The 144,179-nt window shown below is 32.3% G+C and overlaps 4 protein-coding genes across 4 annotated transcripts; all 4 read right to left on the minus strand.

The window, feature by feature from the left end:
- Positions 1 to 19,801: 19,801 nt before the first annotated feature.
- Positions 19,802 to 20,326, minus strand: LOC137388374 (uncharacterized). Its single transcript, XM_068074860.1, has one exon. The coding sequence runs from the start codon at positions 20,324 to 20,326 to the stop codon at positions 19,802 to 19,804; it is 525 nt and encodes a 174-aa protein (XP_067930961.1).
- Positions 20,327 to 20,404: 78 nt separating this feature from the next.
- On the minus strand, positions 20,405 to 21,985 carry LOC137388375 (uncharacterized). The gene has a single exon (XM_068074861.1). The coding sequence runs from the start codon at positions 21,983 to 21,985 to the stop codon at positions 20,405 to 20,407; it is 1,581 nt and encodes a 526-aa protein (XP_067930962.1).
- A 6-nt stretch (positions 21,986 to 21,991) lies between these two features.
- Positions 21,992 to 24,259, minus strand: LOC137388376 (uncharacterized). The gene has a single exon (XM_068074862.1). The coding sequence runs from the start codon at positions 24,257 to 24,259 to the stop codon at positions 21,992 to 21,994; it is 2,268 nt and encodes a 755-aa protein (XP_067930963.1).
- A 7,809-nt stretch (positions 24,260 to 32,068) lies between these two features.
- On the minus strand, positions 32,069 to 84,719 carry LOC137388377 (calcium-activated chloride channel regulator 1-like). The gene is made up of 25 exons (XM_068074863.1): positions 84,540 to 84,719; positions 82,025 to 82,141; positions 79,850 to 80,027; positions 74,877 to 74,997; positions 74,077 to 74,221; positions 72,723 to 72,846; positions 72,298 to 72,572; positions 69,781 to 70,005; positions 67,001 to 67,134; positions 63,541 to 63,685; positions 61,989 to 62,192; positions 59,969 to 60,124; positions 59,486 to 59,606; positions 58,350 to 58,444; positions 55,992 to 56,100; positions 54,930 to 55,082; positions 54,480 to 54,617; positions 47,373 to 47,533; positions 42,384 to 42,455; positions 40,237 to 40,308; positions 39,216 to 39,346; positions 34,798 to 34,875; positions 34,111 to 34,203; positions 33,758 to 33,850; positions 32,069 to 32,216 (listed from the first exon to the last, which is right to left on the minus strand). The coding sequence occupies exons 1-25, from the start codon at positions 84,717 to 84,719 to the stop codon at positions 32,069 to 32,071; spliced, it is 3,468 nt and encodes a 1,155-aa protein (XP_067930964.1).
- Between the last annotated feature and the right edge of the window lie 59,460 nt (positions 84,720 to 144,179).

The raw sequence follows: 144,179 nt of genomic DNA on the forward strand, positions 1-144,179 counted from the left end.
GCGTAGCGTCTATGTCGACTAACAGTTATACGCACAATGTAATTGCGAGATTTATTTATATACATGACTGATTAGGTCACAGATGAATGTGGCCTAATTATTTTTTGCGCAACTAAAAATAGATTTTCCTAAATAACTTGTTAGCTATTCTATCTATATAAATTTTAGTGCTTATTTGTTTGCTGCATGTCTAGTTATAGTCATTAAAACACTCTTAAAAAATTCACTTGGCACTAGAATTGAAATAAAAAACAACGGTTTTGGTGACAGCCGCGCTAACCACTATGCCACTATAAAATAACTGTTTGGTTGCTGTTAGCACTCATGATCATGATCTGTGGCTAATAATGACATGAACGATGGTAAGCCCAACTATAAGCGCAACTATTACAAACAGTGCTAAGCAGGCTATGTGGCTTATTGGTAGTGCACTTGGCATCACATGTGTAAAAAAGACTAAATGATACAAAGCAATGCAAATCCTACAGCGGTGTGATCGAAAAACATTAGTCGCGGTTACGAGACTCCTTCCCAACTATTCAAAAACTAGAATTATCTTCACCATATCAAACTGAGGTAGCTCTTTTATCATTTTGGTCATTTAAAGTTAGTTATAACCAGAATCTCAGTATTTGAAGGATTCAACAAAAAACAACAACATAGAAAAGCAGTGTATGTCAACACAACCACTTAGTGAAGGCAGATATCTAACGGGGCTAGTCGCTGGAGGAGACTGAAATGATAGGCAGTCCTTAAATCTTTCTTAGACATACGGCCCTATTAGAGCATTAACAGAGCGCTAGCATTTCAGTTGTTTCAAAATTTTCCTTATTTACATTTTCCATTTATTGCTCTTATCATGGCTTGGATATAAAAAGCTCTTTAAATTTTATGTTGACTCCCTTTTTAAGTGCATTTGTTGTTAAGCGGTATTTTGTAAAGAAAAAAACAAAAAGCCATGCTAAAGAATGCTGCAATTCAATGAATAAACCATTGGTGGACACTTGAGCATATTCTTTTTTACTTTAACCAAGGGTTAACCACCCAGCAGTTTACTATAGTAAACTTTTATGTCTCCTATCTTGAAGACTCCATTTAAAGTTTCCTAAAATGAGTTAGTGTGGCGTTTACGGCTTGCTGCATTGCTGAGAAAAATAATAATGAACTTTATAACTTTATAGTATGTTTAAAATCAACATCAAGTTTTCATTGTTTTCTTAAGGATCTTCAAAAACCTTTTACTGCTCCACTTGAAACAACAGAATCATATAATTGTATCATTATATTGATTACAGTGTAGAATATGTGCTTATACAAACAAATGGTTGCAATAAGTCATTCCCATGTTTTTCTTCACTTGGTCCTAATTGTGTCTTCATACATGTATATCGGAAGCTCCACCTGAAAGCTGTCTAGTTTTACCAGTGTTGGCCGGCGCCTGACTAGTTGTTCTCTTGCCCAGGCTGGTCACCTCTTCTCCTGGGCCCGTGCTGTCGAGCCATTCTCCTCTCTGCCTGGTAAGACCGAACCATTTCCTTAAAGGCCGGGTAGAGCTGAGGCGGCCTGGTTTAGCCAATCCGTAGGTTGGTGAGCAGCCTTCACAGTATTTAAAGATTGTCTTTAGCATCTTTTAAAAGAGTGCAGAGTTTTAATTATTGTAGCATTGGGATGGCATCTAGTAAGTCGGTGTTCATGTCAATTGGACTGGACTTAGCTGTTTACTGAAGCAGTCTCAAATAAATAGCAAATAGCCAATCTGACGAGTTGCAAAAGGGAGTGGAGCCTGGTTCTTCAATATCGTGTAAGAGCTAAAGCTGCACAAAGATGAAGCAGAAACAATTTTGAGCCTTCTTTGTGTATATTTGACTGTGACTTTTGTTTACAAATATATCTTAATTAACTTCCAGTTTGAATTGTTTCAAAATTGTTGTGGCACAGTAGAAGAGTCAGCTGACTTACTTTATAAATTTTATGATATTTGCATTACTGCATTTTGTACTACTGTATATTTTAAGCTTTAGCAATGTTATTTCAAATATTTAGGTAATTTTTCAAGCTAAATGTGCTGGTAACCTTAAACTGCAAAACCTACCTGCACCGAGAATCAGTGCAAAACTTATTTGTAAAAAGATTGCTAAAATCTTTAACAAAGACCTATTCTCTTGCTTCGGTGATCTTTTTTGCGCTTTGCATGTAAATTACTAACCTCTGCCTATTGATCGGATGCCCATGTGTTTGTGCGTTAGTTGTTTAGCACTAAAGATGTAAGCGGGCCAACTGTAAGATGAAACAAAATTTTAAAAAAGTTGCCAATAAAAAACAGTATACCAATATACTCGCTTATAATGCCTAAAACCTTTGGTATTAAACAATTGATAATAAGATATTAAAATAATTATTTTAACAGAAATAATATATAATTTTTATCATTTGGGAGTTTTTTGTGGTTTAAAATGGTCTCACTGCTAAGATGTTTCATAATTAGAATTACAAAAACTTGTCATAATAAAATGTTCAGAAGAAAAAACATCCCAAAAATGACATCATTAGTCACACTTCTTATTTCTCCTTCTCGATATGACATCAGCAGCTGCACTCAAGTATCGTTTTCCCATCTTTGTTAGCTATGTTGCTTGGCTTTACTGACATATAACTTTTTCTGTATTTGCTCTCGATTGTTAAGAGAACACGTCAAATATACGTTCAGATACATCACAGTGTTCGCTTCAAATGATTTGAAGATATTTTTATTAGAAATTGTAAAAGTGTTTCCTCTAAATGTTGTGTAAACATAAGTACTTGATGTCAATGAGATCACATATTTATTACTTATAATCAATATACACAACAACTTTCCCCATTTTTGCATAATTCTTGGCTTGTCTTTTTTCTGGGACTGTTTTAGCTGTTATCTAGTTTTGAAATTTAAACTTTGAATCATTCTGGGAACCAGATCATTAAAAACAACAACAATATTCCAATTGGTAGAAAAACTAGTTATTTTAAACTAAATTATTTTATCATTTTATATGAGTTGCCTGTTAGAACTTAGTTGGCACTGATTTTTCATTTATATGCTGTAACCGCTCAGAGTCAACGCTAGTTTTTTCATAGTTGAAGATAAATATCTGTTCTACTTTGTCAAAAATCAACTTTACTGACTTCATAATGTATAATGCATGCATAATGTATATGCAACATCATGCACTTAAAATATATCTTTAAATGTTGCTGCTAACATTTGCCTCTTCCATCTTGAAAAAAAACAAGTTTTGTTTTTTAAATTATTTTGAATATGTTTTAACAACATATATTTTCTATCATTTTAGAGTTTTATTGTGGTTTAATGTGGTCTGATAAAACGTTTCATAATTAAAGTCACCAAAACATGGCATAATAAAATGTTCAGAAGAAATGGACTTGAAATACCTCTTTAAATGTAGATGCTAACATATGCCAGTTCCAAATTCAAAAAACTGGTTTTCTTTTCTAAATAATTTTGAACCAACCGATCTTTATGCAATACCTAATATACATGTACTTAAATTTCTCAACTTTTTCCAACAAAATGAACTGAAATTGTAAGTTAAACCTGATGGTAGCAGTTAAATTGAATTATATATGTTTAAATGGTGCTATAGTTTTCATTATATTTAGTTTATAGTGTCATGAATTTACTGCACATAGAGCACATCAAACATTCTTGCATAAACTGCAAATAAACATGCACAACATTTTCGTAAAATTTATCAGAAAGTTTCAGTATTTTACATTCACTTGCAAATTTTTCTAATGTTAGAAGTGACCTGATGGTCAGGATTTTTTAAGACTTCATCAACAAAACTTAATCTTGATTAGAACGCTCAGACCTCTGGAGAAGTGTGATGATGGTGTATATAATTGCAAAGAGACTAGCGGAACAGATAGTCAGAATAACACTGAAACATTATTGGAATAGCCAATACCAATTATTGCAACGATAGCATCTAAAGCTGTCATTTTGCAAATAATTATTATTCTTTTGAGCCTTTTAATCGCAATCAGGTTTTGTCAGTTTTTATCATGAGTTATCAGGGCAGTCAGATCTTATAGATCAGATGATTACATCATCAGATAAAATGTTGAGTTTATCTTCAGTATGTAGATTTAGCCTACATATTTGTCTATGTGTCTAGGGTGAACACAGTGTTATAGGAAACAGACTGAAAGTTTCTATTTATGAGTAATGCAAACGCTGGACAACATGTAGTAGTTTTTATCATCTATCAGTCATCTAACTTGCACCAAAATTTAAAACCTAATAAAAGTTAATTGAAAAAATGAAAACTTTTTTTAATGGAAACTAGCTATTTTTGATTTGGGCTTATAGCTAAAACTGAAGAGTAACTTTCGTTTACAAAATGCCTTGTAGCAAAGACCATAGAAAAAGAAAAAGATGTCGTTTTGTTCAGAATTTTGTTATAACTCTGTTATATTTTTATAGCATGTTTGAATTTATGTTAAACTTGGAGCTTTAGAGTCAAATAGGTTTTATAAAGCGATTGTTCTCTAAAATTACTGAAATAATTTATACAAAATGCATCTGTATGCCTTTTAGGTTTATTTATGACCTGAATGACTTGTACATCATCAGTTTTTAAGCATTCGAGTTTTAAGTGGATAGCCATTTGTGGCAGCAAATTAACCTAACTTTGAAACTTCAATTGGTTTACTGGATAAAACTAGCAAGGGGTTGCAGAAAAGACTGCATTAAATCATTTGAGATGTTTTCAATTATGCTTTTATTGTAAATAGAAAGAAAAAGATGATAACTCCAAGTTTTGACTTTCAAGCTAACTCGGCTCAAAAAAGGTACGATCTGTCTGTTCTAAAAACTAAGACAAAAAATCTATGTATAGTAACTGTGGACAGCGATGAACAATATTTTGATTGTTTTTGCCAGCTATTTTAGATGTAAAACTAAGTCACCCTTGTGGGATAGCTTAGAGCTTATACCCTTTTCTAAAGATTTCCAAGCCCTCATAGAGACTACACACATTTGATAAACTTTCAGTTAAGTACTCCTAATGCACCAGAATACTGCAGTCTTAGAAAGTGTGTGCAAGGATTAATTTAAAAAAAAGGAACTTTTTTGGTAAGAGAGATGATTTTTAGGATTACGAGGTTGTGTACTAATGGCTTACATATAAATTACAAAAATGTTTGTAAAAAGGGCACACAAATTCAACCTTTTAACTGTAAAGTTTCTGTATATTTGCTCGGTTTTCATGCAACTGGTAGGTTTTATAGAAACAAGTTGACAATCTGAAAGTTTGCTATAGAGCAAATAACTCCAAATCAGACATTTTCACAGCTACTATAATGAGAGTTGCTATCCCATGACAGCTAATGGATATATGTGCCATCTGGAGAAACTTGAATTTATGCCAAAGCTGTAGCTGCATCATTTTGTCTTGATGAATAAGCTAAATTTTGGATGCTACAAAACTCTGCGAGCTGCATGACTAACAGAAAAAGCTGGACTGCAGCTTTTGGCATTAATTAGCATGTTATGAAATTCATTCATCTGTGTTTTTCAGTTTAACAAATGATAAGCTGTTAATCTGTCAAAGAAAACATATAACAAGAAAAAAATGCAAGATCTCAAAAAATTAATTTAATTAAAAAACTGCTGCGGTGAGGCGCGAGTTGAAAGAGTATTAATAAAAAAGATGCTTTAATGCGAAAACATACCCAATCTGTCATAAATTTGTAATGTTAAATTTAATTTTAGAAAGTAGCTCGTGCAATTTTTGTAATTTCAACATGTAGTTGCCATTAGCTATATTGTAAAGATTTTGTGCGACCTTCACTTTTCCTCCACTAGTACAAGACTCGGTGCATGAGCTTAGACATAGCCTATATTTCTGCTTAGTTCATAAGTTGTACAAGAAGGATCAAGTAACAGGCAATGAACAGGCCCAGAAAAGCTCTGCTTTTCTACACAAATGTTCGAGCTTATATAGCTAGTAAGCTCTGCCTCCGTTTTACTTGGCTGGACCCGGCACGGCTCGGTCTTGACTCGGTACAGCTCTGGCTTGGCTCTGACCTCATTATTTTGCCTGACTGAGCACAGCCCGGCTCTCGGCTTAGCTCAGCCCTAAGCTCAGCTCACAGCGGATCATATTCCACAACAATATTATGATTAAATGACAATCTTTACTAGAACAAGAGTTGTGTGTGCACGTGTGCGTGTGTGTGTGCGCCTGTGTGCGCGTGTGCGTGTGCGTGTGTCTGTTTGTTTGTATGTCTGTTTGTTTGTATGCTTGTATGTTTGTTTGCTGGTCTGGCTGTTCAAAGCTATGGTTGAAGGTTTGGAAAAATATGGCTTCTAACAGGATTTCAACTCACAACTTTCAGCAGGGTGAACCAACATTCTAGCACTATTTCTAACCCTAATCAACCACTGTCTGCTTAGTAAGAATAATTATGCGTATACTTATTATCTGTGTTTTATTGTGCACACCTTTGCATCAGACTTCCAAGAAGCTAGTCTTCACAAAATTGAGGTATTATTTCTAGCCATAAATTGTTCAATGTATTGATGATCATTATAATACTACCAATGGTAATCTCACAAACAGTATGTCATAATTAGTATAAATATGAATGCTTTTACTTCACAATGTTAAAATGTTTTAGAAAATTCATTTTCTTGCAAAATTTTTGCTAGTCTTTTACAAAATTAGGTCAAATTTTATTATTTACTCATCCGTACCATAAAAGTCTGTTGCGATGTGAGTAATTGTAATGGTTCCTTGAAATATGCGTGACTATCCCACATTGCAGAGAAGTGGTCAAGTGGTGCAGTTCACTCAGATATATAACAAGTGTGTTATATGTCTGACTGTTATTCTTGCAATCCTTTTGTAAACTCTCAGCATGGCTGCAAGCAGAACAGATGAATGCAGGTCTTATTATAGTTGACTAGCAGAATTCCTAGCATTGCACGGGTATTAAAATTGGCTTGTAAACATGGAGAAGTAATGTAGTTGCCCACAACTTGCCATTAGCTTGGCACATTGTCAATGGTTAATTTGAGTAAGCTTGCTAATGAGAGATATTTACTTGTTCTCATGGGAGAGTAAGCATGAAATTATATTACGCCGTAACGGAGATCGGTAGCGTATTTTGACCCGCGTAACGAGATACTGTGTATCACCAAAAGAATCCATCAATCTCTCGTAGCTAGGTAAATTGATAAGGCATTGGCCTGTGAACAGGAAGTTTCAAGATCAAATATTCCGCAATACGGATTCCTCATTCTAATATTTTAATAGCTATATCGAGACAAACTGAACTACTAACAGACCAATATAGACAAATATATTTTGAAAGGTTTTAATTTTCAAATAGAATCAATGTTATTTTGCAAATCTCACTTTCTTAATGCTCAATGGCGTCATGTCAGATAATGGCTATAAGGTATATATGCTCAGCGTTATTTGCATAAACATTTGAGGATCAAGTTTATATCACATCTAGTAGCTTATAGATACAGAAAATTTCTAGTAGAATTCTCAATTGGAGTTTCGACAGAATGCACTAGGCTATGACAGGTTATGACAGGTTATCACAGGTTATGACACTTGTAGTGATAATGTTCATCTGTATACCAATCAATGATGTTAGCAGATTAACTAAACTTTCGGTGCAGTAATAGTAAACAAAATTCTGACCTTACAAGTTAGCTAAAATATATTTGTCTATTATATGTAGAAAAGCAACAAAATACCAGCAAGCTACTTTAACAAATTAATTAAAAATAAAACTTCTCAAACACTCATTGCTTTGTTATGAAAAAGCCAAATAACTAAAGTCTGTGTAAAAAACTTAGTAGTTTGTAAAATTGAAAAGTATATGTAGCCAATCTATTAAAAAGAATTATTATTTTACAATAATATCACATTATAGTGCTTTATAATATATCTTAATATATCAATTCATTTCATTTTGTGATTATCATATTTATGTCACATGTATGCGATATTATATATTATTCTGCATGTGAGTTCAAGTATTTGTGCTTGCTATTACATAACCATGAAGACCGATACAACCTGCATGATAAATCAAATTGTCGGTGAGAAGCTGGTACCAATGGCTCTAAGCCGGAGATTGAGTTAAGGCTTCTCGTAAGAAAACAGAAAGCCTGATTAAAAACCATTGACCTTTGAGCTTGAAAGTGTACAATGGTCACACTCAAAGGCAAGGAATAAATAAACAAACTTCTTAGCTAGCTGCTGCAGCAGACAAAAGATGCAATTATGTTTCTTCCCGTTGGATTACATATACGTAGAGCTGAGAGAGTGTTTTTAGCAAAGCAAAAAAGTGTTCTTTAATACCTTTTTTGCACAGATTTATTTTATAATGTTATATTTTATAATAGAATATTATAATGCATCATTACATTAGATCTTTTGTGTGTTTTATTATACTCTATAATAGTATTACTTTTTTTGTTGTATAATGTTTTATATTGTGTTATATTTCATTTTATTACACTGCCTTATATTTTATTTATTATTTATTATATTAAACTAGCTTATATAAAATGCACCTAAACTAATAAAATAGCTTCCAGAATTAACACCTGACCCAGTTCCAATCCTAAAAAATCTGGCCGAATGAAGTCTTTTAAACCTGAAATTCCATCATTAACAGAAACTGTCGGGAAGTCTCATGATTGTTTGATTAGGCAGACATAATTGTTTCAGTATTTAAACCTAAAATTTGGTGGTAAGCTATCAATTTAAAATTATGCACATATAAATTTTGTTTTCAAGAAACAAAACTAATTAAAAACAAAATTCTCTCAATATGCGTTGCACATGTTTCAAGACAAGAAAGATTTTCAAAGTTTAAAAATAATATTATGAAAAATAAAAGTATGTTAGAATAAAAATATTTGAAATAACTAAATATTTCAAGCAGTGCATTAGCTAAGGATAAACTAAAAATACAAAAAAAAAAGCTAGAGCTGGTCTCAGAGCATGATGGAGTACACCGGTACACTAATGATGGAAAGGGATGAACCACAAGTAGAAATATCCACACAAGAAGTGATTGAAGCTATTACCGCTGGAAGGTATTTTATTTATTAGATAAGCCATTTCCCTTCAGCGTAACAAACATAACAATTTCTATTTTTATTTAGGAATAGCCTGAAGTAGAATAAATATTTCCCTTGTTAACTTAATATTTCTAATTTGCAAATAAAACTCATTAACTAAAATTTTTATGACTAGACAAATTTCAAATTGCAAAGAGAAGTGAAATCAAAAGTTTTTTGCTGACTTGATGTTTTAAAATTATTTATTTATTTTGTTCTCGAAACACTTAACTCAACTTATCAAATGTTTGAGTAATTTTATTTAAATTGCCGCAAATTTCGCATCACGCTAAAAATGATTAGTGTGCAAAAAATTTTGACCAATTTTGCTGTTTTCTTTGTGAAAGAGCTCAATGTTTCTACAATTGCATGAAGTGAATTATATCATTAAAGGTTTGGCTTACAAAATATATTTCTTAGCAGTTGATATTGGAAAAAATACTACCAGAAATTATTTAAAGGCAATGTTTTCATATTAGCAACTGCGGAAATTTGGTGCAAAAAAATATCCAGAAGGGTTGTTGTGCTTTTTCTTAAAGGGATAGAAGTACTTCATAGTTTTTATAGCAACAAACTGAGTGATAGCTACTGCTATCATTTATCCTGTTTATCTCTCGAATTAAAACAAAAAAAGTTAATGGAAAATTTCAGTACTAACCAGTTATCATTTTAAATGATAGCCATAAGTGTACTCTTTTTTATCTTTCTAAGTCACCATAACAGACAAATGAGGAGAAAATTATATATATTTGATTTGTCAAACCAATAATATATGTGAAGTTTGAAGAAAAATGAAACCATTGGTAATATTGTGTGACATGCCAAACGATTTCTTATGGCACACTAGTCTGCCGCGACCCTAGTTTAAAGTTCACTTCCTTAGAGCCTTTGAATAGTATTTAGAGAACTGATTTTTACTGATAGTACAAAATAAAGCATCGCAACATCTATTAATTAACAAGAAGTGAATGCCATACTAGTTAAACTGATTTTCAAGTAGAAATCATTATTTTCTTGTTTTCAAAAGGCCTTTAAAATGCAATATTTGGCTTGGTTGTCTCAAGAAAATTGTATAAGACTTTAGTGTAAATTATGTTGATTATTTTCTTATTCAAAAGAATTAGAAAATTGTTGGCTTAAACATTTATTGGTGGAAACTTTAAAGACAGATTTGGCTTTTTCTTTGTGGTTATCTTAGCAATATAGATTGAGTTGTATACATACATGTATGCAGTATATGCTTCATTATTTACGTTGAACTGTATTTCAGGCTAGAAAAGAGACTATTTCTGACAGGAAACCGATACACATGCACAAACCAACAGGCATTGGAATTGTATAAAAATCATAGAGTTTTGATAATTTTTCAAGAACTTGGTGAGCTGACAAATTATTAGTGGCATGAATGCATTTTATTTTCATTGTAATTACCGTAATAAAAGAAAGCAGAGTAGTTTTTTATCAGCCAACTAACTATGTCGTTTAGTTGATTATTTGGTGTTTCAAATGATAGTGAAATTAATTAACACACTGAAATACAGACATCGGTCATTGTTTAATATTTATGTAAGATAGCATTAAAAGATCATGTAACACTTAGCGTGTAAATCCCAAACAAAACAAGTTTTCACTTACCAAAACTGCCTTAGTTAGTTTTAATTTTGCTTTTATTTACTGCCTAAAACAATGTTTTATTTCAATCTGTCTATGACTCTGAACAACATCTTGAAATTTGGCAATTTAATAGCAATTCAATATTCTGAAAAAAATGGTCCTTTAAAAGGTTTTATGTTTATTGGAATTAAACTGCATTTTGATCCAACACTTTAATATAACCTCTTTGTTTCGGGGGTATATTTCCAATTTGTTATGTTAAACAAGCAATTTTATTACAAACTAATTCTCAAATGCTAGTCTGGCTCTAGCTCACACGGGTAAAACTTAAATTTGTTTGTAAGAAACTTCATCATTTAGCCAATTTTGGGTTTCCTACATAAATCAACTTTTCTTTTTGGCAAAGATTTGTTCAATGTTTATTAACGTATTCATATTAATTTATTTAACAAAGTATTTCACAAAGTACATCAATTTAGGTAGGTTATAATAATTATAGTGTTCAAGGTTATGGTAATTAAGCAAGACAAGTGATTTGAAAAGTTTTGTTTTTTGCTCATCAAACATATGTAAATACGACTCGAGTTATTCCTTTACAGAAAGCTTTTATAGAAATCAGCCAATGGTGAGGCTAGCTAACGAAAGAGTTGCTAAGAAAGTACTTGGATCATTAGTTCAACCATTTGAGCCTGATCGGCGAACACTGAAATTTTTTTACAAAAAGGCAATTGAAAAGGAAATAACTGGCCAGATCTATCAACGAGTGGGAAATCCCCGTTTTAGTTGGGTCACCATATTCAGTGTAAGTTAATATTGTTTTTGCATCTTGTGGAAAATAAAGCGCAAAGCATCTGCCTTGCAAACAGAGTTCATTAGGCTCAAGGCTAAATATAAATCGGTTATGTGTTTGTAATATACTTGTTTTTATCTTAAAATAATACATATTTTTTACAAATAATTCGCCATATAAAGTTTTTACGTACTTCAAAACACTAATTTAGCTAAATAAATATACATTTATTTGTCTAAGGGAGCAAAAGCATAGCATTAAAACTATTTAGGCAAATTTTGTGTACTTGAAAATGAAGAATGTTTTCATCTTTCCAAGTTGTGTGTTTAAACTTGGTTAAGATACCGCGGCCTCTTATATACCCATATAGGAAGAAATAAAAACTGTGATTCTGTTTTTGCAAGGTTTGGTTCTTTAAAACATCAATAAAATAATGTGTTTTCTATTCTTTGTAAGTTCAATTAAATTCACTGGTTACCGCAAAGGCAAATATGTATTCATACCCAGAAGTCCTACAAAAAGGCTTACATTTCAAAAAGCAAAAATTATATAGCATGTACATCAAAACTTTTCTTTGGCAAGCTTTAAAAATTGATTGTATCAATTTTTTTTACTGAGTATGACACATGACTTCTTTATGTTTATGTTGGTTGTTGAAGAGTTAGAAAAGGCAGTAACTAGTATTTTTGCCTAAAAAGGAAGCACAAAAAATATATACAATGAAACTATTGTTTTTTTTCAAAAAATCACTGCTTCGTTTTTATATAATGTGGTTTGCAATGTTAAGGTTTGTATTAAATAAAGCTGCTTCAATCGTCTGAACCAAAGAAATCATATTTAAAAATGAGGTATCTCCTAAACACACTATTTTTCTGTTTTTGAAATAGTACTCAATTTATACGTTAGGTTAGTAACAATCTATAAAAAATTTTGCGACTCACAAAAATTGTTTGTCAATTGTCAAAAATCAAACTGTTGTGAGTATTTAGTTGCACTCACAAAAAGTTTACGCTGAAATTTTATGGTCACTAATAAATTTGGAATGTATCAATTAAATATTTTTAGGCGCCCGGAAAATTTTTAGTTCCGAACAATTTCTAAATTGCTTTCAGCATAAAAGTTTTTCACAAATTGCTCAATTATGTAACATCTTTTTTGACATTGCGAAGAGTTTACCAATCTACCTTTTTCACCCAGCTAAAATATATTCTTATAGATCATTTAGGCTTGTAACAGTAATGGTTAAAATGAAGAGACTTCAAAACTTGCATAATGAATATGGTGTGTGCTTGTGCGTTTGTGCGTCAGTTTTATTTATTTAATTAACAAAAACGTAGCATATTCAAAAAGCAAAGATTGTTGAAATATTGGTTGAATGACAAATAAATAAAAGCTTAATTCCTACAAATTAAAGAATGATTAAGCCAACATGCACAGTATCACTGAGACTAGCCGAGGCCTTGGGTCTACAAAAGTTGCCATAGCTTGGCAATGAAAACAAAATTTACCAATTCACTAAAATTAAAAAACTAGGCATGTCTTGATTATTTTAGTTTAAAAAAGTGATTCTCAACCTCCATTTTAAAGCTACTAAGCATTTAAATTTATGAACGTCTATTGGGAGACTAGTAATACTGAAATGATGATTCGTGAAGCTTCAATCTAAATATATGCTACGTATTTATGCTCCATATGCATGGCATAAATATATATACTATTATAGCTATATTTAGTCCCCATTTTACTATTAATACAGTACATATATGTTATCCATAACTTTTTTGCAAAGTTTAGCAAAGGAGGTAATTGCCAAGTGCTTAGAGCTTAGAAACTGAGTATAGTCCCTTCTGCACTTAGATTACCACACTTCGGACATAGTATGTATATTGCCTATGAACTATGTACACATGTATATCAAAATGTAATTAAACACTTACCTGTCTTATTATTAAATCCGTACACAGACCAGACTAACCTAATTTATCCTAATACGAAGTGTAGCGTTGATAGCCAACATAAAAATAAGTGGGAATCCACGAGTAAAGATGGCTTAAAAAGTACTATTGGCTGGAATGCAGAATGTAGACCCACAAAAAACTTTAATGGTATAATTGTTTAGGGTTAGTTTTTATATCAGGAATGTGTCTATCAAAATATTTTTTTCAGGTAATTCTTGCTACCGTGGAAATTATTGCCTTTGCCATTCAACTGGGATATCATGAGTTTGAAAAACTTTTCTGTAACTACTGCCGAGAAATTATAGATGAGTTTCAAATGGAGTATTGGATAGAGAGCGTAGGTGGATGGGTGTGTTCTAAATTTATCTAATTTCTGGTAACTGCTCAAAGAAATTTTACAAATTGCTAAAATGCAAGTAATGACTAGAATACCCTATATTTAAACTTACCTATCAAACCCAAATCAAATTCTCACACTCAAAATAAAAAAGCTCTATGTTACCCTCCCATAAATGTTTAAACTGTTTCCTTTCCAATTTATTTACACTAAATGTTCTGACGATTCCTACATGGTGTACCTTAAAGTAGTGTCACCTTTTCTACCTACATGTACAGTTATATTATAAATACAAATAAAATGCATGTCTGCTTCAACAGTGAAAAACTAAGTGGCAACTCATAACATATAGCGATGATATAGTGAACATGACATCTGACTAGAACCATTTGTATTATTTATTTTAGCACACCATCTTTTAACTGTCATATGATACTTTTTATTTCAAAATTTATTAAGCTTTTGAACAATGCAAAGTATTGAATTATACATTTGTACATGTAAAATTTTTGAATACTTGCTATTCGAAGAGTGTTGGTCGAGAAAATAGGTGCAAAGTTTACGAAAGTTTTTTATTCATAAATTGCTGCAAACTTTTTTTATTTAAATTAAATCTTTAATTTTTATTAAAATTTGTTCTTATAGGTAAATAAATGTTTTGCAATCAAAAAAATTTTTAGCAAATAATATCCTAAAAAATCTTTTGGCAGCTTTTTTATAAAATCTAGTGTAATAGATTACAGCTGAAACCAAATTTAATTAAAGGGTTGTAGAAAAAATTTCATGAATAAAGATGAACTGACTCAAAATTTTTATGGATTTTACCAAAATATGATTGTTATTTTTCTATCATTTACCGTTTTTATTGAAATTTTGGGTGATCCGGCTGCCAGGATGCTTAAAGATTAAAAAGCTCGGAAGAAAAATACGAGCAAAATAAAATCATTAGTTGCTATCATTGTTATAATTGATCGTGTTTATCTCATTCAAGTGGCAACGTTACTCATATCTATTCTTTCAATCTCCTGACAACTATAAGCATCATAATTGCGCTTTCACTTGATCTGAGCATTTTAACCGCGATAAAGTTTTGGACGATTTTAATCTTGAAACATCCTGGCAGTCAGATCACCTTAAACATCAAAAACAATTATAGCAAATTATTAAAAAATACTGATAATTTTTGATAAGTTACACTGACTATTTGTGCAAGTTCATATTTAAGAGATATTATTAGGTTCCTGAGTTATCTTCACTATAATGATCTCTGCAATTATAATAAAGAATACTTCACTGTACTGCTAGTCAAAATGTACTGGCTTTTTTCACACTGCAATAAAGTGACTTTCACTGTGATGTAAAATGTATGTTTGGAAAAAGTCTCACAGCTTAAACTTCATATCTTTGTTGTATTTTTAAAGATTGCTTTTAGCTTTGGAAAGCCTGGCGATGATTACTGTAGTTTTTGCTTCCTCATTGTAGCTCCATTTTCTGAGTAGTTCGAAGATAGGTATCATTATCATCAAACTGATAACTTAAATGGTTTCTTATCCTCAAATGGATTTGGAGTTACTTCCACTCTAAATCATAGAAATGTCAAAATTAGAGCATACTCGAAGCCATTTCGCTTCACAGAATTTATACAAAAGCATTCGTGGTGAAACTACTGTTCAGCGTTACAGAAACTGTGCATGAATTCAAATTAATGATACCGGGCAATATTCTCCTCATTGGAGGTGAAAAAGTCTGCTTTTCATCACACCATCGCATGGGTATTTTTTAATTACCAATACCTTCAAATGGTTGCTCATACAGAAATGATGAGATAATTAATTATAATTAATAATTAATTACCTTTGTATTTGCTTTATTTCTTTTTTCATCAAATAAATAAACTGACTGTTTGTACAATGATTCTCAATGCAGCAAAGCTGACCTTTTCTAACGCTCAAATTTTCTAGCATGGAAACTTGTTTTTTACTAAAACTGACTGCTTTTCATGCCACTTTTGAATCGATAGCTGCATATTGAATAGAAAATTATGTTACTGTTTTGTAATATAGAAGGTAGCAATATGGAAACAAACAAAAACTCTGATCAGTATTCTTGCCAAGTTAGTACAAAAGGTGCACAAAGTATTAACAAAAAAATCATTGAAACACAACAGTGAGTCTACTTTAACAAGTTCTGTTTTGAGGAGTATATCGCTAGTTCTGGAAAGAATCAATTAACTGCAACTCCAAACCGTAAAAATGAGAAATTGTCAGCTTGTCATCAGGGGTCAACTCTGAATCCATACAGAGCATGAAAACCCAGAAAGAATGTTTTTTTTTCTGGTGTCTCCAATATATCAGATCCAATTTCATGGGCTGCTGTCTTCAGCTTTGCGACCTATCATCTTCGCGGGGTTGATCATGTTGCATGGTCTTGTCTATCGGCTGGTAGAATCCGTGGAAAATGTATTTATGAAGTAGCTTTCTCACACTCAATTTTAGGCTGCTGCAAGTTTATTTTTTGCTGTCTTCCTCATTGTAAAGTCAGCTTCGAGTAAAACCAATGTGATGCCTTCAATCCAAACCAGATCATGCGGCAGGTCTAAAAGCTGAGAAGAACACTTTTGAAGAGAGTTGATGAGGCTTCTCATAGTTTTATGCTAGTTTTAATGATAATCCTTCTATATTTATTTTGCATAACTAAGAGTAATTAGCATAATTAGTTTAGCTACACCAGTTGCATACCATTATTAAATTGAAATGTAATGAAAAAAGTTAGTCATCTTAAAATCAGAATTGTGCCTGAATGTTTGGGGGCATAAATATGAATTAAATTCACACCATATATTTTACTTTTTAAATGAGCTTACTCAGATTTAATTTATGTTTGTATATATACATATGTATATAAATATATACAAATATCTATGCATATTTATATATAGATATTTAATATGTTTATAGGTATTTGTACATAGATATACAGTATATATATAAATATATTTATTCGTAGACGTAAATAAATGAAGTTATTTATTTTCAACAAGGTTTCTTTTGTACTTTTGTGTCTTCTTCAAGTTTGTGGATAAGAATTTTCAAGCTTTTTATATTTACAAGAAATAAAGTGTGTATCATGCACCAGCAATTATGCATCTATTTGTAGAATGTCATACCAGAGGAAGTTAGATTTGGAAACATTGAACCTCTTTTTCTTCAGCGTAATGCTCAAGGTGGCCCGGGACAAAACCATCCCATTTGGCAAAGGCAGCAAGCAGTTGAAAGAGTCCAGCCTTCAATAAGGATGCGTGCAAAGCCAGCTCCGATATGGAGAGGATAACTAGACGGTGCCTGGATAAGTTTCAACTAAGTGGAGACAAGTAGAGATAACACACTCATCATTTGCAAAAAAAGACTTTTAATATATGTACGCTAAGCAAAGGAAACAGCTTTACATCGGAATATAATCCCACAATTATTAACACAAAAATAAGCAGTTTCAAATAAATCTACATTTATTAAATCAAAACAATCAATTCTCTTTGAGAGTGTAGTCAGCATGCTGATAAAATGTATGTCTTAAGAATTTTGAGTGAAAGAAAAAACTCCTTTATGAAAGAATTGCATATAGTTTTGCACTCAGAGAAATCTGTTTCTATAAAACATCTGTTATTATTTAGTCTTCAAAAACAAGTTTCTATTTTGGCAAAAACACACTGAAATCATTTTTATGACTATTTTACAATAGCTAACAACTAAAACTTTTGAGAAAATGTTAATCACACTTTGCTTATGTGGTTGATTCAGATGGAATGTGCGCTAAGGTACAAAGTAATTCAGTAAGTTGATAATACAATTTAGTTGTACTAGCTTTCACAGCATTTTAAGTTGTCAATATAATCACACAAATTTGCTAGTTTGAACTGCTTTCATGTCAATTTGTGAGTTTTACTTGTAGACTACAAAAGTATTAAACACTTATTTTTAATTCAAAGTTCGTGAACTGTTATACCTTCTGCAAAAACTGTAGATATTCATCAACTGTTCATAAACTTACTTTGAAACGCTGTCAAGCCGTGATCAATTGGTTTCAAAATGGTATCCAGACGACATTCATCACTGTTTTTTTACTGAGATTTTAATGCAAAGAAAATACTTTATCTAACTTTCTAGTTTAGTAAAGCTAAACTATATGATGCCTGAGCAATTACACATTTATCAATAGAATGCAATGTTGAGATTTAAGGAACATTGAAACATTTTTTTTTAAAACACAGTTTTTCAAAATACTCTGCCTACAGTTGAAATAGTTTGGAAAAATAAATTTGTTTTCTTGGCGCAGTTACAAAAATAAAACAAATATTTCTATATATTTGCATGAATATTGTTATGTAGCGCAACATTTATTTCTTCATTCTATTTTTCTGTTGCATTGCTGCCTACTTACCAAATGGCTGGGACAAACTTTTCTGTTGAGAAAGAGTGATTTAGGTCTAGCAAAATAGTAGTATGCAGCTTGCGTTTAACTAAAACTTTAAGCGCATAAAATGCGTTTAACTATATGTAGCCTACACACTCTTTTAAACAGTTAGAATGCATTGGGTTTCTACTGCAACATTATAATGAAAATAGCTTTTACTACAGAAAGCAACAAAGAGAAATATTAAAAGCTACAGCATTTGTTTTTTCAAATTTTCTTTGGTAAAATATTCCTGATTTAAGCCTTTTGTTGTATTTTACAGTATAACAACTGACTCTTTCTGACTTACTGTCCTCTTCTCATATTTGCTCCTATTTACCGTAAACTCTCTATTTGAACGCCATCATGCTCTATTTGGTAATACTTTTTTTATAGTGACATCACAATAAAGGTAGCACTAAAATAGAGGCTGGTGTTGTACTTTTCAAATAGCTTGTCAGCATTTTAGAAAGATAGGCTTAGCCTTAGTACGCGCGAAGCAAATTTCACCATTATTTTGCACTTTCCTTTGAGCAAAGCGAAATTAAACATTTTAGATACAAAATGACTGCTAATTTATTTATAACTTGGCATAGATCTTTAAATCAATATGTATTGGAAAACCAAAAAATATTTTTACCAATTGATATCTGTAGCTGTACCAGGTTATGTCTAAGGGTATGCGTCTATAGGTGCGATAGGACTAGACACAATTCTTTGAGGTTGAATAGGTTATTTTATTATGCGTGCCAGTTCTTGGTATGCACCGTGAAAGCTAAAATAAAAGTCGTAATGTTAAGAGCAAAATATGTAAAATCGGCAAGAATGCGATAGGAAACACGTTTATAAAAAAAAGATTAGTAATTACCTTTTGCCCTTTAATGTTCTGGTATGGCTAGGTTTGTGTTAGTTTATAATCATATATGAGTTGTCTCGCCGTAGTGGTTTCTAACTAATAAAGAAAACAGATTTAAAAAAATATTAATACGCAAATAATTCAAGTTGGTTAAAAAGAAAAACGACAAAATCAGAAATTGGATAAATATTAAATGGTAAATACCTTGTACTTAAGAATAGAGTGGTATAGTTGTCCAATACACGGTATATTAACTCAACCAAACTACAGAGACCGGTGTGACCAACTGATCTGCACTAGATGAAAAGCGTAGGTAATCCTAAGCCGTTATGCATGACTAACTGAGAAAACGGCACCAAAACTATCGGCCGATACCGCCCCGTGACCGGACGCATCGCAACGGCGAAAACGCACCCCGGCCAAATAGTTTCACTGCACCACTCACACGCATTGACTCAGCATTGTTAGTTTCGTTAAGGCATAAATTAACTAAGTTAAATATAAGGGTTAGTCCAATATAAAAGGCTGTCCTTTACACTCCCCCCGGAAATCTTTCCTGGAAGGAACGATTTCAAACTCGAGTCAGAATGATCAGCTTGTTCAGCGGTCTTTCTATCTCCGTAGCTTGTTTGATGGCTCTACCTTGTCAGTCTAATTGAGTGTTGCCTAGTGTTAACTTCGCTCTTCTAGCTCTTCCGTCATGACTTTCGATCATCTCTGTTACTTTAGCCAGCTTCCAATGGTTTCGTAGTGGGTTAGCATCCATCACAAAAACTATGTCGCCGACTTTTAGCGACTCTTTCTCATCGGTCCACTTCTGCCTATGCTGCAAGGTTTGCAGATATCCCAGTCTCCATTTCTTCCAGAAGACGTTGGCCAAATGTTGTATTCTTCGCCACTGTTTTCTGGAGTAGGCATCTGCGTCTTTGAAGTCTCCTGGTGGTTGTAGGCAAACATCTGATTTGAAGTGCAGCAGGTGGTTTGGTGTGAGAGGATGGCTGTTGGGGTCATTTAGATCTTCCACTGTAAGCGGTCTGCTGTTTATAATGTTGGTAGCCTCGTAAAAGAGTGTTCGGAGAGAAGAACTAGTAAGCTGTGCGTGTCTTTCTTGGATTAGTCCTTCCAGAGCCTGTCTCGCTGTTCTAATCTGTCTTTCCCAAACGCCTCCCATGTGGCTTGACGGTGGGATGTTAAAAAGAAATTCACATTCAAACTTTTCTGCAAGTTTTTGTGCAGTTCTTCATTTATTTCAGCCAGGTTTTTTTTTCAGTTCTGTCTGTGCACCTCTGAAATTAGTGCCTTGGTCTGAATAGAGTGACTTCACATTGCCTCGCATGGCTATTAGGCATCTGAGTGAGTTCAGAAATGCATCCGTGGTCAAATCGTCTAGCATTTCTATGTGGACTGCTCGAGATGTTAGGCATGTGAACATCAGGCCGTAGCGTTTAACTTCACGGCGACCATCTTTGGCGTGAAACGGCCCAAAACAATCCATTCCGGAGTAGTGGAATGGTGTGGCTGGGTCCAATCGTACGGCTGGTAGGTCCGCCATTTTTTGAGTCTCCGTATTTCCTCTTAGTTTTTTGCATATTACGCAATTATGTATTACCGTAGACACTGCGGTAGATAGTCCTGTGATCCAATATCCGTTCTGTCGTATTGTAGCAGTTGTCAGTCCTCTTCCAGAGTGACCAGTCAGTCGATGATAGTACTGTACGATCAAATTTGTGATGTGGCATGTCTTTGGCAGAATTGCTGGGTGCTTCAAGTCGATGGTGAGAGTGGTTGAGTATTTTAGCCTCCCTCCTATGCGTACGATACCATCGTCATCTGTGTACGGGTCTAACTGTTTGAGATGTCTGTTCTCTAGTCGACTTTGGGCTGTTTTGATGATTAGCCTGATAGCTTTTTTTCTCAGTTGTAGGGGTGTTAGTTTTTGTTTTTTCTTATGTATGGCAACTCTGATGAACACCGCAAAGGTGTTGATTAGCGTTTCCCATTTAGAGTACCGCTCCATCATCCCTAAAAGTCCAGGTATTTCTTTTACAGAAGTAGAGAGGCAACGTGCTTCAGGGAGCTTATCCGTTGTTTTTTCCAGTTTCGTTGTGGGTATTTTGATGTCTGACTGCTGAAGGAAATTTTGTGGATTAATCCAATGTCGAATTATGTCTTTCACTTCAGAACCCCTAGATGCGTGGTCAGCAGGGTTGTTTCCAGATGCTATGTGGTGCCATTGTGTAGGTGTTGACACATCTCGAATTTGCTGGATACGATTTGCTACGTAGACTTTGAATTTCTTAGCATCATTTGAAATGTAGTTCAGTACAATCATAGAATCACACCAGTAGTGTGTAGCAGTGTTGGCCGGCAAGAAGTCTTTCAGCTCCCTCTCAAGTACGCTCACTAGTTGCGTGGCAACAACAGCAGCTTGAAGTTCCATGCGCGGAATCGTGATCATCTTGAGGGGTGCTACTCTTGCTTTTCCAAGCAGGTAACTACACTTCACTTCTTCTTTGGTTATTTGTCTGAGGTAGGCACATGCACCATAGCCAGTGGTGCTTGCATCCGAAAAGCAGTGTATTTCACTCTTCGCAGCATCTTCCTCTATCATGTTAGATCTTACTATACGTAGTTCTGAAAGATCTTGTAGTCCTCTTGTCCACTTGTGCCACATTGGTGTCAGGTCAGATGGTAGTTTACTTTCCCAATCTGCTTTGCGTCTACACAGCTCCTGTAGTATTTGCTTTCCCGTAGTTATTAAAGGTGCTAGGAACCCTAGCGGATCATATATTGAAGCTATCAGGGATAGTATTTCTCGTCTAGTTTGCATCTCCTTTTAGACCGGCATGGTAAAACGAAAGGTGTCCGTTTCTACACACCAGAGTACTCCTAATGCTCTCTCTGGTTGTGTTGGAGTAGTCGTGGTTATAGTGGCTTCCTGCAGGTTCTGTGATCTTTCTGAAGGGGGAACAGTTTTCAGCACCTCTGATGAGTTTGTTACAAATTTGTGTAGTCTGATGTTGCCTTTCTTGCAGAGATCTTTAGCTGACTCTATAAGCGCCTTTGCTTCTTGCTCACTACTGACTGATATCAATCCGTCATCTACATATAAAGATTGTTGAATGAAGTCTGCAGCTTTCGAATGTGTGCTCTGGTGTTTCTGTGCCAGATATCTCAATCCGAATGTGGCGCAACCAGGTGAAGATGTAGTGCCGAAAAGGTGCACAACCATTCTGTATACCTTGACTGTCTCCATTTTGTCATCCCACCACAGGAATCTGAAGTAGTCTCTGTCATGCTCTGCCACCCGAAACTGATGAAACATTTTCTCGATGTCACACACAATGGCAATTTTCTTTGCTCTGAATCTCAGAAGCACTCCTAATAATCCGTTCAGGAGATCGGGACCTTGCAGTAAGTGGTCGTTGATAGACTGTTGTCTGAACTTCGCACTGCCATCAAATACTACTCTGATCTTGTCAAGTTTCTTTGAGTGAAAAACTGCGAAGTGTGGTAAAAACCAACACTCTCCTTTCTTTCCAGGTGTAGTGACCTCTTCTGCATGACCCTGATCCAGTAAGTTGGTCATAAACTCTGTGTACTGCTGTCTGAACATAGGTTCGCTTTGGAGTTTTTTTCCTAGTAAATGGAGTCGTTTCTCGGCCATCTTTTGGTTGTCTCGTAGATCGGTAGGTCTCTCACGAAACGGCAGTGGCATGGTGACAAAGTCCTCAGAATCCTGGTGGATGTTCTTGCTCAGTTGTTGCAGAAATGATCTATCTTCCATAGAGATTGCTTTGCTATGGTTTTTAATGTCTGTGAAATCTGTCTGCATGATCTTTGTAATCTCGTTTGAAAAACTCTTTTCCTTTATCGTTGTTTTGCATTCAAAAGCTAGCTGATTTTCAGCCTCTGACTCTTTCATGATTACTCTGTGACTGATTCCTAATCTATCTGCACTTTCTCTCTGATCTACTGTGCCCACGATGCTCCATCCCAATTCAGTCTTGACAGCGTAAGGAACATTACCCTCTGCTCTGATGGTCTCTATTGGGGCTAAGGCACTCATGCAATCATATCCTATCAGCAGACCAGCATCACAGTCAAAGAGTTCTTCTAGCTCATTCTCCACGTGTTGAAGATGAGGCCAGGAAGTAGTTTTGCTTCTTGTAGGAACATGATCCTTGTCAAATGGAATAAACTGTCTTGTGTATGTCGGTGGAAGGTTCAGTTTCTTAGACTGCCTGTATCCTCTTACTTGAAGGTTACTAATCTTCAGACTTTCTGCTGTTTCTTTTATGGAAGTGAGGGTAGTGATTGTCAGGTTTGTTCTAGTTGCTGGGCATTTGAGCTTGTCAAACAGGTTGTCTAACATGAAGGTAGAGCTGCTCTGGGTATCGAACATGGCATAGGTAAGTAGTTCCTGATGAGGTTTATTCTTGTGTGACACCCAAACAGGTACAATCATTGCTGATGTAAATCCGTCTGTTGCGCTCTGTACTTTGCCGCAGGTTTGAACAGTTTCAATATTTTCTTTCTTCTTTTCTTCAGGTTTCTCTTCGGTATGTAGGCAGTCAGGGTGGCGTCTGGAGCATTTGGTACACTGCGCTCTATTCTGACACATTTTGTACGAATGACCAGGCCGCAGGCAACCAAAGCATAGCCGCTTCTCTTTGATCAGTTTTACCACCTCTGCGTGAGGCTTCCTGCGTAGATGGCCACAGTCAACACTCATATGATTGGTCATTTCACAGTTGTAGCAAAATTTATGGGAAGGCCGACTTGAAGTTTTCTTCTCGGTAAGTGTCTTCTTCTCTGTTGATTTGACAGTTAGTGTAGCTGACTTTTTAGGTTTGTTGTTTATAGCTGGCTTCACCATTGCAGTAGCACCACGACCTTCTGTTGTCACCTCTGTTCCATTAACTTCTACTTCATCTTGTAGAAATTCTGTCAGGTCTTTCAGCTTTGGATATATTTTGTGTTTGCGTTTGTACGACGTGACTTTTCTCTTCCATTGATTGACAAGACAGTCTGGTAGCTTATCGACTACCTTTCGTATCTCACTCCAATCATTTAGTGAGCACAAAGCTGGAACGTCATCCATGGTAATTAGGCACTGATGCAGAAATTCTGAATAGTCGGTGAGTGCATTGTGGTCTTTACCACCAATCTTTGGCCAGCTGTCCAATTCTTTCTTGTAGGCATCGCATATCTTGAAGTCATCGCCAAACTTCTCTCTCAAAGCCTGTCGAGCTTGTTTGGTAGCATTAGGTGACTTCAATCAGAAGTAGCGCTGTATCGTTTTTCTAGCTGGACCTGCTATGCTTCTCTGCAGATGTCTCATCTTTTCCTCTTCAGATATTCCATTTTTGTCAACTACTGCTGAAAATGCCATCTCCCAGTCAGCATACTCCAGAGGATCTCCATTGAACACGTACAGGCTGGGTACTGGTACTCTTTGCAGCTCCATGCTCTGCGCAAAACTTGTAGCAATCGCCTGTGCGAACTCCTTGGCTAGTGCTATACCTCCATGCGTGTCTTGACTAGAGCAGCTTAGATGATCTGTTTCTTTACTGCTAGTTTCCCTTTTCATTGCCTCAACCAAAGCTCGTGTTTTGGAAACAGCTGACTTAACAGATTGATTGTGAACGGATGATGTGGTGTGTATACTGGATTTTTGTTCTACCACACTGTCCTCTTCTTCAGAGTTTGCCCCTTCGTCATTACATTCTTCTGCAGCGAAAAGTAGCTGATTTGCTTTCCGAGTGAGGCTTCTGACATTCTGGCTAATCTTGTCCATGTCCTGTTGAGTACTGCCATACAGCTTTCCATCTGACCATCTGCGTAAATCTTCGTATACTTGGATTATTTCCTGATCCACTTTTGCTAGGGTGCTTATCCAGGTCTCCAGCTTTGTGGTTCGAGTAGAGCTGCTAGCAATGTCTTTCTGACAGTCAGCGAATGTACTAAAAGCCTTCGATTCCAGTTGTGAGAATTTGTTTTGTAAAGATTGAATTATAGTGTCGCGAAACGTACCTACAGTAGCATGCAGCTCAGCAATAGTTTGACATAACTCTGAGATTTCTTCACTCAGCTCATTTTCCTCAGCATGTGATACACCTTTAAGTATCTTAAAAATTTCATCTATCAGCAGCATAGTGTAATTGTATGGTTTAGTGTGCTCTAAAAACTATCTCATTTCTTCAGGCTCTAGCGACACATCAGTACCAGTACTATCACCAGTGTTAGCTGCTTGTTGTATTTTAGTGCTTATGTTGAGTACAGCATTGTTTGCATCCGATAGCTCAGCTTTGATAAAGGGTCTCAATGCATCTTCATTCATATGACGTAAGCTACGCCTGTAGGCCTGTACACTCATGCTTGGTTGAGTGATACAGCGGAGTTATAGTACATGTATGTGGAAATTTTACTAGATTTATCAGGCTGCTTTATTGTTCACTCAAGCTTGGCAAACAATACAATGACATGCGCGGAATGAGGGCACAGGAAAACAACACAGGCTGCCGGAACCCCAACGCAATCACAACACGCCCTCCAGCAGGAACCAGTAAGGGTCGACGATATCAGGGCTTAAACTACCGTGAATCCCCCGAAACTGAATAAATCGGAAAAGCAGTAACTTTTCAAAGCAGAATTGGTCAACCCAGTCTGTGTTTACAAATAATCTGATTGTAAAGTAAACTAAGGGGTGGAATGAGAAAGGATTAAAGGAAAATTAAACAAAATTCTGTATAAAGTAACTAGATAAGGTTCAGGTTTAAGTGTAGATAGATAACGTTCGTAGATGTGTTTTACTTAGCTGTCCGTCGTTCCGTAACGGTGTGCAACGTCTGCGTATCTTGTTTCCAACGGCGTCTCCGGTTCCTGAACAGGGTGGTCTGGTTGATAGTCTCGATAGGTAAGCTTTCACTGTAGCTGTACCAGGTTATGTCTAAGGGTATGCGTATACGGGTGCGATAGGACTAGACAAAATTCTTTGAGGTTGAATAGGTTATTTTATTATGCGTGCCAGATCTTGGTATGCACCGTGAAAGCTAAAATAAAAGTCGTAATGTTAAGAGCAAAATACGTAAAATCGGCAAGAATGCGATAGGAAATACGTTTATAAAAAAAAGATTAGTAATTACCTTTTGCCCTTTAATGTTCTGGTACGGCTAGGTTTGTGTTAGTTTATAATCATATATGAGTTGTCTCGCCGTAGTGGTTTCTCACTAATAAAGAAAACAGATTTTATGAAATATTAATACGCAAATAATTCAAGTTGGTTAAAAAGAAAAACGACAAAATCAGAAATTGGATAAATATTAAATGGTAAATACCTTGTACTTAAGAATAGAGTGGTATAGTTGTCCAATACACGGTATATTAACTCAACCAAACTACAGAGACTGGTGTGACCAACTGATCTGCACTAGATGAAAATCGTAGGTAATCCTAAGCCGTTCTGCATGACTAACTGAGAAAACGGCACTAAAACTATCGGCCGATACCGCCCCGTGACCGGACGCATCGCAACGGCGAAAACGCACCCCAGCCAAATAGTTTCACTGCACCACTCACACGCATTGACTCAGCATTGTTAGTTTCGTTAAGGCATAAATTAATTAAGTTAAATATAAGGGTTAGTCCAATATAAAAGGCTGTCCTTTACAATATTTATTACTTGCAATTACTTTCATTGATATTATAGCCTGTCTCCTGCTTCGCAATTTTTTGGAAGTTCAATTTTTTATTTCATTTTAAATTTAAAGACATATTTTTATTTTATATCTGTAGTGACTAATGCTCCATAAAAGCTCAGTCTATTCAATGATATGTTTGCTACGGCTTTGCATGTAAAATATAAAGAATTATGAGCGTCAATCCATTGCAAACTTCATATAACCGCAATGATGTTATTAAATAATATGCTATAAATCTTAAAATTTGTAAGTTAAGTATATATATATCTATATATATATAGCGATAATTTTTCAGCTGCTATTTTTACAAAAATATATTCAAGAACTTGTAAGTGACATAAACAAACCATTTTTATAGAACTTGCAGAAACAAAAGTTAGCAATTTCAAAACAAGAATAGTTTCATTGTTTGCTTGGACAGTAACATTCTGATTGTTGCCTTGGTTTGGAACATTTTCATTTCATTTTGCATATTCAGTACACATGATAATGTTTTCTTACCTTAACTTTTCTTCTGCACTGCTGAGCTAATTAATAGCAGTGTTCAAGCAACTTGGCAGAGCAATTTATAATTATAAACTTTTAGTGGCATGGGCTCTATGCACAACTTTAAAACTCTAGCCTAATAAGTAGCTCATATACCATCATTAATGTAAACTCCTTTTTCACATAATTCCACGTATCAAGACCACGCTTAACATCAAACTGCTACAAGCTTGATACCGTTATTAATTATTTCTATGGGGTTGCTTTTAAAAAAAAAAAAAAAAGATCAAATAGTTTTGGAAATGGAAAACAGATTTTGACATATAAACCGCAACAAGGAAGAATTGTTTGTTATTGGTATAACCGAGCCATTACTAGTATGATTTTGTTAAACATTGTTTGCTGATCGCTTGGTATTATGGGATAGCAGAGACCAAAGAATGCCAAAGTAGCAGTCAAAGGCAAAGGAGAGTTCAATTAAAGGGTGGCGTTTTATCTTCAACCACCCTCCCAGCGGTCATAAAGAGGCGGTGGTCATAAAGAAGTAGTGTTCAAATAAAGGTGGGGTTCAATTAGAGGTTTGACAGCAGTTCATTTAACTTTTTCTAAAGTTAGCTAAGAAAGTTAGATTAGCATCACAACTCTGTCTCAGATTATTTTTAGGATTTTGTACCTTGCTAGTTCAAGTTATAACATGCTTAAGGATAAACTTGTGCATTTAGTATATTTTATTCAACAATATCCTTATTTCTTTCTCATTAGAGATTGTTTTTGATGTTGGAAGACATCTAACTGCATAGATATTTTAAAACAAAATTAAAAACTTGATTAAGGTTAAAATACTCCAAGTAAGCGAACATGTGATTAGGATGTCAGTAGTTGCAAAGAGACTTACTGAATAGAGACGGATATTGTTGTGGATATCAGTTATAGCAACGGTTGAATTTTGTGACTTTATTTCGTACATATTTTTTTCTGAAATTTTTAATCGCTTTCAAGTTTTGTCAATTTTAATCATAAAACATGCTGACAGTCAATTTAGCTCAAAAATAAAAAAAACAATTGTAAATGATAAACAAATATTAATACCTTCCGATAAAATTTATTTGAATTGTGGGTAAACTCATCTCTAATAGTAGTTAATAATTAGATTGTGTTTTTTTCTTCCATTCGCTGCTAAACACAGTGCTTACCGCAAGGGCTAAATAATTTCTATTTTTTTATAATTTTTGTCAAAAGTTGTATTTGTATTCCTAAAAAGTACTGCATGTGGTGCTGATATAAAAACCTGTTGCTGCAAAAAGGTTAAAAAGAAAACTGCCATAAATAGCCAAAATTAATTTGAAAAAGGCAAGTACATGTATTTCTTTTGATAATGTCTTTTGTTTTACAACAATGAAAAAAGTTTATATTGTGTCTGTTCACACAATGATTTGAGTAAGGCAATACACAATACAACTTCTCTGAAAACTGTATGTATATTAGGTGGTTTGTATGTATATAAACTAATATATTTATCTTTTATCTTACTCATGCTACAGACAATACTGTCTCGGCAATTGAAGCCTCATCAGTGCAGCTCAGAGCTTAGGCAAGGGACACAAATCCCAATACCCATGAGAGTTGACTTCCTGCCACGAAACAACTAAGTTGCCTCGCAGACTCTAAGAGAGTCAATGTGCTGACACCAGAGTGCTCAAATATATATTTATATTTTATATATATGTTTCTAAAAGTCTGTGTGTCAGTGTGTCGGAAATCCGGCAATGTGTAGATCTTAAAATTTTGAAAGAAATATTCCGTACCAAAGAGGATTTGATCTCGGACCAAGCCGTTCACAGGTTTTACGCTTAGTCTACTGGACTATGGAAGTCGAATTGCAACCCGCCAATATAAGGCGATATATCATAGCAATACCTAACTGCTTTACGTATGACACGGGTCATAGCATAACGTCACCAGAAGCCGTTTGCTCACATTATTAAACTGCCTAATAGCAAAACTCTCACTACTTCTCATTGTTTATAAGACAAAAAACTTTTCTCATGATATGTAGTTTGAAAGTTAGAATGGCAAATGTTGTAGTATGTTAAATACAAATCAATTTTCTGTCCAAATACACTTCTATTACACGGGCAAAGCCGAGTGGCACAGCTAGTAATACAATAGATCAGAGTAAAACCTCTTAAACTGGGATTTTTAAACGAAACTGTGTTTTTGGAAAGATGCTACTTTATTATTGTTCCTTTTACACCGATAAAACAAGTGGGTTGTTGAACGTTGGCAATACAACCCTACAGCATCAAAAAAACACAACTGGAACTTGGATTTATGCTCTAATGTCCATTCATATTTAACCCAGTCAAGTGATTTTTGCCAGAGTTGTGTTAATAATTTGTTTAACTAATAAAATGCTTCGATTTTGTTTTTATAAAACTGTACAACTGTTCACATATTCTGATTTTTATGTGAACACGGATATTGCTTGTACATATGATGTAGAGTATTGTCTATGTATTCTTAAACCATTTTTTAAGTTTTTTATTTGTAGATAGCGGTTTACAAGAATACAATGTGAAGAAAATTGAGCCAATCTCCCTAATTAAACATTGCCCTTGTAGTAAGCGCAAGGAGCATTGGTCAATCATTATTGAATATTTTCGTATTTCTGGTATTCTGTAATTTTCCATAGCTCACAAGAACCCTTAAAATTGACTAACCAGTAAAACTTTATTATAAACTAAAAATGTTTTCCAATACCATGCCTGTAAAAAATTTTTTCAAAATATTCATCTCAAAATATATTAGAGCACTAGAAATTAACCTAGTTTTTAACTGCTGCCTATTTTTATCTACGAACAAGCCCACTACTTTTTGCTACTTCTAATAGAAAATCACAATAAGATTTGATAAAAAACTATCCATAGAGTAAAATTGAATATATATTTTGGTGCAATTCAAAAAATTGCAACATCCGCCTGGCGAAAATACTCATCTTTAAAAAATTTTTCTTGTACCATATTTTCTCTGCAGTAAATATACTTTAAACTAGCTACTTTGCTCATTAGGTCCAAAATATTAGCAAATTGAGGGACAGCGGTCTCAGAAATAAAATGCTAAAAGTTTTTTTATTTTCAACTAGAGATAGAAAAACCTGCTGCCATCATATGATTTAGATGTAATATTTGATAACATTATTATACTGCAAAGTCATCAGTTTTCAAAGCTGAAGTCATTTTTTACACACGTTATAGACAGATTCTAAAGCACATTATTTAGATTCTTACTCCCGTTTAGTAGCGCTACAATCATAAATATGTAATTCATATGTACATCTAAATATGTAATTTAGATGTGATCATTGAGGTCATATAATGAATGTGAAACAATTTTTAATGGAGAAGGGTTTGTTTAAAGCACGTACAAAAGTTTCAGTGCATCAAAAAAAGCTGTTTGCCAACAATCTGTTGTTTTACTGCACTGGTGTTTTATATAATTTCACAATAATAGTTATAGATGATCTGAACCAACTGCACTTGTAATCTTTCCTAGTCACTTTAAATATATTAGCTAGAAATCATAATTAAAAACATACTGTACATAAGCAGTTAGTACATTACACCAGTTCTATCATGTTGATTCTTATGGTTTTTAAATAAAAATTTAAGATTCCGTGAAGAACACGCATTGCCGATCGTACTGTATACTTTAGTTTTATACTAGAATTTTCACTGTTCATTTTACTAAGTTGACACTTCATCAACAAATCTACATTTGGTATATACATGTAGATGTGTAAATCGTATATATTTTGTATATACATGTAAGTGTGTATACTGTTGCGGCAAAATGCCATAACCAGAGCCACACTGAAAAAAAACTACCGAATTGAACCTCGGTTGCCGTGGTTACCATACCAAGCTTTCCTGCCATCCAAGAAGACGTAGTCACTGATGAGCACACTCAAACAACTTAGTAAATAAACAGAAATCTGAGCAACATATAAATAGAAAACTGGTCAGAGCATAAGGAAAAGCGGTTGTATAAAATATGGAAAGCACCATCATTCCAGCAGCGCAAGCGCAAGCCCTCCATATGACTGTGGGTTGATGCACACACATTTGAATTTATGTATTTATATATATTTGTCGTGAAATACATATTTTGGTGGTTAAACACTTGGTGTGTTTGTTTATTGCTTGACTGTTTTGTAGTAAAGGGGACTGTCTAAATTAACGGCGTTTTGTTTTGCAGTATTGTATATTTTGTATATATTGTGTGTAGTTGCTTACATTGTATAATTATATTGTGTATATATTACTGTATATATAGGAATGCATATTGTACTTGTTTTGTATTTATTGTGTATATAAGTTTTATGCAGCATCTAAACCAAAGCGCAACTGCAATTAATTCATGAAGTCGTCTAGTATTTTTGTTGGATATTTGATAAGAAAAAACATAAATAATTTGACATATTAGCACAACATTTTTATTTAGAAATAGAAAATGCTGCAAGGTCTATTTTGCTAGCAATAAAATCTCCAAAATTATCGTTGATACTAAGCTAACATAATTATCGCATTGAGTAATCAAGTACCTTATAAGTAAGTAAGTATTGATTGATTCATTATTTGTCAATAATATATGACGCAAATGCCTAAGATAGTTTTAAACGTGTATCCTCATCAAGATTGCATACTAAACCAAATAAAAGCTCAGTTCTATTCATAGGCTGGGTTGTAGTAAGTAGCCTTTTGTCTTTCTCCATAGTAGTATCTAGGGTGCATGGGATCATTAGGATGCGGACGACTGGGGTAACCCTGATGGTATGGCCTATCACCGCTTGCACGAGAGTGATGATCTGGCTGTCTGAAATATTGAAACAACTTTTAATGGCAAACACTATATTGTTAGGATATTGCTGCATTGCATATTAGTTGTATGCAAACTTAGACTAAGTTAGCTAATTAACATTGGCGTTAAAAGATATAGTACACTAAACTGGTCAAGACACATAGAACTATCGAGGAAACAACTGCAACAAAGTTTAGGATTTATTTACCAGGCCTCATTTATCTTACCGGAAATGCCTCTTTTGCTTTTATATAATACTCTAATTAACAGTAGAATAGTTTGTTGCTTCAAAGCATGGAGAAATGCTCCAATGAGCTACCTAAACAAAATTTTGGTCATCCAGAAGTTGCTTAGAATAATATATAATAAAAAATCTTGGTTTCTTTCAACTCCTTTGTTTAAAAAATCTCACGCTTAGCCTATACAAAAGCTATACCAACTGAAAATATGTCTTTTAGCCTTCCGACAATTTAAATCTAAACTAATTTGTCAACACATTAAAACACTCGTCATTCTCTATTTTCTTTTTCCCTTCAATCCATCAATTGTGTGTCATCAGCATGGAACTTTGCCCTATGATGGTTTTAGGGCCGCTTTAAAGCAGGACTTGCTAGGCTTTATGTAATAGATTTGTTCTGATTTTTTTGCTTAGACTATCTATTTTTTCTTCTTTGACAATCTCATATGTTAACTGGAGCTGTATGTCTCGAATAGCTATGATAATGTGAGTATGAGCTTTTCTGGCACCTTACTTTTTATTATCTTATTATGTTATGATTTAATGAAAAATAAACAAACAAACAATTTTATATTTAGAACTAACATAGTAAACAATATTTTAAAAAAGGCCTACATGCTGCTAAGTTACCTATCTTTCACCAAATTTTTTTACATTTTTACCATTTCTTAGCCCTTTTCTAAATTAAGCTCTAATATTTTTGCAAAATTAAGCTGTTTCAATTATTGCCAATTTACCGAGATCTCTTTTCTTTGTTCTCCATTTTTCATTATTTTTAATTTTCCTAGTTAACCTTGGTTGGTTGACTTTCCAAATATTTTTTTTAACTTCAACTTTACCTAAATTTTTAATTTTAATTTTTTCTTGTAACCTCAAATCGCATTCCTTTTAGCATTTTCCATCTTGATTTTTCATGTTTTCGATGCCTTCTTTCTTTAACAAATTTTTTACTTTTTTCAATTTTTCTTATTTTGTTAGTTTTTGTTTTTTGTTTATCCTTTTGTCTCATTTTCTACATTTCCAAACAGTTTCTATGTACACTTTGAGTTTCTAATGATAAGATAAATATCCCTTACAATGAAACCACATATATTGCTTTTTACATAAAGTACATAGTTGTTTTAAACTGGTCTCATGCGATCAATTAAAAATGATTCTTCAAGTCTTTAGAAGTTTTATTATAAATCTTTTGACAAATTTATGTCGTCTATTTAAAATATTTAGCTTGATCAACCAGGCTGTAAATAAATAATGGCAGAAAAGCAAAATATAATTGTATACAAAAATTATGTTACATTTGTCATCTGCGGTTATTTACCTTAGCTCAGTAATCACTTGACGCAGTTGTTGATTAGGATGGCCTTTGTGGTAAGTCATTGGAATGTCTTCAATGTCAGGATGCCCTGGGTGCCTACAAAAACTCCAATGTAAATAAGAACTATCACAAATTCATAGCTATTAATCTATTCTTGCATAAAGTATGTAGTTGTTTTAGACTGGTCTAATGCAATAGATTAAAAAAATATCCTTCAAGTCTTCAGCAGTTTTCATTCTAAGTTATTAGAAAAATCCATGTCGGTTTTCACATTAACCAGGCCTTAAATAAATAATTGCTGCAAAGCAATATATACTTGCATATAAAATATGTGTATTTTCTGGGTATTTATTTACCTTGGGTCAGTAGTCCTTTGATGCAGTTGTTGATTAGAATTGCCTTTGTAGTAGGACATGGAAATTTCCTCAGTATTAGGATGCTCCGGTTGCCTAGAAAAAGCTAAGATTTTAATATATTTTAAATAATGCATGTGGATTGACACACCTAGTAACTTTTTAAAAGAGCAAAGTTAAATATTTTTTCAGCCATTAGCTAATTAATTTTTACTTACAAACACTGTCAAAAATACAAGTCACACTTTATACACGCCTTATTGATTCTCATGGGCAATATTGCCCTTGCATTATTGCACTGTTGTTTTTTTGTTTTTCATTTTTGTGCTTTTATATTTGTTTTACATTCCTATTTTACTCCTTTTTTAGTTACCAGAAATTGTAAATTTGATCAATGAAATTTTCTAACTTCACTCCAAATTAACTTTAAAAATAGTCTGCTAATCTTTGAAATCATATGATATTTATAAATTATTTCAAAAAAACACCACTGTATGACTAATGCAAGAAATTGGTAAATTTTAGTTCTTCTATAGCTTTTTTCACCACTTCTTGTGTATTAAAAAATTACAAAACTGTGTTTATTTATATCCTTCATTATACGGAGACCTGAACAATACACTTATTTTTCCCTGTACTTTATTGGAAACGTAATTGATTTCTATAGGATCATGCTTGTCGCTAGCTCACTTCTGATGTTGAACTTGAATTGGGTTGTTTCTGCGGTTGGACATTGGAGCGATTTTGTTTCTGTGTTGCCCGGAATTCCTACAAAGTGATGTTGTATAGTTGTATGCTCATGCAATTAAATCGTTAGACAAGTTTGGAGAGTAGCAAATGTCAATTAAGCATAAATGAGTGTTGAAGCTAAAAGATTAACTATCAGTGCATTAGGATTTTTAGCAGTGGTATACATATATATATATATATTTCTATCTATATATTTCTATCTATATATATATAGATTTCAACACAGCCTGATGAATGAGATTATCATGAAACTGCCAGTAACTGAGAAAAAAGATAAGTAATGCTTTTAAATAATTTATTAGTATATAGCTGCTCCAATATATTGTTGAGCACTCTAATTTTAGTAATACTAGTTCATAATTCTTAGGAATTTATAGTATATATATATATAAACTAATAAATATATATTATAGTTTATATATATATTTATATATATATATTATATATATATATATTATATATATATATATATATATATATATATTGTTAACAGAGTATGCATCTTGCTATTACCAATATCAGAGCAAAATTGTCTAAAGAATGACCAAGATTTCTAGCAATGACTTTCAAGCATGTTTTACTATCACTGCCACAAATCTTAAGCTTTCATAACTACCGCAGGAAAAGTTTTTCAAATAAAAATTTATCTCAAAATGCAAAACATACAGTAAAGTAAACATCGCTTTGTATTTGATTGATTTTTTTGTAAGTTAACATTTATTTTCGTACTCTTGTATGTTTTTACAATAAAATAGAGTTCTATAACTGATAAACAAATCATTTAAATGTACCCAATTTTGTACTGTCAACATGAAACTGGATGAAAATTAAACCATAATATTACTGGGCTTAATTTGAATAAAACGTGCAGCTTAGAGAGTTAACAGAATAAACATCTAAATACCAACAAAAAGACAACAACAAATTTAAGGAAAAACAATAAGATTGCAGCTTGTCATTTTGTACAACACCAAATTTTTCTAATGCATTAGCTGTGGTAACCAAATTATACAGGTTCCTTATCAATAGCAAGTTTCAGTATTCTAGTAATACAAAAATTATAGTTTTTTTAGGTTCTTTGGTGTTTTTACTCTATCTGATTGTAGTGAAATCTGATAGCAGCCGATTCCAAAAGGACGGCAGCTGAAGAATGAATAATGAAAGTTTTATTTTTATTGCTTCACTTATTTTAATTTTTTTTGTATTAAGAATACTTTATATGCATGTACTGCATTTAAATTAATTTGTGTTCGTTAAATTATGTGAAATAAATTTTTTGTAAATTGTATTAACGATATAATATAATTGTTCTTTACCCGAAACACAGAACATAGTCGGCACGGCCTCTTGTTAGTTTCATTCTTGTCCAAGCAATTTTTTACTCAGGTTTTACCCGTAAGTATATGTATTATATAAGTAGCCTAAATTTTATAGAATTCAGTTATCATTTGGACCTTTTTATTATAAATACACATCATCCAGCCTCAAAAAGAAGTGTTGCATCCTTACCCAGACACCCAGCATCTGCTTTAAAACCACCGAACTGGCCTCACGTTAGTTTGACAAGGTCATCGCCAAAAAGACATAAGTAGCCGAAACAGTTAGAAAAATCAAAAGTAAAAAAAGTACTAATGAAACAAGAGCAGCTTTGAAAGTAGTTGCACCGGACCTCCACTTGATATATGTGAGCCACCAAAAACCTGTGTACAAAAATATCGAAAACACTCGGCTAGGGTGAAACGATGATATAGTTTTTAGCCATTGGGTTTTATTCATTATGAGAGATTGTTTGGTGTGCCAATAAGACAGATAACAAGGATAGATTTTTTTCTAAATTTAGAGAGTGGTTGATTAGCAGTGGTGTTAGAATTTCAGGTTGCAAAAATGAATGTCATTAGCTGGAGTTGCACACTGAACAATCCTCTGACCCAAGCTCTAATCGTCACTTCTGACAGACCAAGTTCGTTTTATAGTAAAGAAACTCCATGTCTTCACTGAGTAATTTTTAACCCTCCTTGGCAGTATTAACTTTGCACCAAAATCTGCAATCTTATGAACTTTTGAGAGTGATATGTTTGATCTTGTTTTAAAGATAAAGTCTTTTATATTTTAGATGTGATTACATGACTCTTTTTCTCCTGATGTTGTTTTAACGAACCTTTTAATTTTGCAGCAGCAAAGTATGCTGACTTACAGAATTTTTGAAAATAGCTCAGTAAGCTGTGAATTTATAACATTGTAAACTGTTTTCAAAAATCAAGCTGGTTAGCTTTTAAAGTAATTTAAAACTTAATTGGAATTAAGTTTTAGAAGCCATCTTTTAAACCAGATATTCTATGATGACAACCGCTTGTTGAAAAAATAGTCTTCAGGTTATCACAAAGCTCTTCATAATTATATACTATCATCATATACCCTACAGGATGAAAATATTTGTTGGTTATAAAAATTCGCGATTTCGCGAACAGTCAATTCCGCAAATTATTAAATTCCAGGAATAATTTTTAAAATAGCTCTATCTTTAATCACAAGGGAGAATAACTACTGCATCAAATTAAAAACTAGTCGCTAGGCTAGTTTTTAATATAAATACTAAACTTAGTTGAGTTCCAAAGCATTTTTAAAATAATTGCCTGGGTCTTGAGCTAACACCATTGCCAATGCATCACATTTACATGTATCTACAAAATTATTCAAGGCTGTCACAAGATATGCAAAATGGCTTCTTCATGAAAATAGCCGCTAGGCAGAAGTACTAAACATAGCCGAGTTCCAAAACTTTTTTAACATCATCGCCGGGCTTCGAGTTTTATTGCCATTGAATCAAACTTGACAAAATCATTCAAGGTTTTCACACGTTATTAGGCATGGCTTCGTCAAGGCAAAAAATCTCTCCTAGTCGTTTTACATTGAAATCAATTCCATCAATCGCTAATACCAAAGTTGAGGACGATCATGATTCTGATCTGGACATTATTGTATGTATTTGATTTGCAGTGCAGATACATTTTTCCATAATCAACTGCAATAAAGTTAATTTTTTTGCTTAATAACTGATCGCTTTCATTAAATACTTCAGCTATTGTTTTTGTACTTCCGTAAAACTTATTAATATTTTTCCTTTTTTGTGTTTACTGCAGATTGAGAATGAAACAACCTACTCTGATTATGAAAACTAGAGACAAGTATTAATATTCATCAAGACAGTAATATTGGCAGAGAAGCACCCAGTCAACCTAGACCCCCTTCATCGACAACAACTCCTTGATATCGCTGCAGCAAACATGATTAAATTATATATTTTATTTCATGTATAGATATATTATAATTTGTTACAAACTTGAGTGTACAAATAAGATATTTTAAATACAAATAAAATTTTACAAACAATGAATGGAGTAAATATAAACAGTTTAGTCTATATGGCGGTTGTCTAGAGCAATAAAAATAAACTGATACTTCTGATAAGTGAATACTAGCGTGTAATGGTGCTCTCTGACTAATTATTTTGGTAATAAAAGCTTTATATCGCTGTCATCATCTTGGGTAGATGTTAAAGGCAATTCTCTTGCTACCACATGGCTGGTAAGGAAGTTATCATCAGAACTCTCCTCATGGCTTACTATTGCAAAGTTCTGCCGGTTGGCCAAAGATTTGTGCTCGTAAAGGCGTTTTTGTTCTTTTTTTAAAACAGATATATTCTCCTCGTTAGCAGCTGCGGTCACTTCTACCTCAATTTCCAGACCTCCCAAAATGATTGGTGATCTTCTAAGAATGACATCTTCCACCCTTGCAATCATTGTGCTTTCGTGTATGATAAAAATTATTTCTCTCACACTAAAACAAATAATGAAGCGATAGGGATGGAAAATAAATATTGCGTTTTACCGAAGAACCACAGTGAAATTCAGCTAACTTAGTAAATGTGAAAAACTCATTACTTACCACAAGTTGTTGGTTCATCAAAGGCCTCCAAATCTATGAATATTCGTGAAAACCTCTGAGCTCAGCAAGAAATTTATAGCTTAGCACGATTTTACCCGTACGTGAAGTTGTAAGCTAAATGGAAAACGAAACACGCAATGTGCGCATGCGTAGGGTTAACTCTATTAATTGCTAGACATAATAGAGTTAACTCTTCATAGAGAGTGACAGTTTTCAGCCGCGAATAAATTATTCCACGAATATTGATGAAATGGCAATTTTCGCGAAATATAACTCCGCGTATAAATTCATCCTGTAGGTTACTAAATACTAAAGATACAGTTTACTACCTATTTATAGGCACTCACTAAAAAACTAAATTAGTTTTTTCTATCTTTTTATGGCAAAGTTGAATACACTACAAATCTACTCACTTTCCTTTTGATGATTTCTTCTTTGCTCGGACGTGGCAGACATACATTCCAAGAGCAGCAGCAAGTGCAAAGAACACAGCAACTCCAACCGACACTCCGATGATTGTCATTGGTGGTTTAATTGGCAAATACTGCAATATAAAAACATGAAAGTAACACTACGGCTATGCTTAATTATTCACATATTTTGCCATCACAGTTAATTTTTTGCCAATTAAAACTATTTGTAATTTATTGTAATTTAAACAATTTATAGTTAGACAAATTTTTTATATTTAACAAAGGTAAAAAAATTAAAAGTTTATTGTTACTTAGCAGTGAAATGATGATTTCAAAATAGTTTGTACACACTGCTAGTATGATTTTCTTGTTTGCGATGTCATGATATAATGTATAAAACAGAATATAAAAATAAAATGTATTTTATATATATATAACACAAATTATATATGTATATATTTAATATATATAAAATGCATATAAATGTCTATAAATGCAATTTTGTATATAAAATGCAAAATTTGAGATATTTAAATATATATATTTATATATGTAAACTTTGAGATATATACCTGTATCTTTATATTTGCATTTTGTATAAACCTTGAGATATACTTATATATACATACAGTATATCCCAAAGTTTGCTGTCGGTTAAATTAAAGCAATTAAAATCTAAAAATAAAAATGTTAGCATGATTCATCTAAAGAACTGTATTTTTATGGAAGCGTCGTAAGTGATTTACTAATGTTCAGCATAAATTTATAGTTCACACAATAGAGGTACCTCAAACAGATATCGACTTCATCTTTCAGTTGTCTAAAGTTGTCTAAATTTTAAGTTTCTTATGAAACATTTTTTTAGTGTTACTGCTATAGTGGTTGACTGCATGCATGCCAGAAATAATAACTTAATATTGCATTATAATTTGTGCCTACAAAAGATAAATAGTGACTTCTTGCAAAGCGCTTTGCTTTATTGGTTTTAAATATATACTAGGATAACAATTGGATCGCTTACCTCGGTAGTGTTGCTACTTCCTGCAGGTGCCTCGCTCTGGGTAATCAGTTTGGTTACTGTACTAGGTAGCATCTAAAAAAATCAGACCTTAGATTTTGTTTTCAACAACTTTCGGGATCATTAGCTCTATTTTAAATGCCACTAAAAACTTTATATGCTTGCCTCCTTTTTGCTGACGATTGTCATAGTTAACAGATTAACAGTACTAGATATGGATATGGTTTTCGATGGTATTTATGAATATATTTTTAGAGGTTTATTAGAAAAACTTTATTATTTTTCCTGAATAACAACATTATAAGTTTTGCTGAAATTTTGAGTTTAATACATTTACATTTATTTGCAAAAGCAAGCTTTGTGGCTGTCTAGACAATAAAAACAGGCAAATTTTTTCCTTTTGAGAAAATGAAAAAGATCTTTGAAAATTATGGAAGAACATAATTTAGGCAGTTTTTCATTAGCAAATTATGTAGTATCATCACTTTAAGTTTGCCAGTTTTTATGAACATGACCAACAATACTACATGCATCAAATTACATATGTTTATCTTTGAATTGTGTTTTCTTTGAGCGGTTTTTCTCAGTTTTTTTTTTAATTTTGATTAAAATTTAGCTAATCTTTTTTGAAATACTTTGTAATGAGACAGTTAGATCTGGTAAAACTGTTGTTGAAAAGAATTATGGATGTACCTTTTGATACTCCTGGGCTTGGACGATATATCTCATTGATGAAACTTTAATTGTAGTGATTGTCATTAGGGTAAAGGTCATTAGGTCACACGTAACAAATTATTCGTTAATCTGACCGAGTTCACAAAATTCCTCACACCTTACAGGTATGGCCACACATAACAACTAAGTCTGTGAATTATGTGAATTTGGTTAGATTATTAAATAATTCATTACGTGTGGCCAGCCCTTAACACTAAGTAAGTTATTTTGGTCTTTTGCTAATTCTGCCATGAAAATTTTGTTGTTGCTTTTAGGTCATAAATGATACGTATTTTGAGAATGAAATTTTGTAGACCACAAAAGCTCTTACCAACCAACTGACCAACTCAGTCGGCTTCAATAACTATTCCCTAAAACTATAAAATGTGTTTAAAGTGCACCAATTTTAACCTCTCGTGTGATTGACAATACATAAGGTTTTGGCCAGCTGAATATCAGGATGCTGCTAATATTTTACAAATTCCTTTTTAGTATAGTTTCATGAGTATGTAAAATTAAGAACTATGTTAAGTTTGATCTATGTTTCAGGTAGTACAAATTTTATATCTATTTGACTGGTTGTCATGGCATGCACACACTAAAATTTTCCTCCAATATGAGACTAAAAAGGTAGATCAGTTGGTAATAATCATGCATCAAACATTTTCAGGCTTTCACTGATGCGCATACTGCCATTTTTATCTAAAAATACTTAATATACAGAGATTATACTTAATATAATGTTTCATTAAATACAAGCTCTATTGTAAGTATACATATTCACCAAACCATATCAGTTTATTAAAAATGGGGTAAACTATTAGCGCAAAGTTATAGAACTCTATGAGAGTTCTCTCTAAAAAGTAGAAAAACATATAGAAGTCATTCTTTGAACTAGTTATACGTCTCAATGTTTGTTTCCCTTTATGATTAATGAATCTCTTCACATAACCATTTTCAAATTTTGTCTCTGCTTTGACACTCTTTTTTGAGTGGTGGTAAATAAAGTAACGTGATCATCCAGAAAAGCTGCATATTTGACTAGACACAATATGTTTTTAAATTTAATTTCATACAACAGGTTTCCTTTTTAATAGAAAATTGTTTATTTCATCATTCATTTTATCATCTTTGGTTTTTTATTTATTTTATTTTATTTATTTTATCATTTTGCCATTCAATACATTGCTCAGACGGGCATCAAAAATTTCCACAAATGATAACTGACATGACAATCATAGTTAGCAGAGTTAGTACACTGATCAATAAGATTTCTCTTTGTTTAGTGACCAAAAGTAGATTATGACAGATTCACTGATAGCTAGTGTTTTGGCAAAACATCATTAGTAGTAAATTCTAATTACAAAACTCCTATCATATAGACCTTCCAGTTCTCTTTATACTGCTTTGAAAGCAAACTAACAAACTGCACTCACCTCAGTCATGTTGGCGGAATCTGTTGAGGGCATACTAGAAGAGGTCAGTTCAGGTGTTGTTGTAGGTGGTGCCTGCAAAATACACATTTATGCAAAGCTTGAACAATTAATAACTGATTATTATCAAGCGGTTATGTTTAACTTAACTAATTTCATACTTTCAAACTTTTTATGAAAAGGTTTGTCTGACAAAATGGCTGTTAAAAGAACAAATAAATTTTATCATATAACATTCAAGTTATAATTTGCTTTCAGTTTCAATAACTTAATAGCTTTTTTAAATTTTTTTTGCACAAAAGCTCAAACTGGTATACAATCGCATGGTGCAACTGAACGTTATTGTTTTTAAACCTTTTACTGATAAACTAAACCGATTGTTCAGCTCAGCAATGGCCTGCACCATAGCAAAAGTTAATCATAAATATTTTGTTTTTCTATACAGTACGCCTCACCGAAGAGACCTCAAAGAGATGTGCAGAGCACGTGAACCGGAGTGTCTCAAATAATCAATCAATTTTGTCTCAATCAATGATATGAATTATCACAGAAAACTGCACCAAACAAAAATCACTGTCTGACCTAGGCACACTCAAATATTCATAAAAATAGTTTTCTAACTCCATTCACATAAAGCACCATAAAAAGGCAGTGATACCATCATACCTTGCAGTTCAAACAACAGTCACTCTAATATAACGCATAATACACCAGGAAATGTACTTTAATAAGAATCAAAATTGTGTTATGTGTAGGATTCCTTCTGTATAGGGAAGGACTACTACAAAAATCCCTACGCAGTCTCTTTCTTATAAAACTTAGACTCCAAGTTATTTTTATAACCGTAAGTATTTCACACTTACGGGTTCTGTTTGGTAATACCGCTATAGTTATTCAGTAGAATAGAAAACTAACTTCCTGTTTGTAGAAGTGTTCACACATCAATCGTGACACTCGAGTAACTCTATCTTTAAAGTGTGGTTTCACTTTTTCTACCGTTTTGTTCAGGTTCATTTACAATTTGTGTTTTTCCACTTACTGTACATCATCTGTTAGTGCAATTGTGGTTTGTTACTGCTTTAATTGTTCAGCTCATCAATAAGCAGAATTTTCTAATTCATTCTGGCTAAATGGTTTTTTAGTTGTGCAGATAATGCAGCAGCAAACATATTGAAGGAATATCTTGCAATTCTTCAAATTTCAGTCTACCAAACTTCTAAGAAGTGCTCACAAGTTGTGCATATTTCTGATTTCTCAAAAGGGTTTCAGGTTAGCTTGGTAATTCAAGTAAGGCTTTTTTGCAGAGAACTGACAGTCCTATTTTGTCCATCACTACTATGAGTGTTAAACATAACGCCTTCAGCTGGCTCCGAAAGCGTGTACCATCGGTCCTTATTGGAAAGTTTTTTACTTCATCTGCGGCAGTGAAGTGTTCAGCAGTGTTACAAAGTCTTTGATTTGTTTTCTTAAAAATCTCAGTGTTGTTGTCATCCTTTTTAGCAGCTAAGAATAACACACATATTGAGCAAGCAATTGACCATTTCTGGAACTTATTTAGCCGTTTTTTTTATCAATATACTGGTTTTGCCTTTTTTTGGTTCATATGCATTATTTGCATTTCTTTTAATTACCATACACGGGCTGACAAACTTTAGCTGAAGTTTTTTTCATTTAACCTTTTCTATTGGTAACTGATTGTCTGCAAATTATCACAGACTTAGGAAAGAGTCTGCTCATTATTTTGAACTAGTCACTTGGTTTTGTGTTGTTCCTGAAGTGTTTTGTGAACTTTTTCCTGTCTGTCCTAAAGATCAATTGTATGTTCATAGCTGAAAACTCTACTGGTTGATTCATCTTACACACCTACTGGTCAGGAAGGCAAGTTTCCAACCCAACATCAAGTAGCTGGGAGTTTGCCAGTAAAAAAATGTGGTGTAGCATGGTTTGCTACTATGATTTTAGGTAACAGAAGACCCCTATACTCTTGCAACCCTTTAGCCAACAGCAATAGGAAGCTGTTATCAAACAACTTTTTATTGTTTTCAACAACTTTATTGGTATGCAGTTAATAAGGTGAAGGGTGCAGTTTTCTAACTTTTGATGTAACATTCAGTTCATCAATAAAATTCAAAACTTTGCATGCCCTAATCACTACATAGATTTCGTGGAATTCTAAATGTTTAAAAAACTGCTCAAAGAAACCTAGTACAATTGCTAATAAGAACAGTTTCTTCACTTGTTGTACCAAGAGAGGACTTGCGTAAGATTGCCTATGATTATGAAAGCTTAAAAAGATAAATAATGTTGGATGTACTGGTTCAAATTTTCACTAAAAAAACTATCATGATAACTAGATTGAAAAAGGGGACAGATGCAGGATATGGTCGGATAGGGCAAATTTTGTTAAAGTCGTATGTACCGACTTTGAAGCAGTACCTCTCATTGGTATTGGCTGATTTATGAACCCATCCTTACCTGAAGAGATTACGCCTGTGTAAAATATCAGGCTTTGTCAACAAAATAATCGTATTATTTGTCATCAAACAGTATCCAAAAAGTCTCACTTTCCGAAAGCGTATAGTTTTTTTAGAAAACTTCTAACTGTTGTATATTTGTGCAGTATAAGCTTAATGCATTTGTTTTCTATTTTCAGATCGGAATCAAATGTTTGGGTTGCTCTTGTCAAGAACTGGTTTTGTATTCCCAACATATGAAGTATTTGATGAAACCTTTTAATAGCATTGAGCTTAGAGTTTTCATTCATCCAAACAGGCCAGTATCACTTCTTTTTTGTTCTTCATACTGCAATTCGCCAAACTCTGATTGGGAATGTCATAAAGGCATTAATCTTCATGCCAACCTCTGAAGTTGCCCGCCTAATTCACTGCCGGGTAATTTCTGGTACAGACCATAACTAGCATAATTGAACCCTAGTTGAAGTATGATTAAATAGGGCTTTTCTCGCCTTTGAGACAACTGTCTTCTTGTATCACTCTTCATAAGCCGTAATTTTGTAAAAGCTTTGTACATCTCAGCTGCTATCAAGCAATGAAACTTTCACTTTCACATTTTTATCTTCAAGTACTCATTCTACAAGGCAAGAATGATCAGTTGTTTAAAGATTTTGTCCTACAGAGCTTTCACTCTTTTGTTAAACTGCAATTTTTTTGGCCATTCTTTGCCGTTGTTTGGATTGTCCAGTCCTGGGTCCATCGAGTTTTTCTTAAATTGTTTGATTAGAAAATTGGTCTCTATCTGCCAGCGAAGCTTTTAAAGTTCCTCATCCAATTCACATGCACTTTCATGTAGGCAAACATCAAAAGAGACAGTCTGCAAATCTTACTGCTGCTAGCACTATAATGCTTGCCACAGACAGCTTCATCACATTTTTAGAACACCTTTACCAGAAAGCTCTCTTTGTCAGGTTTCTGACCGTATTAATTTCAATGAAAAATATAATGAGTAATGAGCAAGCTTACTCACACTAACATCAATTTCTAGTTTAAATACACAGAAACTTATGTAGCGATAATGGAAGTTTAAAAACTGTGGATCTATAAATACATTACACTGGCAGACAAGAACGTAAAATGGTGTCTTGTAAGCATATCAGAGAGGCTCTTTTAGTTACAATCACACACAATTGACTTTTAATTATCTTAATTACATAAAAACTGATAGGCATTTTATTTTGCTTGAGCACTACTCTGCTCAAAGAAATGCTTGCCTAAAAGAAATACAGTGAAACTCGGATAACTCAAACTTCAAGGGACCGAGCAAAAGTGTTCGAGTTATTAGAGCATTTGAGTTATCAGAACAGTCATAAGTACACATATTTATCGGTAGATACATGTACATATATGTACATAGTTTGTATATATACAAACTATATATAAATCAAAAGCATAGATTGCTTGTTGCAAGTTAAAGGGTCTCTTGTGTGAAGTTTTAAATGTTTTTAATTAGAAAGTATAGATATTTTTCTATCACTTGAGATTTGTTTGTTGCTTTAGGTGATGTGACTGCCAGAACGTTCTCAGATTAAAATTGGCAAAACTTGATCGCGGTTAAAACGCTCAGAAAAAATACATACATATTTTTCTACCGAGCGTTTGAACCAAGATCAATTTTGCAGTAAGTCAGTTATTGCAAAAGTGCTTTACTATTAAAAACCCATTATCAATTTTGCCGATTTTACATTAAATTTATCCAAATTTTACCTCACTTTTCTTGCTTTTGAAGGGTTATCGCTAAGCGGATGTTGGGTAAAATTGTATTTTTGCATACCTTTAGAAAAGTCGTTAATGAAAATAGTTTGCCGATGTTGGTAATAACGAGGCCTAAGAACTACTAAAAGTCGATGTTTATCTCTATGGCATAGAACAAAGTGATATTCTAAAGCGATAGTAACAACCGTCTCGGTAGCCGTTTGGCAAAAAAACCGTTCGAGTTGACAGAGTTTCGGTCGAGTTATCTAAAACCATTTATCATTGCGTAGGAACGGACCAAACAAATACGTTGAGTTAACCGTGTTTTCGAGTTATCCGAGGGCGAGTTATCCGAGTTTTACTGTATTTTAAGTATATTGTTATTAAATCATTTTGTAATAAAGGCTTCACATTTAAAAACATTTATTTTGAACAATGCTTTTAAATTTAATCAAACCTTATGATCAAAACATCATAATAGTTTGCCTTTCATCCTACACCTGTTCAACATGTAAAATATTGTAAGATTGTTAGAATATATCCCATTTTCTTTGTTATTACAATGTTTTTATAATATATTATATATTTTTATATGCAAAATGTTATGCCAACCGGCGCTTAGGCTACAGTTAATGTTTTTGCAGAAATTTTTTTTAGCTGTGACGAATGTATTCAATATTCGCTGGCTAGCAAAAACTATATGCTTATGATAGTCAAAAAAGTCAAATTACGGTGATGCAGGAGAAAAGTACTGCTATATATATTGATTTAAGAGTTTACTCACGAAAAGAATTATCATAGTTTCTGGATCGACGAAAGAAGCAGATGCAGGATTTGACCAGTTGGCAAAATTGTTCTTGGAGTCATATGCTCTGACTCGGAAGTAGTAGGTCTCGTTGCTATTGGCTGATTCAGAAAACCCAACCATTGCTGAAGAGATTGCACCTGGCCAAGTATACAGTTTTGTGGTGATTCAAAGCATACAATACATGCTGATTGCTGGAACAGAATCAGCAGCCACACATTTCTAAAGGATTGCAAATATATTAAGAAAAAAGTATTTACTGTGTGTCATTCACTTTTGGTGTTTCATTTCTAAGCAGGCATGCTTTAAATGCAATATTTCTGCTAAAATAACTATCAAGTCAGTGCGCCTTTTTAGTGCTAGGAGAATAGCGTGTAAAACTTTACTAAAACTTACTCTAGTTAACTGGTGAAACTTACAACCACAGAATTCAGTGGCCTATTTGGTTAAAAGGGACCAATCACTTTTTCTCATTAAAAGTGGAAGTTCATATAGACATTGCTGGAGGCATTCTAATGGCTTGAAAAACAAAATTTTAACAATTGCAAAGTATTATACAGCGCTACCGAACTTGTTAATTATTGGCAAATTTTCAGTTCAGTTTTCAAAAAGAAAAAGCTGTGATTATTCAACATGTCTCTTGAATATCAAAGATATTGTGTTTGATGATCACTTACACTTATTACAAGTGCAATGAATATAAATTTTTTTTTACCAAAAAATATGTATATTCATTGCATATTGTAATAAACTATGGTGATCATATTGTTAAGTGATATATATTCATATATCACAGCCACAGAGGTAGTGGCTCTGTACACATTCACACTACCTGACGATTGCAGCTAGCTCGCTGGCTGTATGAAACCAATGGTTGTAGTAATAAATTGAATAATTTTACCCAAATACTTTTATGTATTTTAGCTCTATTTTATATTGAGCACTTTTAGTGTACATATATGAAACAAAGTATATATATATATATATATATATATATATATATATATATATATATATATATATATATATAATAGATAAGTTGTCAGGCCTACTGCTAGCAGCACTCTACGCTCTAAAAAGTGCAGAGTGTCATAACTAACTAGAGTGTGGATTAGGTCACCTGAAGTCACCTGAAGAGTGCACCAGCACGAAACAGACCTGTCGTGACCCCAGAATAAAACATCAATCTGGAATAAAGATAAGTAAAATTAACCTATTCCACACTCTAGTTAGTTATATATATATATTTCTCAAAGTATGTCTGTGGATATGTGGATCTGTGTGTAATTGCGGCTTTAGATCTTGCAACTTACGCTATTAAAATTCTGTGTCTCAATAGATTTAAACTCACGACGAATGCAATGACAGTTTTTTTGTCCGGATGCTCTACTACTGAGCTAGAACGTCATAGTAATCAGATAACCGATACACCATGCGCGTGCTAAATATTTTAGCCTTGCCTCCACTAGTTACGATGGTTTTGTTCAAAAATATTTTGGGACCTAAGGATATGCAACGCGATGCTTATTCGTCTTTTTTTTGTTAGGGCTAATTTATTCGGCTCCATGATATCGAAAATAATTCATCTCAAACTTAAAACTTGGGGATTTGTGTACTGGTTACACACAGTGGAACTTTGGTTCTTGCACACTTCATTTCTTGATCAGCTCGATTTTCGATCAAAGATTTTGAGATTTATTTGTCTCGGAGCTCAAACATAACTTTGGTTCTCGATCAAACTGGAACATGCGCGCTAGAATTAAAACAGCTCCGGAAACAGTGTGGAAACATTTGTTAATAAAGGAGAAGAATGTAACACTATGTAAATTTTTAACAAAAGGGAGAAACCATCTGGGACGACGTCTCTTTTACCAAAGAAATTTGCTTGGGAGATAACCCCTTTAGTATAGTTACCCTAAAGTGTTTTGGAAGAGGATTCTCCTTTAAAGATGTAAAGTAAACGGGTCATTGCTGTTTATATTTTCTTTTTCCTACAAGTTTTGATGTAACTGATCTGTTGCATTTTTGGCCGTTTCAAAATAAATTTTTGCCGTTTTAGTTGTGTATCTTAACCTTTAATTTTTTTGATGTTTTAGGAGCTAAACATAAAACATGTTTACTTTTGTTGTCTTTTTCATCATCATAATTACATGTAGAATACATTTTATTAAAATTAAACACGATCTACATCTACTCATTTTGATTTATAGTATGCAGTATACAGTACAGTCTTTGGTGTAAAATGTTTGAAAAATATATTCTCTAATATTTTTCTGCCTTGGAGCAGATTAAAACTTGCATAATATTATTCTAAAGAAAAAAATTGTTTTGGATCTCGAGCAACTCGGATTTTGAACAACCTCCTGGAATGGATTATGTTTGAAAATCAAGGTTCTACAGTACATTATTAAAAGATATACTGTACGTCACTGAAAGTTTTGAATTCTTAAATTTAAAGTGGCTTGAAAAACTTTCTGCTGTTTTATTTATTTTTAGTTTAGTCGTCGTGCACAAAACCTTTTCCTCATGATATGAAGTTTGAAAGTTAGAATGGGAAATGTTGATATAGGTTAAATACAAATCAATTTTCTGTTTAAAAACTGTTTTATTACCCAAGCAATGCCAGGTTGTGCCGCTAGTATTTTATATAGACTAGAGCTGTGTACCCTAAACCCTTGGAAATTTACCAACTCCTTGCATTGTTATTTTCAAATTGTAAAAAAAAATATATATGTATGTCAGACTTTTTTCTCTCATCTATTTTTATACCTAGTTATAGCAATAAAGCTAAAGTAATGAAAATTTGCTTGTCACTGAATTTGAACTGGGAACCTCCAGGTCAGTAGGCAAACATTCTATTCCCTAGCAAGTATCTACATTGCTACTCAAAGGAATAATTTTGGTCATACTCATTATATCAATTAAATATGCACACATGAAGGGTTTACAAAATTACAAATACTACTAGAACACTTGATAATCATAAATTAACGACAAATCATTAGGCATAGCAATTATTAAACTGGTTTCAGACCCAGCTGTTATTTTAGTAAGGATTTAGACTGGTTTAAAGTGCCACCCTAAATCACTCAAATTCATTGAGTGATTATTTTATTACTAGCATCGGGCTTAGCATTCAGCAAGGGTAGATGTAAACTTCAGCTATATGCACATATATATCAATGATGTGTATGTATTTATTATATGTATGTGTACATTATGTATGTGTTTATTATATGTGTGTGCAAGTGTGTGTGTGTGTGCGTGCGTGCGTGTGTGTGTGTACGCGTGCGCGTGTGCATGAGTGTGAGTGTGCATGTGAGTGTGCGCATGCGGGTGTGCGTGCATGAAGAACTCAAGCATTTGTGTTCAAGTAGCATAATTGATTGTGTATATTTGATGTATTTTTTTAATTTCTGATCAGCAACAATAAAATTAAATGCTTTTTTAAAATTAATCTTGTTCAGAGTAAATCTCTAATTATCTTTATTCTTTAATATTCATATCTTTAATTAATTTCATGCTGAATTGTGTTTATCCTTATTTGTGTTTATTATAAATTTACATCACTAAATTGCGGTTTTTCTTAAAATAATTGGTTTATTTTATGTTGAGTAAGCCTTGAACTAATTTTTATTTTCAACTTTGCTCACATCAAATTTAGTTTTTTTAAAAAGGTTTTGTCTCAAACTAAATTTTCCTAAAGTAAGTTTATCTTAAAATGACTTTTATTTTTGAATTTGTTCCTTGAACTGTGTTTAGTTTGAAAACTGCCTATGTACAAAATTATTTACCAAAACTTCTCAAGTACAATAATTAGAATTTGTTATCACAAAAAGCTCTCAAACTATTTAAAGTCACGGAATGTGTACCTGGCATTGCCCAGGTAATAAAAAAGTTTTTGGACAGAAAATTTATTTTTATTTAACATTTAACAACATTTCCAATTCTCACTTTCAAACTACATATCATAAGAAAAGTGTTTTGTGTAGTTGAAATAAGTTGAGAGAAAAATAAAAAAACAACTGCGAAAGGTTTAAAACTTTTTCAAACAACTGTAACTTTCAAACTTTACATCATGAGAAAAATCCTTTGTGCAGGTAAATAAATTACAAAAAATAAAACAACTATAAAAGGGTTCAGATATAAACGTGAAATAATTAGCAAGTAATTGCTAAATTACATTGGTTCTGCTAAGATTACAATAAATGATAATTTGGCAATGATAAAATTATTACGAACTGAAAAAAAATAAACTACTGAATAGGTTGTATTAATAACAACAATTATCGCACAGAAGTGTGTGTTCAACCCTTTCACAACCGTCCATGTACAAATTTAGCTATCGGCCTACGCTGGCCATTTGACTGAAAATTGCCAATTTTGCGTCATGGTATGTATACCATTTTTTTCAATTTCAAACTCTACGTATCTAGAACACTTTTGTTATATATTTTATTTTGCTAACATATTAAAAAATAGTTCTACGCTAAAAGTTCAATGTATTTATACTTTTTGCATTGCTAAAGCTATGTGAAGTTATGATCGCTATGAAGCTTGAACAATCCTCTACAATGTTTCTTACTCTTCCAAAACCATTACTTTCATCACTATTAGAGTCAGTGCTGCCACTTTAATTATCTGTGTAATCGCAAAAATCTGAATCTGGATTGGTTCTAATGTCATCAATATAAGTAATTATCTGTTTTCTAACTCGGGAAGTATGTGCAAAACTTACACTAAAGATGTTCATTTCAAGTTGAAAATTTCCAAAGAAAATTTAAAACTGCTTCATTATTTTAGTCTAATTTTATAGAAAAATCTTCGAATAATACTGCCAATACTATATAAGTCGTGAAGGTCGTTGGTTATGTTGTCAACGCATAATAAAATTAGGTTACTACGCAACTGCTGAGAACGTCACCAAAATTCGTCTGTGACGGTCGACCATAGAAAATGCATAAATGGGTCTATGGCAGTGAAAGGGTGAAAAAGGGTAAATGTTTCAGCAGAAGACATTTATCAAAACTTTAAGTACGACAATACTATTTTTCTTCGATAATAGTACAAGTCTCAAAATGGTATGTCTTACTTTGTCTGACCGAAAGATGGGAGAATAGTTCACGCGGGAAGAATTGGCTTTGAGCCCAGATATAGTAATTGAGCATTACAAATGTATTTGAAAGCAAAGCCGTTGTCATGCATGGTCGCATTGGTAAAATAATCAGCACACGGTTTAGCTATATCCTGATTAGAAAACAGAACTGTAAAATTAGAACATTATAATTGTAAACTCAGGCTATATCAACAGCCGGAATGCAAACATACAACACACTTTGAGAATTATATACATGTATATATATATATATATATATATATATATCTATATATTTATATATATCTATATATATATACGTATATATATATAAATATATATATATATATATATATAGCTCACAAAAGCTCATCACTTTTGTGATTTGAGCACTCTAGTGCCAGCACATTGACTTTCTTAAAGTCTGCGACGCAACTTAGTTGTTTCGTGGCAGGAAGTCAACTCTCATTGGTAATGGGATTTGAGTCCCTTGCCTAAGCTCTGAGCTGCACTGATGAGGTTTCAATAGCCGAAACAGTACAAACAGTACTGTCTGTAGCATGAGTATATATATATATATATACATACATACATACATACATACATACATACATACATACATACATACATACATACATATATACATATATATATATATATTTATATATATATATATATACATACATACTAGCTCTGCTACTCGGTGCTGTCCGGCTAATAACAAATTATTTGGACAGAAAAATGATTTGTATTTAACATATACCAGCATCTGCCATTCTAAATTTCAAACTACATATTGCAAGAGAAGTGTTTTGCGTTTTGTGTTTTATGTTGAAATAATTTAGAAGAAAATAAAAACAACCGTAAAGGTTTTCAGACAGCTGTAACTTTCAAATTTAAGTTTAACTTTCAAATCATAAGAAAAATGTTTGTTCAGCATATTAGCTGTACTGTATATTGCAAACTAAAAGTAAAATCGGGTAAATAGATCGGGTTTAATTTTATTAAGAAGTTTTCTATTTATGATGATGCAAAGAGAAAATAAAAGTAAAGATTTTGTATGTTTGACTCTTAAAACATCAAAAACAGTAAATGTTAAGATACAATACTAACTATTGCAGAAGTTGATCATGAAACAGCAAAAAATGCAACGGAACAGCTACATCAAAAATTGTAGGACAAAGAAAATATAAACAGTAATGGCACATTTACTTTACATCTTCAAGGAAGAATCCTCCTGTAAAACCATTTAGGGCAACTCAACTGGAGGGGTTATCTCCCTAGCAAATTTTTTTGGTAAAGGAGAAATCGTTCTAGATGGTTCCTTTTTTGTAATTACCATTTACCAAATTAATTTTTTGTATTACCAAATATTTCCATGCTGTTTCCGGAGCGGTTGTATTTCCAATGCGCATATTCCAGCTTAGACGAGAACTGAGTTTATGTTCGAGCTCTGAGACGAATGAATCTCCAAATCTTTGATTGAAAACCGAGTTGGTCGATAGCCGAAGTTCTATTGCATATAATCAGTACACAAATTGACAAGTTTATAGTTTGAGATAAATTATTGTCAATATCGTAGGTTCGAATAACTCCTCTAACGAGAAAAGACGAATAAGCATCGCTCTGCGTACACTTTGATCCCAAAATATTTCTGAACAGGAGCATCATGACTCGTGAACGCATTGCTAAGATAATTAGCACGCGCACGGTCTATACATCATATGAAAACGTATCTGATCACTGTGGTGTTCTAGCTCAGTGGCAAATAATCCGGAACAGAAACTTGTTGATGCATTCGCCGTGAGCTCAAATCCATCAGTATGCAAAAATTTAATATCAAGATTTTGAGATCTATAACCAAAATACAGACATACGAGATACAACGCACATACTTGGGAAATATATATATATATATATATATATATATATAGATGTCTTGATACACAAGATGTCTTGTCAATATTTTCTCATTTCATCCTAACACTTACTTGCATTGACCTGCATACGAAGTGAATTTCCAGCCTCTACCAAAAGTTCTGACACATTCGTGAGAACAGCTTCATGTTCAAGGTCAACCATGGTTTCTATAGAAAGATTTAATCCAACTCCAAACTCGTATCCAGACACTAAAAGCAGTATTATTTTAAAATATTTTGACTGTTACAACAACAAAGAGCACATTTTAACATGAATGGTTAATATTCAGAAATATGTAAAATAGTTAATAAAAGTGTTCCATTGCACTTAATTATGTCATATGCGGTGCTTGTTTTGCTGCAAAACACTGTGTGATCTCATCAAAATGTATGCTGTATTATAGTATGGTATATCAAACAGACGATAGTTCCGACATATCTTTTAGTGTCTATCAAACAATATTTAATTTATTATGTTGGGGTTTGGGTTTAATTCGCTATTACATACTTTTATGAACTCACCTTGGCCAATGTTAAGGTCTTCTCCGGGTGCTGTCCAGCTAAGTTCAATTAAGCCACTTTCTTTAGAAGCTTCTTGTACTGTCAAGTCTGTAATTGCTTCTGGTGGTACTACATCATTTACGGAGCTCCAGTTGTTTATCACTACTAGACTTCCTAGAAGAACCGCCGAAAGTGAATTTTTTAATTTGTAGTAATTGTTATTTCTAATTATTTGCCTATTGTTTACTTGTTTTGTGTTTTTGTGACAATGTATAATATGTTTATGCTAGTTATTACTCTGAGAGACTTGAAGTAACGGATTCGAAAGAAAAAAGGCTGTGTGTGTCGAAAACATTTTATAAACCAGAACTGCAACAGTAGAAGTTTTGGATTTGAGTTCTCGCATCTATGACAGCTCTTGAAGCCTGGTTTGACGACAGTGATTAGATCAATTAAAAACTTTTAATATTTAAAGCATACCTTGCAAATGATTTGGTATTTTGGCATAAATGTGTTTAGTAAAGTCTCAAAAACTTGTCTATCAACAAAGTAAAGTACTTGGTTTAACTAGCATATTAATACACATACAAAACTTGTGCCAACTTAGACTACACCCATATTACCTAATCATTGTTGCAACTGCACCTTTTTGTGTCTTTTAAATACAAATAGAGACATAAGTTTCTTCAAAGAATTTTTTTTAAATAAAAAGCAAATTAGTCAATATTTTACTATCTGTTATGTTTCTGCACAGAAGCAATTAAATAGAGTATTACCTTAGAGAAATGGTTTATTGCACACTCCAGAGACAACTGATTTGATAACAGAAAACCCAAGTATTTATATGTTTGGTCATAGAAAAGCTTTGTAAAAAGCTACAAGCATTATTAATAGCTATAATGAGACAGTACTATATAATATTAGCTTGTATAAAGCTTTAGCTAAAAAGCATAATGTTTGTTGGCAAAGTACCAGTAATACTTGGCACTTGCATGACACTATCTAACCACAAAAATAAAAGCTAATCATTTTCATAATACAAACTTCATGCTGCGAAATAGTTTTGAAGTTTAGTAGTTTTACCTGATCCAGACCTTGTGACATTTCCAAGGTTATTGCAAGAGACACACCTCTTTCTTCTCCTTGCTGTACCACCTTGATCTGGTAGAACACCTTCACCAGATACATCAATCTAGATAAAAGGAAATTTCTTTTAGATAAAGATAAATCCATCCGTTGTGCAAAGCTTAGAAGAAATGGCAGTTAGTAAACAGGATAACAAAAGCATTTGGTTTTGCATAAAGGAGCAAACTTGTAAATTTGTTGCTGAAGCTGAGTACTTTTGAATTACAGTAACCAATAACGAAATTTGTTTAACGTTTGCAAAAAGATATGTTTTCAATATCGAGACAACTATGATATTAATTGGTAAGCACAATAATTTTCTTTATCTTCAATGCTTACTACTAAAATATTCAAGAAGAGCCGCAAGAATGGTGTCGAGGGTCGCACTAACTATTGGAGTTCCGAAAACCAAAGTATGTAATAGATTTATCAAGCCTGTTGCACTGAAATCATCAAAGTATTAGCTTGCCAAGGTGATCAATTTAATTTATAGTTAAATAATTAAAACTTTGTTCTCATTATTAACAATGATTTATTGCTTTCTTTCCAGCAAGTAATGACATTGCATTTCAACACAAGGTTGCCATATTAAATTCATGCCCAAACCAAAAAAATACTAACAAAAATTTAGTGCAGCCATTTTCAATTATTTTATATTTTCTAAAATATTGGTTAATGAACCCTACATAAATTGATCGAAATTTTATCAACACTCTGTATTTGATGTCTTAAAACTCGCAATGGAAACAAAATATTTTAATGAAATTTTCGGAATCAGTCATGAGTGATCTCACCATCTTCATCAGAATTTTTTTAATTGTTTCAGTTGTCGATATTCATTAGTAATGTTGCTGTACGTTTTAACATCTAAACCAAATTAGTTTAGGAAGGTGCTGACTAAAATTTTAATGCAAACAAGACTAAACTATGCATCATGTTTCATGTTATCAAAAATAACATTGCAGAAAAATCTTAATAAGTTACATCAGAAAGTATCGGTATTTTTTGATCATTTGCAATTATTTGCAATGCTTGAAGTTAGATGATTGCCACAAAATTTCGAGGTTGAAATTGAAAAAATCTGTTTGTAATTAAAAAGCTCAAATCAGGCAAAACAACAGGTTTGGCATCTATAGTTACAAAGAGACAGACAACTATTGCATATATAACCACTAGTGACGCCGTTTTGCACATTTTTTTCTGAGCTCCCTAATTTTAATCAAATTTTATTGATTTTAATTTTTAAACATCCTGGCAATCAGATCACTTCAAAACCAAAAGCAATTACAAATGGTAAAAGAATGTCAATACTTTTTAATAAAATCTACAGAAATTAATGTAAGTTCATATGTAGCTTGTGAATTACTTTGAAGGTGTGTTTTAAAACTGCTATGTACTAGCTTTACATATCTAATACAACTTCTAAAAGTATTACATTTATATAAAGTGGTTAAATTTCAGTGCAAAAAACATTTAATATAGAATACAAAAATTTATCAAGTTCAATTTGACTTAATTATTTTGCATATAGTTGATTCTGGCACTTAAGAGAATTTTCAAACATTATCGAAAAATAGTCCAGTTGCGGTAAAAGCCAGTGGGAATTAGCACTGAGTATTCTGACTAAAGGGTCAATAATTAGTAGTGTGCTTTATTAGCTAAGCAACCAGACAATAGCCAGCTTTCATGTAATATCAGCAATTCACAGATTTCTTGTTTAAAAAACAAAAAGCATGCTGAGGCTATTCTTACAAGGTTAATGTTTGGAAACAATCAAATTTAACTGACAGATTTCACAGTAAATCGTGAGTTTATCTCGTATGTAGTCATTTTTATTTGACTAGCAGATTGTACAAATAAACAGGGTTTGTTTTAATTTAATCAATAAAATCTTTGGTTTAAGATTTATGTTTACTTTGTTATGGCTGAGATCTGGAGTGGTATTTACTTCATTTTAGTTTCCGCCTAGTTTCATCTCACTGCGTGATATGCTCTGCACCAGTTTGAGGTTATTATCTGTTTTAATACCCCGCTGATCAGCAAGTATGATTTTTTTACCAAATACTACATAATCTCTTTTAATTCCTTGCAGATCAATAAACAATTTGCCTCAAGTTCCAAGTGGAAGCGCTATTACCTATTGTTATCGCAATGCAGTCGTAAATGTCCTCTGTGCTACCAAGGAGCAGGCAGCTGTTAGTTCCTTCTTTGTTTTTGTTCCATTTTTCTCAAAAAGTAAAAGACTCATAATGCTGCTAGAACCAGTGACAAAGTAATGCTTTCTAAGCTAATTTATATTTGTATGGGTTTACTCACTGAGAGCTGGTAATAACTGCCCCTACTATTTCCTCGAATCAAATGTGACGGAAGAAATCCAGTGTAAATCCCATCATTTGGTACAGAGTCTTTTCCTACAGTGTATAAAAGAGATTTAGAATTGCATTATATGTATCAAACAAAAGTTAGAGTTTGTTGTTATATATACAAGAGTTCTCCTTGCTCAGTAAATTTGAGGATCATTACTAAATGATTTCAAACATTGGATTAGCAATTTTATTTGGTAATTTTAAACTGAATATGATTTGACGAGCTTGCTGACTTATATAGCAAGAGTATGCCCTGTAATTGCTTACCATGTACAAGCTAAAATACAGTGCAGAATGACTGCTTTCCGTTGATTAGATGTCTTATTAGCAATCTGAACCAAAAATGCACTTTTTATCTTGTTGGTAATAAAACTAAACAGAGAAAAAGGCTAAACGTTGTAATGAGTTTCAAGCACAAGATACACCAAACGGAAACATGTAAGGCTGCCCTAACGTTAAAAGTGTAACACTCTGGTTGCTAAAAGAAAATTTATGCACATCTCATACTCTCTGTGACCGTAATCTAAAAATCTAAATATCTAAAAAACCTCAAAATATAAAAATTTATACTACCAATTGTTTGCTTTAGTTTAATCATGGTTAAAAAGCAACAAAAGTTTACATTCTCATTTGCACAGTTTATTACGAACTGCATTTTTGCATAATTATAGTCATTCTTAGCCTTCATTTTGATATTAAAGTATATCTATGCACATCTATTGTATTAAATCAAGGCATATGCTTGACATTTATTTAACTAAACAGGCATATTTTTATTTGCGTCACTTTTACTACAATAATTTAATTTTCTTTTCTATTATACCTAATGTTTTTAAAATCGATACTTTAATATGAGAGAGAATTTTGTTCAACTTTTGGAAAGGTGAATAATATTATTTTAACGATCATATTTGTTACAATATTTTAGTAAAAAAGAATAAGCAATTACTATTGCATTCACTTCAACTTCTGCATTACTCTTTTTTTTCTATTTACCTCTTTGTAAATATTTAGTATCAGTAGCTAAAAATACTCCAGTTAACCAGGGAGTTAGCTCAAGCAATTTGAATAATGTCTCAAACTCACCTGTTCCATCATCACGGTGGGCAATTTGTGTTATAGTACCAGTCGGGTCCTCCAAGATGGTAAACACATTTAGTTGTTGAACTGGAGAATATCCTTGAAACACTCCGATGTAAGTTATCAGCTATAGAAATAAATTCAGGTCTATATAAGAAGAGTATCTATTAAATTTATTATTTATAGCCCAATTTAAGCAACTAACTAAATGTTTTCACATGACATTGTATCAACAGAACTCGTGATTTAAAAAGAAAGATCTAACTTTTTTTACAAATCTTACCAAACTTAGAGTATCCAGTGAACCAAAATATCACATTGCAAGATAATTAGGCCTCTTTTTAGTAAAAATCAACAGTCAAACCCGTAATTTCATTTTTAAAGATTATTGAAACATATGGTGACTAAATTTCTTTAGGTGAGTATCTCCTTGTTAAATTTATCCAACAGATATAGTTTATGTTCAGGCTGTAGTCGAAGTTGACCAACCTCTGTATTTATGTTGAACTCTATTTTGTTTTCATTTACCCTTGTCTTGACCTCAATAGGCTGGACATCAGGAACTGGAGATGAAGTCACATCAATGGTAATGGATGCTTCTACACTTGGATTCACTTTAGTAATTAAGTAATCAACATACTGCTCCTAAAATGAATAAATGATTTTTTTCCTTTTTTAAATAATCTAATTGTGATTAAAAATGCAAATTGCAAATTACTCTTCAAAGGCAATCTGATCATATCGCATACGTAATCTAAGATATTACTAAAGCTTCCAAAAACAATGCAAAATGATTTTGGATGTACCTATAGTTTATTTTGACTGCACAGTAGCAGCAGCTTTTTGAGGAAACTTTTCTCTAAACGTTATGATTTTAAGAGTCAAATTATGTGTAACCAAAACATGCATAACTCTGTTACCGGGCGTATCACGCACAACTGTAAATTGCTGGACCTAAATGATATTAATAAAAACTTATCGGTGAAAAATGTCAAAAACATATTTTTAATAACTTGGAGAAAATAAAAAAAGGAATATGGCATTAGTCGTCAAATATTTTTCTAGTATAACAGCATATCTGCTTTAATTAAAGCTCATTCAAAACTTGAAAATATTTTATTATGATCTACAGTATCTAAATCTCAATATCTGTCTTTTGTTGGTTGCTTGTTTTTGATCATTGCTGTGTCTAGCTATAGCGATTAAACACTAGCAAAAAAAATCTCAACAGCGCTAGCATTGAACTTGCAATCGTTCTACTTGCAGGTATGCAAACGCGTCTACCTAACCACAAGGCTTTGCCATTCATATCTTATGTGAATTATCTATGGTGTCCTATTTGTGATTAAAACTGAGTTTGTACATTTTATCATGAATGAATATTACCTGTTGCACTTTTTCTTATTTTGAAATTATTTCTTAAGCTATTAATAATCTATTGTTCATTTCTTTATTTTGTAATTTTCAAATGTGCCCCTTTAATTAATTTTAAACTTTCCGTTACAGAGCATCATTAATGTCACAATTTCAATCTTCAATTTCCGATTATCGCAAAGGGCAATCACTAAAAATTGCAAAACTAAAAAATGTTCACATGGAAATTCTTGAGTAGGAATTGCTTCTTTACTCTCTTTTTGTTGGAACAGGCAAAGTACCGTCGTGCCACTCACTAAAGTAGTTAAGCCTGATATTTCATTTTTACGCTTGTGCCAGTATGGAGAGGTACTAACATTTTCATATTCAGAATTTTTAGTAGATAGTTTTTGCAGCAACAGTAACCTTTTTTATACACACCTTTCATACACACACACACACGCACGCAAACACACACACACACACATCATAATAATAACAAATATGAGTACACTTTTAATTACTCATTGTTGTTATTAATGCAATTTATTTGTGATTTTAATTTGGTTTCATTAGCTGTATTGTATCAGTATCAAATCATTTTTCATTGAGATCATTGCAACAAAACACACTTTATCTAGCCATTAGTTACATAATTATTTCTCATTTAAACACCTTCATACCACTGTTTTAGTTTTCCTCTTTATTAATTCAAACTGCAAAAAAAACAATTTTCTATCATATGAAATTTAAAAGTTACAGTTCTTTGAAACACTATAAACCTTCACAGTTGTTTTAACTTTTTTCTTATTTTGTTTGAACTGCACAAAAAACCTTTTTTCTTATGACATGAAGTTTAAATTTAGAATGGTGAAGGTTGGATTTAATAAATAAAAATAAGATTTTTGTCCAAAAATATTTTTAATACTTGGGCAACGCCAGAAATTTATGCAGTATATGTATATACAGCATAAACTAACTTAAATTTTAGCCCACAGAAATTAATAAACAACTTTATTTAAAAGGTAGAATGGTGAATGTTTTATATGTTGATTAGGAATAAATGTTCTGTGCTAAACTTACACATGTAATGGCGGGCATTTATCTAGTTTATGGCTGATTCTGAAGTATCTCTAAAAGCTTATATTTTACTCACCAGTTGACCTTCTATGATGATGATTGTAGTCCGTATTGTTGGATCTTCTGTAATGGTCACTGGAAGACTGGTTGCTACTGTTACATTTACTTCTGTGTTATACTTGAAGACCATTTTGGTATTGAGGCCAATTGTGACATCAAAATAAACTCTACCTTGGTAAGTTGTCTCATAAGATGGAATGATGATCGAATCACTATGAAGCTGTAGAGAAACAAAAGTATTATCTTAGATCTGAGCGTTTGTAGCTTTATTTATGACCCACTTGCTATCACCAACTTTTGCGTTAGACAAAACTAGTACCCGAGAGCATGATCTTTTGTAGGCTAATCAAACAAAATTGGATGATAAGAATGACCAATAAAAAGAGCAAGCATATTTTATGAAAATTACAGTAGCGTGTTGTGTAGTTATTGTAGTGAAATGTCTCTATGTTTGAGTCCTTTTGAGAAGTAGGTTTTTTAGCCTTTTTCAACTTCAGTTTAACAATATTGGAAAGGTATAAAATCCAGTTAACTGAAAATCAAATTTTATGGAACAGTTTGCATTTTATTAGAACTTTAAACCAAATTTGTCAGTCTGAAAAATATAAAGCAGGTCAACAAACAGTTTCTTCAAAAATCGTACACATCAAAAAAAATGATTTTGTTCCCTTTATCCAAATGTTGCGCATTCACACGCAAGCTATAAAACTCTGATCTAAAAAAATGTTTTAGTATCCTATTCATCTTTAACAAAATACTTAAGCACCTATTTACGTCATTATGACATGAACTTTCAGTTAAAGGTTTTGTGATTCACACCAACAAAAAACCAACCCTCTTTCGATAGTAGATTTTTCTTTTCCACTGAAATCTGCATTGTAAATAAAAATAATAATAATAACACATCCAGTTGCGGTAGTCTAAAGAATTATGATAAAATTTTCAAATTCAAATTTTGATTATATTAATCGTCAAAATATTATTTCACAACACTGACTTAACTTCTTCTTTTCTATATTTATTTAAAACACACGGTTTTCCCTATTTAATATTTTTCGTGACTAGGGTTTTTTCAAATGGAATCAGCTGTTATAGCAAAAATTGTGTGCAAGTTTTTAGTTTGCATTTGCAAAGCTATCGCAGATCTAAATGTTTATCTGCAACAATAAGTTTGATTTATTGACAGTTCCCTTGCTTTTAAGCCCGACCCAATTTATGAAGATTGTTATCTTTGCAACTGGTTTAACAACAAAGGCCTATCTAATTTTAGCTATTCTGAGATTTATGAAAAAGGAAGTTAGCTTTGGTAAAACCTTTCATGACAAGAGTTATATGACCCGGTGGTGATCAGAGTAGCAAAATGTTGTAGTTTTTGAGTAGATCAAGAGATAATAGTAAAGAATTGTGTTTTGTTTGCTGAAATAGCCAGTGGTTATGCCCAATCCGATGAGAGGTGTGACCTGATGAATTTATTTTTGTGTATCATGACATATTGACCTTTTGAACTATCGAGTATAATTCCTAGAAAATATTATCTTATATGTCTTTTGAATCAGAAAGGAGCTTACTAAAGCATCTGCACTTTCAGCTTTGCAAAACCTTGAAGCCGTCTTCTCATAAAAATCCTGCAACAGTTTTTCTCCTCGAACATCACTGGCTAGATACTCTTGGCCTCCAGTTTGCCAAGCTTGGTTGGCTAGGTATCCACCTTGGCTAGAATGAAAAGAAGTTTAGCGGAATGAAGCTTTATTTTTTATAAGTTCAATGGCCAATGAAAGTGCAAAAGGAAGCTTACTCAAAAAGGTTTACAATATCAAGACTAAAGAATAGCAAAGCGTTGAACACCTACAACACAAAATAGAAAGGACAAATAGTTTTATAGATTGAGATGATGAATAAGTGTAAACCGATTGTCAGGCACTTGGAACTCTCAAGATAATATCAGCAATGCTTTAGATGAAAGCAGGTGTGTAAAAACATTTAGTGTTTACTGAGTTATGCATTGACATGTAAAAGGATGAAGCTGACCTAACAATTCAGTGGGAGCTCGCTAGCACCACTTGAGAAAAAAGTAAATGGCACCCAATTTGAAGGACAAACTTATCATCACTCTTATTACACAAGCTTCAGAGCTTGTACTACAAATTCTCAGTACTCAACTGAAAAGAAAGCCCAAGAATAGGTTGGAAAATATCAGTTTGAATTTTCAAGTAGATGTTGTTGTAAATTTGCTAAACCAAAGCAACTATTAGTGTGTTGCAAATTTTGTTTGCGCCATGCGTGGAGTTTTATTACTAAATGTATGTGTGCTTTGGTAGCTTCCGAATGCATTGCATTGAGTCAATTAGATCAAATTAATAAAGATTTCAAAACAGATTAGAATGGACTGGAGAGTGACACATAATTGCTAAGCTTTCCTTAGAACAGACAGTCTCAGTACAAACCGGAAAAGCAATGCAAAACCAACAATTGATGAAAGAAGAGACTGATAAATATGTTTCATCATGTCAATTTCATTTAATTTAATGCTACATATATGCTAAATGAGTCTATAAAAAGGGGCAAGAGATTGAAAGTAACACGGCAGCTTGTCATGTAGGTACAACTCTTCATGTGGGTACAACTTGTCATGGGTGTAAAATTTCTAGACACTTAAACAATGATACAAAGAAGTCAAAAACACCACCACTTAACTTTTATAGTGCTATCTTTTAAAATTATATCAAATTAAGTTCTGTTTTTCACAAATTTAACCACTAATTGTTTTGGATTTAGGTAACGGTTTATGCCAAAATTGCCATACTGCACCAAAATCAAACTAATAAAGCAAATATCAGTTAGTGTTACATAATATTTTTATCCAGTATATTTTGAGCTTTCTATTGTTGCGCATATTGTCATAATTCACATAACACTATCAAAACAATGTATGAATTAACAATAAAAATGTGTTTATTTTAAGGGGTCCCATAATTACGATCACCGCTGTAGCAAGCAATAAAGGAATTACAGCATAAAATGGAATGCACGCAATACGAAAAGAGCAACTATGGCATGATAATAAATACTAGAAACATTTTGGGAATATACATGTAGAATGGAAGACAGAGGCATCGCAATTTGATGACATAACAACTAAAGCAACTGCCCGGCTTCAGACGCTTAAAATGTCTAATTGCTAAAAATTAATGATGTGAGAAAGAACTAAAACAAAGAATAGTTACGGCAAAGAGAAACTTGCAAAGCACAGGTTTTAAAACTAATGATAAGACAGGTAAAACGCTTTGTACAGAGCCTACTGCTGCATGGTTTCAAGTCATGAACAAAGAAGAAGACGGAAGGGAAAAGTATGAAAGCATTTTAGATGTAGGTCCAGAGAAAAATGGAAAAAAAATTATGTGGAGACAAATGATCAAGAGTTAAATTATCCTAATTAGATTCAGATTGGCACAGCTAAATACTATAAAATAAAAGAACAAAGTGTTTAATACACATTATTTCATGGAAAAGCCTGGTAAATATTGTGATGGTAAGTAGAATATAAAAGAAGAGTGTAAGAAGAAGGAAGAGTGGTAGAAGAAGGAAGAGGCCAAGAGGAAAAAAGATAATGAGGGATATGAATAGAATAGCAGGTGATTGGTGACACTAAAAGATTAACAAAACTGCAGATATTAGAAATAATAGGAAAAATAATAACATGAAACACTATCTAATGATGACTGATGGCGAGTAGAATGAGATATGTGTAATAAGATCACCCTCTGTAACGGGCCTTGTACTCTCAAAAGACTAGCAGGACATTCTAAAATCTGATATTTATTATTAAACGCTGAATATAATCACTAATTGATAATAAGGACATACATGTAGGTAAAACTTTCAGCAAAAATATTGTGCTTTTTTTAATAACTAATACTTTACATTTTAAAAATATATGCAACAATATATACTTCCAATTTTTAAAACATACCATAATTAACTTTCAAAGTTAATTTCTATGCTCAAAATTTTCATTGCCTAGCTATTTTAATTTTGCCGGCATTTTTGGTGTTTCAAGTCTCTTGTCTTTTACGTAAAACATTATTTTATCCTTCTTTAACTTTTGGGACTTTTCAGGCTCTTGGTAAACAAAAAACAGTTGTGTGACTCTGTCGGAACATGTCTGCGCCCAGCAGCATAAAAATCCTGATGAATTATGATACACTAAGTTGCAATAAAAAGCTTAGGTTTAATAACATCTCTGTCAACATCAGTAGCCTCTGTTAAGAATTAAGCTTGGCAGTTCACACCAAAATGTTACAGTTACATGTATTGCTGTAGAGTGTTATAACAGTTACGGAATCTTCATGTTACACCCCTGACCAAAATTATTTGCAACATACTTTACCAAAAGAATGCTTGTAGATCTTCCAATAGCACTATTAAAAATATTGTGAAAACACCAGCAGACTAAGAACCAATAGATCCAACAGCTACAAACTGGTGCAAATAGTTCCTTTTTGATTGATTGTAAAATTACAACTAATAGTGTAAATGAACATCATAGAAGGTAGTGTTGATAACAAATATATGCTTAACAATAATAAAAGTAATGACTTCTATGATAAACTACCCAAATACCTCATGTATTTATTGTATCCCTACGAAATATAGAGAATATTTGCTTCTGGTAGTAACCATGGGCACAGTTTATAAAATTGACTTTAGAAACATAATAACAGAGAACCGTTTTCTACAACTACAAGAGTTTGCAATAGCTAAAATTTGAACACATTTCTGAAAAACTTTACTTAACAATAGAAACTTTACAGTTTTATCTTCACAGTTTTGAATATGCTTAAATACAGTCTCACATACGCACTTATTTTAGTTGCAAATACCTTTATTTAGTAACAAGCAAGGTGACTGCTATTGAAAAAGTAGCAGTTGCATAGGCACTTTTAAATAAAAAACATGATAAATTATTTAATATGGTTATCGGAGCCGTTCTGTTCTACGTTTTCAAAACCAGTTTTTGGGATCACTTACCCAAACAGGACAGTGTCAAGAATTACTCCTTCCCTAATAACTTGGTCAATAGAACCACCAACATTTCCATCTCCATCACTGTGTAGAAGGATTCTAGTGTTTCTAATGTTTCCTCCTGTATATTGCTCGAGGATCTGAAGCATTGCATGTCAGCATTAAAAAATATGCTTATCGCAAGCTTACTGATTCTAATAAACGTCAGAAGTAAAACAGTGTTAAAACAGGAACTTTGTAAGTTTGCGTTAGACCAGTAATATATGGACTAAACACAACTATTCGAAAACCTGTATTTGAATGCCACCTTTATTTGAAAGACACTATCGGAAAAAGGTTTGCAAAGTAGAGCGCCACTCTTTAATTGAATGCTATTTCTACTTGAATGCCACTTCTATTTGGCCAATACTATTGGACATTTTAAATTGTTATGAGCACATAACGTCAAGTAATAATGAAAAAAGTTTCTACAAAACCGTACTAATAATAGCTCAATTACATCAACAACAATTAATTAGATTGTTGTTTCGGTTCGAATCAAAGTCCTTTTCCAAATTCAGGTTTAGGTTTTTTGTTAAAAGCTTTGATTTCAACATCATAGAAATAATTAGTCACTGTATCAGGCTAATAGCAGTTTCTTTTCTGATGTCGTCTTGATACTTTGATGTATGGAAAACAGGTTTTTCCATTTATGATGGAAAATGTGCTGCTACATATTTTGAGGCAAACATTTTGAGGCTATTTCGATTACACGTGGCTTCTATTTATATGCGCTTAAAGTTACTATTCAAAATGGCGTCACATAATGGTTCGCTCTGCTTGATTGTTTTGAAGCTAGTATCAACTAGCTCAATGGACCAGAAAATAAGTTGAGATCGGAAGACAGTGTGGAAGGTAACAAAGAACATTAAATATATCTAAACAGAAGCAACGGTCAGAACTCAACTGGTCAAGCAAAGGATGCTAATATTGTTATTTTAAAAACGTTAATATTTGTTGTTATATGTTAATTTTGGTTGCTGAATGTATTATGAGTATGATTTGCCTATGCTGCTTGTTCTTGAATATATGTTCACAGATTTTGATAAATTGTTATTATATAACATAAAATTTGCGGATTTTTAGCTTACTATTTGATAGCATGATTGCAGTAATCTAAATTCAGCTTACAATGGGCCGACCCTTGTAACTTTTGTTCTATTGCACATAAAAAGCTAGTTTGGCTGCAAACATTAGAGAACATATATGAGTGCCATAAGGTTTTATGTCACCTTTTTATATACAGTTATAAAATAAAAATTTGCTTTCAAAGTTAGAATGAAATAATAAGAAACTTGAAAGGTCCAACAAATTGCAACGCATTCTATAAGATCATCATAGGTTAATTGTAAACAATAAATATCAACAAATGGAGAAATGTATCAGCTTTTTTAGCTGTGTTTATTGTAACGTCTACTACAAGTTGGAGGTATATTAGCAAATTTATTGTGTCCAAAAGGATTAAAGTCGCACTGTCAGAAGGAGAGAGCAAAATATAGGGGACATCTGATTTATCCGTAAAATGGTCAAATTTATCTTTTCATTATTCTGACGAGGTGTTTAAAAAATACAACACCACCATTTATTTGTAATTATATAATGTAATAGTATGTAATTATATTTTTTATTTGTAATAAAGCATTGTTTTAGGGAAAGGGTTGAAAACTAGAGCCCCATGGCGTTCAAATCAAAATTTTATGGTGTTTACAAATTTTGTATCTGATAAGATTTGAGCAGCTGTTTCTGAGGCTTGTCTTTAAAAATCAGCTAAAGTTTTCAAATCAAATCTTTTGGCAATTTGACAAAAGGCAGAGAAAAATTTGCATTTAAAGCTCAAACAAAATTGCCCAGAAAATATAGAAACGCATGCAAAAACTTTTACAAAGACTAACAGACACTTCCACATGAACACACACTTACACAAAATAAACCACTCCATACCACCCCATCCTACTCATCCTACCCCACCCTACACTACAAACATCACACCAACACTGTACACCTACTAGACAGCGGACACCACATCACACCCTTCACACACACACAACATCAACATAGAGTTTAATAATATAGATAAACAGTTTTGAATATAAAATAACCTTATTGTTTAAACTGGCTAAAGTTTTACCAATAATTAAATTAAGTACTTTCAGACTGGCTTGAATGTCTACATAAGCAGTTTTAGGCTCGGCATTCATAGTTGCTTTGAATGCATAATGCAGCTGGGAACATGTATATATCTTAAATTTGAGTGAGTTTGATTAATTTGAAGATGTACTTTTAAAGTTTAGTCTCACCTGTGAAATCTGATTGACGCAAATTTCTGCTTTTAGTAAATGCATGGCTTATTTTTTTAACATTGGGAAACTTTTCAGAAATCACCTTCAGTTTTGTAAATTTTATGAAAAGTCGAATGTCATAATAATCGATATATTTAATAAAGCATTACTTTGCTAAAACTTGTTTGTAGTTCTAAATTCGTGGCTTAGAACTTGATAAAACCGAACTTTTTTATTAACTAAAAAAATTGGCAATGTGAGTGCTTAAACCTAGCTCACACTGCAGCATTTGCCCTAATACAAAATTAGAACACTCTCTCTGGTGCTACAGGGTTTATCTGCATTTTCACTCTAAATTTAAGGGTCACTTCAAACACCTAAAGCTTCAATCCTAGTGAAATTTTCAAATAAAATTCAAAGAGGCTAAGCGTAAAAAACAAAAATCAAAATGAAAAATAATTGGCTTACTCTTTGACACTCATTAATACCAGCAGCAATATTCGTACTGCCACTAGCAATTGTTGGTACAGCCCTTTGGAGTTGTTTTCTCACATCGTGATCAGTAATCTTAACCATGTCTGCTTTTAAGTTGGAATAGGAAGAGAAGGAGACAATTCCAACAACTGTCCCGCTTTTCACAGTGCTTAGAAGGTAGAGCTGAACTGCTTCTGACATAATAGCAATCCTGTCTCCCTGTTTAAATGAAGCACTAATGAAATCAGTTGATACACAACTCATTTGCAATGATACATACAATGTTTGCTCTCTTAAAATGCAAAATATTATCAGTTTGTATACAGTTTGTTACTTTGCTTGTGGAAGGAGCTCAGTACTCAGAATAGAATTTATTAAATTTGATCTTTATGAGGTATAGCCTTTTGAAACCAACTGAATTAAAGAAAAGAGGGGTAATTAAAACATAATAGTTTTTTGAGTTCAATCAATTCCAATAGACTTGAAATAATTTATTCATGAAAAAGGTTGATTTAATACTCAACCTCAATTGTTATTATTTGTTATCAATTTTATTCTTTTATTATATAGAAATGCTAACATCATTTGCTGCTTTAGTATACAAGAAAAACATTAACTTTTAATATCTAAATAACATGCAATTTGCATGACCTTCCGGCAACCCAAAGAGCAACTTAATTCTGCACAAAAAGCAGCCGCCCAATAAAGAGCTTATACAGAAAAAAGAAACAATAACTAAACACGATTGCTTGCTTTGGTGCTTTTTAAAGTTTTTTTTAAAAAATTTTGATCCAGCATAGCATAAAACCAATTTTTTACAAAATCGTTACATTGGTAAATTTTTCCGTAAAATAGTTTTTTACTAGGTCAGCTTATGTGCCAAAACAAACTAAATAAATCAATAAATAAAGCTTAGTTTGCTGGCTCATAGCTACAAAATAGGTACATAATAAAGTATTTGACAAGTTTTAAATAGAAATACAAAGTCTTTGATGACAAAGCTGCAAGAAAAAAATAAGTAAAAATTTTTTTAAATGATTTAGATAGAAAATGTTCCTGTCATAATATTTGGCAATATCGTTATAAAAATGCTTGGTATAAGTTAAAAGATTAATAACTAGTTAAATAAATGATTTATAGAAGCTACTGTAAAATGTTTATGTTTTAGGCAAGGCCATAAAAATTATCATTATTGGTTTCAAATATTTGTCTAAGCTTTATTGAATAAATATTAGTGTGATAGGAATAAATGAGAAAACGCACTATTATAATGACAAAAACTTTGATTAATTTGCTAAAATTCATTGTTTCATAGGTCCACTGTAATTTTTAGGTACACTTTTATACAAATTTGTTTTCAAAAAGAAAAAAAATGGAAATCTAAATTAAATAGCTGAAGATATGGAGTGATGGCTGGACTCGTTAGACTAACGCTTATCTTCTTTTGCTGTTATCAGTGGACATATTAACCTATATATACATGTGTATATATATATATATAATATATATATATATATACATGTATATATATTTAAATTATATATACATGTGTATATATAAATATATACATGTTTATATATATATTTATATAAACATATATATATATATATATATATATATATAAACATATATATATATTAATATATATGTTTATATATATATATTTATATATACACATGTAGGCCTATGTATAATTTAAATATATATATAATATACTGTACATATATAAATAAATTTATGTATTTATATATATGACATTGGGCGGCAAAGACCATTTCTAGCAAAAATAAAAGTATTACCCAAACAGCTTAAAACAAAAAATGAAACTTATTATTATAATAGATAAAAATGCACAAAAACTTTAGCATATTTTATGAGACAGCATAGATATTTTTTCTATTTCTATTACTTACGGTGGTTTTAAATGCTTGAGGTGACCTGATTGTCAGAAGGTTTCAAGATTAAAATTGATAAAACTTTATTACGGTTAAAACACTTAGATCAAAGAAAGTGTAACCATGACGCCTATAGTTGCAAAGAAACCAACAGTAAAAATCTGCATAATATTGCAAATTGAATTTAACAACCAATATCAGCTATTGAAATGGCAACAGTTAGCAACGCCATTTCAGATGCAATTTTTCTGAGTCTTTTAACCAAAATGAAAGTTTTTAAATTTCAAATTTTTAAAAGCCCTGACAGTCAGATAAGCGCAAGTGTCAAAAGCAATCTCAAATGAGAAAATATTGATATTTTTTTGATAAAGTCTACTAAAGATTGGTCTAAGTTTGTTTTTAATGTTCAGAAGCTTTAGCTTAATTGTCAATCGTATTCTTAATACTATTAGGACATTGTACATACGAATACATGTATAAGAATACTTTTATCTGTATGTAAAATTGCAATATACATGAAATAAGAATACATTAAAATTCAATTGTACTTTTATTTCACGTCAGTTGTATTCGTATTTCTAATAGCCTTTGTAAGCCTAGCAATGTATCTACTTACATCCATACTCCCAGAGACGTCTAAACAGAGACATACAACATCCTGAGAGCAATACCCTGCATCAGAATTCGAGTTTGCCACATTCCCTCTTGTTGAAGTAGAAGGAAAAAAGATAGTTTTCTTTTCTTCCTCAGTTGTCACAGCTGAGGACTTTTGTGTGATGGTTGTTGTAGGTAAAGTGCTTGTTGAAGGGGCTGTTATGGTTCTTCTATGCGCAATTTGAAAACTTGGGTCAGGTGGACTGGCAGATCCACGAATTTTTCGAAAGTCCTTGACTAAAACGAAATATTGGATATGTTATTTAAATTTGCTAATAATATGAAGTAATAGAGATGTTTGAGAAATCATACAAAATAATTGCAGTCATAACAATTACATAAGTTGAGCTTTAAAACCTATCAGCTATTATACAACAAGTAGTTCACCAAAGTCTTTGTGATCGAACATCACGCTCCATGCACTTCGTCCTTTGCAGTTTGAATTATGTAGATTATTAGATAGAATGTTATGGCTGCCCCCTTCTGCTTCATCTGTGCAGAACTCTATCACCTACACATACATGTACAATGGGGCAGTCTGACATAATATAATTACACGACACTTAGAATTTTAAAATACTTCACGTTTTGCTTTGGAAAAACAACATTAATATGGAATTAATTACTTGTAGTCTCGGTCTGCAATTTTATTACCACACCAATATTTAAAGTCTACATTAATGAACAATACACAAAATATAAATCAAGATTTTACAAATGTAAAAGTAAAAAGACGGAGACAAATATTGAGATTTGACCACGCTTAAAAGCAAATGGAAGTACAGCTGAGTGTTCTTTGTCACCAAACTATAAAAAGTGAAATTTAAAGAAAAACTGAGTTCTCCAAACACCCTTGGTCTACTAGTAATACTATTAGCGCATGGGACTTTTTTCTAAAATAATTTAAAAGTAACCATAAAAAAGCCATCCTTAAATGATCAGAAACCATCTGCATTGCGAAAAGTGAAAGTTAATTATAATGACCAAAATGAAATATTGCCAAAATAGAATTTTGATAATTTAAACACCTTTTGTTAATTTGAAACATATTGCAGTTTTTTTTAATAGACTGATAGATTCTGATAAATAATTTTTACAATAATTAAATCATTTAAAGGTTCAATGGTTAATAGTTCATTCTCAATAAAACTGAGGCACGGGCAAAACAATTTGGCTATGAACCTTTATTGTCCATTTTATGCTAAATATACAAGTCAAGTCTCCAATTAAAAATGAATTCATTCAAAGGTTTTAGTAAATTTTATCTAAAGGTATTGGTATTTTACATTATTTGTGATTTTTTTTATGTTTATTGTGGTGTGACTGCCAGAATGTTTCAAGGTTAAAATTAAAAAAACCTGATCATGATCAAACCGCTTCAACAAAAAAACCAAATGTGACGTATATAGTTGCGCAGATCTTTTCAGAACAGAGACACATCAAGGTTCAACTTGAACTCAAGAGCAGATATCAACTATAGCAACGATGACAAAAAGTATCAACATTTTGAATGTATTTTTGCATATTAATCACAATATATAAACAAAAAAGAAAATATTTTCACAACAAATCTTTAATTCTTTCAATAATTTTTCAACAATTTGTAATTTTTCTTCTATGGAGAAATGTTAAAAGTAGTTTTTTAAACACAAAAACACTTTTTTTGTTTATGCAAAAAAGTCCTGCTTATTCAAATGATATATCATGCCATTGAGAAAAAGTTTATTATAAGTGTACTCACTGAGTCTTCATATTCATAGGACAGAAGAGATGTAGCACCAGAAACAGTATTTAAGTTAAAGTCACACGGAGGAGGTGGAGCACCACCATGATTCATATTGCATTGCGCTAATTCTTTGAAGTTGAAAGTAATGCCCTCAATACACCTAAAATAGATTTTGTAGATTATATGCATATTTTGTTAGTAATAACAAAATAAAAATAAATAATCAAATAATGGCGCCCAATTCAAATATGATTTATAATACATTCTGTAACGCTACATTAAACTAAGTTATAGCTAGATTTATGTTCATTTGAGTGTGCTGCTGAGAGCAGCAACTACATGTATTTAGCATTTATGTGCCTTTACTTGAACAATAATGCACAGTTTCACAAACGATTTTCTTGGAACTAACACCAACCGTACATATAACAGCTGTAGCAAAAGTAATTTCTAGAGTACATTGCAGAAAACTCTTAAAATAATTTTTAAATACCATTAATCTATTCTGACGTAGCTACATAATTAGGCTGGTTAAAGAATTTGCAAATTATTTATTATGTGATTTTGTTTCAAGTTTCACATTTTACTAATGACTTAAATTTATACATTTTACTCTTTTTTTAGATTTTTCCACTTGTGTTAGGCTTTATTCAAATGGCATATAACTAACAATAGGGCGTATGTTCACAAGTACTGCAGTTTGGCAGAAATGCAGAAGAGCCTTCCTATATGTAACCTTGTTTCTTCAGACCTATTATTATATTTTATCAAATAAATTTTGTATACTCTTGATCCTTTGGCGGTTATTTCCTTACCCCTGTGGCATCAGGCTGCCATCCTTTAGATAGAACCGAGAAGTAACCTTGTTATTGCGAGGAATGTTTTCATCAAACAAGCCCCACCTCAGCTTGGCAAACTCTTTTACTATTCTTTTGGCTGCAATTATAAAATAGATCATTTACATTGTTTCTTTATATACATGTACTATAGATATAATGGTCATCATATTTAGTTTAAACAGAAATATTTGGGTAAATAACATTAAGCTAGCCAAAGGATAAAACTATTGAGCTGCGACAGAAAGTCGTCAATTCAAAGAAACAAATTTTCTGAAATTTTCACCCATTTGTAGATAGTGGCGTTTTGTATCAGTAGTCCATGTGTCTAACAAACTACAGAGATTAAACTCAGGCAATGCATTTTAAACTAGATTTGGACTCACCGAGAATGCTATTACAGGTTTGTAAACACACACACACACCTAACCACCAACTGCCACAAGCCTGAAATCAATAGTTTGACTTATTCATGAATAGACTCATCAACGCGGTATTAATTTTTCATACATTTTACTTAATTTTATTTCTGATGTTGTCGGTTGCTGACTAAGATTTTTAATTGTATTGCAGAAATTGTTTAAAAAACATATAATTTTTAAATGTAAAAAATTAACATAAAGTCGCAAAGTTTCACAAAGTTGTTATAATGAATCAACGTCATACCAAGTATGAAAAAGCTTTGTCATTAAGATCGCAAAGGAGATGTAGTGCCTATGCTCATTCTCCTATAAATTATGCTTAGTGTCTAGAAAAAGAGTTATCTTCTTTCCGTAATGTGTGCAAACAACTTTCCAATTTTATGCATAATTGCTTTATTACCACTGTCATAGTGCCTACACAGGTTATATACGTGAGGGAAGTTTGCTCATAGGTCAGAAAGTTGCAGTGCCGCCTGTTTTTTTTATTTCGAAAGAGTTTTCACTCTGCTTATACCTTTGGGCAGTTATTTTTATTCATTTTGGAGTTTAGAGAAACAATGAACTCCAAATGGCTATTTTAGAACTGCTTCACAGCATTGTGTTTCATTGGTTAATGCAGTTGATAAAACTTACAGTAAATTATCCTTTAATGTATGCCTCCTTTAATTTCATTTCCAGAAAATATAAACAAAATTATGCAGCTTTCACTTTACACTATATTAAAAATTTCACATAGTTTAAAATCTCAAGTTTGGGCAACTTCTCAAATTTGAATTGAATTATAACATATCTCGTCGCACTTTTGAGAGAAAAAATGAAATATGCATAGGGTTATATCTGTTATAAATACAACATTCACAAATTTTTAGTTCATTGTGATAAATCATCAGATGTGTCAACGAAAACGAGACTAGGTAGCTAAGCAACTCTTAATAAGTACTTGAAGGCGCTCGACTGGTTCAAGTGTTACAGCGTCAGTCTGCCAGTCTGTGGTACAGGCGTGTACAGATAAGGCAAAATAACCAAAAGGGCCTTAGACTACAGTAACCCTCTGCACTCATTTTTAGAAACTATAGCTAAAAAATCCAAATGGCAAATAAGTGAAAAAAATCAAACTTGGGGTATGTGTAACAAAAAAAATTACTGTGTAGGATTAAGTATTACTCGTAAATGTGGCTGATATAAAAATCTGAATAAATAAGCAAAAACAGAGGAAGACAGAAAGCAAAGCACAGCTGAGATATTTTTACTGCACATACTCATCAGATGAAAGTGTTGGTTTGGAAAAGGCATTACTTTAGATATGCAACACATGTACATTTACAACATCTGCAAACAAATGCACACGTTGATTGGAGGAACATGATAAAACATCATTGTTGTTGTTTATATAAAATACTAACGACAAACCTGGCATTGTTCTGGATTAGTTTTTTTTAAAATCAAATTGCTACACTGGTTTTGTGACAATAATACGCAAGCACAGATTGACAGCAGTTGTCCTCAATTCATGCTAAGGTGCATACATGACTTTCTAAACAGATAGGAAGATCTTTGCACATTCACATGGAGAATGATAGTTTTAAAAATGCCAATACATCTCGGTTATGGGGGTGCTCAGAGCAGGCCTGTTTCTTACAGTAAATAAGCTAAAGGTAATGCATGGAACACACAAAAGTATCAATTTAGGTCAAACTTAGTTTATAATTTTTATGTGACCTGGTTAGTGCTAAATGAGCACATGTGACCTATGATAACCCTCCCTAGTCAAATTTAGAATCTTACACTAAAGACAAATTCGGATTTTGAATAAGAATATATTGGCGCAGAAATGTAGAAAGAATATAATCTCTAAAAGATTCCAATTGGAATCTTATAGAGGTTATATTCTTTATAATCTACAGAGCTTATTGATAAGCTGTTGATGCCGCACATACAGAACAAGCAAAAAAGGAACACACACCTCAGGGTATCATGAAAAATGTACCAGCTCTCACACTATGGTTGTGTGAATGAAGCGAATCGCGAGGAACATGTTTAGTAACAGGTCGTAATTGGCATGCAAACTTGTTAACTTATCGTCAAATTATTCATATCATACAAGAGATGAAGGCAATAAATGTTCTTTCGCGATAGTTGGAATATTTATGAATGCGATAACAGTTTTATTAGAGGTGTTATCTATATAAATCTTAAAGTTTGTGTTCTGTTCACTTATAGCCATAACGCTTTAGGAATAAAAAAAGGTTAGTTTGTACTAGATTTAAATTCACAAAGGCCGCAAAAAACAAGTTTGTAAACACACGCACATAACCACAAGGCTAAACCATTCTTATCCTTTTAACTCTTTTATCTACAATAACTTTATCGTTATATGGGGATGCACCTTTCATTATTATTTAATAAAAAACTTGCAATTCTTTGATTTTTTTTTTAATTTCAACCTTTTGCCAGGGGAAACGACCAAAATGTCTTTATCGGTTGTGTGGAGAAATGACATTTATGTCTATTTCGGTAGACGTTTATAAAGATGTCGCCTAGTAACGTTAAACAAAGAATATGCACGCTAGTAAGTTTTAAATATCATCGACAAGATATCAGTTGATGATTTACAATATGAAACGGTTATCTGAAAGGCGTTGCTTTGTGCTAAAAACTAAACAAATCACGCCTCATTAGAAAAGAATAAAAGTTGGAAAAACCAGTCAACATTGGCTCGACTTTCAAAACGGTAAAATAAAAGATTATTTGATCCTGCGATCGTTAGCGATTTTTTGTCTGATCAGAATAAAAATAATTCAAATGATAGAAGTGATGTAGACTTTTTGGACTTTTAATATACTTGGAATACACAGAGAAAACGGACATTATGGAGGCTTGCACAGCTACTTTATAGCGTTTTAAAATGCTATAACGTATCCGTGCGAGCATTTCTTTTCGGTAGAGTAAATACTCTACCGAAAATAAATGCTTCCAAGCATTTCATACAGGGACAATTGCACATGGTTGTATTCTTTTAGTAGTACATATGTGAATGAATACTTATGTACAAAAAATTTTGTTCATAGAAATAAATTTAAGATTTGAGTTATGCCTGTTCATAAAATATCGATTTTCTTGAATTTTCAAAAATAAATTACATGAGTTGCGGTTGTTTTGAGGGCTTTTACCTGGTCAAAGGGTTAAAAACTATTTCAGAACTTACTACATATTTTTTAATGTGTAATTTTCATATGTAGCATTTTAATTTTAATTGGCCTATTACTAATCAGCTTTTTGTTCTTCTTCGTAGCGGTCACTAAGAACTGTTACAATTAAAACTTTTATACCTAGACTGAGTGACTTTACACAAGGTGGAATTGCCTCTACTTTCTTTTTTTGTTCAAACATATGAAGCATCCAACAATAGCAGCGTGATATTCATTTGTAAGTTTTTACCAGTAGGCCTATCAAGAGGTACCAGTCATATTGAAAGGTTGTAATGTTATCCTAAGGCACTTATTAACTTTTTAATACACAAACCTTTTACAATCACTGTTATTATGAATTCAACATATTCACGATTTTTATTTTGTTTTCCAGTTTGTAACAATTTTATCAGTTTCAAATCATTCTTCATTGCAATCATTGTAGCAAAGCAGACCATTGAGCCTTTTCTTTCTAGTTATTTCACATTTAAACACCTTTAAAGTTGTTTTTTTATTTCAACTGCGCAAAACACTTTTCTTACAATATAAAGTTTGCAAGCTAGAATAGTAATTGATGTTACATGCTAAATAAAAATACATTTTTATGCATAAATTTGTTTAATTATTTTTAAATATTAATGCACTCGAAACATCTAGTATGAATAATAACACTGGTACTCAAATTAATAGTTCAAGCGAATAGGAAGCTAGTCAAAGACTGCAATAGAAAGACAGTAAATCAGCGGCACTTCATATCTCTATATGCATTTATACTTGTTAACTTAATTGATGTTTAGTTGAAATACATTTAATGATTATGGGAAAGCTACTATATTTTCAGCAAATTATTTCTCTATATAGACTAATTTTAAAAAATTTTTTATGTTGAACAGACTTCTGGAAAGACTTAATGGCATATTTTAGGAATTTTTAAGCTGTGGTTTCACTTCAACTGAACATCAGATAATTTTAATATATTTTTGTCTCCGTTCAAGCTCTGTTTATATAAGTCATATTCTCTGTTACTGCATAGTTTCATTAAATGTTTGCACAACATTTACTTATAGCATTTGATGTGACCATAGAAGATTATTGATTAGTTGGTGCATCTTGAAAAAAGAGTTCAGCTAATTAATATGGAAAGACCTTTATATTTTTTGACAAACTGTTCTTTTATTCAGTTTAATCATTAAGATATTCTTAAACCGAGTTTTCACCTTCACTAAACCTCAAATAATCAAATTTTATTTGCTCCTTTTCAACCTTTATTTATGCATTTTATCTTACTAAAATGATTCATTGAATGATTGGGGTATTTTGAGAAAAGCGTTCAGTAAGTTACCTGGCCTGTATTTCTTGTCATTCATTGAGTTTTCGGTCAGATAAGCCGATGTGAAGTGGATAAAGTCTCCTTCCTGTCCACAACCTCCAGGTTGAAGTGTATAAGGTTCATCTCCATAGGCTGGATTAGCCTCTGCTACTACTATTCTTGCTCTTTTTATCGTCTCGTTTTTTGAAGGCTGATTAAAAAAATTCAAAAAATTAAATTAACATCAAGAAAGTAATGCAAGAACGTCTAGAGAGTTTGCAAAAAAATTTTTTGACATTTTACTGAGCATTGACGAAAGCTTGTACAGTGTGTACAATTTTGGCAATAATATTCTCGATATTCCCAATATATATAGCCGATGATATTTTGATTTGTTTTTTTTGGTTTATGATATTTGCTGCCAGTCTAGTGTTTGATTTGAGCACGCAAAACAAGGAAGTTCCTTTAAGAAACATTAAAAAGAAAATGATAACACTACACCATGGAGAATCTGCTGATGCAAACCGAGATGAGTTTGTGATAGTGTAAACATTATTATTATTAACAATCATTGATGAATTGTGGCAGCTCTGAAATACAATGATACAAAGTGAACCAGTCTCAATAAAAATTAAAAAAGGCCACTCATCAACAGAAGAATTTAAACTGATGTCAAACCGCAACTTGATAGCATATTTATAACTTAACAATACTCTGTTTATTATGCCGCATCAAGTTACCTAGTTAATTATACAACACATGTTTACCTCTTTCCATATTAAGTATTTAGAGCTCACACAGCTGATAAATCTCCAGAATGCCAAGCCAATTATCAGCGCACTTTGTGCCTATGACTCAGCTGCATAGAAGATGTAATAACTTGAATAAATGTTGTGATAAATACCTAAATTATTATACATAGAAAGTCTTAGAAATTGTTCTACAAGTTGATATTCCATTCTCGTATATAGCTTGCAAAGATTTTACATCATAAGTCCCCATTTGTAAAAGTTTTAATTTTTTTTGTTTTAGCATGCCAAGTTTAAACAAAGTTTTCTAATCAAAAGATTTATGTTCATTGCTGTTTAGAAAGTAATTAGAATTATTCACAGGTTTCAAACAGTTTGCAGCAAAATTAGTTGCCTAAGCGCAGTTAAAGTCAAATTGTAAGCTCTCATGTATTGATGGAATTGATGGAATTGAAGGAGTTGATGGAATTGATGGAATTGATGGAATTGATGGGATTGATGGAATTGATGGAATTGATGGAATTGATGGAATTGAAGGAGTTGATGGAATTGATGGAATTGGTGGAATTGATGGAATTGATGGAATTGATGGAATTGATGGAATTGATGGAAATGCATGCTTGACCAGTTAAGCTGTCTTTTATGCGCATTTGAATAAAATACACGTAAACTTAATCTATGAAACTCAATTCCTCATCTCTAGAAGGTATTGGAATGAATCTACTGATAGCCTAAACATGTTTTCTTTCAAAGATAACCTTAACCATGAGCAAAATACTCAACATTAGGCTCATGGATGTTTCAGCTGCGGATTCGATAGTTATTTTTGCCAAAGATTTTTGCATTGCGCTAATGTTGTTGCAATTAAAATTTCATGCTCAAGGCTAAATATCGTAGCACGTCGGGTTGCCACCCAAATTGTTCTAACATTTTGTCTGATCCTTGATACATTCTAGTACAATCTTGTGAGGTATGCTTGTCTGCTAACAATTAGCAGAGAGCTAACATTTATAAACATATTTAACTTCATTATTTTTAAAAAGGCAAATTAAGAAATCTTGTATCTACCAAAAAAGATTTACTTCCGACCTACATTTATGCTGACTTCTTTCATAGATGTTCATCAGAACTTTTTGCTGCCATAAAATGATTCGTTCTAGCTTGTTGTATTTTCAAAAGCCAAATATACTGCTTAATTATGTAAAAATTGATTGGGCTGATTGATGCCACAGATCTTCATAAAACTATGTTTTATCTTGATATAAATGTATTATTTCGTTATTAAAAACACACTGTAAATTGGTGGAGGCTTCAGTACTTAACAAAATATTTGTCATGTAAACAATGATGCAATAAAAACTTTTATGTACATTGTAATTATAAAAACAAAAACTACTTATTTTTCGTGCCAAGCAAGACCCACAATACAGTAAAAAAGTCAGTTACTCCAAATTCTTACCTTTAGCCAGCTGCTTTGGTGTGTCCAGTTTTCTGGTACTAAAATGGTGAAATTCTCAAAGTAGAGTCTGTTATTGGTAGCAGCAAAGAGAATCTTTGAAGCTTCAGTAAAATATTCCTAAATGAATAAAATATATTAATTAAATGATTTCCTAATGGTGACATTAGTACATAACCTCAACAAGCCTACAATAGAAAAAAATTCAAACAGTTATATTGTGTGCCAGGGGTATGCCATCCACCAACGTATGTACTAAAGCTCATGCTCATTGGTCAAATAAAAGATGTTTTTAAATATTGATAAGCCTGTAAAACAATGATGTGCGTCTATATCTAAAATATGTTTAGCAAATATTTTAAAGCATGCTGGAGAAGACAAAACAACAACAAACATCCTTTTGATGTCATGGCATTTTTTAAAGCAGCTGTCAAGGGATCAAACTCGGAACCATATAAATAAGTTACAGCCGCAAAACAGAGAACACATTAATAAATTTGTAAAGAATATTGTGCAAAGTATGTCACTATTAAAAATAGGCATATAGCAAGGGAAATCTACCAACTCATTATTAAGACAATATGCTATGTCATACAGAATTGTGTTTCTATAATAACTTTAGATTGAACACATACATTTTCACTTGAATCATTTATTATACTGTACGTTGAAAAAATATTCAGTGTAATCAATCTTCATTTTTTACATAGACCTTAAATTCAAAATGTTTATTTCTATTTACATATGATATAAAAAAAATCTTGTTTAATGCAATTTTATTTGAAACTTTTTTGGGCATAAATTTGAAACTTTTGACATACAGAGTAGTTACTTGCGCAAGGTTTTGCAGTGTGCAAAAATTTTTGGTTTGGCAAATTATCTAAAAATAACCAAAAATATTTTGTGCTTCAATGCAAGCATCTCACTATCTTTCTTTCTAGCCTATACACTTAAATAAAACATTTTGTGTATTTATGCCTTTTTTACATTTAAAGTCATCTATTCTTGAAGCTATTGGCACCAATTACTATATTTAAAATTTACTTCCGGATTGTTCCAATACAGTTTTCGTTTAACATAATACTTTTATTACTAATACAGTATTACTATCTTAGGCTTACCTTAACAATTTCCTTAGTAAACTTGCCTTAGTTAAAAACTGAAAACTAAAGTCAAAGAGGTGGCATGGCATTTAGTTCCTATACTTAGCTTTTAATTTTAGTTAACACGTCAAAACCACTGTCAAGAATTCAACTTGTGATTGTTCTTTTTATGCCTTGTCTTTTATATCTTGATTACTATATTTTTCTATAAAAAAAACAATTTGAATGTTTACACCAAACAACAGAAGAAAAATTACAACAAAATCCTTACTCACATTAACGATATCATACTCTAAAAGTGTATTATGTCAAAAATCTAGTTATTTTAATTGAACTAATTTAATTTTCTAATGATTTGAACAGATTTTAACAGAATAAAAAAAATTGTCTTCACAACTTGGCAGTATTCGCTGTTGATACACAGAATAAATATACTCTGTTCTACTGCAGTAGTAAACAAGTCAATCTTCCAACTTCTATTGAAGATTATGCTGATAAATATCAAACAAAATGTTGCAAAGTTAAAAAACAAGAAGAAAAACAAATTGGAGGCTTGAAAAGGTAAGATTCAAGGTTGGCAGATGATGTCATCACAAAAATGTGATAATAAGTGATGTGATAAGAGAGTTTAGCCAGGTATACACAGAATTCAGTACAATTATTCTTCAAGCTCTCAGACTCTACGACTAGAATCCATTGTTAGTTACCAATATTGCAGCAATGCTATCAGTCTCTACAATTATTTAGGGCATTTTAACACTTGAGATTATGAGTACTACCTCAGCTGTAATTGTACATCGTTCAAATGTTACAGTTAGTAACTAAGGTAAAAACAATCATGAGAGTTCATTACTTTGCAAACACCTTTCACAACTTTTGAGAAGAACTTATCACAGCCAGGTGTCCAAAGAATAAAAAAATCACAGGTAGTAACATTTTACATTCCAGTTGGTCGTCTTGCTGAAATCAATAAATTTGCAAACATTCTCTAAAAAACAATGTTAAAACATATGTTTGAGCGGTGGTAAAATATGGTAAACTTTAATTTTTTGGACCATCTAGTACCTTGTCTCATGGTTACAAATATTGTAACTACATATTACCAAATAACTTTTTTTTAATTTGACGTGCAGAAAGTAGATATAATGTAGTTTAGTTTCAAAAGGTATTCCAATTGAATGTTAGATTACAAATGATTTGTAAAGGCACAAATAAAGTACAACTAAACACTGAGCGCTCTTAACTAACATCAATACAGTGCTGAATTTAATAATCAGATGCTAAATGTAGTATGTTTAGCATTATGCAAGTCAGTCGTTTGCGTTCACTGCTATTCACTTATTTAAACATACCATACAGGCAAGACTTTAATAGGAAATCTTCAAAAATAATCGAATTTTTTCATTTGTTACTACCTGAATCTTTGAGATGATGTCAGAGTTCTCAGGTACCAGATCATCAATACCAATCAAAATGTTGGTGTAGCCTCCGTTTGAAGACAGGTCGATGTCTTGTCTGTCATTACCAATGTTTGATGATGTCACCACGGAGACTATCAATACGAAGACGCTGATCTTTATGATGTCCCGCGTCATCATTGTTAGTGTACCTTTAAAAATGCAGCTGAATTAATTTATTTGGTATTAATTGCAAAAAATAAAAACAGTTTATTGTTTACATTCTTGCTTGTAATGATTTGTGAACTTTTTTACAGCATTCTCAGCTTGGAATAATCTTGACTATAAAAAGCGTGTCCATCTGTCCACATGTAAAAATTTAGGTCTAGAGGTTAGACAAATGCAACGCACAAATATCAATCTCAGATATTTGGTTAGCCACCATATTCAATACAAACTGTGCTACCTGATCATCTTGCTGCACCAGGTGTTTATAATAAACTAATTTTTTTCATCAAAGGCATCATTAAATATGATATACCCATGTCTGATTTAAGTACTTGCAGTTGGAATGATTTGGTAGAGTTTTTACCATACCTCATTTTATTCGTTTTTGCACAGATAAAGTTGAAAAAATTTGTTTAATCCACAGCAAATCGTTAAACCTGTAAGAAAATAAGTCTCTCTTTTACCGGATTTTCTTAGCTATTACCCAGAGGGAGAAAATTCTATGGCTAGCAGTATTGATGGTAACTAATTTAATAGTTAAATGTCTTGCTTGTCTACAATGTGTTGCCAAAAGGTTTATATAAAAATATTTTTATGAAGGAAAAAATGTCATCGGTAAGAAAAAAAGGCTTTAGTATACAAACTGGTTTTGCTGTGACTAAAAGATTTGCATAGGAAAATCAGTGGAATTTAGTTGAAGTCAATGCTTTGCTATGGTTATATCTGGAGATGAGACTGCTACTGATGCTAAGTTGATAAAACTTACATATGCAAATTTGAGCACCTCCCAATGTTTGGAGTGAGTCCGGTTTAAAAACATTGGAAAAAATAATTTTTCCTAACACGCATTCCAAATAAAATGTTCCCAAAATATTTTTTAGTTTACTAAGTTGGTTCACTTGCATAAAAAATTGTCTTGATTTGGCATCGCTTTCTTTGGAGCAATAACATTAAACTGTGAATTTTATAACGGCGAACACATAAACAGATTTCGTAATAGCGGTAAATAGTTTATAATGCCTCTAGCAGAATTGTAGATGTTGAATCTTTGAGTAGCTACATTTTCTTTTCATAGATGTGTTAGAAACACAAAATAGATACTTTTAGTTCACTTTTATTTTGAGGCCAATATTTTCTGTTTTTTAGATTTTCTTATAAAGTTGAATAAAAAATAAATACAAATTAAACATAAAATATATACATTTCATTGCAGTTGTGTTATTTTGATATATGAAATTAGTCATAAAAATTAATGTATAGTTTAACAGAGGACAACAATTAATTTTAATATTGGGCAAAAAGATTAATTTTCCTTAGGTAGCACTCTCAATTTGTTTATTTCTTTTTTTAATCTTTTCAACCAGAGAATGATAACACAAGCTGTATTTTGTGTAGCTCAAAACAAAATAGAAATAGCGGAGAGATAGTTTACTTTCCTAATCAACATATTAATGATCAATCGTATTGAGCTAGTTTTATTTAATAGTAAAATAAACAAAGAATATAAATATTCATTCGTTTTAATGATCTCCACTTGCTATTTTGTGGAAGATAATAACGGTCTCTACAAAATTAAACAGGTTAACCTTTTTGGCCCAAATCTTTTTTCTCAAGGTTTCCTTATTACTTTATTAAAGATTCATCTTCTTTTGAGTTAGGCCCAAGTCATCAGTATATAACTGAAAGGATAATTATGCTCTCCTGTAAATCCCACAGTAGATCCACAATGTTATCGGTTGCATTGATAGTTTGCCCGCCTATTCTGCATTTGAAGTTTGCATCTAGTTTTCTATAACTCAGACTGTCAGTATTAGGTCAATATTATTTATTTAAACAACTTAATACTTTGCTAGTCTTCTCATGATCGATAGGTTTTTTATTTCATTTACCAAATAATAGATTATCATTGTATTAAAGTGTTTTTATATATCTAATTTACTTAGTTTCAGATTGTTATTTTGTAAAATATTCTTTTAAGATTTAGTGATCCCTACTTTGGTAAATACTAAAACAATTGTTTTGTGCAAAAAACCTCTTACATTAAAATTTTAGTTGGAGCTTTATTGATCAGAGTTTGAGATAAGCTCATAGATTTTCTGCTTGAACAATGATACCAGGTACGTATGTATGATGTTAGTGCAAATAAGTTAGCTTTAAACTAACAGTCGAAAAATTATGTTAAGCAATAGTTCAAAAAGTATATCTCTGACCCACAAACAAAGCTTCATTCTTCTATGTATTTGGTAATCTAAAGTTTGCCAAAACTATACACTAGGATTTTACTAAATAAGCAAATATGCTTGATGTTTTGCTTCAACAGCAAAAAGTAAAGATTACTTGGATACGCAGAATGAAACAAAATAAAATTTTAATTATTTGAGTCCACCGGAAGAGTTATACAAAAGTTTTATTTATTATTTTTGCATGTTTTTGCACAGAAACAGCTCATGAAGTTAAATATAGACAGCGCTACGCCAAAATTCATTTGCTTATGTAGTTCATAGAATTTAAGGTAATCTGACCAAATATGCAAGCTTGAAATCAGAATGCGGAAAATACTTTGTGTCATAATGCATATTGAGAAAATGTGTCTACTTAACACCTGTGTTTGCTCTATTTCATAATCCTATCAGAATTTGCTTAAGACTGACAAGCCTGTCAATACGCATTATGTTGATAACGGAAAACTAAAGACTTGTCAATTTCTCTTAGCTAACGCATGCATATTCACTAAAATACGACAAACAATTGTTGCCTTGTTTTAATATTAGGATTTTTTTATTTACTGGTTATACTTTCGAACATGACATTTTTTATTTTGATGGTAATAGTTTGAATCTGCTTAACGACTAAAAAACTTCAAACATTACAATGAAAAGTGATGGCTGAATATATGTTCTTTGGTGCTTCAACTGATGTAACCAGTGAATGCAAGTTTATTTGGTAGCAGGCAGGATTCAGTAGTTGGGTCACCGATTTATTATGAAACATTGGTTCAAGGTGCATAATAATCACTAGGAAGGTGGTGTTAAGAAGGGCGTCTATCACAATTGCTCTCATGCTTACTCGGGTAGTCGTTGGCTAAATGAGCTGATGTACCCACACTTCATGGAGAAGCAGGAAGATGAGAAGGATGGCTAGCAACCCAGCAGAACTAAAATCAAAACCTTACCAAGGACGGAGGAGCTTTTCTGCGAGTCAATGACTAGGTAGCTATAGATGGTGTCGCAATAAGAAAAGCTGAAAGAAGGCAATGGTTAACCTGTAGAAACCTGGCTAAAAAAGTTATTGCTATATGAAGGAGAGGGGAACCATGATTGCCTACACTTTTACAGGTCATGGTACTTAAAGATATAGAAAGATTTGGGTGTGCCAGGAGTATTGGATGTGTTCTATAGTTAAATTTCCATATCTGTTGAATACTACTTGATGAAATTAGGTTATAAAAAGCGTCAAAAATGACTACATCAACTTTAAAGGAAAACCTAATTGTGCTAAAAGGTTGCAATAAATATACAAGAGACAATTCAAACGTAATAACCATAACAATTATATTGGGCCTGCAAGTTAGGCTTTTAATGAGCGTTGTAAACCAGTAGCTGCATGGCTGAAGCTACTACTAGATATTTGTAATTCCTTATATTATAGCTTCATTCTGATTTAGTATTTAGTCAGCTAAAGTGAGCCAAGTATTTACCACAATTACATGTATGTATATTTTAAAGCCAGAACTTGGTATGCCACACAAGCTGCTTACATGCAATTGCTTAAAAACTTACTGCAATGGCGTAAGATGTCAATATTCCATATATCACAAGTTGTTCAGTGATTGCCCAGACCACTGCATTTACATTTTTTTTCAGTTTTTGTTGGTTTCTCAATGGAAGTAAAAAATAGCTATGATACAACTGTCTGTTAAAAAACCTTAGATCTTTGACTGTGTTATATTGTTAAACTTTTAATTTATGGTTTTTTTGATGAAAATTGTTTTGTGCTAGCATCTTAATGAGATCTGAAACTTAGCTCAAAAAACTTGATTATCAGGTTGAACTGTCTTAATCTTTTTAAGTTCAAACTCAAGACTCTAAATTTGATGAAAACAGAATATTTTTAAATAAATTTTTGAAGAAAAGCATATGCAAAATTTTAAAGAAAAATAGTCGCATCCAAGTGTTGAAGGTGACATGGCTCTTCAAAAACATGTGTGAATTTTATACATTAGCTTTTTACATCAGCTTTTCAATAAACAAGTTTATTTAAAAATTTTTATTCAAAGTTTTTCATTGGGGAAATGACATAAACGTTATTTATTGGTTCCATGGGGAGACGATCTTAAAGTCTGTACTTTTTGATAAAATCTACCAAAACTTTTTGTGAGTTTATCCTATGAATAAAAATGTTGAGACACAAATAGCATATTATAACACTAATATAAGAACATATTATTTTACTAACTGGAGTAAGGAGCTTTAGAATACTGAAGCAACATTCTGATGTAACATTTACTAATAATTTCATGATAAACGGCAAAAAATGCACCACATTTTGATGCTAAATTTAGCTCGTGTCACAAATAAAAATGAAATCTAAAATAAACAAAAATTCAGTCAAAGCCTTACTTCTATGTTTGCAAAATTCACTGCTAGTCAGTACTATAAACATCTTCTAGACAGGCATGATACACAAAAAGACACATACAGCAGAAGGGTTGTTAACAATCCTTGACTACAAACCAAGATTTTTGGTCAAAGTCGACATGATGCAATGTCATAATAACTTTTATTATTTGTTGTATATGCCTCACATTTTTGTTTTTCCTTTGTTGGTTCGTCTGTTTATGTGTCCAGGTATAGCAACAAAGACAACAACAAAATCCAAAATCCAACATATGCCAAATATGATCCTGGAACATCCAGTATTTTAGATATGCCTTTATCCAATACACTACACTGTCCAACTTGCTCTACTATAGAACAAATTGTACACATACTCATTACACATGGTAGTATTTCAAGGCTTCATGCTAAAAATTTCAGTTGGCCTTCAGGTAGCATTATGCTATAATTGTTGACCAGAAAAACATGCTGAAACTCACATGGCCAGCAAAACTATTGTAGCCATTATAAAGCTGTAGTAGGCTTTGCAGCCGGCACAGTATGAATTACACAGAAATAAATGCAAAAATAAACAAACGATTTCACTTAAAACTTTTAATATTAGGTGTTGTATATGTTGAACAAAAGCATTTTTTGTGCAAAACCTTTTTTATTACTCATGCAACACTAGGTATTTAGGTAGTAATGTCACAAACCCTACATAAGCTATGGCCAGAAAATTTGTATGTGTTTTTCTAGACCGATGACCCAATTTTTGTGTGTGATATAAATACTATATACCACATCAGCCATCATACAAATTAGTTTATAAACTTTCTGTCTGTACAACCTTCAATTCACTACCCAGACCCTTTTGCAATGTTATCAGATTATTAACATTTTAAACAGGTCTGTTATACTCTCTCAATAATTCCTGATTTCTGTCTTTCAATATTTTTGTTGTTGTGCGTGTAATGGAACACATGAGTTTTTAATAATAGCCATTGCCAATAAAAAGTTACTTTGTACATACATAATTTGCAAGGTTGCTATCTTTACAAAATATAAATATTTATACTAAGGCATTGGAATCATTTTACCCTAACTGAAACTATGCTACTGAGTAACAGACTCTTTATGCTAAGTAGGTCACTTTATTAGTCATAGCCTTTATCAGTGTGGCAAGCTTTGCTCACATTCTTATCTAATACAGCTCACAGAAAGTGTAGACTGGGCCTTTTGTTGCTTAGATAACTGCCTACTTAAGCCTGTTTGATTTGATTAGCCGTCACTATAATTGTAGATAAACTGTATCTCTAGTAATGATAACAAGTCACAATGTTTATCATAGCAGTCTATCCCGTTTTCTGTAACATTGGAAAGTGCCTCAGCTTGATTCCAACAGCAACCATGCTAAACGAATAGAACTAGTTTGAACTGATTTGTGACATTTACCATCAAGTTTGAAGCTGAATGTACAAATCACTTGTCTCTCATCAGGGACTGTATTATCAGGGTGATGAGCAGTCTTGTCGGTAAAAGATAACATGTTTTTTAATAGATTTTGAAAGACCTAATTTGTTTTGGAAAAATAGTAAATCTAATAATGCTCTTGACGCAATTCATTCAATGTTGTTCTTACCGATTGTTTGAGGTATCGTTAGTGGTGGGTATACCAACTTTTTTTCTTATTGGTACTCTCTTGACAAATTAACTCTTAATAAAAATGATAAGAGTTTAATTTTAAAAAATAAGTGTTCATCTAGATGTTAGATTTTGGTTTGAAGAGAGAAAACTAAAATTCTATCTCGTCAAAGAATTAGAGCATTCGTCACCAAAACCAAAACTCCTTTAAGGACTTTCCCTGTCAGATGATTTTTGGACTTTCTAAAGAACTTCTTATTATTTACTGAGGTATGGGTGACCCAGCTAGTTAGCCTGAGGTAATCCCTTAGCAATTGCAGTTTAGCTTCAGTTCGTTTTAGTAAACCTTAAAAATTATTTATGTATTAGGACGGTTATGATTAATTTGATCGTGTGTTCATGTTTGGTTGGTTTTGAAAATGATGGCCTTATTAGCGAGCAAAAAAGAAATTTTATTTCTTATATGTAAAACTCATTAAAGTTTATCTTCTGGGCCTGCCACTGTAAAGGTATTTAGCATTTCGTGTGGATAACTAAATATAAAAGTTTTGCTGAACTCTGGTCGGCTTTATTAGCAAATCCAGCCAATATAGTCAGCGATACTTCAGTTGGCTTATTGTTTTAGTTTAGCATAAGTTTTTGTTTAGCATAAGTTAGATAAGCTTTACCAAGCTAGAAAACAATGTGATCTAAACTGACAATGACAATCCAGTATATAATTGTAGAGCTTCTTACTAAAGCTAAGTCTTAAAAAGCCATTTTTGAGTAAGCCCACTTGTTCCGCAGCAAGAAAATCTAGTCAAGAAAATTAAGGAACTGTATCATCAGGGTGATGAGCAGTTTTGTTGGTAAAAGTTACAAGTCCTTGTTGTATTTTACTAGTCATTTTTTACGTTAATTTTCTTAAATGATTATTGAAGCCTTTCATGCAGTCATATATGCAGATTGCTTTAGCTGACTAAATTTTAAACAGTTTTTCACATTTGCATACCAAAAGTTGTCTGTAGTAATCTGGGCACCATAATCTAAAAATTTTAGTTAACAGTTACTTTGAGCAAGTTAGATAATACTACATGGAAATATTTCATGCTCCGGCAATTGTTGAAGAATCTCGTCTGATTTACGACTTAAACTTATTGCTAATGAAACATTCAAGTTTTTAGTACAGAATTTAGTTAAGTATTGTTATTTTTTAGCTTTTACATTCACTACTTGTCAGTTTGAACCACAATTATTGACAGAGGAGCATAAGGCAGTACAAAGCAGAGTAAGGCAAAAACGGAAGTTGCAAACAACCAATCAGGTTACAGCACAGGTGTCAAAGCTTGACTCATGCGGGTTAATAAGTAGAGCAAACAGTAATAACGGCCTTGCCGCATTGCGACAGGTATTATAGCCATGCCTATTGTGTATTATCAATCTCAACGCGCATGAGTCTTTGATTAGATAGCTTGAGGTCAAAAGAATGTTTTATCTGTCATCTATTTTAGTCTAATCTTGTACAATTTTTTCTGCTTATTTTTAAGCTGATTCACATCAGATTTTCTAAATATAAATTTTGTTTTTACAAAAAAGTTAGTCAGAAAACATTAATAATATCATTAACTTTGTTTTTAGTTTAGAAGTTTGTTTAATGTTTTAGTTATTGATCTTACGCTAAAGGAATATGAGAGAATGGAAAAGCAATTGCAGCAAGCTAACCGCTAGGCATGTTATCATTACTTGACATGATATCTGGAAAAATGGCTGCCATTTAGTACATGAGCATCTTATTAAATACCAATGAACACTCGTGTTCATTGAGCAGAAAAATGCTATAAGAAAAATGTGTCTGAGTAGCAGATTGTTGATAATTTACAAGAATTATTTCAAAATAATGGTGAATTAATCTTTTACCATTACGTTAGAAAGAAAGTCAATTGCAATCAGGAGCCATTTTGCAATTTGGTCCTTTGTGTTTACACAAGTCATTATTGACGAACATTAGTTGTCGCAATTAGCACTCCACACCCTAACAAAAAACTCTAGAAAAAGTATTATTGCATGTTTCTTTTGAGCATGGCAAGCAGATGTAGAATTTTTTTTAAGATAGTTTACAATTTTTATCAAACAAACTCGATGGTATTATTGTTATGGCTACATTGTTATCAGACTAGCTATTCGGGTTCAAACTTTGTTAAAATTGAAATTCATTGCATTATTTTGGTTATCATAGTACACTATTTCAAATTACTATTTTAATGAATGAAAACATAAAGTTTTGTGTTCATCAAATTTTTGTTTTGTTAAATTAAATATGCACACATGTTGCAAAATTGTGTTTGTAAACTGTTAAAGTTAGAGGTGCGCATTGTGGTTTTCTACAACATATAAACTTTTTTTAATTCTTGAGCAGCAGCAGCCTAAATAGCAGAATTTAAACATGATATTTCATAAAAATAAATTAAAATACATTAAAATGGAATTCAATGCAATATAAAGCAGCACATAAAGCTTACAACATAAGTTTTAAGCTGCAAAGCTGTATGTAATAAACTATCAAAAGTTTGTTCTTTTCCATGTGAAAGTCCAATCTTTGTAACTTTGCGGAAAAAAAACTATATTTTGATGTGAATTTTTATCATAGCTGATAGAGTTTGATAACAAATAGCATGATTTATTCGTTATTGCCATCATCTGACTTGTTTGGTTTAAAATGTTTCTTATTGGGTATAACTGAAACCTTCAAATTCTAACTGCATACACTTGACATATTTAGGGAAAAATTGTTTTTATTTATAGATTGGGCAATTATATACAGCAACTGAAATAAGTATATATAATTCATTGGTGCATGATATAGGTACATATGCAGGGATGCTGAAAAAAATATAAAGTCTCTTGTTATATTCTAAAATTGCTTGTTTTACAGTACACGCTTTTTGTATCTGCTAAATGTTTTAGGACACTAAATAAGTTGATTAAGAAAAGTACCTAAAAGCTGTTTGTAAAAGCTAATTTTAAATCTATGAATACGCATTTAACAAATGCATGCTTCTCTTTTACTGCAATCTACCTTAAATTGCTTTGGCATTTTTATGCATACTATTTTAGAATACGCATCAGGCGTTTGAAATTGCTCTAAACAACTATCAATACAATGTCAATATCCTCTCTGTGATCCTGTTCAATGTTTCTTTAGCTTCTTACAAACTTGTACAATGGCAGCCTCCAGCCAACCACACACGAAAATTGCCTGCATTTCTAATATGATGATTTTATTGTGAATATCAATGAACAAATCATTTAATTTCGCGTTTTTGCTCGTTCGTTATGATAGTTTAGTTCGCTCATGAAATTTTCGGGAGAGGATGTTGCCGCGAAAATGCGAAAGTTAGATGCCGCGAATACATAAGTGTCCTAGGGTGCAAATTAGTACAATGGCAGTCTCGAGCTCCATAAATGATATCATTATGCATAATTATTCCTTGCTGCAGCGATGTGATGAAGTGGTGCAGCGATAGCATGCGGCTTCAAGATCGGATAACGGTTTACGGGGCAATTATTTGTTTCAATGTTTGTAGCCAGCCCATGGACAAATGTACAGACGCTGCCTCTATTATCACAAAGGTTTGCTCTGAAATACTCCATAATGTATGTTGCGGTTCTTATTTTCTAAATCATAATTACTATACTGGCTGGTCGTTTATGCAGATTTGTAAACATAGAAAACTCATGTTACTAAAATATTACACTGCAAAGATACCTGTGGTCACAACAAAAACAAACCCTGAATTAGGCAGTGATTCTATATAAAAACCTTAAAAATGTTATGAATGTGTCAAAACCAATGTAATTGTCGAACACCAGAGATCATGGCTACCATTCATTATATTTACCTGCAGCAGTAGATCTCTCTGGTTCAGTGCACGGACTTTGTAGGAAAAATAATTGTCTAGTTACAGAAGTGTCTCACCAGCAATTTTGTTTGCTCACCTCTTTTCACTAACGCAAGCCCCAGATCACTGGTTTGAACAGATGAACCAATTTATTGTTTTATAACTGACTTATCTTGAATACCTTTGCCTTTAGTCCACGGCTTAAGCTGATAAGAGATAACAATGCATACATAAGGGATACACACTCTTTCAATCCAGCTGGTTTGCGTATGATGCCTTGAAATTTGGCTGATGACCAAAATAAAAAAAGATCTTTTGGGTAGGTATGGCTTTAGGAACAGCATGAAATGCAATGGTTGTTACAGTGATGCTTTTATTTACAACAGTGTATATGTTTACAGCATTGCATGTAGTTCTGGGAAACGCATGTATTTGCAGTCATGTTTGTACCGTCATATCTGGACAAACAGTGTTTAAATATAAAATAAAATTGGGATTCAAGGAAAATGCCGAACAAGTTTGTGCATTCAACATGAGAGAAAGTTGTGTAATGAACGTACGAGGCAGTACTTGATGCGATTGCAAATGGCTGAGCATGCAAAAGGTTGCTTCCAAAAGCCACAGTGCTTGATCTTTTTCAGTGTTTTTTTTTGAAAAAAAAACTTTAAAAAAAAGGCCAAAATTGAAAGTGCAATTGGGTCAAAAACTGAGTTGGACAATTGGGCCAAACTGGGACAAAATTTGATGAGGATATTCAGGAAAATGAAAACTAAAACAATATTCGTATTAGTTTTAGTGTAAATTAAAAAAAATACTTTTATTTTGTGCTCAAATAATAAGCTCAAATCAGATAAGTTAATTTTAAAGTGCATGTTATGATTTATAGCGTCACAAAAGTGTAGCATACCAAACATGTTGCTGTCAGGTCACTCACGAAAGTACAAGTAGGAGCTCTAAACAGTACATAAAAGTGTGAAGGAAATTGTCGGCACCCTTTACTCTTCACAAGACAGTCAATCAATAACACTGAGTAACAAACTCTAAAGACATATACATTTAAATACATGTAAGATAAGCAATAAACCATATGTAAACATGCAGAGAGAGTGCATACAACTCCAATGTTTGTTTCACGTTCTTTTTATATATTCTCTTTCCTTCTTTAGTCTCTACCTACTTTTTTTTGGTCTGCGTTCAGTTTTATATTACGATCTTTTTGGTTGTCCAGGCATCCTCAACAATGACCGAGCCTTCTAATGTGGACGGAAAACTTGGCCCTGTGACCGTGGTAACCAGGAGGTTGCTTGCTACAACCTTGACCATGCGACTCTGCCGTAACCAATGTTTTACAATTTTTGCAGATCATAATTCTAGATAGGTATTTGTTACTGTATAAACATAGGTAGTAAACGAGACCAATTAAAATCACATTTCGCCAGTGTAGTATCTTGTTTTAGGTTGCTTTAGTAATGGGTAAGGTTCAATTAATTTGTATTAATTCATGTTCTATGTATATATGAGCAATTTTATGAAATACGCTAGACTTGACATATGAGCTTGGTGCAAGAAAACATGAAATAATTTGCTAAGAAGCAGTATTTTATTGTAAAGTTTTTTTATAAAACCTTTTATTTCTATAAAAATCATTTCACAATTTACCTGATCTTGTTTTAGTATTATTAAAGTAAAAGTAAGGGTGCATTTGTATTTGACTTCAAAGTGTATCCTGCAAGTGTTTTAATTTGTAGATCAAATATTCCATTCAATTTTTAGTTTTTCATAGAAAGCCTTGTTGTAAAACTTATATTGAGTTGCTTCATTGTTTTCTTTAAACCATTACTGAACCCTGGATGTTTAACATTGCACTTTTCATTTGAATTGTTCAATTTGTAACATAAATTTGTGAATAAGGGATGTGATCATTTTTTTAGTTTACTGTAAACGCTATGCAATTACCTGTTGTTTTGTATTTACTGTACATTTATCAGGATACCAACTATATTTCGTTGATAGCAAGTTTCCTGCAAAAAATAGCAAATGGCAAAAACTATGAGTATAATCAAATGGTGGTTCTTATGACATTGTGGTGGTTTGTGTCATATTTTATTTTATTATATTGTATTATGTAACTATATGCAATGTTATTTAATGCATAGCAATTTTTTAAGCTCTAATATATCAGAATACTATAATATTTTGGTATGTGACTAGGTAAAGTTTTTATTTTATTTTATTTTACATTCTACCATATTGTTTTAGCTTGTATTGTGCAATAATATATTTAATTTAATGATTGATGCACTATATCACAATTTAAAATATATTATTGTGGTAAATTATATTAAACTTATCATGTTAAAATATTTCATATTTTATCAGAATATATTATATTACATACAAGCTTTATTTTCTCTCTTTCAATTTTTAGTCAAAACTCAAGGTATTGTTGCAAAAGAAGAATCCTGAAAACTCAGTAGTAATCTTAGGCTTTCAAAATGAAATTTTTTGATAATACTTTATTCATTTTATTAAAAACAACCTTTTAAGTTTTAAAGCAAGTTTACTATAAAAGCATACAAACATTGATGTCAGCAAGTAATTTTTTAGAAAAGCGATTTAGGAGTTATGTTGCTTTGGTAACAAAAAGTGTCAGTAAATAGACAATTCCTATATTACTGCATTTATTTCAGATTCTTATAGAACTCAAAGGTTATTGAAATAGGTGTGTCACAGTATTGCTAGATGTGACAGGGTTGTTTTTTGCTGCAGTCAAGGAAAGGCCAATGTTATTACTGCTGTTTATCTAGTATTTTGCAATATTGTCACATACTTACTATATACGCTTTATGTGGCTCTCAGCATAAAGGCCAGGCTTGTAAGGCAGAGCTAGCTAAAGAGGGGTAGAATACACATGCGAATAATAAAACCTGTTTTGAAACACTTACTAGAACCAACATCTACATACAAACATAAAACAGTGGGTTTGCATTTTTTAGCCTACTTATATGAACATACTAGTGGAATGTTCAATAATGATAATGATAATAACAATAAAAACAGAATTTGCACATAAATTAATTTTTGTTTACCATATAACAAGATCTACCATTCTAGCTTCAAACTTCATATTATGACAAAGGTTTTTTGAGCAGCTCACGTAAATTAAGAAAAGAAAAGAAAACAATCGTAAAAGTTTGCAATGTTTTTTTCAAACACTTGGAACTTTCAAATATTTTATCATGCAAATAGTGTTTTGTGTATTTGGGCTGGGTTTCGAGAAAAAAATAAAACAACTAAAAATTTTCAAACGTAAATCTTAAATAATTAGCAAGGAATGGCTAAATAAAGTATATTTTGCTACAATTACAAAAAACTATTCGGTATACAGTTACAGTACATGATTGTAATTCGCTTTAATTTTGTCAATGTAAAAACCAAAGTTTTGAATAAAGTGGTTTATAAATTAAAAGTAATTATTTAATGCAAACAATTCCTGGTAAAATCAGTACAAATTTTATGTGTTCTGTACATGTTAAAAATTAGTAACAAATCATTATGTTAGTTTTAGTAACTAGTGTTACTTACAGTAACTTTAGTATACTAAACAGTTAGGACCCGCGCGATAATGTAATATTACATTGAACTACCTGCATTATGTACCCTAAAAAGTTTTAATTTTGAGACACACATATAACGTAAACCTTAAAGTTTTTTAAAAGATTTTAGCTTATCACACACAATTTAAGATAAGTTTTAATATGCATTTCACAAAACTAAACTACAGTTTAGTAATTAGCTATTATTTGATCAATAGTTTGTTTTTGGTTTCGCTTTTGCTATAACTTATAATGAATAACGCTGAACGCATATCTTTTTCAGGCATTGTGAGAAGTGTTTTAGCAAAAAGCATATCAGCATAATTGTTAATTGTTACTATATTTGTTAATCAGTACACCAACTGCCAAACTATGATTCTAATAATAAAATTTGATGAGGTCTTATGGCTCAAAAAAGCCCAAATGAATTTGTCACCGAGCGGTCAGCAAAAAAATCATCATATTACATTGCGTAAAGCGAAAAAAATCTGTCTAACATTAGCATCGTATTCCGAGGTTGCAGTATTTTAACTTATAACAAAAAGTGCACGTTTAAAATAACAAAAAGGATATGCAGTATGCAGTATGAGAGAAGGGTGTGATGAAAACAGTTTCATCTTGTTATGCGCAGTTGTTATTTTAGACTCGCGATTGGAATGTCATGGGTTCAAATTCATGGGGTCAAATGTCATGGGGTCAAATGTCATGGGGTCAAATCGAGCATGAAGATAATTTTTCATGGTTTAAAGTACAATTATAACTCAGGTATAACCAGTCTGGTAGCCAAAATACAGACAGACGAACACTAATATTTATATATATACATATACATATATATATATATATATATATATATATATATATATATATACTAGTTGTGCTAACCGGGGTTGCCCATGTACTAAAAAAGTCTTTGGTCAGAGAATTTATTTGTGTATACCATATAACAACATTTACCATTCTAACTTTGAAACTGCAAAGTTTCAAAGTTAGAGGTGGAAAGAATCATGAAAAAAGTTTTGACGGATAACTTCCGATGGAACAGTAACATACATTATACACACACAGTTCTTTGCACAAATTGTTATTAATAATTCAACATATTCAGGGTTTTATTTTGTTTTCTCAGTTTGTATTAATCATATCATTACCCGGTTACCAAATGATCTTTTATTGTAATCATAGCAAAACCGTCTCAATTTAGCTGTTACTAATTATTTCACATTAATATCTAAACCCTTTTATAGTTGTTTTTTTTATTTACATGTATTTGACCTTCACAAAACTTTTTTTGTGATATGAAGTTTAAATGCTACAATTGTTTGACAAAGTTTACAAACCGTTGTCACTATTTTTATTTTCTTTTAAATTATTGCAACTACACAAAGCACTTTTCTTATGATATGTAGTTTGAAAGTTAGAATGGAAAATGTTGCTGCTATATGTTAAATACAAAACAAGTTTCTGCGCAAAGACCTTTTTATTACCAGTATCAACGCATCCAAAGTTTCGATGAATAGCTTCCGGTAGAACAGTGACTTCTTTTATATACACAAACACTTCTATGCAAGAATTGTTGTTATTAAGATAACATGTTCAGGATTTTTCGTTTTCTCAGTTCATATTAATTGTACCACTACCAAATCATATTTTATTTAATTCGTAGCGAAATCGACTTAATTTAGCTATTACTTGCTAGTTATTTCAAATTTACACGTATATACAAATTATATATATATTTTATATAGATATTATATATATAAGTACAACCAAGGTTCTACTATGTTATAGAAAAACATGGTAAAGTAATATTAAAATAAAAGAGCTCTACAAGAAATTGAAGCAATTACATCAATTCGGCCCATGTTCTGAGAATTATCACCTCGCTAATTTTAGAGTCAACTAATCAGCAAGAAGAGGTACTATCAGCCAACTAAGCAAATCATCAGCCAATCAGAGAAAAGAGTTGGAGTATATGTCACCATCTTGAATTTTAGTAGCAACCTGAAGATTGACGGAAGAAGCCATGAAACTGCCAGTAGCTGCAAGTTAAGTATCACTATTTTACATAACTATAACTACATAACTATTTTAAATAAATATATATATATAGATTTATGTTTATATTATATATATATATTTATATATATATTTATATATATATTTATATATATGTATATATATATATATATATATAGGGGAGGGTGAGGTAAGTTGTACATATATACATATATTATATACATGTATATGTATATATATACATACATACATATATATATTTCTCAAAAATGTATGTACGTGTGTCTTATGTCTGTCTGCATTCCAACTATAGCTATTTTTAGAATAACTGCAGCTGGACAACAATGATGATGCCATATCATGGAGTACTTTCGTTAGAAGCCTAGCAGCTTACTGCAATTTTTCATTGGCAATGTGCCGGGCTAATCGCTTGAAAGTTACAGTTGTTTAAAAAAAGTTTTCAACCTTTACAGTTGTTTTCATTATTCTCTTAACTTATTTCAATTTTACAAAAAACTTCTCTCATGACGTGAAGTTTTAAAGTTAGAATGGAAAATGTTGTTATATGTTAAATACAAATCAATTTTCTGTTCAGGCTTTTTTATTACCCGAGCAACGCCGGGTAGCGCAGCTAGTATATATATATATATATATATATATATATATATATATATATATGTATATATATATATATATGTATATATATGTATATATATATATGTATATACATATATATATATGTATATACATATGTATATACATATGTATATATATATGTATATATATATATATGTATATACATATAAATATATATGTACATATATATATGTATATATATATGTATATATATATATGTATATATACAGTCAAACATGGATAACTCGAACTTCACGGGACCTAGCGAAAGTGTTCGAATTATCAGAGCGTTCAAGTTATCAGAGCACTGTCACAAGTTTATGTATTTACTTATTTATTAGTAGATACATGTACATATACAAAATATAATATAAATCAAAAGCACAAATGGCTTGTTTCAAATTAAATGCTTCTAATGCAAAATTTAAAACGTTTTTATCAAAAAGTAAAAAGATTTTACTATCAATTGAGATTGGTTTGTTGTTTGAGGTGATGTTATTGCCAGGACTTTTTTTAGATTGACATTGGCAAAACTTGATCGGTGTTGAAATGCTTAAAAGAAAAGACATCTTTCGCTTTTGAGCGTTTTACCCACGATCAATTTTGCCGATTTTTCTTGAAGTTTATGCAAAGATTACCTCACTTGACCTGGAATTCGTTAAGAGCAACACTCCGAGGCAGTTCAATTAGAAGTTTGACGAAGTTTTACGGTACATTTTATATCACTCACGTTTTTTGAATGGATACTTATTGAATGTACACACATATTCTGTGTTTAGGTCAAATGATGAATAGTTTTTTTAGCTAAGACAACGTATACGTTTAATTACAACAATTTTTAAGACGTTCTAAACATTCAACATTCCGACGTTGATTCAACACGGAAGCAACGTTGGAAAACTATTCATCGTTTGACCTAAACACAGAATACATGTACGTTCAATAAGTATTTATTCAAAAAGCGTGAGTGATAACAATGTACCGTAAAACCTCGTAAAACTTCTAATTGAACTGCCTCGGATTGTTGCTCTTAACGAATACTACTTTCCTTGCTTCCGAAGGGCGATCGCTAAGCGGATGTTTGATATAATTCAAATTTCATCAAACCTTTAAAAAAGTCGTTGACAACAATATTTTGCCAATGGTGGTAATAACGACGCTTATGAATTACGAAAAGTTGAGGTTTACCTTTATGGCTTGGAATAAAGTGATTTTCTAAAACTATAACAACCGTTTTGGTAGCCGTTGGGCAAAAAACAGTTCGAGTTAACAGTGTTGAGTTCGAGTTATCTATAGCAACTTATCATTACGTGGGAACGGATCAAAGAAACCGTTCGAATTAACCATGTGTTCGAGCTATCCGTGTGCCAGTTATCCATGTTTGACTGTATATATATATATATATATATTTATATATTTATATATATATATATATATCTATATATAAATATATATATATACATATATATATACATATATATATTCATATATATTATAAATATATTATATATATGATCAATTTAACCTGATTGATAAACCGTCGTTTGTAACTGTTTTGCCATTTTTAACTTCAAAAGCAGATGTTTCAGCACAACAAGGTTTGGCAAAGAAAGATCATCTTCAAGCTTTTCAGCAGGCTGACAACTCAAGCTGAATTTATCTTTTTGATCAATGCTACGCATTTGCTGCTTTTTCATATTTATTGTCTTGCTTTAATTCTTATAGTTTTTTTTATTATTGTTTTAGCGTTTTATCTTTGTTTTTTTTTCAACACAGCTTTTTTAATTGTATGTTAGTATTTTCGCTTGTTTTTCAAACAAAATATACATTTTTTTTTAAATATATACTTTTAAGATAGAAATTGTAGACTGTAAAGATGTTTTTTTTATTTTAGTCCTTTCAAAATCAAAATAAAATTGGTTTAAAAGATTTTTATCTTGAAAGCAAGTGCAACTTAAAAAGGCATCTGTACGCTGTAACTTTGACAAGTATCCTAATCTTACTGCGGGTAAACCTTTGATGTGCAGTAGTAACAATTCTGGGACAATGCCCTAATTCCTTAGCTCAAGATATTTTCTAACTAAAAAACATTGATAGCCAGTGTTCCAGTATCTACATTGCTTAAAGGATGTTAATCTATAGCATGCCAATCACTAGCCACTGATACATAAAAGTCAAGTTTTTTTGTGGAATATTCTTTACATTCTTTGTAATGATTTTAATTAAAAAAACTATCATAATTTTTCAGTAAATTTTAAAGCTTATAATACTTAAAACTGTTTTATTGTTTTTGGCAACCACTAATTTATAGATCTTCTTCACCATCTTCACAATCTTCATCTTCTTCCTCTGAATCTTCATCAATCACCAAGAAACCTGGTTGTAAATAAGCCTCAGCTTCCATGTAACAATGGCCTAGATTTTCAATTTGTACAGGTTGTTCATCAGGCAGCTCATCAGCTGAAGAATTTTCATCATCAGAATCATCGCGTTCATCAGCGTCCTCTTCTTCATCTTCAATTATATTACCATCTGGTAAAACATCATTATCAACATCTTCATTTACCAGCTGTTGAATGTTTTGCCGTAACCGTTCTTCAGCTAAATCATCTTCATCGTCATCAATTTCCTCTTCTACTGGTAGTTGATTGGCTTCATTTGCGACTCTATCTTCTGCTACCTGATTTATTAAGTCTGCTGCCTGATGGAGTGCTTCAGCAATATTCACAAGAGCCGGTTGCACTTCTTCTATGTGTTCTGGATTAGCTCCTTCTTCATCTGGCAAGTTCACAAGAAGCTCATCTTCATCCATGGCATCACCACTCTCAGATTCACTGGTTGAGTTTCGGTCTGGCTGCTCAAAATCACGATTTACCCGTCTCTCTGTATGTATGCCTTGCTGCCTCTGTTCAACGTCGACTAGCGTATTCACTCCATTTGCTGACTCATATAAATCAAAGAGAGGCATGATGTTACCAAACCTGGCTTGGCTGGGTAGAACTCTCTAAAAATGAGATTCAAACTTAAAATAAACACCCCTTGTTGCGGACTATAGACTACTTGGCAGATTTCAAGAAAACGATCTCAAGAGTATGGATTATTACAAAACAAAAGGGATAACACTATCAAATTTAGTTTAGTTTCAGTGTAAAATTACTAATATTTTACAATCTATCGCTTTGGTATAGTTTCATGAATTTAGCAGAATTTATTCATGAAACTATTGGTCATTATTTTATGGTTCAGTTATTTTTGTTTTTTAAGATTTGCAGCTTTTATTTACGCAGAAAAATGTATTCCTAATTTATGATATGTTGGATAAAATGAACATTTGCAAGTTTAGTAAGCTTTACTTTTTTTAAGTTTGTATAAAAAAACAGCTTCAAGTTGAAAAATAAACCAATTAGCTGGTAAAATTTTTTTAATTTTATGAAGCCAATTACCAATTATGTTTGAGTCAACGCTAATAATCAGGAGTTTACGATGCAATCGGAATGCATCAAGATGACAGCAGAAGAGCTTGTATTTAAATTCAAGTTTTAGTTATGTTAGAGGAGTGAAGTTAACATTTTTCAAAAGCCTTGCAGCCTTGTTCGGCACTTCAAAATTCTTTTAAAAGTTAGAAAATTGCAATATTTCAGCCTTTATTTAATGAGTCAGCCATCAACTAGTTTGGTTTTAGTTGGTTTAAGGCTTATTTTCTCAACAATTTATGTATTTTATGATCTGCCAACATGCAATGTTTATAATCTTGGTAAATTTCCTTATTTTCCCTGCCAATCGCTAATCTTCTAATTGAAAACAAATTGTGCATGTGATGTTATAGGCTAAATAAAATTTTGGTTGTTAAACCAGTGCATTACTACATATGAGACATTTACTCAACTCCAATACTTTAATTGCAATTATATAGCTCTCACAATTCATCATTTAAAGACTTTTTATTACGATTTATGATCTTCAAATACTATTCGATGACATATTATCCCCATTATTATATACATTTTATACTGTATTACATTGTATTATTTAATATTAAAATGTTCTAAATATATTTCTATGTATTATATTGTGGTGCATAGCTTCACTTGAAGTTGTAGTATATTTAATTATTTTATTTTACACTAGATAACACTAGAAAATAATATAATATATCTATATAAATATAAGTATCAAAGTTTTTTCTCGTCTGTCGTTCAGTGTTTGTTCAGCTTTAGGGTTTATAACAGTAAAAGTGGTCAGTATTAGTGAACGAATTAACTGTGCAATATTAATGACTTTGCGAGCTTATGAATGAGCCTATCTTACACTTGAACATACTGGTTTTACCCAAATCAAAGGGCAATCCAGCTGTCTGTATTTCCATATCTTATTCGCATCCTTATTTCTTTTTCTCTTTTTATATATTTTTTCTTTTCAATGTTTTCTCCTCTTTTTTCATTTATTTTTGTTTTGTTTTTCTCTTTTTTGTCTACATAGACTATTTGTTTTGCTTTCATTTTATTTATTTCTGTTACTACTAACGGTTATTATAAGCCGTTACACTTTAAAATGCACATAGTTTCAATTTTGACTTTTAGCTAATTTTTTAAAGTTTAAAACTTATTAATGGAGGATGCGCTTTGTATTGGTTTACAACTCACAAAGAGTGCAACCGCAAGTTTGTGAAACGTGCAAATATAATCACAAAGCTAAACCGTTCTTATCATTCCCCTTACTCTTAATATACGCATGTATCCTTTGCGCGCTTTTTAGGCTATATGTCCACTTTTTGTTATTGCCTTTTGCCTTTTTTTTCTAATTTATTGAAAGCCACCTTTTTTCTGCCATAATTCTTTTACGCTTTGTAATGTTTAAATGTGTTGTTTCAATAGAATTGTTACACTTCTATTTCTAGTTTTTCGTAACGCTCAATTGCTAAATCTGTAAAGGCTAAATACTTTTTACATGGACAATTGTATTATCTTGAGTAAAAATAGCCTCTACTTTCTCTCACTGTTTGGTCAGACAAAGTACCTGATAAAGAAAATACAGTATTTTGTTTTTCATTTTTACCTTTTTACCAACATTATTATATTCAATGTTTTGATGAATAGCTTGTGGTAGAACAGTAGCCTTTTTGTATAGTCACACTTCTATATATGTACTAACTATTGTCATCGTTATTGATTCAACATGTTCAGGATGTATATTTTGTTCTCATTTCATATTAACCGTATCATTGCTAAATCGTTTTTCATTGTAATTGGAGCAAAACCGACTTCATTTAGTTATTACTAGCTAATTATTTCACATTTACATTTAAACACTTTTACAGTTGTTAAACTTTTTTTTTATTTATTTTATCTGCACACAAAAATTTTCTTATGATGTAAAGCTTGAAAGTTGCAGCTTTTTATACAACTGTTCTATTTTTTTAGTGTATTGAAACTGCACAAAACACTTTTCTCATGATATGAAATTTGAAAACTAAAATGGTAGCTGATAATCTATAATAAATAAAAATAGATTTTTTGTGTACAGACTTTTTATTACCCAGACAACAATGGTCATTCAACTAATGCTACATAACACAGTAATATGCAGCAGTTAATGTTTTTTTATATTATATTTTAGTATGTTACCTTATATCTCATTAAATTGCAATAAATCACATAAATAATTGTGTTGCACCGCAACATATCGTATTATGACGGATATCTTAAAACATAACATTATGTAATATCCTAAGGTAATATTATGAAATATTAAATAATAGAAGTGTTTGAATAGTTATTGTTAGTATATTGTATCGTAATACATTGCATTAAATTTGGTGTATGTGTGGTGTGGTGTGTGGTTATGCATAGTATGTATCATTGATATTCGGGCAATGTTATAATGTATTGCAAAAAAATGGTTTTGCATTGCTTTATCTCGTATTACTTGGCACTTCTTCACATTGCATTACATTTCATTATAGTGCACAACAAAGCATCATGTTGCATAACAAAGCATCTCGTCGCATAACAAAGCATCACATTGCATAACAAAGCATCGTGTTACATTACATACCATTGTGTTACACTACATAGCGGAACATTGCATTACATGATGTAATACTGCAATATCCAGTATCATATTGCATTACATATCAGCATGTTGCATTACATATCAATACTTTGCATTACCTAGCATAATGTTGCATTACCTATCACGATACTGCATTATTTAGCATCACATTGCATTACATATCTTTAAATTGCATTATGTAGCGTAGCATTGCATTACATAGCATCACATTCCGGTTAAATTAGGCTGCAATAACTGCATCATAGTGAATTAGGCCACTGGCCCAGTATCCAATAATTTAAAAGATTGAGCAAAGATCTAAACTGACTGTTCTGCCATCTTGCAACATGAACTTTGACATTGGAAAGATTATCTAAACCATCAGCAAAAAGCAAACAAGCTATTGATAATAACCAATAAAAGAATTATCTTCTCTTGCAATATAAATCAATGCATTTGTTGATGGGCCCTTTTGTGAAGCATTGCGGTGCAAGCCTCACTGCGCTACATCAAGTCGAACTGAGTCGCATCACACCACATCAATATAAATTCCATCTCTTTACACTAAATTATTTACATATATGTCATATTACATTAATTTCGAGACACTGATATTTTGTTATATTATGTTATAGCATCACTAGCACCCAGTGGTTGCATTAGGCACTAAAATTCCATAGCAATAAAAAAGGCACGTTTACCATAGTTCCTGAAAAAGTTACATATAAATTGTCTTACCCATCCACCCATGCCAATAATCCACTCTTGCATTTGCAATCTCTCCAGAACTCCTCTACACAACTGAGCAAAGAAGTTCAGACACTCAATTCCAGCTCTTTGAACTCCCATAATCGCTCCTTCCTCAGCTGCCAAGATTACCTGTCACCATGCAGATGGTCAAAAATTAGGTCATTTTAATGGTTCAAATTTTTATAGGCAATATTTAGTTTGAAAGTTTAGTGACTGTTTGCAAGTCAAAAACATATTTTAGGTAGATACATACGTATATCTAATGTTCAGCTCAACTATATCTCATGTAGCACATAAACAATTTTTTTGTAGAAATCCATGTAACTTTATAACATCCCTTATATTTCACTGTAATTACCAAACCTATCAAGTTTGTTTGCTTATTTCAGATTTTGTTTTACATGTACATTCAACCCTAAGTTGCAGTTTTCTAAATTTAACAGAAAAATTATGATATTAAGAAAGCTATTTTTATTTTACCAGTATGTAGCCTGATTCTTTTGAAGATTTTTTTAAAAAGAAGTTTTGGTTAAATCCAAAAAGTAATTTTTGTGACAAGTTTCGATTGTAATAAAAATGTAAAGGAAACTTATTTTCACAATCAGAATTGTCTTTGATAATTTCAAAATCTTATTTATACCGGAATTAAACCCTCGAACTTGCAGCAAAAATAAACAAAGAAAGCAACTTCAAGGGGGCAACTTCACCAAACATTTTAGCAAATGCTTACATGCCATGAAATTTCAAATTCAGTATTGACACACAAATCTACTTTAAGCTTTTTTGGAATGTTTTATTAAGCTTCCCTTTATCAACATCAATAAAATTTGTAAAGTAGAAACATGATGACAGAAACTAAAAAGTATTTTATGGCATGACTTTCTGTTATTCTGTTTAACTTACACTGATCCATTATAATTATATCCACTTGAATTAACTTTTTACATAGGGAAATTTAGTTCTCATCAGAAAAGTTTGGATTTTTTCTTTATTGTACATACTATACACCGCGACTGCAGGACCTTTCTGACGGGAACTATATTTTACTTCTCACATGCATTGGACCAATGTATTTAAAGTTAAATATTTTGTGCAGGCTCACCAATAAAGCTCTACTAGGAAACAAATTTACACAAGTAAAGGTCTTATCACGCTAATGAACAAATGATAAAACAATCTAGTATGGTACATCCAATGCAAAATTGATTAAACTAGATGATAAATAAGCAAAAGTCATTTGCGAGTTTTGTAGTCGCTGACGTAAACCATTTCGCATTTTTATTAGATTATAGTTAGGTTCTTTTTAGAAACCAAGGTTTACAAATGATAAGTTTTTTTTAATGGAATGGATCAACAGAAAATATATATAATAGATTATTTTATATTGCTAAAAATCCTGGCATTGTTCAATTTTTTTCCTTTTCAATTCAATTTGCTGCACTGCATTCATGACGGTGCACTATGAAAATTTTCATTGACAGAAATTATTCTTTGTGCATACAAAGCCCCATTCTTAAGTTTCAGTTTGGAAATGCAAGATGTTTAATAGGCTGTACATCAAGAAAAACGAGCTCAAAAAAGCGCGATAACAACGCTAGCCTATGATATAATCACGCTTATTCACCTCATTTCTCTCGGCGTTTAGCCTATCAAGCATCTTGTAACAAACTACAAGCAATTATAAACAGTTTATCTACATGTACCTTTCATAAAAAACTGAGATTATTTTGAATGCTGAAATTAGATATGTTTTAAGGCACCTATCTCTATCTTTCTAAAACTGACTAAAGATCCCTAGTTTCCGTTCTTAATAAGCTAGCATACGTCACATATTTATGGGCGGAGCTTGTTGGGCCGATCGTGTTGTTTTCGAGACCATTATTGAAACGCTGTAAAAAATGCATTCATGACTTTGAAATTTAGTGGACCAATCTTTATTTTGAGTACAAGGTCGGATACAGCGTGTCTGAATTAGATAGAAAAAGTGATAAAATTTGTACGTGACAGTTATGTTTTAATTTTCAAACTGGAAAGATCAAGTATTTTGCATTCATTTTATTATTAAAGTTTGAAACAAAACAGTCATCCAAACATCTAACCTGCAGTCCACAAAGCTGAATATTATGTTTGGTAACGTTTAGTTTACTCAAATTTTAAATACTGTAAAGCTGGCCTTACATGTTAAAGGTAATCAGCAACAGTTTTAATCTAGTTCATTAAGCTTTAACAAACAAAGTGCATATAGAATACTCGCAGTAAATATGACCGCCCAGCTAAACGTAGGTCTATTTCTTTGAGCATCTCTCACGAGATTCCGTCTCACTGCTCGTTCAAACTGCTCAGAAATCTGTTGTTGATTACGCAAAGTATTATGGCCAGCGAGTGAAGCTTCTCCAACATTTTGTGTTGCTATGGTTATTGCTTGCTGAGTTCTATAAAAGTTTCCTAAAAAAATGTTACAATACATGACAGCAATGATTATTCAAACTCAATTTCTATATGAGTGTTGTTACGACAGATGTATGGACCATGCTGAGTATTCATTTTATTTTTTGACCCTAACGTTGGAGTAAGCCCATTGTTTTTTAAAAATAGTACTGATATCTGCAAAGTTAGCCTATCTCTCATGTGTAATAGTAAATTAGGCCTTTGATTCATGAATTAAACATTATAATCAGCATTATGATCAGTTTTAATTCAGGTGTAATATTACATGATCTGGTATGGTACAGGATGGTATGGTACGGTTGGTGCGGTATGGTGTGGTATGGTGCGGTATGGTGCGGTATGGTGTGGTATGGCGCGGTATAGCGCGATATGGCGTGGTATGGTATGGTACGGTATAGTATGGCGTGGTACAGTATGGTACGGTATGGTACGGTGTGGTATGATATGGTAAATTTTGGGATGGTATGGTGCGGTATGGTATGGTACGGTACGGTACGGTACGGTATGGTATGGTACGGTATGTTATGGTGTTGTATGGTACGATATGTTACAGTATGGTATGGTGTGATATGGCATTGTATGGTATGACATGATAGCCTGGCGTATTATACAATGTGATTAAGTATGATCGAGTATGATACAGTAATTGATTGTAATTTACAGTTTATTGATACAGTAAACTTTTAAACAATGTGAGTCGGTATTTTGAGCCAAAATATGGTATGGTAATTTATGATGTTATATAATATAATATAGAGTTTTAGATGTTATGCCATGGTACTGCATAGTATGGTATGATTTGATTTAATTCAGCGTGGTATGCAATTATTTTACAAAATGCTGTATGATATCAAACTGTTTAGATAGCACGATTCAACGTGATATCATATGACATGGGGTGATATTTATGGTATGTTATGTTATTTAATGACATGATTAGCAACATTTTTGATGATGTAGCATGATACTGTACGGTATAAATAATATGCTATTATACGATGCTTTATGTTGTGATATGGTGTGATATGGCATGAATTTAGGTCATAAAGTACAGCGCATTTGTTTTTTGTTTCATTTTTACTTCACAAACTATATAGAATTCAATTATGTATATAAGTTTACATGTAAAATAATAAGCTTTGAGAACAGAACTATTTTTGTTGTGCAGTGCAAAATTATTTCCTTACCAAGATTTCGAAGCGTGGTTAATATGGGATTGGTTCGATAAACATGAAAGTATTCTTCATTGTTCACAGGTATTTCAGTCGAGGCCAGCCTCTGTCTGATTCTACAGATTAAATAATGAAAAAGCACTTCCAGTAATTTAGACCAATTAAGAAATAATGTAGTAACTTGTAGCCAGTTTTACACTAGGAAGCACAACTAAAAGCATTACCATTATTTCTATTTTTTACTTTTGCGGAGCATTATTAAATACTGTGTTTAATGATGCATCTCTCAGGATATATTAGTATGCACTATTGAAAACGCAGAAATTATAAAAAGGCGCCTTGGGTAAAAAAGTGTTTTTATCATTACAAAACTGTTAATGTATTTAAATATGAAGTTACATAAACACAGTTTTTGTAGATTTTATTGAAAAGGATCATTACTTCGATTATTTGCGACTGTTTTTAATGTTTAAAGTGATCCGACTGCCAAAATGTTTTAAAATAAAAATCAACAAAACTTGTTGGTGGTTAAATTACTTTGAAAAATGTCCTTCAACATTATGTCAATAGTCGCCATTGCTGCTATAGTTGATATCGGCTAGTGTGTTCAGGTTGAAGTGTTAAACACCTTTATTCTGTTGATCTCTTTACAACTGTAAATGTCCTAGTTGCGTTTTTTGCCTAAATCTGCGTTGAGCAACTCAGCTTTCTCAAAATAGACTAGTTTGAAGTGTATGAGACAGAAAAGTTATAAATTGAACTTCCTTCTGGAAAAATGCTTTGTTTATTACAAAGATGTTTTTGTATTCAAGGTTGTGTCTTACCTTCCTGTAAGGTATGCAAGTATTACATCAAATGTGGAAAGCTGTCTTCCTGCAATCAAATCTCCTCCTTCTGCCATTGTTTGAGATGGGCTTACTTTGTTATAAATTTGGAATCATGTAGTTTAAATTAACTTAATGAGATTTTTTTTACTTTTAATTCGGTTTGGTTATGTTTCTTTTAAACTAAAACGAGCTGATGTGTTTTAGCTATTGAGCAAAATTTTTAAAATTCCAAAATTTTATAAGGAATGTAGTAATTTATTATAGTTTGTGTATTTATTTTAATTTACCTCACAAAAGACTGCTTTTAAACGTGAAATTAATTTTTGAAGAGCTTCTGAGCTTTAAATAAAAGATTGACATTTAATTCAAAAAATTAGCTTGTTGTGGACAAAAATGGCTAGCAATCTTAATTTGCTTCTTATACCTAGGCAGTTATCTAATTGTTCAGGGAATTTTCCTTTAGGATCAGACGTCAGATTGCTTCATATTTTGTACAGCATAGCTCCTAAAAACATTTGTCGACTCTTCTTGAAACAAGTAAATTAGTTGCCATATACAAGGCTTTAGTAAATGACAACACATACCATCTCAATAAAATTTTCTTTAAAAACAATTTCAAATTGGAGCCATTAAATTTAAAAAAATACTTTTCAACAAAAAACAGCAAGCTAGATTAAGTTGCATTTTGAAAGAAAAAGAAGTTTTTAGCTCTCACAGCTGAAAGTTGCACTTTCTGTTGGGTAACTTGTTTAACCTCTTAGCAACAGTTGCTATGGATTGACATGGATATATTCAAAGATTTAAATAGACGTAATTCTTTGAGCAGGGATATGTACAATACTTTTTAAAAGTGTAGGATATTTTGTGCAAACTCCTACCATTTGAAAGATAATTTTAAGTGTAATTTCATGCAATGAATAGTGAATCTTTTATTTGAGTTACTGCACTTCTTATGTGTGATTGTAAATAAATATTTGGCAATTTTTTGCTGAATAGCCAATAGATGCTAGCTACATTTTTGGAAGATGCAAACATCTAATTAAGTCCATAACATTCCTAAGCACTTAAAAGCTCGCACAAGCATTTTTAAGCAAAAAAATTTCATTTTTGAGTTATTGTAAAATTACTCTTAAAACAGGCAAGATCCAATATTATTGCAAGTTCTCAATTACGATTGACAGATAATTAAAAATTCCACAAAAATGTCGTATCTGCGTTAGATTATATGTAAATTGTATTACAATGAAATATTTTGCAGCTATAGCATTGATGATCAATGTTTGAGGATGGGCTTCGCTCAAATGCTTTCAATATGATGACAATGCAAAAATATTGCCATTTTATGTTAAGTTGCATTTTTTTAACTATATTCTGATTGTATCATCATTTATTAAAAAGAAACATAATATTTCGGTGAATATCCCTAGTGATTGGACAAAAAACATATTTTTGTGGATTGTTGCACACTTCCATGTTTCCAGGTTTAGCATTTGCTTCTTCTTCTCTATTTTGTTGCAGAAATCCCTAAAAACATGCTGCAGATGGATTCTGAATAGTATCGAGAAGGTGATTGCCTACATCTCTTTTTGAGGAAGTGCAAGAAGTCTAATGAGATAGTTTAAATAATTTGCATAAGCATCAGACATATCTCTACCAAAAACCAAAAATCCTTAATAATCTTTAGCGGGTATAACATCGTTCTCATATACATTGGGTATAACGTTCTCGTGTGCCCTTTATTTTTCCGTTAGCTATAGAACTAGTGGATCACCTTCCGTAACACTTAGAAAAAAGTGGGAGGATTTTCAGCTCTTATTTAAGCTGCAATTATTTTCAGCTGCAATTTAAGCAGCTCTATATATGAATTCCTTGCTGTCGATGGGCAGCGTCAACTATAGTGTTAACATCATTTGCTAACTATGTCAAGAAAAAATAGACTGGTGGTTTCCAAAGAGGGTTCAACATGATAAAATCTGTAAAGTTGATATCCAAAAAGTATTAAACTTGACTTTTCTGTAAAATATTGCTCAATGCCGCAGATTCTAGCGCAAGCAGTCTAAAAATAATGTTCTAACAAATTATATTTTTATTGAAATTTTTGTCTAGTTGTAATGGGTGAACTAAATAATCATACAATAAAATTAACCAACACTGTAGCTTTAATTTGCTGTGAAATCTTTGTCATCGGTGCAAATTTCAAAACAAATTGTTAAACACCGGTTTTCTAACCACTATTACTACACATGAATAAAGTATTTTCTTCTGTAATTAATAGTACTTATCTCCCCTTTGAATTTTTTGCGTTTTCTAATATATTGGACATACTTTTCACAGGTTTTTTCAGTTTAATGTTGTTATTTTTCACTCAATATTTTTTTGTATCTGCACCCAAAAAAACCTTACAATTCTTACAACAAGTGAAACTGTCATACATTGTTACTGATTGTTTGCCAAATTTGTCTTTAAAAATAAATTTCATACGTTTCATATTTCCAAAAGTTAACATTGTGAAAAAAAACAAACAAAACAAAAAACAGACAAATATATTTAAAGTTTCATTTTGCTTGAATAAATATTCAAAAGTTTTACATTTGCATATTTCACGATTCGGTTTTTTTGTTGAATTTTTTAGTACTGGCTACTTCTGGCGGGTTCACATAGACCTACTTAAGGATTTTCTGCTCACGAAACTATAAAGTTTCTAACAGTAACTTACTAGCTTTTACTAATTGTAAGAACCAACTATCAAGGTTTTGCAAAACAGCCTGTCAGCGATAATGGTAACTGTAAGGTTCTGCTTGCCTCTCCTGAAATTTTTGATTTAATAGTGCCCTTCACAATATAAACACTCTGGATGATTTACTGCTCCTGCCAGCATAAATGTTTGCTGATTTTTTGATCTTGGGTAATCTGTGAGTCTTGTGTGGTCTGTATGACTTGCCATTTTGTTTTACACTTTATTAGGTGTTCTTGAAGTCATTGCTCTGTCAGCCTTTGAGCCAACAACTTGTAGTTTTTCAATGCCTATATTTTCTTTCATTTGTTTGTAAGTTTTATAATTACGCCAATGTCATATAACTATATAATCAAAAATTAACCAGAAGGGGAATCACATGTTATTTAGCAGTCTCTTGGATGTGTTATTAAAGTAAATATTATACCTTTCATTTTACGTGTTTTATTTTACATTTATATGTTACCGATGGCTTCACAGATGACCAACTGTATAATTAACATACTTTCAATAACCGTTTTTTGACAATTAAGTTTTTTTATTGTAGTTTCAGTTTATTCAGTAGAATATAGAATACACCTCATCACCTGTATGTGACAACGTACGGCTGGTCCACTACAATTATAATGCGCTTCAAAAATGTGTGACCCACGCAGTAAAAACGTACAATCGTGCAAAAACTACATTTTTAAGTTTTTTAAAGCTTTACAATCAACAAATTCTAAGGATTTTAAATTTTTTAAATCGGATTATATATGCCCAGGTTATGCAAGATTTAGTAGAGAAGGTCTCGCAATGAATTAAAGATGTAGTTGCGTCAAAAATGAAATTAGGACCCATAAAAGGCTAAAACATCAGCTACAATTTGATGCCATTTTTGTCTTTGTAGACCAACCCTGTCCAGAGATATATGCGTTTGAATGAGGCCCTCTTTTAAAAAGCTCACGTTCCAGCGGGTGCCTATTTCGTGACGTCACAAGCAAGGTATCTGAAACGAAACCACGAGCAATAAATATGAGGTCGATTCGTTAGCCAATCATGCGTGCGAAATTTTTATATAGGCCGTAATAAATGTTATCACTCGTAAAACGCGTTGTCTGTGATCTCGAAGATTCTCATCGTTAGAGAATTCATTCTCATCGTTACTGATTCAACGCGTTTCAACAATTACTAAGTTATACATAGTTTTAAAAGGGCTTCAAGTTCGAACGACCGCCACTCAGAGTTATCTGAGCAACTTTTAGTAAAAGATTAGAGTAGACAGCCTATGGCCAAAGCTGACAGGCGTCAGCAGCGTTTTGCTGCAGAAGAAGACAGAATGGAGGTAAATTAACTTAGAGTCTTCTATACTTTAGTAAATGTAATATTTTTTATAGTCATAAATACATATACTAATTAATAAAATGATAATTCTTTGCTATCTCCAATCATCGTTTCATAGCTTATCTGCCGTTTTACCTAGCTATAATATTTTTTTCGAATTTTCTTTGGTAAATTAGAGTCATGATTACAAATTATTTTCACTCGTAGGAAGTGGGTAAAATCGATTGATCATTGCAAATCTTTAATTTCCAGAACCAAAGCTTCGAATCGTTGGCTTGGCATACTTGTGCCTTTATTAAATGTTTATTCGTTTTTAAAATTACACTCGCAATCTATTTAACTCCCAATTTGGAAGCTGTCAATAGATACGCTTTAGAATGACATATCTATGAATGACATATTTATTGCATCTACTTTGTTTACATTTACTTGTTTTACTTATTACAGAATGTTTATGTCGTCCCACCAGCCGAAGAAGCTTTGTCAGTGCGGAAACTGCCATAAAGGAGAAAGCGAGACTTGAATGCGTGCTGGATGATGTTTTGTTTGAGTTTGTTGCAGTAGATGGATTTGTCTTATTGTATCAGCTAATACTATGTGAGTGGCCACGACTTGATGAATATTTTTAATAAAAGCTTTATGCCGAGATGAAAATATTTTTGCTTGTAAAAATTATATAATAAAATAATATTGTTGAAGCTAATGCAAAACATGATTTGCAGAATATTGTAGTGAATCGGATATGGTATATGGGTGTCCGCAGAACTGGAGAATGTGAGTTCAAATCTAGTTTGCAGCAGACTTCTCATCCTTAAAACTCTATCCCTGTCTATATTCTTTTCAAAGAGGTGGCTTGCTTATTTCAATTATTTAGTATTCGGTAAGAATACTAGTAAGAAACTAGTACGTAGGCAATAGGTAATAGGCGACATAATGTGGGCGGGGCTTATGGGAGTCTGTATATTGTTTATATGGGTAGATGCAGAACTGTGCTGATACAAAGACCGCGTTCTACATAAAGTGACTTGACAGAATTACCGTAGACCGGTAGAATTGGTAGTCGGTACCCAAATGTTTACACAACATTTGGAGAAAGTGAGTAGAACAAATTTTCAATTTTCGTTATTTGAGGACTTTTAAACATTCATAATAATGCATCTGTAGCAGGATTTATAATTTTATTCTAGCCAACATGAGCAAATACGAATTAAGATATTTGCCAATAGAGCCGCGTAAGACTAGACTTTTATCGCAAATAGCCGATGTGAATACGAGAGATAGAGACAGGTTGCCAAACGGGTGACATCATTTTTGGCGAGGCTGGGCACGTTTTTGTGGCCTGAGCATTTTTACGGCGATCAGATTTTTTCGGTTTTAATCTTCAAATATCTTGGCAATGGGATCACGTAACACAACAAACAACATATCAACTGATAGAGAAAAAAAATGCTTTCTTTTAAGATCAACTTAAATTTTGACGCAACTACATCTTTAAAACTGTTGTTTTGAGGTTAAGCAGGATAAAGTTGACGATTCATGAATTGTAAATCATGGTATTTGTTTACAAATCAAATTGCCATAGCAACCGACCACTTAATCTCAACCTACATGTACAATGATGAAACCTGGCATTCCACACATTAAAGCCATGAAAAAGTGATGGTTGCATTTTCATTCACATCTGATTGACGGTTGACCTTCCAAAGGTCATGATAGGGTCAACAATATACATGTATGTCGCTAAAAGCTCACCATGCTGAAGATTTTCATTAAAAGGGTATGTGTCAAACTGGGCACTTCTCATCAAGCTATATTGCTATGACTGCATATCATGACAATCCAACGACTTATTAAAGTGTTGGAAGTGTATTCAGAATTGTCCACCTATACATAAGGTCATGTTAAGACCAACGAGCAGTGACCACATAGGGCATCAGGATGCGGAAATATCAACCTAACTCCTCAAGTGACCATTCAATCTAGAGCGCTTTTATGTAGTTTAACACTCACAGATTGTAGCACAGAGTACGCTGCAGAGATTTATTGTAGCACATTGAAAGGGTTTGCTTGTTATGTTAGTGGCAATTTGTCTCAGCACAACCATCTCCAATGTTTCCATTGGTATTCCTTGATACACAGTTCTAATGAGGTTTATTTGTTCAGATGACATACAACTAGCGTAGAATTCCCTACATTTGCATCCACTTATTTGTTTGATGTCAACAGCTCGAATTGAAATGTTATCAGCAGTGATAGGCTGATTGTCATTCTCTGTAATTTGATTTAATTCATTAGGATGATCTTTATTACTTTCATTACTGTTAGCAGCCACGTATTGCGTAAGCAGCTGTATTTCCAAGATTCCTCTATTGTAATAATACTCATCATCGCTTTCACTATGATCTGAAGCAGCTGACTCAGATTCTAAGTAGAAATACCCATCTAAATTGTTAGCATCAACTAGCCGTAATTTTATCGACAGTTTCATTTTGTTTTAAATTGAGGCAGTAAAACAGGAAATAGTCACATACATGCGCGCATCCGCAATTAGAGCCTATACTTACGATCTTGAGTTATGAAAAATTCCATTGCAACCACCGATATAGGTAGAGTTAAATGGCAATTCTGGTTTTATGATTGGTGGGATACAAAAACAAACAAGACCATGTTAAAGAGCAGGGTTTAATGTACTACAAACCACTGTTTACTAAAAGAGTGACGGTGAGTCATATAATAGCGTGTAGTACACATAGCACACCGTTGTGAACAATCCAATTTCCACATGATTGTACATTCTGACGGTTGGGTCACATATTTTAAGGCTCAGTAGAGATGGTTTAGGACAGCATGTTTATAAACAGTGTCTATTGCTAGTTCTTATCACTAGAGATATAGTTTTGTGTTTGTTTTTTGGAAAGAAAATTTATTTTGATTTGCCAAACTCTTTTATTAGACTTTAAACAATTTCTTTTGTGTCTTTCTATTTGTTTCTAGAAACGCTTGCAACCATTATTCTACAGTCATGTGCAAAAGTATGGAGCCGCCCCAAAAGTATTTACAATTTCAAACTTCAAGCTGTTGTTACTCAGCTTAGAATATAGCTACAGCAAATATATTAGTATCATTTTAATACTGAGAAAGTCCTCTATTTGATTATTTTAATTATTAACTTGTTAAATTAATAATTAAAACAACAGGCTGCCCTCTAATTTTTAATGTATGTGTTTACGTTATTTACTAAATAATTTTCAAATGTGAACAACTTTTTGAACAAGTTGTTGGCCCTGAAAAAGGCTGTTGGTTGTATAACCATTCTCTACAAGAGAGTGAAGGTGATTTCGGAAGGCTGGTAGTCTCAGTACTTGATTGGTCAGCCTCTGTTTTCTGTGACAAGACAACAGTGATTGGGCATCGATGCAACCAACTTTTCAGGTTCTGATGGTACAATTATGCTGTGCCAAGCTCTCACAAGGACCTCCATCAGCTGTTTTTTAGTCTTGGGCTAAGTCCTGTTTAGTACAGCGGTTATTAGCTGCCACACAGTTTTCAAGGGATTCCGATCTGGGCTTTAAGCTGGCAATGGCACTGTGCAGACTCTCTTGTTGCATTGATTGTTTGACTTTCTTTGCACAGTGGCAGAGGGCATTGTCATCTTGGAACCACCGGCACCACCAGTAGAACATTCACCAATTAATGCCATAGAACTTGGTAAGACCTTACTTTGCATGGTTTTGTTACATTTTTCTCTGTTCATCATGCCAAGAACAAAGTTGACCTGTCACACCCCTGATGCCACCATACATCCCCAAACCTTCACTGATGCAGGATGCCTTACTGTTGGAGTAATACACCATGGCTTGAAAGCTTCTCCTGGTTTTCTTCTAACATACTGCAAACCAGAGTGGTTAGCAACAGAAAAGGTCGATTTATCAGAGAAAATCACTCTCTTCACTAATTCACGCTCCATGTTTTGTGCTGGCATGCCCACTTCAATCGATTGTGCCCTTGCTTTTCGTTCACCATTGTCTTCTTTTTTCCTTTACAGCCCTTCAACCTGGCAACTGTCCTGCCAGTCTCAGACTAGTTCACTACTAAAGTTCTTACGGTCTGTCAAGAAAAACTGTGCTGGAGTTCGGGCTTCTCTACAAGTCTTCTCTTTTGGGCAATCAGAGCATGGTTTATATTCCGTACTGCCAGTTTCGTAGAATCTCTGAATGACGCCAGACACATTTTTTGAACAACCAACTCTTTTGGCGATTTCTCGCATAGACATTCCTTCTTGAATGCAAAGAATGGTTGCTCGCTGTTCTGCAGTAGTTTTTATAGTGAGGGTGTTGTTAATGAATATATTGTACAACGAATGCACAGAATAATAAAAGTCTTACTTTTATATCCTTAGGTACACAGAAACTGCAAAACTTCAAAGATTTTGAAATAGTGGCTTCAAGAGACTGAATTATGATAATTACTTGTACTCGCTTCCTATTATTATTAAATACTAAACTTATATGAGTGAGAGTGTCATGTCTTTTAGGAGATTACACAAGTGAAGTAAATTGTCTAATCACGTTTTAACTACACCATCGTATAGAGGAGACTGCGAGGATTAAAGTGATATCTTGTTTTGTTATATTTGAAACTGTTCTCTTTATTCTATTTGAAATTGAACTTTGAGTTCACGCAGGACTGTAGGAGATATAACAGAATCTCATTATAAGTCATGACCTTTTAAAATATTTAGATGTTCCTACTAGAATTGTGTTAGCTATAATACTGAGAGCTATGCATGAGTTCTCAGACAATTAATTGAGAATCCAATGCAATTTTTCAACATATAGAATGAAATCAATGCATAAAAAGTTAAAATCACTCAATAAAAAGTTCAAGCATGCTTTACTTTTTCATTTTGGTGTATATTACAATATCTGAGTAGCTTATCTAACTATTTTCATTTCTTCAAGTCTGCTGATCATTTTTTGTGTACTGAGCAGAAACAAAGTGACATTTTTGTTTTGCACAAAAATTCCAGTTTGCAAAGCATCTGAATCATTTCTTGAAGCAAAAAGCCCTAGAACTACTGCAAGTAGATAAATACTGCCCGACTTAAATTAGAACTTTTTATAAGAAATTAAAGTTGTAGTATGCTACGCCGTGCTATCTTGTATTACATCGTATTAAACTGAGTTATGTTGTAAGTGTAATTATAGAGAGTCAAGGTTTAAGTATGTAATTTACTCCCGCAGCACTTATCCGTGACATGCTAATAAAAAAATTAACTTCCTAACAGAATTCAATTCTTTCAAAGCCATACAATAAATAGATTTTAAAATTTTGCTTTTTTGTTTCTTGCACCATCATTTAACAAAAAATGTATCATATTTTTTCATGAATGCAGTTAATTTTGAGTGTTCACATTATTCACAACGGTTGAAGTGTTCTTCTGGATTAAAGAAATCGATAGAATCAATGGAATCTATAGAATCACTAGAATCGATAGAATCGTTAGAATCGATAGAATTGATAGAATCGATAGAATCAATAGAATTGATAGAATCAATAGAATTAATACGGATGTTCTTCATCGTCAGCATCTGGTTGTGGATTATTGCGATTGTACACATGCATCACAAAGTCTGGCTCTCGAACTACTTGTCTATCTAAACGTCTCGGTATATGTATGCCTTGTGGTCCATGCACAGCATCAACTAGAATAAGTGCTCCATTTGATAATTCGTGTAGTTGAAAATAATTTCTAAGGATTCCAAGTGAAGAATTACGTGGCATTCTTCTCTAAAAATAAAATTTAAAAAATCACGCACTTTGCCTTTTTGTGACTATTAGTTGTTGGTTCAAATTTTAAAACAAACAGTCTAAATGCAGTGTTTCATTGCCTTACTTAACATAAGAAAGACGTCTTGAATCTTGATTTGTGGTTATCTCCACATTGAATTGATCCATTATTTTACTATCTTGCATCTACTTTTTACATAGTTTTTTGTGTTTATTTTAAACCTAATGCCACTATTTTGTAGTACCAATATTTATTTTTGTACAGGAACTAAGTGTTTGTTCACACATAAAAAATAGTTTTTGATGCTTTCCGATTAAATCACTTTGGAAAGTCATGGTAACTTCTTGTTTCAGCACTTATTTAAGCAAATACCTATTTGATAAGTTTAGTGTAAACCATGGAGCTCAGTTGTATTGTTAAGTTTAATTAAACCAAGCAACCTTACTTTTGAGTCAAGCCAGAGACAAAATCAGCGTAATTTCTTACATAAAGTGCTGGTATTTTTTATCATTTTTGATTGTTTTTATTTTTGAACGGATCCTATTGGGAAAATAAATTAGGATTAAAAGGGAGGATAAAATTTATCATTATTAAAATGCTACTTGTAGACTTCTACCATTAAAAAAAGCTCATAAACATTGGAAGGTAATTTAGTTGCCAATGGCTGATTTGAGTAAGCTACCTGTAGTAGATGTTTTGCTATGCTTACGAATATGAGCCGTGAAAGTAAATTTTAGTGACATCATATGTAAAACAGAGGCGCTATTAGTGTTTCAGCTTAAATAAATAGTATTTGTTTATTGTGTACATTGTGTCTCATCTAAGTTGACAGGTTAATGTTTGTTTCATCAGCGGCGGTTCTGAGATCAAAGCGTCTGTGAGGTGATTTTTTCAATGCTAGATTTTAACTGCTATAACTGGACATAAAGTGAACCAAAAGACAAACACAAAGATTTATATATATAAAAAGAGACAGTACATTATCATATAATAATATATTATTGAACTACAATCATGTTTTCCCACCTTGTTAATTTTTAGCTACAAATGGTTTTTGATGAGTAAAGTCGTCACAACCATGGTTTTTAATGGGCTATACAGTCATACTTCAGGATACAAGAAAACCATGAATCAAGCGCAAATTTGAGCAAGTTAATGCTTTGAGATATGTAAACCCTTTGAGATGTGAGCATAGGAACTGCTTCTCAATAACCATTAAATCACCAAATCTGCAAATAATGCCATCTAAGCATGCCGTTTTTGAGACCAGCCTTATTCGCAACTCGGTAGTTCTCGCCGAGTCCACGTTGTAACAATTTTAACAAAGTCAGCTGAAAGCTCTTGTAGATACGAGGCAAAAGGGCCAACCAAAATATAGGTAATAAAAAGTCAAGACATTGGCCACGTCAAAATTAGGTTTAGTAAAAGAATAAAACTTAGCGTGAAGTGTGTGTTTCTTAGGCTAAGTTCATGTAAAATAATCTCAAAGTTGGGGTTAAGTTATGAAGTGCCACAAACGTCTAGTTCATTCAATGCTTCGCTGTAGAGATTTTTTCAAACTATCATTAGCCTCTATGTCTGTCTCAAAAATAAGAACTTTATACAGTACAGTACATTGTAAAGTTACATTTCATAAAAAATGTTAACTACAGGTAATTAATAGGTAATTGTTTTGAAGCTACTTAATTTACTGCACTAAAACATGTTTTGAGTTATAATATCCTGTTTTATGGCATTTTTTGATCGTATGGAAACGGAGTAAATTTTACTTAATTATCTCTGTCTCAGAATGCATTAAACTCACATTTTAAGACATGACCTTTCAAAGATTGACTCACCCATCCACCCATGTGATCGATCCATGTTTGCATTTGTAATCTGTCAATGAGATCAGTACACAATTGAGCAAAGATGCTCATGTACTCAATTCCATATCTTTCAACAGCTAAAGCTGCTCCTTCTTCTGCTGCTTGAATTATCTGTTAGTTGACAGGGATTAAAAGTTCAATTTTACCATTATTATTTATTTGTGTTGTAAAAAATTTGATTTTTAAATTGTTGTCATGTTTTAGAAATTCAAAAGTAGTTGCCTTTTAGATAAAAATACACAGATAAGATACACAAGAATAATTCTATCATAAATGAGGCATACAACAAATATCTATCAATCAGCTCTTTTTATAAGAGACTTATAAAAGTTAAGTAAAGTTTTTAAGTTTTCTATACATTCAAATATATTTTCCATTGTGTGAAAATTCAGAAAAAGGTTTTTGGTGTGATAGAAAAAGTCAGGTTATTGCATTAGGATACAATGTTTTTTTTAAAATAATGATAAAAGTAACTTCTTTAAAATTGAAAACGTTTTATTTAAATTCTTCATTGTAACAAAAATATATGGTAAAAAAAATCATTTTTACGCTTTGTATTGCCTCAGATAAGATAAATATTCAATTTCATCTGAATTAAAATTTTCAATGACTAGACTTGTGATAATATTATGAAAAAATTACCAGATGCACTGTTGGCATGCCAAGCTATTGGGTGTTTGGCTACTACAAGCTATTGTACCATTAAGGATGTAGTTGCGTCAAAAATGAAATTAGGACCCATAAAAGGCTAAAACATCAGCTACAATTTGATGCCATTTTTGTCTTTGTAGACCAACCCTTTCCAGAGATATATGCGTTTGAATGAGGCCCTCTTTTAAAAAGCTCACGTTCCAGCGGGTGCCAATTTCGTGACGTCACTAGCTTGTTTTCTGAAACGAAACCACGAGCGATAAATATGAGGTCGCTTCGTTAGCCAATCACGATTGCGAAATTTTTATATAGACCGTAATAAATGTTATCACTCGTAAAACGCGTTGTCTGTGATCTCGAAGAGTCTCATCGCTAGAGAATTCATGCTCATCGTTACTGATTCAACGCGTTTCAACAATTACTAAGTTATACATAGTTTTAAAATGGCTTCAAGTTCGAGCGACCGCTACTCAGAGTTATCTGAGCAACGTTTAGTAAAAGATTAGAGTAGACAGCCTATGGCCAAAGCTGACAGGCGTCAGCAGCGTTTTGCTGCAGAAGAAGACAGAATGGAGGTAAATTAACTTAGAGTCTTCTATACTTTAGTAAATGTAATATTTTTTATAGTCATAAATACATATACTAATTAATAAAATGATAATTCTTTGCTATCTCCAATCATCGTTTCATAGCTTATCTGCCGTTTTACCTAGCTATAATATTTTTTTCGAATTTTCTTTGGTAAATTAGAATCATGATTACAAATTATTTTCACACGTAGGAAGTGGGTAAAATCGATTGATCATTACAAATCTTTAATTTTCAGAACCAAAGCTTCGAATCGTTGGCTTGGCGTACTTGTGCCTTTATTAAATGTTTATTCGTTTTTAAAATTACACTCGCAATCTATTTAACTCCCAATTTGGAAGCTGTCAATGGATACGCTTTAGAATGACATATCTATGAATGACATATTTATTGCATCTACTTTGTTTACATTTACTTGTTTTACTGATTACAGAATGTTTATGTCGTCCCACCAGCCGAAGAAGCTTTGTCAGTGTGGAAACTGCTATAAAGGAGAAAGCAAGACTTGAATGCGTGCTGGATGATGTTTTGTTTGAGTTTGTTGCAGTAGATGAATTTGTCTTATTGTATCAGCTAATACTATGTGAGTGGCCACGACTTGATGAATATTTTTAATAAAAGCTTTATGCCGAGATGAAAATATTTTTGCTTGTAAAAATTATATAATAAAATAATATTGTTGAAGATAATGCAAAACATGATTTGCAGAATATTGTAGTGAATCGGATATGGTATATGGGTGTCCGCAGAACTGGAGAATGTGAGTTCAAATCCAGTTTGCAGCAGACTTCTAATCCTTAAAACTCTATCCCTGTCTATATTCTTTTCAAAGAGGTGGCTTGCTAGTAGTAAGAAACTAGTAAGAAACTAGTACGTAGGCAATAGGTAATAGGCGACATAATGTGGGCGGGGCTTATGGGAGGCTGTATATCGTTTATATGGGTAGCTGCAGAACTGTGCTGATACAAAGACCGCGTTCTACATAAAGTGACTAGACAGAATTACCGTAGACCGGTAGAATTGGTAGTCGGTACCCAAATGTTTACACAACATTTGGAGAAAGTGAGTAGAACAAACTTTCAATTTTCGTTATTTGAGGCCTTTTAAACATTCATAATAATGCATCTGTAGCAGGATTTAAAATTTTATTCTAGCCAACACGAGCAAATACAAAATAAGATATATGCCAATAGAGCCGCGTAAGACTAGACTTTTATCGCAAATAGCCGATGTGAATACGAGAGATAGAGAGAGGTTGCCAAACGCGTGACATCATTTTTGGCGAGGCTGGGCACGTTTTTGTGGCCTGAGCGTTTTTACGGTGATCAGATTTTTTCGGTTTTAATCTTCAAATATCTTGGCAATGCGATCGCGTAACACAACAAACAACATATCAACTGATAGAGAAAAAAAAATGCTTTCTTTTAAGATCAACTTAAATTTTGACGCAACTACATCTTTAAGTAGGTACTATTGCTATTACTATTGTAGGTGCTTAGGTACTACATGCTTTAATATTTGAAATAAAAAATTTTTGCTTGATAAATAAATCAAAAATATTTTTGCTCAAAACTTTGAGAGCATGACCCTTTGAAACTGCTTTACTTTTGAATACTTCCTTGAACTTTTGCATTACCTGAATTTTGTGTATAAATTTTGATTAAAAAAATTATTATTTTATCAATTGCCAATGCATGTTTTTAGGTAGCAAGTCTAAAAACTAGAAGACCCATCAACATGAATGATGAAGGATACTGTGTTCACTTTGATTTCAATGCAGGAGCAATAACACAAGCTAGAGCAGGTGCCACTTTTAGTAGTTGTAGATGTCAGCTCAGTTTATTGATTGATCAAGATTTATCAAGAACTTCATGATTGGGTATATTGATCAATCTAGGTATGTAAAGCATTTCATGATTCGGTATATTGATCAATCTATGTATGTAAAGCACTTCATGATTGGGCATATTGATTGACCTAGGTTTATAAAGCACTTCATGACTAGGCATATCGATCAACCTAGGCATGTAAAGCATTTCATGATTGGGTATATTGATCAACCTTGGTATGCAAACTACTTCATGAATGAGTGCATTGATCAACTTGAGTATGTAAAGCACTTCATGATTGCGTTTATTGACTAACCTAGGTATGTAAAACACTTTATGACTGGGGTATATTGATCAACTTAGATATGTAAAGCACTTCATGATTGGTATGTCTATCAAACTAGATTCATAAAGCACTTCATGATTGGGTATACTGATTAACCTTGGTATGCAAAGCACTTTATGATTGGGTATATTGATCAAACTAGGTTTATAAAGCACTTCGTGACTGGGTATATTGATCAACCTAGGTATGTAAAGCATTTCATGATTGGGTATATTGATCAACCTTGGTATGCAAACTACTTCATGATTGAGTACATTGATCAACTTAGATATGTAAAGCACTTCATGATTGAGTATACTGATCAACGAAATTTTATAAAGCACTTCATGATTGGTTATAATGATCAACCCGTGTATGTAAAGCACTTCATGATTGGGTATGTAGATTAACCTAGGTTTATAAAGCATGTCATGGTTGGGTATATTAATTAAACTAGATTTATAAAGCACTTCATGATTGGGTATACTGATTAACCTAGGTATGTAAAGCACTTCATGATTGGGTATACTGATTAACCTAGGTATGTAAAGCACTTCATGATTGGGTATACTGATTAACCTAAGTATGTAAAGCACTTCATGATTGGTATATTGATCAAACTAGGTTTATAAAACAATTCATTATTGGGTATAATGATCGACCTAGGTTTATAAGGCACTACATGATTGGGTCTACTTATCAACCTAGGTATGTAAAGCACTTCAGTATTGGTACGTATATTTATCAAACTACGTTTATAAAGCATTTTACTATTGGGTATACTGTTCAACCTAGGTATGTAAGGCGCTTCATGATTGGGTGTATTGATCAACATAGGATACTTCTACTGGAGGAAATGGCAAATAAAACTTGAGATCTTAATCTGTTAGTTTTTGAGCTGCTTACTGATTTTTATTTAATTAATTCAATTGTGAAAAATTTGTGAATATTAAAAAAACTTGCCGTAAATATGTTAGCCCAGCTGAATGTTGGACGATTCCATTGATATTCTATATGAAGTTTCTCTTTTACAGCTTGCTCAAAGTGATCCGCAATTTCATTGGTAAGACGAACATCAGTACGACTACCAACCGAAGCTCTGCCAACATTTTGTGTTGCTATAACTAGTGGTGGCTGGCTTCTATAAAAGTCTCCTTAAAAATATACACTTTTATCGATTGACAGTTATGACCAAACACATAAACAGACGAAATGTTCATTATTCATGAAACTATGAACATGAACCTTCATAAATTATATGAATTGTGTTAGAAAAAAGTGCTGCAAAATTAAATTATTCTAACCTAATAAACACACATTTAAAGCAAAGTGTTAATATTTTACGGAATTTGACTTTAATTTTGTCTTCATTTTAGTTTTTAGTTTTTTTTTTTGTTTTGATCTTTTTGCCTCGCTTTCTCTAAAACCTTTCGGCCATTTTATAATTTTTTTTCAAACTGGTTCAACACTTTATCTATTAAACGATGCTGTTTCTGGAAGCGGCATACATGATCAGTTAACGACAGCATAAAAGTCTGGCTTGCATCTCAAAGTGTTCTCGTATCTTCAGGTATAACGTTGTTTACAATTTTGCTTGTAGTAAATCTTGGTTTTCTTTTAGGTTGAGGCACTCACAATTTTGATGTATAACTGGAGATGCATCAGTGAAGCTCTATTTAAAAAAACTATTTAAACTTCTATGCAGGCTCGCTAATTATTTCCTACTACAGAAAAATAACTAAACTACTTGTGTAGCTTACCAGATAAGCTATACATGTTTTCACAAATAAGTTCTATAAAAACCAACTGTCTGCATGAAAATAAGTGTCTGAAGAAATCAATTTAGTGACTTCTATCACATTCAATGCAAGAAGAACTCTATGTATTTTGGTAAGACATTGTCATTCTATCAAATAATAGTTTATGGATAGAGTTCAGTTGGTTTCTCACCGAGGATTTGGAGGGTTTTTAAGACATGGTGCGTTTGATAAAGGCAAAAGTGTGTTTCATTATTCACATCTACTATAGCCGGGTCCAGCCTTTCTCTTAGCCTGAAAATAACATAATTAAAATACATTATCAGTAATCTAGATTAATCATTAATTAAGGTAGTAACTGTGGCTCATTCCTGCACTAAGAAACTCAGCTACAAACTTAACATTTATGTAGCTGCTGTGCATTGGCAAACCTTGTAGAATACTGTGCTGAATGACGCAGCTTTTTTTAGAATAAGTTATTATAGAGCAGATAAAATAGAAAAATTAAAAAGAAGCCAGTCATAAGTTAGTATATTATTTTTTCATTACAAAAATGTTATTCCATTTAAAGCTTCACTGGCATAATTTTTTTGTACATTTCAATAAAAGATCAATATGATTGGCGATTGTTTTTAATTTTTGAGGTGATATGATGGCGGCATGTTTCAAGATTAAAATCGACAAAACTTGATCATGGCAAAAAGCTCTGATGAAAGTTTTTGCAAAATAATTTTACTAGAAGTTACATTGACTAGTGCAATCGAGGTGAGTGTTACGCACCTTTATTCTGTAGGTCTTTTTACACCTACAGACGTCTTAGTAATCATACAAAGAATTTTAAGTGTGTAATTATAGCTATTTGTATGCTAAAATGCAACTAATCATAGTATTCAACAGCTGACATATATACATATGGTGCCATAAAAGTATAATTTAAATAGTAGGACAATCTAATATCTTATATAATATCATAAGCAAGGTTAGCAGTATCATAGAAAACAAAATACTAATATATAATCTAACTAAAAGGGCTATTACAAAACTAGCATAGACAATAACCTTACATAGATATCCATACCTAGCTAGACATTTGCAAATATTGGTGTGGTGACAACTGAAACAAAGTCAAAATGTTACAGAAAGTTTTACCTTCCAGTAAGGTAAGCAAGTACTACATCAAATGTGGAAATCTCCTCTCCTATTCCTGAACGGGGGGCACCACCTTCTGCCATCGTTTTTTAATCAGCTCGCTTTGTCACAAACTCAAAAATATTTAGCCTAAATCAACATGAAGCTGAGGCCTCCTAACTAATATTGGTTTCAGTTTTTCCGTCATAACTAAAATAGTTTCACGTATTTTGAATTCCAACTGAAATTCCTGAAAATCTAAAATTATTTTGTTTTTTCACATTTGCAAAAAGCTACATTTAAATTTTTTTGACTGAAAATATGTTACTTTAAATGGTGAAACCGTTTTTGTTAACCTACTATAAAAACTGTTGCGATACACATAAATCTTATTTGTCTATTAATAATTTTTAATGTTTTATAAATAAATCGATTGTTTTACTCTCTATTATAGTAGAATCTATACTTACGTGTGCTTGTGTTTGGTGAGTGACACTTCAACATATTTTGTCTGGTATAATTTGCAGCAAATTTATTTTTAATTGAAGCACCGCAATGTCATATTGAAATAAAACTTTAGGCTTACTCGGTTGTGCTTTAGCTTTTGCGTGGATAGTAAGGCTGATCAATTTGCTTTACGTATTTGCTTCAAGTCGTCTGATATACAGCTGATGTTTATACCTCGTGTTTTGTTGATTTATTCAATTAAAAGTCTGGTTGACTTTAACTTTTAGTTTTTCAAACATAGAACTTTTCAAACCTTCCTAATTATTTTGAAGATTATTTCAATCTCTATTAAAACCATCTAAGTAATTGAACTAAATCAAATTTTTCAGCTCTTAGTTTTTGAACCAAATAGCAAAAAGCATAAATTAGATTGAAAATAATCTATCACGAAGTTTCATTTATCTTGATTTACTCAAATTGTTAGATAGTTTGCTTCCAAATATTTTTTTTATAAAAATATAAAAAATGTATAAACATATCTATATATGTGTTTCTCAAAGTCTGTTGTTTGTCTGAATTCTGGTTATTGCTATTAAAATCTTGAAATTTTAATTCTACATTACAATGGATTTGAATTCACAGCGGAATGCATCGAAATGTTGCTTATCTGGATGCTCGACCACTGAGCTACAATAGAACGGCATAATACCTAAAGAGGATTTCATATACAGAACACCCCATGCTCATGCTAATTATTTTATCTTTGCAATTATGTGGTACGATACCTCTGTTGAGAAATATTTTGGAACCTTAGTTTATGCAACACAATGCTTCTTTTTTTTGTTAGTGCTAATTTATTCCGCCCCATGATATTAACAATAATTTATCTCAAACTTGAAAATTGGCGATTTGTGTACTGATTATATACGTTATTAGGAGATATACATTACTGAGCTTGCCATGGCAAAATATCTGTATCTGTTATACAGTATATCCGGTATCCGTTATAATAAAAATGTTTCGCTATGATAAAATTAATGTTAAAAGTTTAAAATTTATTAAAATACATACTAAAACTTTGTTCAAGTATGCTTTTAGCAAACTAAATTCACTTAAGTTAGATTACATGTTTATGTTACACGTCTGTCTCAAAGGTAAAAACTCTCGACATAATGCATTGTAATGTTATATTATTTTGAGCACGCAGACCATAACCACAGAATGCATTAAAATCATTGTAGGTACCTATTACAATAGTTACTAAGGATAATAGTATTTTGGTAATATTTTTAATGATGATTTTTACCTGGAGGTGATTGCATTAGATAATGACTATGTTTTTCTATACTATACTATTCTATTCTATACTATATGTACGTCTATAGCCTATGATATTAGCCTATGATATCATATATACATATATTTTATTTATTACACAAGCAACGCCGGGTGGCACAGCTAGTATATATATATATATATATATATATATATATATATATATATATATATATATATATATATACCCATATTCCAGAGTTAGGAGTTGAATAAATATATACCAGTTAGGAGGTTTCGGAATATAAGGGATTAGGAGTTAACGCAAATATATATGGGTAAGCCTCCTATATGGTCTAATTTATCTACATTGTAGATATATATATATTTATTCACCTCCTAATTATTATATATCTTTATGGAAATTTTTGGAGAATATGGTATCATACAATATATATTCATCGCCTTATCATTCTTTGTATCTATGCATTCTATAAAAACTGTCAAAACTTGGAGAATGTCTAGATGGTTGTTGTAAATTACATATCAATTTGAAGGTAAAATAATTCATACCTCAATGAGTAAGCAAAAATAATGATTACCAGTTAGCAGATTGCTACAAATTACACATAAATTAGAATGTTACCATTGTAACTTATGTAATAGTCACAATGGAAACATTACATAGCATGGCATAGCTTACCTACCCTTTAGTAAGATGCCGTAACCTATATCATTTAGGAGTTCGCTATAACTTGTTCGTTTGAGAGGCTGCTCTGATTTACATATAATAAAGTATGTTGCTATAACTTATAGATCACTTGAGAAATTGCTATAATTTGAATTTCACATAGTGGGTAGCAATTATCTATATATCAGTGAAGAGGCTGCTATAAGTTATATATTATTTAGGAGGCTGCTGCTATTTATAAATTGTTTTGGAGGTTGCCATAACTTACATATCATTGCAGAGGCTGCTATGAGTTACATATAGTTTAGGATGTTGCTATCACTTATAGATCACCTAAGACATTGCTATAATTTGAATTTTCCATAGTTTATAGCTATTATTTATATATCAGTTAGGAGGCTGCTATCGATTATATATTAATTAGGAGGCTGCTGATATTTATACATCATTTAGGAGGTTGCTGTAACTTACATATCATTGCAGAGGCTGCTATAAGTTACATATAATTTAGGATGTTGCTATCACTTATATTTCACCTAAGACCTTGCTATAATTTGAATTTTCCCTAGTTGATAGCTATTATTTATATATCAGTTAGGAGGCTGCCATGGATTATATATTAATTAGGAGGCTGCTGATATTTATATATCATTTAGGAGGTTGCTATAACTTACATATCATTGCAGAGGCTGTTATGAGTTAGATATAATTTAGGATGATGCTATTACTTATAGATCACCTAAGACCTTTCTATAATTTGAATTTTCCATAGTGCATAGCTATTATTTATATATCAGTTAGGAGGCTGCTATGGATTATATATTAATTAGGAGGCTGCTGATATTTATATATCATTTAAGAGGTTGCTATAACTTACATATCATTGCAGAGGCTGCTATGAGTTAGATATAATTTAGGATGATGCTATCACTTATAGATCACCTAAGACCTTTCTATAATTTGAATTTTCCATAGTGCATAGCTATTATTTATATATCAGTTAGGAGGCTGCTATGGATTATATATTAATTAGGAGGCTGCTGATATTTATATATCATTTAGGAGGTTGCTATAACTTACATATCATTGCAGAGGCTGCTATGAGTTACATATAATTTAGGATGATGCTATCACTTTTAGATCACCTAAGACCTTGCTATAATTTGAATTTTCTATAGTTGATAGCTATTATTTATATATCAGTTAGGAGGCTGCTATGAATTATATATTAATTAGCAGGCTGCTGGTATTTATATATCCTTCAGGAGGTTGCTAAAACTTACATATCTTTGCAGAGGCTGCTATGAGTTACATATAATTCAAGATGTTGCTATCACTTATAGATCACCTAAGACCTTGCTATAATTTGAATTTCCCATAGTTGATAGCTATTATTTATATATCATTTAGTAGGCTGCCATGAATTATATATAATTTAGGAGGCTGCTGCTATTTTTACATCATTTAGGAGGTTGCTATAACTTACATATCATTGCAGAGGTTGCTATGAGTTACATAGAATTTAGGATGCTGCTATGACTTATAGATCACATAGGAGTTTACTATAATTTGAATTTCATATAGTTGGTAGCTACTATTTATATATCAGTTAGGAGGCTGCAATGAATTATATATTAATTAGGAGGCTGCTGCTATTTATATATCATTTAAGAGGTTTCTATAACTTACATATCATTGCAGAGGCTGCTATGGGTTACATATAATTTAGGATGCTGCTATCACTTATAGATCGCCTGAGAGTTTGCTATAATTGGAATTTCATATAGTTGGTAGCTACTATTTATATATAAGTTAGGATGCTGCTATGAATTATATATTATTTAAGAGGCTGCTGCTATTTATATATCATTTAGGAGGTTGCTATAACTTACATATCATTGCAGAGGTTGCTATGGGTTACATAGAATTTAGGATGTTGCTATGACTTATAGATCACCTAAGAGTTTGCTATAATTTGAATTTCATTTAGATGGTAGCTACTATTTATATATCAGTTAGGAGGCTGCTATGAATTATATATTATTTAAGAGGCTGCTGCTATTTATATATCCTTTAGTAGGTTGCTATAACTTATTTATCTGTTATTATTACTTAACAACTATAATTTATATACTAGTCAGAAGGTTGCATGAAACTATACAACTTGTATCTTATTATAGCGATATACCTTTCACATATGTAAAAAGCTATTTAACTTATATATTGGTTCTAGAAGCACCTGTGACGTATACAGTGTACATACTTCAGAAGGCTATGATCGATTATGTACTATGTTAAGAAGATAGCATAACTTGCACACATTAGCTAAGAAGCTATAAAACCTTGTTCTCTTTTAGCAACTTATTCGCAAAATGACTTCTCTGACTTATGACATATCAGAAAAGTAACAAAATTATCTAAAAACACTCACAACATTTTACTATAGAATCTACTTTATTTTTGTGCCTATTGGTGCGATCAAGAGTTGTGGGCAAACCGGCCTCTGTTGCACATTTCCAAGTATTTTTTTCTGAAATAATTTAGTTGTTGTTAAAACTTACATATTGTAAAGTATGTTAAACTTTAACGTAGGATTCAATAAATTTGTATATAAAACAACAACAGCCACCATGCTTGATACCAAAAAATTCAACAAGTCAAGTACCATAGAATGGTCGTTGCTTAGTCACCAAACGGAGTAAATTTATTCAGACGTCAAGTTTAATGCGATATTACAAAAGCCTACACAACAAGAAGACCCTGCTGCCAGTTTAATTTTGCAGCTTCTTGAGTAAGTTGTGGGCTAGGGCATAAGTCATCATTATAATTTTCAAACACCAATTTCTTTTAACAGTATACAGCTCTGGCATTTTTGGTAGTTTGCCTAAATCTTCCGATCATGGCTTTTTGAACTCTCAATTTTCTTTTAGGCTGCATAACTTTCTGCTCACTAAAATAAACGAATAATGTAACTCAATATTTATAAATATGGTCTATGTTATAGTTTTTTATTCAGTCACATATCGCTGCTGCACTGCATAAAAAACTTAAAAAAAATTAGTTGGTAACACTGCATGGACGCAACTCAGTTACTGTGATTGCTAAAATGAAACACACACATTTTTGCTTGCTGTGAATATTATCTACAGTAATAATATGAATTACTTGCACAACATACTTAGTTACTCAATCTAACATACAATAAAAGCAATGTCTTTCTATTCATCTTAAGCCACTCCTAGAACGTTAAGTAAAAACATTTCCCCACTCGGGAATGGAGTGTCAGGTTGCAAAACCGGCGCAATACCACACCACCATAAATTGGGTAGATTCCAAACAAGCCCATTGTGCCTATGTAGAACCCAGGGAAAAACTTAATGTCACATAGAGAGCCAATAAAAATACAATAACATTCTATCTTGAGGGCATTTTTGCTGTTCAAAACTTCTTTCTTACTGCAATTTATTGTTAGCAATGATCAGTCGGGCTGGACCCAGCACAGTACCAAATTTTTTCTAACTTTAGATCTCTTGACTTTGGGTGGTTTTATTGATCAATAGTAATACTGAGTGCTATTATTCACATTTTACCAGTAATAATAATGCCCTGAACTGTCAAGAAATTGATAAAACATTCTACTCAGGCACATTCACTTAAATTTGGAAAATGACCCAAAAAGATATATTTCTCATTGTGTAGTGAATTTCTGATTGTTTTTAGTCAAGCACAGCGTTCTAAGTAATTTTTTGGGCTTGTCGGTCTGACAGTAATTTGTCAGTAGACTGGCTGCTGCGGCATATTTCCTTATATTTGGTTTTTCTTTAAAAGAATTATTTTAATTTATCTTAGAGCTTGTTTCTTGAATAATACATCATAGTGTACAGTACAGTACAACAGATAATATCTATTGTCGGTATTGTATTATCTATCATAGTCATTGTTTTATGCACATTTTCTGTACATAAAATAATAGCTAAGACTGCTTGATACAAAATAACTATACAAGTGCATTACTGCGGAGTTGGTCTCTTTTAGTCTTCAAAATGAGCACATTTATTGACAAATACCATGCAATGATAATAAGAAGGTTCAACAACATAAAAAATTCAGCTGGCATTTTTTCTCGCAGCCTTCTTTAGCAAGTTGTTGGCTCGAGCCCGAATCACTGTAACACTTCTGTTAGGCAGCGTTGAGTGTATAGCATCCAACACTGATCTTTTTGGCAGTTTGCCTGATTTTTCAGTCCAGTTCTTGTCAAATTCTGCTATTTCCTCTGCACTTTACCGTTTTCTGCTGACTGAAATAGTAAATAATGTGAATTATCATTTATAAAAATCTGATAAGCTATGGTTTTGATGAATCACATATCATTGCTCAGCTCCATTCAAAAGTTAAATAAGTTGGTTTATGTGCGGCAAGTCAAAGCAGAATTGACCGTTTCTCAGATACAAGTGAACAATAAGGACATAAATGCTCGTTAGTGTCATTTCTCATTTAGTAATATAATACTTAACCGGTGTATTGTTATTCAAAACACACATATACTGTAGAAGGTACTTTGATGACCACTTCTATATACTACTTTAGTAGCTAATTATGAAACTAAATAGTGTGCCACTTGTGTGCATGCGATAGAGCAGTTTGGATTTCTATTTGCTTCAAACTATTAGAGAAATGATCAGGATTAACATTCATTGAGCAGTCTCAATGGCCAGTGTTCAGAACGAATGCTGCTAAGCTTAGTGTGACCTGACTGGTTAGCTACTTAATGAGTCATTAATTAGGCTAATACTTGACCTATGGGGTCAAGCACTGTGGTTAAACACGCATTGTTCAGGTGTTCATTGAAACCACTAATGCCTAGATTGCTCTAGATACCTAAATGTCTCTGACTAGGAGAGCTATGTTTTGTAACCTGACAGCAGCAGAACACAAAGACTAGTGTCAGCATTTATATAGGCAACGAATTTGACTGAAATACTTGAAAAGCTAGACACCTTTATTTTTTCTACTGCATTTGAGCTACAGCAAAATAATCACGCTTGGGTCCCTAGTACATTGTGTTAGTTTAAAGCCACTTATCATAACATTACCTAAATTTAATCTGATGTCTGAAAATCACTCTTCGGTGTTGATAATCCATTTATGTCACTCTGCACTTATTTAAAATCAATGCATTTTTGATTAGATGCTACTACACAAAGAGAAATATACCCTTGGGTTCTTTTTTTAAATTCATGCATTAGCGATTTGCAAATATATGAAAGCAGAGCCTCATTTAAAACTAAAATCTTTTTGCGTCGATATTTGCAAAGTTATGCTTGCTATTTTAACCTTGACCCAAAACTCCAATATTATAACATTCTGAAATACAGCTAAATTGACATAAGGTAGAATCTTAATTTGAAGGCCATGTTCATTTGAGTGCTACTCTAGAAGTGTTGAAAACTAGAGTGTCACCCTTTAATTGACAACCACTTCCAGCTGACTGCGACTTCAACATTTTTTGATCTTTGGGTCCAATTTTGGACAGGATGGATAGAAAAATGTTGACAAATTTTTACTAACAATAACTCAGTTACAAGAATAGCAATTAATACTTTTGTCAATGCATATTGAAGCGAGTTTTCTAACTTCTAAGCTTTACAGTGTTTTCATTAAAGCTTTGAAAGCAGCACCATGAAAATAATTAATAACTCTATCAGGCTGATAATAATTTTATTGTTTAAGCGGACTTGATAGTTCGGCATATATGAAAAAACGGTTTAGCAAATATGATGAAATCTGTACTACTATTTAGTACTATAGGCTAAAATTTCTTGCACATGCTACAGCATTAGAATAAACAGTTAACGATGGCATTTTGCAAGCTCAACGCCCAGTGTATATGTTATCACTGGCTCACAGCTTAGTTTGTGTGTTATATAGTTCTTTATGTGTTTTTTTCAAAAGAAGTAACGTTCACTTGAATGGTGGCGTTCTATCTTTAACCGTCATCTATTATAGTGCAGGTCTAGTAGAGGGGCGTTTAAATGAATGGGAATTCAATTAGAGATTCCATAATATTTTATTAACCCTTTCACCGCTGCATGCGCATTTATGCGAAATCAATGGACGACCGGCATATGTGCATGTTGCGAATTTCCTGGCAATTGCGTAGTAACTTAATTTTATTATTTGTTGACAACATAACTAACAATCTTTAAGGCTTTTTATGGTATTGACAGTGTTGTCCAAAAGTTTCCCTATAAAATTACCCTAAACTCACGAAGCAATTTAAAATTTTTGTTTAGGACTTTTCAACATAAAAAGAAACATTTGTTCTTTCTGATTTTCGAAATATTTAGTGCTATTATAGCTTTTGCAAGTACATCCAGAATTGAAAACAGATAATTACTTATGTTGATAACATTATTGATGATTGTTGATGACGGGATAAGATTTTAGTGATTACACATATAGTTAAAGTAGCAGCTCCAATAGTGACTCCAATGGTGGTCAAAGTAATAGTTTCGTAAGAGTAAGGAACATGGTAGAGCATTGTTTTTCGAGATTCGAAGGGATCGTAGCTTCACATAGCATTAGCAATGCACGAATTAGGAATGCATTAAGTTGTTCGAATAGTACCATTTTTTAACGTGTTGGAAAAATAAAATCTATAATAAAAAGGTTTTAGATAGAGTTGAAGCTAATAAAGATTGAACATATATTATGAAGCGCAATCGACAATTTTTGCCACTATAATTGGAAGGGTTAAAAAATGCAGTGCCATGGCATTCAAACAAAGGTTTTATAGTAATCTTATTTCTTATAAACTTTTTGAAATAAAACTTTTATTAATGTGGCACGCTCTGGTGGGAATTGACCGTTAATCAGCAACATACCCCCCTTCAAGAAAGCGTCCAGCTGTGCTTCGTACCATTTTCCTTCTGGTGGATATAGTGCTCGGATGCGGTGACCAGGTTTCTACCAAAATAAGCAAAACAATTTTAATAGCCCAAACAGATGTTATGCAAATTAAAAATTGATGCAAAAGATGCCTGATGTTTTTAGGTGTTTCAGCAAATCCGTGTCCCTTCCTCCCATTACTAAAATTCTATGAAGCAGTAATATTTTATCTCATGCGATATTCTTCTACGAAATTGAAACATAGATTTTAAAGCTTCAAGAATTTAAAGGGTTTCATTTACTCCAGTCACTTACTTATGACTCAGCCTTTAGTTTAAATCCGTATCAAATTACAACTAAAATGCATCAACTTGTTAATTACAATGAAAATAATACATTATCATAACTTTATACTGCCCTAAGCAAGCAAAACGCCCTATCTGAAAAGTTTTTCAAAATTCACTTTTTTGTGCTTATATGTAATTTAGATTGAGATCTAACATGTCTCGAAATTTCATATATCTGAGACCACCAGAAATAGCACTTTTCACAATGTGCAAAACGCCCTATCCACATTTACCACACATAAAGTGGCAATCAAAGCCCTCTATCTGCAGATACAGCGTTTTGATTAGCCTGAACATACACAAAGTTGGACATTATGAGCAGCATTATGTAATCAAAGAGTATATAAACAAAGGGAAGCGAAACTGAAGCATATATATTTGGTTGTTTTAAGGCAGCTCATACAATCTAGTGCACTTCTAAGTGCTCAATCTTATTGCTATATTTTTTATCATAATATATTTATTATGACAGGACGATATCTAAGTGACAAAAGTCTCGATTTAAAGATCCGACTCAGAGATTTGATGAAAAATTTGTTTTAATTTCATGTCCATTGGAAGGTTTTGCTTTTTTAAAATATGACATTATTGCACTCAGTTGTTTGTTTTAAATTATTTTCAATAAAAGCGTTTGATCTTTGTTAAACTACTATTTTACTTACTCTTTTCATTTCATGACATCTGGTTTGAAGGATACCTAGATCTTTGATCATCTCTTAACTTTTGAGCTAAATATGGCTATTACAGGGCTTTAATCCATGTGTTGACTGGATGAGTAATAGGAAATGCAACATATATCATTTTGTTGACTAATTGCGGGTTAATATCAGAATTTAAACTTGTAATCATTTGATAATCCAGTCATGCCAAATGGTCTTGTGGCAAACTAACAATAAGAAACCAGTCCAATTAAGCAATCAAAAGGCCCTATCTGCAGTGATAGGGCGTTTTGATTGCCTAGTGCCAGCTTAGTAAATTGTCAATTTAAACAAACAAAATGCCCTAAGTGAAATAACTCCTTTGATTTGAAAATTTCACGAAAAAAAATTTCGGTAAAGATTGTTGGATATCTCACCATAATAAATAAATAAAAACAACTAACATACTGCTAATACTGATGCCAGGCTTGACTAAAACGCGTTTGTGCTTGTGCTGAACAATTTACAAATATCAAGATACAGCGTTTTGCTTGCTCAGGGCAGTATAGTATAGGCTACTAATAATTCTGCCTGTTTGGTGCTACTAATCAGCTAACACTAATCAGAATAAAAAGCATCCATAATTATTTTAATGTTTTTTTAAAAGTTACAAAAGTTAGGAGCATCGACAGAGTCACAGATATTCATCAATTGCTGGCTACCATGCTATATGTTACCATAATTATTTTAATGTGTGTCAGTTAATCTCACAAAACTACCCTCGTGTATAATTACAAAGTTATCATTTTATGAAATTTAGTAATAATTTCATTCTTTTAGCATTATAAAGTTGGGGTTTCTTGACCTTTTTAACTTGACAATATTACGATCTTGCAATTAAGGCAGTAAAATCCAAATCCAAATTAGCTGCGAAAACCTATGCATTGTTGTTTGCCGTCGCAATTTGATGACATGAGTAAGTTGCTTAGAAATAGTATGTAAAGTGGCTCGCCCTAAAGGTCAAAAATGGCCACTACCGGTCTAACCTTTGGCATTGGTATTGAGGCGAAGTAAAATACTTTTCATGATGCCTTTTCACCATAATATGGCACATATAATTCAATGACAAAATTAGCAAAAGTAATGTAAAACAATTGTGACAAAAAAATATACCAATTGTGACATGCTTAGTCTGTTCTTCTGCTGCTGAAAAACCCTAAATGGCTAGATGCGTGAAAAAAGCAAAAAGTTTAGCGGCTACAATCTCGCTAGAAGGTTGAACTTATGTGATAAGTCTTTAGGTTGTGTAGGAATGGGAGGTTGACTTGTTTCTTACAATCTATTTAATCAATTGACTAGCATGCAAGAAGATAGCAAGCCATGCCACATTAGGAGAATGAGTCACTTTAAGCACAAACCACAATTGCATAAGTACATAGGTCATTTCTGCTAGTGAGAAGACCTTGGAGAATAAGACCACATTATGCAATTCTGTGCAGATTTTATTACTGCAGTTATACTTGTGCTGCAATACTTCTAATAGAGTGAAAAGCAAATGAGCTGCCCAACCACAACCTCCTTCATTATAAAGTTACCAAGAATAGGAATAACAACAATAGCTTTCATTCGGAGGCTGAGGCTATTGAGAAGTAGAAAGTGAATTAGCTAAGCAGGCAATAGTAGAACACACATAATAAGAGCATAGGCATCATGATTGACGTGTAAGCAGGCAATGAATTTATGTACAATTTCACTACCAAATTTTTTAGTAAAGCTAGACACCTTTGGCTAAAGAGTGCTAGATATAGATCAAAACAAGCCAGTGACAAATCTCATGTTATGCATCCCTGTTTGGACACTTTATTTCTAAAGTGTTTAATGCATTGGAAGTTTAACATAAAAGTGTGCCAAGAATGCACAAAGAACATTGACAGCAATAACTGCATAGTACTGACAGCAATAACTGAATAGAACATGATGTTTAATTAAAATGTAACATAAAAATAAACGTTTTATTTTGTTTTGGTAAGCTTGCAGCAAAAATGTTTGTTGTGCACATAAAATATTGTTTTGCTCCAAATACTTTACAAACAAGTAATAATAACTTTATTGATGCCAGTTGTACTGAAATTATATTTGCTACGAGCACCAATGGAAGTCAAAATAAGTAATACAATTCTTACAGACCTTTTAAAAACAATGGCCTTTGCTGCTACAAAACAGTGAGTAGACCCATAGGAAGAGAAGTACAGGTTCTTATACTGCTAAAACTACCTTTGGTTCAAAAATCAGATTTGAAAATAGCAATGAATTATTATAAGCATTGGCAAATGTTTGTGATGGATAGGAAACAAAGCTGGGTATTGCACATGCTGGTAATTTAGCTAATGTAAATAGATTTCCTACACTAACTAATTGAAAGCGTCAATGCAAAATCTAAATACATGTAAATACTTACTAGCCATAGTACAGAGGGACCTTTTAATGTTTGTCAACATAACATCCTACCGCTTTGAGCATCTTGAAATTATATTAAAGTTGCTTTCATTATGAGCTCCCTTTGACATTTTAAAGTATTAAAATGGGCAAATACAAGTTGCATTTTCAGAGAACTTTTCAATTCAAGTCATATGCCACAAAAAGTTCCTCTGCGTTGTTTGTAGTATATTCTAAAAGTGCTAACACTACGATTGTCTTAAATTTTAAAGTTGACACAAATAATTGAGCAAATTATGTAGCTTATTAGTAAAACTTTTGTTAACATCAGCAAACAAACTGCATACATGCTGCCCGATACCGAAGGCCAAAAATAATAATATATATTGCTATTTATATTTTTACCAATAGTTTTGCAGTTTTGTTATTGTATAGCAATTTGTATAAAACCTACTGTATTTCAGCTTTGAGTAACTATGAGTTTTAGTAGTGTTCTGGCCCTTCCTATCGCGTGTTTTCAACATTTTGAGGTAATAATTAAAAGCCATGAGTTGAATTGCGCAACTTCAGCAGCATCTTATACATATATATCATTCGCCAAACTCATTGACTTAATCATCAAAGTTCACTAAATCATTCAAAAGGAAATACATACACTTGTATCTCTAATTCTTTTATAGCTTTACCCTTTTACTGCCACCCATGTACAAACTAAGCTACCGGCCTACCGCCAGCCATTTCACCGAAAATTGCCAATTTAGCTCCATGATATGTACATGAAGCATGTATAAAATTTTGTTTCAACTTCAAAGTTTATCTAGAAACTTTTTGTAATATATTTTATTTTGCTAAAATGTTAACATATAGTGCTACGCAAAAATCAATGTACCTTCACTTTGTGCACTGCTAAATCTATGTGAAGCTACGATCGCTACGAAGCTAAAACGATGCTCTACAATGTGTCCCTTACACTTACAAAACTATTATTTTCATTATCATCAGAGTCACTGCTGCTACTTTAATTATCTGTGTAATCACAAAAATCTGAATTTGACTTGGCTATAATGTCATCAACATACATGTAAGCAATTATCTGTT

This window comes from Watersipora subatra, chromosome 2, assembly GCF_963576615.1.
Source record: "Watersipora subatra chromosome 2, tzWatSuba1.1, whole genome shotgun sequence".
In the NCBI taxonomy this organism is placed as follows: Eukaryota; Metazoa; Bryozoa; class Gymnolaemata; order Cheilostomatida; family Watersiporidae; genus Watersipora; species Watersipora subatra.

What these genes read in the sequence shown, in the direction of transcription:
- LOC137388374 (XM_068074860.1), bottom strand. Translation starts at nt 20,326, where the DNA reads ATGGGAGGCGTTTGGGAAAGACAGATTAGAACAGCGAGACAGGCTCTG.
- LOC137388375 (XM_068074861.1), bottom strand. Translation starts at nt 21,985, where the DNA reads ATGCAAACTAGACGAGAAATACTATCCCTGATAGCTTCAATATATGAT.
- LOC137388376 (XM_068074862.1), bottom strand. Translation starts at nt 24,259, where the DNA reads ATGGATGACGTTCCAGCTTTGTGCTCACTAAATGATTGGAGTGAGATA.
- LOC137388377 (XM_068074863.1), bottom strand. Translation starts at nt 84,719, where the DNA reads ATGACGCGGGACATCATAAAGATCAGCGTCTTCGTATTGATAGTCTCC. An exon ending in ACGTCTCTGGGAGTATGGAT is followed by an intron (nt 70,006 to 72,297) that starts GTAAGTAGATAC and finishes TCATTTAAACAG; the next exon opens with GGAGACAGGATTGCTATTAT. An exon ending in AGTTCAACATAAATACAGAG is followed by an intron (nt 59,607 to 59,968) that starts GTTGGTCAACTT and finishes TTATTTCTATAG; the next exon opens with CTGATAACTTACATCGGAGT.